General features: G+C 45.3%; 1 protein-coding gene and 1 pseudogene across 1 annotated transcript; one reads left to right on the top strand and one right to left on the bottom strand.

The window, feature by feature from the left end:
* The first annotated feature begins 53,472 nt into the window (after positions 1-53,472).
* On the top strand, positions 53,473-54,126 carry LOC138293898 (RNA-binding protein FUS pseudogene; annotated as a pseudogene).
* Positions 54,127-60,457: 6,331 nt separating this feature from the next.
* Positions 60,458-101,443, bottom strand: CDC37 (cell division cycle 37, HSP90 cochaperone). Its single transcript, XM_069231823.1, has 8 exons — positions 101,166-101,443; positions 80,419-80,700; positions 79,180-79,285; positions 71,910-72,025; positions 71,437-71,559; positions 68,366-68,548; positions 66,046-66,117; positions 60,458-61,298 (listed from the first exon to the last, which is right to left on the bottom strand). Exons 1-8 carry the CDS (start codon positions 101,265-101,267, stop codon positions 61,146-61,148), a joined length of 1,137 nt encoding a protein of 378 aa, XP_069087924.1. The 5' UTR covers positions 101,268-101,443; the 3' UTR covers positions 60,458-61,145.
* Between the last annotated feature and the right edge of the window lie 42,736 nt (positions 101,444-144,179).

The following is a 144,179-nucleotide window of genomic DNA, read 5'->3' as shown; positions in this document are numbered from 1 at the left end:
CATTGGCCCATTCATTTCTTAACAATGTGATATTTTGAGGTTTTATGGTGTTGTAAATTACAGCAGGAGTGAAACATAGAACGCCAAACCAATGGCTCCTTACAAAATATACACCAAACACCTTTTATGTACTCACTGAAAACTGCAGTTTTTGAATATATCTAAGAAGGGTCTTTACAAATGTTGTCACTTTGTGTACCCCTTTGTGTTGGGAAAAGTAAAGCAAATATAAAAAAATGGTTTAGCATTTTACTGGATAACTATATTTTTTATTTTTGTAAAGTACTTATGCATTCAGGGGACCATTTTGGAGGACTGATAAAACATAACATTATAAATATTTTTTGCAAAATGCTACATTTTAATGCATTGCGCAGGATTGTGTCATTACTTACTGTGAATCACTCCCTGTGATGTCTCTGTGCATTGCCTATAATAGTTAGTCCATTAGAAATTTTCTCTAGGACTTGTGCCCTGCATGCTATCACAAACCTGTCCACAAAAGCAGACTGATGTTCCCTTTCTGTTTTCTTTTTTCCCTCCTCTCGTTCCTGGGGCCGGTGAAGGGACAAATGCAGAGCACCTGGCTGGCGAGGAAGAACATGCTGGCAAACAGCACCACGCCTACCTAATAAGCCCCAGGTAGCGAAAGGAGCATAGTGCACGCAAAGGGAGTAGCCGGAAAATTAAAATATCTCCCACTTTGAACCAAAGCTCTTCTGCTACCATGCGAGCAAAGAAAGTTCTTGCAACCCTCCCAAGAAGAGCTCTTGTCGCTTTCATCCAAGAATCTATCCTTTCATCCTTGCATTCTTCCATTCACCCACTGATATCCACCAATTCACCTTTAAATTCTGTCATCCATTCTTTCATCTATCATTCAGTCTTTCACCATCTGTTCGTCCATCCGTCCACCCATCCATACCAAACATATCCATCCATCTCCAAACCTATCCATCCACCCATCCTTTCACTTCATCCATCAATCATCTCTTTCACTCATCCATCCACCCTTCCATCCACTTATCCATCCATCCATTTACCCTTTCACTCATCCATCCTTTCGCTCACTCATCCATCCACCCTTTAATCCACCCATCCATCCATCAATTCACCCTTTCCTTCATCAAGTCATCCACCATCCCTTTTCACTCACTTTCATGCACTCATCCTTTCACTCATTCATGGATCCATTCACACTTACGCTCACTCATCCATCCACCCTTAACTCATACATCAATCCATCCTTTCACTCACTCACCTTTTCACATCAATTATGATCCTTTGTCTGCCAAGCTGCAGACAGAAGAGGCCCATCAAGAGCATCATCTCCGCTGTAGCTGCTAAAGAGGTGGTGGTGAGGGGAGGGTGGTACACGACGTCTCTGTCCAAACCCATCCATCAAACCCATACATACATCCTTTCACTCATCCATTAATCCCTCCATCCTTTCCTCATCCACCCATCCTTTCAGTTGATCTATCCATCCTCCTTTTCATTCATATATCCACCCTTTTACTCATTCATCCATCCACCTTTTAACTCACTCTTCCATCAACCTTTTCACTCAATCATCCACCCATCTATCCATCCACACTTCCACCCATCCATCAACCCTTCCACCCATCAACCCACCTACCCATCTATCGATCCACCAAAATTCACCCACCTACCCTTTCAGTCATCCATCAACTCACCATTTCAGTCAGTCATCAATCCACCCTTTCATTCATCCATCACCTCCCCCACCTTTCACCTATCCATCCACTCATCCTTGCACTCATACAACATCTACCCTTTCACCCATCCATCCACTAGCCATCCTTACATCCACCCGTCCATCGATCCATCCATCCATCCCTTTCCCTCAGCCATCCTTACATCCATCCTTTCACTCATTCATCCATGCATCTAAACCTTCACTCATTCACACATCAACTCTTTCACGTCATTTATGAGCCTTGATTTGCCGAGCTGCAGACAAATAAGGCACATCATGATCTCCACAGGTGTAGCTGCTAAAGCGTAGTGTTCATGATGCCTGTGGTGCAGCATCAGACGGACCCATGAGAGGTCCAGTGAAAGGACACAAATGGGGTGGGCCTGAGATCTGCATGAGTGCCCCATGGGTAAAGTAAGGAGATTTACTGTAAGCTCTGGGTGAGATAATATATGAGAGGCCAAAGGGAGGGTGGTCAGGGCTGTTTGAGAGGGCAGCAACTTAGAGTTCTGCTCCATTATGATGGTCCTCTGGTTGGGGAAATGAAAGCGCTGGCCCCAGTTTTTGCACTAAATCTTTCACTGCCAAGTCTGGTCCTGACCAAAGCCACCAATAGGAACGAAAGGTGTTCCAATGAAGCCTGCTCAGCCCCCCCCCCCATCCAAATCCAGTCATGACTGCACTAAAAGCAATCTGCCCAATCACTGGTCACTACATTTCATCATGTGGTGGCATGTATTTCATACGTATTGAGTGGTGCCATATGTCTTTGCCTACTTGACTTTCGGAGAAAATAGATATTAAAACTTATTGCCCTTGTAAGAAACCTAGATGTCTTTGCCATCGGGAGATACGAATTCCCCATCCATGCCCAGGGCTGGTATTGTTCAGGGCCAGGCGACCCCTCCCAATCCTCCCAGAGTCCTAACCAATGTGAATAGGGTTCAGGCTCCGACCTGAAAGGCATGGCTCTAGTCAGTGCAGGAATCAGCATCAGATAATGTCCTTCCGGCTCTGTATTAGAGATAGAGATCAAAATAGGGGCATTGGCGCCAGGAATGTCAACATCATGACCGGCACCGAGGAAGGTCGTCATTGCAGGACCGGCATTGGTCTGGATCCAAGAATAGATCCTAGGGGCAGACTGGCACCGAGGCAGGAACCATTAGTGCGGAACCAGAAGGGGCCCCTCCGGAACCTTCAGGCCTGAAGGTACACAAATATGAGGTGCATGGCTTTGTAGAAACCCTTGAGTGTGGGGAAGGAGGGGTTGCTCCAGCTCCCAGGGAAACTCAGGGAAGTGCACAGACAGCCCAGACATTGGTTCTACCGCAGAGCTAGACCTCCATGAGTGATGCTCCCTCGTCTTTTCAGCTGATGGACAAGGTGAAGTCGAAGACCTCTTCGACTTCTTCCTATGGCAGGACAATTCCGAAGTGACCTGACAACTTTAGTGTGTGAAAATCTAGTGCTCTGTGACTGCACCCGTGACCTTCTTCTTGACCGGGATCTTGAACGTCGTGGCATCGAACATCAACCACCAGGAGCTTGAGGGAATCAGAACAGACCTTCAGGTTGGCTTTGTGCCAGGGCACCAGAGGCATACAAGGTGTGGGTTTGTCACTGACATCGATAGGCGACATGTGCTGCAGGCCTTGAAGCCGGCCTTACGAGAGGACATCTCTGCCACACCAGAAGGAAAAACCTCAAAAAGGGGTCGACAAAAAGTTTTTAAAAAGTTAGTCAATAAATGACTAGGGGTAGCACTTCTCTGTATCTGCACTGACTGGCACGGAAAGAAAAGAACTGAAGTCAGTACCCCTGGGTGGCACCTATATAGGTACCGCAAATGTCACTTCCGGAACGGACGACATCGACAGTACAACATGCAGCAGAATCTCCCCACCTACTGGGTGCAGGGGTCTTGCTCACAAAGAAAATTCCGGATCCAGACTGATGCCTGGGGATAATTCTAAGGTAAAGAATCTGAGACTAGAAATCTTTATCAGATACATTTACTAAGCAACTGAGTGCACTGGTAAGGACGACAAATTGAGAAAGAATCTGAAAGCTTGTAATGTGGAGGACTGCAGAATGCACTGGGGTCTTGTAGGATTTTTATAAATGCTGAAAACTGAATGAACACAGTACTTTTTCAGCTGACCCATATTCAAGACATAGCACAATCTATCATCATTTTACACATCTTCCGGCTATAGAAGTAAAAAATGAGGTCCGAGATGCGTAAGTCGTTGCCAAAAACAAATAGGAGCAGATGATACCTAGAAATACTCACAAACAAGCACGGGGAAGCAAATCAGACTTTGACTTTGATAAAAGATTTACAGCATTGGTCACAAAAAATGTAATAAGCAAAACAATGTAAGGGCATGCACATGTGGTCATGCAGGCCCCAGCATTGCCACACATGTGCATACAAGTTATGTGGCAGGCTTTTTTTTTTGCTGTTCCAATATAGCAGACTCTAATCTTGAAATGGTAAACTTCATGTATGCTTGAAAGCACATGAAAAGAAGGGAGTGCCCAATAGCCAGTGTCGGATTCTCTCCCCCCCCCCCCCCCCACAAAAAAAAAAAAAGGAGACTGGCGGGGTGGAAAAGGAAGTCGCCCCCATCAAGGAATTTGAGAGGGGAGAGAGACAGGTGTAGATTCATAAAAAGCTTAGATGGGCGGAGAAAGCAATGGAATAGTTGCAGTGGGGTCGGTGGTAGAAGGGGTAAGCCACATGGAAAAGGTGGAGCTGAGGGTGAAAGCAACACACGAAGTAGAGAGCAGAAAACAAATGCATTCCCCATGGAGTGCTAAAAGAAAAAGTAGTAGTTCTCTGAATGCAAGCAGTAGAATGACAAGTCACCCAATCATAACATAGCAAAGAAGAAATGCACCAGACGCGAGGTAAGAGAGCGCAAATTCACTGAATAGAAAGTAGAGAAATAAGAGACAAGAAAGCTTCCAATCAAGAGTAAGTGGCTGACCCAAAGCCCACTACATGCATAGATTTGAATGTGTTAGAGACAATAGGGCTCAATAAAATACTACTAGAGCTGTGGGTACGGTGTCAATCACACAACCAGAAATCTGGAACTCACAACTATCTAGGCCTCACCTACGATGACTTCTGATACCATCTTTGAAATGACCTACAATAAATTTCCTCCACACGCCGTGCTATCAGGCCTCCGCCGCCATACTGCATCCCCAGCACTCAAACTGAACCAGCATTGCCTTTTTTAGGATGGGAAAGTCAAAAGCACACAGTTATACAGGCCATGTGTGAATATTTCAGCTGACCATGGCTCCACAATTCTACACTGGTGCTTAGAGCCCTGGATTTTGAACGTGAAAAGCTTAACTTCAATTGCCAGAAAGCAGAGGAAATATACACTATTGAATGATATACTAATAACCAGACATGTTAATATCTCCATGTTATGTGAGCTACTCACACCATACATGGGACAGACTGCGATCTTTCAACCATGTGAGCCACTCACAAATGACATGTGACAGCTTTGTGATTTATGGGGAGCTATTCACACCTGAGAGAGGACACCGTAAGATGTATGGGTCTGGAAAACTACTCACAGCTGAGAAAAATGTAAGTGAGATCTCTCGAAGCCAGGCACGGCCAGTCCTTTAGGGCTGAAAAGCCACCCCCCCCAAATAACCCTGCCCCCCCACCTTTTGCCCCTCATGAAGAGGGTGTGTCAGGCTGAACAATGGTCAGCCTGACAGACACTCTTCATGTTAGGGTCAGGCAGCCAGGAGGAGACATGTGCGATTTGTGCACACTCCTGGCTGCCTGAGCTGAACTTTGCTGGGCTGAGGAGGTCACAGCTCCTGTGGGCGTGACCTCCTCGGCTCAGCAAAGGTGCTTTCCCTCCCAAACTCTGTTGCATCCTCTTATTTACAATGTTCCTATCCCTTCCCTTTTCTCTCTTGACTCCCCCCTAACCCTCCACCCCCCTAAATGTACCGAATCAGCCTTGGGGCTGCTAAGCGACGAAAACATGGCCGGCGACCAAACATGCACCATCACAGACAACTTCCGCTGTTTTAGCTGACATTTTCCCTGCCAGATTTTGCGAGATTTACCTGGTAAAATGTGACAGGGAGGAGGAGAGTGAGGAGAGTGCGGGCGGTTAGAGCCGGTGGAGGTCGGTGGACTATCATTATTGCTGAACCTCTAATTGCATCGCAAAGCCCTTTTTGTTAAAAAAAAATAAAAAAAAATAAATAAAAAAAAGGCTGAATCATGGCCTATGTAGAGCATACAAAATGATAGGAGTCAGGAAATGGGCAGACTACAAGTTTCAATATCTACGTTTCTGATGGACACTCCAAAGCACAATTTGCTCATCTTTTAAATAGCCAAATTCCATGACCCAATCCAGAAACTTCTTACAGCGGTAGCTTCCGTTGCCATCTGGTTGCTTTTCCCCTGCTTCTGCATCACCTCCGGATGTGCCGACACAGCTCCATACATGACACCACCTTGCATGCGGACATTAGTTCATTCTTTCTCTGGCCTTATAGATACAGATTTAGAGCCCTCTTTGTTTTTACTTGACAAAAATCCTCTTAATGTTTGTTGGAAAGGAGTGTACCTACGTCTAATCTCAAATACAAAAGTCTTATTGTTTACACTTTAATCTCATCAAATCCTGCAGGGGTTAGCTGTTGCTTTGAGGTCCAAACAACATCTGCATTAAGATTGAGTTTCGACCACAAACCCACTGACCTAGGGCAAGCTTGCCCTTATGCATCCTAAAGCAGTCGTTAAACAGGAGACCAAACAGTTCATAGTTAAGGCTCAGTGTGAAATTCAGGCCCTATCCAACTCCCTTAACAGATAGGCCCCCACCTCCTTGCCCCCCCCTCCTCCCTCACCCCCACCAAAAGTGTCCTGCCAAGAGTTCCATCAAAAGAGGCACAAGAAACTCAAAACGAAGACTATGACTTCATCTTCTTCCAGGTGAGATTGTGTTCTCCGACCAGTTTTGAAGTGAGTAGTGTTGTTTCCGGAACCCCATAGCATCCTTCTCCTCAGATCAGACCCTGATCCTATAGAAGCTCTAGCTGGAGTTCCCTTGGCATCTCTCTTTCCTTAGAAAAAGCTTTATACATCAAAGAGTACTCCACCACCTCTGATGTGCCCCTAGATTCCAAGGTAGGGTGGTGCCTCTGGTTTCATTGTCCACAGTAGTTTTGGCCTTGGTGCCTCCTGATTCCCAATGGCTGCTTTGGTGCCATCAGTTCAGCCCATGACTTACCCGCATATGACCCCTTGGCACCATCAGTGGCTGTAGTCGCGTTTGGAGGTCAGGACAGTGGCAGACTTTTACTTGAAACAGTGTTCATGCCAGCTTGAAGGACAAAAAACTTGCTGAGTATCTTTCAAAGTTAAAATAAATTGACAGTTGGAGGAGCTCTTTGGCTCAGATGCTGATGTCCATAGCTGATAGGACACATAAGTGCCCACAAAGATTTTAGATCAGAGGAAGCAGGCCTGGTGCAACAGGTTAGCTATAAGTTGACTGCTGGTGAAGAAACCTACTTCTTGCCAGGCAGCCATGATCAGCTGGTAACGTGTTGTCCCTGCACTATGCTGATTTTGATCTTCAGCTGAATCTGTAAAAGCTATTAACATGAATCGGGTGTTCCCTTTTATTTAGTCAGATATTCCTCCTTTGCTGCTGATGTGCACAAGACAGCCAAGGTATTGGAGATATCCCTACATACTTATGAGGGTAAATCCAACTTGCAGTCTGTAGTTTTCTGCGTGGGCCACCCTAACTTTTAACAATCAGAAGCAGATTTATGTACCTGAGACAGACTGCAAATTGCGTACGGCCTACTTCCTCTTAATAAAAATTCGTTTTGGCACATTAGTCTACTAACAGCCTGGTTGTTAAGGCCACAGCGGCCATGATTGGCTTCAAGAAGCCTTTGTTAAAAGTCAGCAGTGGCTCTACACAACTAGTTAGTGACTGCAAGGTCTGCCAACTCTTTTCTTACCTCCTTAATCTTTTCTAACAAGACCAGAAATCAAAAGGGCATAATGGACCTTTTGTGTGGCCAGGAAATGCAACAAGCTTGCTCGCACACTATGTTGAAGCACTGTGAGAAATGGCAAATTTGCCGTTGCCAGCATTCCAGAGCACATGAAAGGGCTCTTTTGTCAGCTGGCCAATGAAAGAAAGGATGCTTCCAAGCAGTTGTTGAGATGGAACTATGACTGATGGATGAGGCTGTCCGCTGGTGTCCATGGGTGTAATTATATTGAAATAAGTTTGAATGTATTCCATGCGATTCTCTAGCAATACCCAGGCTGACTTCATGTACATGTATGGAACACACAACATCTTTTGAAACCAACCCAGTTCCTTCTTGGAATGTTTCAAGGATGACAAGGCCATATCCTGCTCTTTAGGCCTGGCCTCACCCACCAACAAGATAAGTGCTTTCTGATTTCTTTAGACAACCCCCAACCATGCAAAGGCAACCATTACAACATACCTAATTCCTGGAGTTTTTATTTTGGCAGAAATGGGGCTAAAGTAGCCCAGTGACTCAAAACTAGCTAGGACCAACAATGCTAGCCAACTTCGTCTTCTGCTGTAGCTAATGACACAAAATGTATTTGATGTTCCCTCCTGGGAGCATAGCTCAGCATGTGTGGTTTGCAGGTAGGGGTTTTAGGAATATATTGTTCCTGCATTGCAGTAGAACCGTCACTTCAGACTAGTGAGTCTTGAAGATTTTCTTTAAGGTGTACACACTACCCTTTTCTCAAGTGTCAAAGCACAATACCTCAGCTATTTCTTCATCTCTGCCTACAATAATCTGGTCAGTGGAAGCTCAGTCTCTTCTCTATAAAGGTGCAATGGAGGTTTACTACTGGTCATGAAGAGGAGTTGAGATGCTAGTATAGCTATTTATATGTTCTTAAGGATGGTGGCTTACAGCTGATACTGGATCTAAGAGTGCTGAATTCCTTCGTGAGAAAGAAAAAAACAATGTTGCTCTTCTTTGCACAGGTGCTGCTTGAACTGAGCCTGCAGGACTGGATGGTGTCCTTGGACTTGCAGGATGCCTATTGTTGACAAGGTCACTGCAGTGATGCGTGTGGCCCTTTTGGTAACTTTTTGCAAGCAGCCTAAGACCTTCCGTGGTAGCTTCTTCCTTTGGTGGTAGAAGACATCTATGGGATAGGACAATCCACAGTGTTTTCGACTTTGGTGGGGTAAAAGAGACATATCTACGTTCTTTGCTTCCAGGCAGTCCATTTGGTCCTGAAAGCTTTCCTGCCATTGATCCAGGAAGTGATGCGATTGTTTGCAGATAACCTAGCCGCAATATATTACTGAACTAGCAAAGCACTATGAGATCCAGCCTTTGCAGAGAACCTTCACATCTGTGGCAATGTGCTCCTTGAACCAGGTCTTTTTTTAAGTGGCTCATCGTTTACCATGCTTGGTGAATATCCAGGTGGAAGCCTTCAACATGCACTGCTTGCTGGACCTCGAATAGAAGCTCCCCAAATTAGTCCTGGTGATCTTTTCTATCCCAATTTGCCTCTTTGGACAATGAAAAGTGTCCTTAGTTTTGTGTCTTGCAGAATCCTCCCCACAACATTCTCAGTGATACATCCTTCAGCTCCAGTAATCAGTTGAGTGCTTCCAGAAGTAAAGAGGAATAAGATCAAGTTAATTCTCATTGCACCGGATTGAGCGATGGGGGTTTTATATCGGTCTACGGGCACTTAATCTGGGTTTGCCAATTCCATTGCAAGACAAGATGGCCCTTCTGTCGCACCATGGGGACTGACTTTGCACCCCAACCCTCACAGCCTCAGATTGCATTGATTGGAGACAGAGTGTTAAAATGTAAGCCTATCTGGAAGTGGAGATTTCCAGTGTTAACTTGTCGGCAAGACTGCCATCGAACAAGCATATGTGTGCCCGCAGTTGGAGGTGCTTTAATCCCAGTGTTCTTCTTAAGTACTGGACTCCGGTGGGGTGCACTCTCTGATGCTGTGTTTATTAATAGCTTTCACCAAGCAAGGTTTGTCAGTTGGCACAGTTAAATGTTATTTGGCTGCTCTGTCAGCATTCCTATGCATGCCTGGTTGTTTGTCTCTTTTGGTATGATCAGCACAGGTGGAGCTGCGTGCTTTAATTTTTTTTAAATAAAAAAGAAACCTGACTCCAGTGATTTCACCTTCGCCATTCACGGTTCCAAAATCGGACTTGAAGTTCGTTTTGACATTCCTAATGACTTTGCCCTTCCAGTCCATGCCCCATGAAAATGCTCACTCTGAAAACTGCTCCTCATTGCCATCACCTCAGCGAGGAGTGTCAGTGAACTGCAGGCCTTCTGTCAGCAACCTTGCTCATCTTAGATTATTGGTGACTCTAAAGACAAAATTCATCCTAGCTCCCCTCCCACTACTCTGCCTGGCAGTAAAACAATATTACACAGTCAGACAATAGTGGCACTGGGGGGGGGGGGGGGGACACAAGGAATAAGAGTGAGAACAAAACACGGCTGCTTCTGCAATGCACACTTCCGGAACAGTTTTCACAATGCACGTCTCTTGAGTAGTGCATGCTGTTTCACTCAAATGAGGATTTAGACCCACTGCTACGTCATAAGAGAACTTTATTAGTAACTTTTATGACAAATCTATCTATCTATCTATATATATATATATATATATATATATATATATATAGATATCTCTATCTATATATATATCTATATATATATATATATATGGAAAATGTCACTTACCCAGTGTACATCTGTTCGTGGCATGAGTCGCTGCAGATTCACATGCTGTGCACAGTCCGCCGGGCTCGGAGTGTTACAAGTTGTTTTTCTTCGAAGAAGTCTTTTCGAGTCACGAGACCGAGGGACTCCTCCCCTTTCGATTCCATTGCGCATGGGCGTCGACTCCATCTTAGATTGTTTTCCCCGCAGAGGGTGAGGTAGGAGTTGTGTATGTTAGTAATAGTGCCCATGCAATGGAATGAATACGTATGTACATAATAAAGGTTAAAGTAATATATTTACAAATGTACAAATGTTCAAGATCTACTTCTAAACGGCTACAGGCTCCCGGGGAGGCGGGTGGGCGCATGTGAATCTGCAGCGACTCATGCCACGAACAGATGTACACTGGGTAAGTGACATTTTCCGTTTGATGGCATGTGTAGCTGCAGATATACATGCTGTGCATAGACTAGTAAGCAGTTATCTCCCCAAAAGCGGTGGTTCAGCCTGTAGGAGTTGAAGTAGTTTGAAATAATGTTCTTAGTACAGCCTGACCTACTGTGGCTTGTTGTGCAGTTAACACATCTACACAGTAGTGCTTGGTAAATGTATGAGGCGTAGACCATGTTGCTGCCTTACATATTTCGTTCATTGGAATATTTCCTAGAAAGGCCATGGTAGCCCCTTTCTTTCTGGTTGAGTGTGCCTTTGGTGTAATAGGCAGCTCTCTCTTTGCTTTAAGATAGCAGGTTTGAATACACTTAACTATCCACCTAGCAATGCCTTGTTTTGAAATTGGATTTCCTGTATGAGGTTTTTGAAAGGCAATAAATAGTTGTTTTGTTTTTCTAATTAGTTTTGTTCTGTCAATGTAGTACATTAGTGCTCTTTTGATGTCTAATGTATGTAGTGCTCTTTCAGCTACAGAATCTGGTTGTGGGAAGAACACTGGTAATTCTACTGTTTGATTTAAGTGGAACGGTGAGATAACCTTTGGTAAAAATTTGGGATTTGTTCTTAGAACTACTTTATTTTTATGTATCTGAATAAATGGTTCTTGTATGGTAAATGCTTGAATCTCGCTCACTCTTCTTAGAGATGTGATGGCAATCAAAAATGCAACTTTCCACGTTAAGTATTGCATTTCACAAGAATGCATGGGCTCGAAAGGTGGACCCATGAGACTTGTTAAGACAATGTTGAGGTTCCATGAAGGAACAGGTGGTGTTCTTGGTGGTATGATTCTCTTTAAGCCTTCCATAAACGCTTTAATGACTGGTATTCTAAATAGTGAAGTTGAATGAGTAATTTGTAGGTAAGCTGATATTGCGGTGAGATGTATCTTTATGGAAGAGAAAGCTAGATTTGATTTTTGCAAATGTAGTAAATATTCTACTATATCTTTTGGAGATGCGTGTAATGGCTGAATTTGATTATTCTGGCAGTAATACACAAATCTTTTCCACTTGTTTGCATAGCAGTGTCTAGTGGTAGGTTTCCTAGCTTGTTTTATGACCTCCATACATTCTTGTGTGAGGTGCAAGTGTCCGAATTCTAGGATTTCAGGAGCCAAATTGCTAGATTCAAAGATGCTGGATTTGGATGTCTGATCTGTTGTTTGTGTTGTGTCAACAGATCTGGTTTGTTGGGTAGTTTGACATGAGGTACTACTGACAGGTCTAGTAGTGTCGTGTACCAAGGTTGCCTTGCCCATGTTGGTGCTATTAGTATGAGTTTGAGTTTGTTTTGACTCAACCTGTTTACTACATATGGAAGGAGAGGGAGAGGGGGAAAAGCGTATGCAAAGATCCCTGACCAGTTCATCCATAGAGCATTGCCTTGGGATTGATCTTGTGGTTACCTGGATGCGAAGTTTTGGCATTTTGAGTTTTCCTTTGTTGCAAATAGATCTATTTGAGGTGTCCCCCAAACTTGAAAGTAATTGTTTAGTATTTGGGGGTGAATTTCCCATTCGTGGGTTTGTTGGTGACCTCGAGAGAGATTGTCTGCCAACTGGTTCTGAATCCCTGGAATAAATTGTGCTATTAGGCAAATGTGGTTGTGAATCGCTCAATGCCATATTTTCTGTGTTAGGAGGCACAACTGTGTCGAGTGTGTCCCTCCTTGTTTGTTTAGATAATACATTGTTGTCATGTTGTCTGTTTTGACAAGAATGTATTTTTGGGTTATTATGGGTTGAAATGCTTTCAGCGCTAGAAATACTGCTAACATTTAGCATGTATGTCCCATTGTCCTTGGATGCTGTGTTGATTGAGGTGTGCTCCCCACCCTGTCATGGAAGCATCTGTTGTTATGACGTATTGTGGCACTGGGTCTTGGAAAGGCCGCCCTCGGTTTAAATTTGTACTGTTCCACCATAGAAGTGAGATGTATGTTTGGCGGTCTATCAACACCAGATCTAGAAGTTGACCCTGTGCTTGTGACCATTGTGATGCTAGGCACTGTTGTAAGGGCCGCATGTGCAATCTTGCGTTTGGGACAATGGCTATGCATGAAGACATCATGCCTAGTAGTTTCATTATCATTCTGACTTGTATCTTTTGTGTTGGATACATGGCCTGTATTACCTTGTGAAATGTTTGAACCCGTTGTGGACTTGGAGTGGCAATCCCCTTTGCTGTGTTGATTGTCGCTCCTAAGTATTGCTGTGTTTGACACGGCAAAAGGTGTGACTTCGCGTAGTTGATGGAGAAACCTAGCCTGTGAAGGGTTTGTATGACATATTTTGTGTGCTGTGAACACTGTTTTAGCGTGTTGGTTTTGATTAACCAGTCGTCTAAGTACGGGAACACATGTATTTGCTGCCTTCTGATATGTGCAGCTACTACTGCCAGGCATTTTGTAAAAACTCTTTGCGCAGTTGTTATTCCGAATGGCAACACTTTGAATTGGTAATGTATTCCTTGGAATACAAACCTTAGGTATTTCCTGTGTGAAGGATGTATTGGTATATGGAAATACGCATCTTTTAGATCTAATGTTGTCATGTAGTCTTGCTGTTTGAACAGTGGGATTACGTCTTGTAACGTGCCCATGTGAAAGTGGTCTGATTTTATGTAGGTATTTAGTGTTCTGAGATCTAGTATTGGTCTCAGAGTTTTGTCCTTTTTGGGTATTAGAAAGTACAGTGAGTAAACTCCTGTGTTTTTTTGTTGAATTGGTACTAATTCTATTGCGTCCTTTTGTATCAATGCTTGAACTTCTAGTCCTAGAAGATCTATATGTTGTTTTGACATATTGTGTGTTTTCGGTGGGACATTTGGAGGGAATTGGCGAAATTCTATGCAATAACCATGCTGAATAATTGCTAAGACCCAAGTGTCTGTTGTTATTTCCTCCCAAAGTTTGTAAAATTGGATTAGTCTTCCCCCCACAGGTGTTATGTGATGGGGGTGTGTGACTTGTGAGTCACTGTTTATTTTGAGGGGTTTTGGGGCCTTGGAATTTTCCTCGATTTTTTGGGAATTGACCCCCTTCTATATTGTCCCCGAAAACCTCCCCTCTGATATTGATCCTGGTAAGTAGGCCTTGTTTGTGAGGTTGTGGTTTCTGTGGGTTGACCTCGAAACCCTTTCCGAAATGTGCCTCTGCTCTGCGGGGAGTAGAGTGCGCCCATGGCTTTGGCTGTATCGGTGTCCTTTTTGAGTTTCTCAATGGCAGTGTCTACCTCCAGCCCAAACAATTGCTGTTCATTAAACGGCATATTGAGCACAGCTTGCTGGATTTCCGGTTTGAACCCAGAAGTGCGCAGCCATGCGTGCCTTCGTATTGTGACTGCAGTGTTTATTGTCCTTGCAGCTGTATCTGCTGCATCCATGGAAGACCGTGTCTGATTATTCGAGATACTTTGTCCCTCTTTCACCACCTGTTGCGCTCTTTTTTGGAACTCCTTGGGTAAGTGTTCGATGAAATGTTGCATTTCATCCCAATGAGCCCTGTCGTATCTTGCCAAAAGTGCTTGTGAATTGGCAATACGCCACTGATTTGCTGCTTGTGCGGCAACCCTTTTTCCCGCAGCATCAAATTTGCGGCTCTCCTTGTCTGGAGGTGGTGCGTCGCCTGAGGTATGAGAGTTGGCTCTCTTACGAGCTGCCCCCACAACTACTGAGTCTGGTGTTAGTTGTGTTGTAATATATATTGGATCTGTGGGCGGTGGCTTATATTTTTTCTCCACCCTCGGAGTTATGGCTCTGCCTTTAACTGGATCCTGAAATATTTGTTTTGAATGTCTTAGCATTCCTGGGAGCATGGGAAGGCTTTGGTACTGGCTATGGGTGGAGGATAGGGTGTTAAAGAGAAAGTCATCCTCAATTGGTTCCGAATGTAAGGAGACATTGTGAAATTTGGCTGCCCTTGCGACCACCTGTGTATAGGATGTACTGTCCTCAGGTGGTGACGGTTTTGTAGGATAAGAGTCTGGGCTATTGTCAGACACTGGAGCATCGTAGAGGTCCCATGCATCGGGATCATCCTGACTCATTGTGGTATGAGCTGGTGAGTGCATTAGTGGTGGAGTTGTCGCTGGTGATGCATGTGTTGATGGTGGTGGAGAAGGTGGTGGGGTTGTTTTCTTTGCCACCTTTGCCTGTGGTTGCTTGTCCCCTTGTTGAAAGGCAAGTTTTCTTTTAATCTTGATTGGGGGAAGAGTGGTTATCTTCCCTATGTCCTCATGAATATGAAGCCTTCTTTGCGTGTAGTCAGGCTCTACAGCTTGAAGCTCCTCCCCAAATCTATGTAATTGGGTGGTTAACCCCTGTTCCTCCGTATAGGATCTAGTTTTCGGCTCCGAGGCTGGATGTTTCTGGACCGAAACCTTGTCGGAAGTCTTTTTCGGCTCCGAAGAAATTTTCTTTGGTTTCGGCGCGGTGTCTCGGTGCCGAATCTCATCGGTGCCGCTGTCTCTGTGCCGAAGTTTCTCGGAGCCGCTGTCTCGGCTCTGAGGTTGCTGTGTGGCGGTATCACGACCGGAGTCGGATGACTTCGACACCAGCATGCCCTTTTTTGGTGCCTTGGGTCGGTCACCTAGTTTTTGGGTTAAGCCATGGCCTGTTGGCGGTGGCGTCCCCTGGGCTTTTGTGGACTTTTCGTGAGTTTTTATTTTCGACGTCTTACTCACAGTTGTTGTTTCTTCGGCGTCGAGTTCTTCTGAATCCGACTCGTGGATGGAGAAAGCTTCTTCTTCCTCCTCGAACCGTTGTTGACCTGTCGGCGTGGACGCCATTTGTAATCTCCTGGCTCTTCAGTCTCTCAGCGTCTTCCTCGACCGAAACGCTCGACAGGCTTCACACGTATCCTCCTTGTGCTCGGGGAACAAGCACAAGTTACAGACCAGATGCTGATCCGTATACGGATATTTGTTATGGCATTTTGGACAGAAGCGGAACGGGGTCCGTTCCATCAGTCTTGAAGTCGCACGCGGTCGGGCCGACCAGGCCCCGACGGGGGATCGAAATTACCCCGAAGGGCCACCGGAGCTCTTCAAAATTCGGTGTCGATTTGTTCTTAGTAACCCGATAGCGAACGCAACAATACCGACGTTTTTTTCCGAGATTCTAACTAACTTTCCGACCCGAAACACGGAGCGAAAAGGAACACGTCCGAACCCGATGGCGGAAAAAAAACAATCTAAGATGGAGTCGACGCCCATGCGCAATGGAATGGAAAGGGGAGGAGTCCCTCGGTCTCGTGACTCAAAAAGACTTCTTCGAAGAAAAACAACTTGTAACACTCCAAGCCCGGCGGACTGTACACAGCATGTGTATCTGCAGCTACACATGCCATCGAACATATATATACATATATATATATAGAGCAGTCAGTTCTTACCGGGTACTGGTGACAAAGGTGTGATGCACCTAAGATGTTACCTTCCAGATACCAGGAGCCACATTCTGAGGTGATCCAAGATGCCAAATCAGCCAGAAAGAGGAACCAATACAGGCATCGACATTAAGAAGCGCTCAAACAAAACAGAGAGCCGTAAGAGTCCCAAAGACTCTACCCTGGCTTCAAAAAACAACAAACAGTAACAAGGTTGGAACGAAATACGGTGGTCAAACTGCCAACTTGGAAGCCCTATAGTGCCCAATGTTGCTAGGCACGTGGGCTACTGAAGTGTTCGCAAAACAGAGTGGATTTCTCACAATGTCCAAAAGTCCCTGTTCTGTGACTTTACTCAATCACGGCTCCACAACACCTTCAACTGACCTTCCAGAGTCAAAGACTAGTGTACAGCTAAGAGCTCTGAATCTAGTTTATCTAGCCCCCACTGAAACCCTCTCTATTTATTCACCATATACTTTGTTCTTCCCTGAAAAGTTGGTGGTGTGTACTTGCCTCTCCTTTCTATCCAAGGTGTCCGCACTTCACATGGCACAGCCTGTCACTTTGCTTTCCTTCCCCTGATCTGTCCAAGGAGAAGATGCACAAGCTGGATGGGAAAAGAGTGTTTAGCTTTTACAAAGAAAGGGCATAAATTGTGTGGCTGATCAGCCGTTTGTTCATTTGCTGGTTAGAAGTGCACGGGGTTGTGCAAGCGCACTCTGCCGCATTGGAACATCCTCTGCACCAGAATTTGCTACAATCTGGCGAAAACCGCTTCCCAAAACAATATCTGGGCTCATTCAATGATGTCACCTCCCCCTGCTTCTTTGGCGCTGGCCACAGATGTCCCAGTGAAGGACATATTTCTAGCTGCGACATGAATGAACAACAGTCCTTTTGCAGGAACTGTCCTTCACAGTTTTTGAGTCATATCATCTCTTCAGGTCCTTTTCTTGTTTTCTTTCCTGTTTTTGAAAGGTAAATAATCTGTGGGACTAAGTGTCCGGCAGAACAAGATACTTACCTTCGATAATGCTTTTTCTGGTGCACACTCTTCTCCCTCTCCACAGCTTGCTTAACGCTCACCTGCCTCCCCGCTCTGAGGAATGGAGATGGTAAGGAAGTCTGGAGATACGGCTGATGTTGAGTTGGTATACCGTTGGCATACTTCTGTTTACCTCTGCTCAGCTTTCCTTACTGCTTCAGTGTAGGGTGGAAAAGCTATGGAACTGACGTCTACACTCGAGGTGGCACCTTTACCAACATCACGCCTGGCCGGCGCTGTAGTGCAGTGGGTTGAGTCCCCCGGCGGCTCCTGTCCACGAGGAGGAGAAACTGCTTTGTAAAGATTTCCTTTTCTGGAACTCAACATATTCAAAAGCTGAGGAATCAATGGAAAGATAAGAATGAGTTACCTGCTCCAATGCTCTTTCTGGTACAGGCTAACTACAGATCTCTCACCTTTTGAAAATTCCCAAAGGCGTCAGAATGGATCCAGAAAATCTTCAGCAGTACTCCTGTGTGCCACCAGGTAGCACAAGCGGTTCACATCAGTAATGTTCCACACCAGAAGCAATGTGCACATGCCTAACTAGGCGCCACCTGTAAATGGCTACTCTTGGTGTTTGACATGTCTGCACTCAAAAACTGAGAAAACATCAGATCGGCTGTGACCAGTTTGCAGAAATCTAATGTTCGAACTTTTTAAATGGAAAAAAAGAGTGCACTTCACAGAGAGGGTAAATGGGCAGGCCAGTGAGGGATCCATGCTTAGAGCCTTTACTAGAAAGAGCATTATCAAAGGTAAGTAAGTTGTTCTTCTGATGGAGAGTCCTAACCTCAGATTTCTCACCTTTAAAATAGATACCAAAGCAGTACCTCACACAAGGTGGTCTGTGACCTGTCCCACACCCAAAAGTTTTGCAGGACTGAATAGGCAACATGCTCGTATCGAAGGACCTGACTGTCTGGATAGTAATGCTGAATGAACAAATGGCTTGGCACCTTGAAAGCCACCTATCCAGTGTCCATAAGAAGCACCCCACACGTCAACATTGTGATGGCAGTCTTCGCTTTGGTAGAATGAGCCTGCAAATCTGAAGAGGTCTGCTGTTTGCCAGTGCTTAACACATCATAATGCAGAATATGATCCAGCGAAAGATGCTCCTCCTTTGTACTGCCTTGCCTTTCTTTGCTCCAGTGAATCTGATAAACAGCTGATCGTTCACCTGGAGTCTCTGGTCTGATCATCAGAGAAGCAGAGAGCCCTTTTTTTAATCCAAACTGTGAAGTGTCTCCTCCTCAGATGGGCAAGGCAAAGCAAAGAATGTCAGAACAGTGCTACTCTGACTGACATGAAAGTGAGTCACAAACTTTGGAATGAGGATTGTACCTGCAAAACCAACTCATCCAGGTAGAAAGTGGTGTAAGACAAGTTGACAGCCAGGGCCTGTAACCCACTCACTCGATGCACTGATGTTATGGCAAGAAGAAAGACTGTTTTGAGGCTAATGAGCCTGAGAGAACAGCTGTGTACAGGTTCAGAGTGTACATGAGGGATGTGAGAACTAAATTTAAATCCCATTGGGGCATAATAAATGGAGAAGGGGGCGACATATATTGTAAACCCTTGAGGAACCATTTCACAACTGGTAATATGAACAACAAAGACTGGTCCAGTAACTGTAAAGAGGCGGAAAGAGCAGACAGGTATCCTTTAAGAGTGCGCAGAGCAAGGCCTTGCTAGGCTAGGGGCAACATCAAGACTTCCAGACAATTTGGAACGGAGTGAGTTGATCTATTTGGAAGCACACCAAGCTAAGAATTTTCTCAATGGAAAGCATTTACAGATTTGGCTGAGGGACACCTGGCTGCCAAAATAATGTCAATGACTTCAGGAGGAACATCGCAAGCACTCGTCTGTTGCTGCTCAATCTTCAAGCACGGAGATGGAGTTTTTTATTTTTTATTTTGTAATGACAATTATCAAGTACATTACATTGGTGCTCATGTGATAGTATATATCCAGAACTGTGTAATAAGCAACAATATTTGCTGATGTGGCTTCATGGGCTCCCATATGGCCACGGAAACCGTAATGTACATGTCAACAAGAAACATGTCATTAACAGTGGTGAATCAACAATTTAAACGGGGTCATCAAGAATTCCCCCCCAAGGTCTTTCAAGAACTTATAATCCTTGCGAAAGTACAGTTATCAAAGTGCACACATTAGTCCAGTGACAGAGTTAGATATCATGCATGAAGGACACAGCACATCTCTCCTGGGGGGAAGAGCAGCAATGCATAAGGTGCAATATCTACAGTTAGGCATGCTAGGGGCTAGTTTCATTCTTATCTTGACAATCCCGTTCCTTCAAGCCTCCTTTGGTATAGTCAATTAAGACCTGTGCTATTGCTCCCCCAGGCCAGCAGGGCATCAACCCCTTATTATCTGTTCTAGTCCGTCCCATATTCTCCTCCTCTGCACCAGCCCTTCAAGTAGGTCTTTTTCCCAGTCTTTGATTGCCAGAGGCCCAGCCAGTGAATCGCAATACAACGTCTGTCCACTGTGAGCCCCAGGATCATATATTGTCTTCTAAGAGTCTTTTATGGGTTCTCACGGAGTAGGCCAAGCAAGTACCTATGAGGTAGTCATGGTATTGTCCACCCGGTAACACACTGAAAACAGGCAAGCATCTCGTCCTAGAACAGGATCACCTGCAGGCAGTACCAGAGGGGGTGAATAAAGTCCACTGCCGTCACCCCACAGTGGGGACAACGGGGGTCTCTGTTAGGGTAAATGATGTGAAAGTGTCTGGGAGAAAGATAGGCCATGTGCACTATGTTGAATTGGATTTGTTTGAAGCATGCTCTATGAACTTCCTCATGGATCTTACCCCAATTGCGTCAGTGTAATGGGGTCATCACATATACCTCGCCACTTCACCACCACTGGCAGCAGGGGTGTCAGTCTGTCGGCGCACAGGGCCCTGTATAGATGGTTCATGAGGCACCACCAACCTCCCATGGTCAGCACTGTGAGGAAGGGATGAGGTGCATCTGGGAACGAGGGCCACAACTGCTTGGCCGTTGCAGCAATTTTGGTGTAATGAAGAAACTGGCCACGTCCCAGTCCGAACGTGTCAATCGCATCCTGCATAGTTATGAAACGCCCTTCCGTGTATAAATCAGACAGCAATAAGCATCCCACCTCCTGCCAGTGGTCCACCGCCATACAAGAATGGACGCATGATCTAAATATCAAAGTCTGGAGCATAAGGGGTGCGTCCCACTATACGACGAGAAACACTTTCCCACAGGCTCCCCATCTGATGTATCAGGAACAGGCAAGCCTCAGGGACGAGCCGTCCCTTGAACAGTAATTCCCCTAGTTGGTAACCATCATGGGTATCTTCGAAGAGGGACCTCTCCCAGTTTGGTTCTCCGTCCAACCAGTGAACCGCATATTGTGAAAGGGCTGAAAAATAATATAGTTCTAGGTCTGAGACCTTCCATACCGCCCCTACTCAATTCCCTTTTAAGCACTACCAGGCTGACCCTGCGTCTAGCTACCACTGAGAGGAAGTTTCAGCAATAATGAGTCAAGTTCCTTAAACACTTTTCCAGGTATCTCATACATTGTGCCCTGTAGGGCATAGAAACATCTCAGAAGGATCATCATTTTAGTTAAGGCTATCTTCGCCGTCAGGGATACTTTAAGAGTATTCCAGAATTGGATCGAGGAGCGAAGGTTCCTAATCACTCTACCCAAATTCAGCTAATAGGCCCGCTGCTCAGTTGATGCAATATATATCCCCAGGTATTTAAGAGAGTCAACTGTCCATTGGAGTTCTAACCTAGGTATTCGCTGGGCCACAAGGTGGCCCATTGGGAACAGAAGGGACTTAGTATTATTAAGTCGTAGCCCAGAGTATTCACGGAAATCAGACATAAGGTTGAGCAGCAGTGGTACAGAATCATCTGTTTGGCGGAGATAAACCAATGTGTTGTCTGCATATAACGACACAATGTGTTCAGTTTTGCCTTAGTCTACGCCCCACCCATGGAGGACCTGTCTCAACTGGCAGGCTAGCAGTTCCACTGCCAGAGCAATAGGGGCAAAGGACAGCCCTGCCGGGTGCCACGTTGTAGTTTGAAAGGATTTTATTCATATCAGCCTGCGCACACTCAGGCCCTGGAGGACTTATACAGCAAGCACCCTCTCAACCCACTCAAGGAATAGTCAACATTGTAGCAGTTTTACAGTCAATGTTATTCTCGTTCAGGAGCTAGATCTAGTGTCCGCACCAGGGTCTCAGCTATAGAGACCCTGAGGCCATTCACCAGACCCTGGATCTTGGAAGCATGAAGTTGGAGCCTAGCGTGTATGAAATTTAGTCAAATGTAAAGGATATCAAGGTTGTCCAACCAACAAGCAGGTATGTAAATCTGCGGTTTTTCACCCCCCCCCCTTGGGGTTTTGCGAAAGGGGGAGAAAAGAGGAGGCCGGGGGATTGAACCAGGTATCATCCCGGTAATGAAAACAATCCATTCACTCAGCTCCAAGGCCACTGCTCTGGGTGTCCTGCACGAGGCAAAGGGGAGAGGAGTTTTAAGGATATGGTTTGAATGAGCTGTCACCCTGGGGAGTTGCCACTGTCTGCTGTGTTAAGTCGTTGATAGGATCTTTGCAGGGCCGTACACCCTCACAAGATGCAAAATGGCATCCCTGTTTCTGTAGTTGAAGAAGTGGGCGATGAGCGCACACAGGAGCACCCCAGGTTGAGGCATAGGCGCCTGGGCCCTATGGGCCCATTCTATAGAGAAAAATTTAGATAAGCGTAGTAGCACAGAGGTTATCCACTCTTCTAGGAAGATATCTACTGCCAAGCCCTCCGCCTTCTCAGGAAAGCCAATAAAACATTAAGTTGTTGCATCTTGAGCCCCCTTCGGCATCCTCAAGGCTGCACTTTATTTGTGTGGCAGTGGACTTCAACACTACGACAGTGGCCTGCAAATCTGACCCCATCCATCACAACTGAGAGACATCCCTCTGTGCCGATGTGACACTCTCAGACACCTTGCGCAAGTCCAGCTGCAAATGGTTAATATCAATGGCCAAAGTGTATATTTTCACCTCAGTCAGGCGTGACCCTTGAATGGCTGCCATGATTTCAATTGTGTCTTACTGCATACCACCCAAGTCTCGCCCCTTCAATCACCCAGAGCTCCCCGTCCGTCCATTGAGGGAAGGGGTACAGCACGCATCATGTACAGGACATTTTTTATTGGACCCCCTTGAGTGATTTCTCCTTTTACATGGCACATCCAAAGGTAGAACAACGCATGAGTCCCACAAGCTTCAAAGTAGGCTGCAGAATTATCTATAGTGGAATAGCTGTCCAGGTAATTATATAATAAGGTGCCAGTGAAGACCAGGGGCCTTGGGGTGAAGGTGGGCTCAGACAGGACCCAGCAGCCCAGCGCCCAGTCCGGTCGGCCACACACCTCTTTTGGCCCGCCCATTTAGGCCCTGGTTCTCAGCATACCCCCCCCAAGGCACCACCCTGATCTCCTTACTTTGATGGTGGAGGTCTGTGGGCAAATCCAACGCTGCTGAGTGCCCCCCAACATCAGTCACAGCAGGCCTAGTGGCCCCCTACAAGCGGAGGGTCATGCCTGCACTAGGCTGTCCGTTGCAAGCATGTGCAGGGCCGCCAAGGCCCGCACACATCTCCCATGTCCTCCTGACAGATTACGCAGTTCTGCCCCTTTGGCATCCACAGCATGATCCAAGGACCCGCTGCGAGCCCTACAGCACAGTAGGCTCCCTCAGATGGCTTGCAGTATGTCAAGGGGCACACTTAATCTAAGACTTCACAAGTGGTGAGGCTGCAACGGTGCCCACCGTACTCTCCTGGGATCGCGATCTCCGTACGCAGGGCAGTGCGGAAAGCACCCCAGGCATTACAGGGGGTTTAAAGAAGTAGTGTCCCTGCATGTTGGGGGCATCTGTGCATGTTAGGCCCATAAGATTAGGCAGGATTCATGTGTCCGCAGGAGGAGAGGTGCTCGGGCGCGGCTAACCCACTATCTTGCTTGGCCACACTCACCAACTGTCCAAGGAGATGGAGGTTGTTCAGTTCAGATGCAGAACCCTGACCTGCTGTCGAGACAGAACATCCTCCCGAAGGGGCAGCCTGAATGAAAGACCGATTTTCATCCCAAGAAATTCAGGTTACCAGACTCTACATGCCCAATCTGGGACCACTAGGATGATTTGGGCCCAACTGGTCCTGATCTTCTTCAGAACCCAGAGTAGGAGAGGTATCTGCAGGAAGGCATACAGGAGTCCTGAGTTCTACTCGATACAGAACGAGTCTCCCAGCAAAGACCCCTTGGAAACTCCAGCGTCAAAAAGCACTGTCTTGCATGTTATTGGCTGTGGTAAAAAGATCAAGCCCAGATTCTCCCCAAATGCAGAAAAGACCCTGTGTCACCAGCAGATGTCACTGTCTTTCGTGATCCGCAAGACATCAACAGCTCGGTTCATCCACTCTGTGTTCAAGGAGCCTGCCAGGTGGTGCATCACTAGAAAAAGTCCTCATGCAGAGATCCAAAGCACCCTGGCACAGGCCACATGACCCCAACCTGGTCTGCTTGTTTTAGTACCACATGGCTGTGATGTTGTCCGTTAGCTCCTGCCTTGCTTCCCTTTGATGGATGGTAGGAAGGTTTTTTCAATGCCAAATGGAAGCCTCGCACCTCCAGAAGGTTGATTATGGAACCAGACCTCCACCAGAAACCAAATGACTCTGATTTCCACCTCTCCCATGTGGCTTAACCAACCCAGAAGCGGTGAATCGTCACCACTGTGAGCACTGGGTAGTGTAAGGAGAGGGGTCTGTTGCTGACCCATGTGTGGGCCCGCAACCAGCACTGTGGATCTTTCAGTCTCCTCAGCAATCTGGACCAGACTGGAAAGATTCCCCCAGTGCTATGTCTTCTGGGGCTTCAGATCCCACTGCATAGGTCACACATGCCATCCTGCACACCAGACAATCAGGGTGCAAGAGACCATCAGTCTCAGAGTCACCCGGGATCCAGGACAGAGGATGAAACATTGGGATCGTAGCCAGAATGTCCTGGATTTTCTGCTCCAGGGGAGAAGAGTGAAACTACAGAATGGCTTTGATGAAGGGGAGCGACTGCAAAGGAGTCAGGCGTGACTGGCACTTTGATAGTGAATCCTAATGATGTTAAGAGGTTTGTCATAGTCTGGAAGTGAGTGACAACTACCTGGGGCAAGCCCACCTTCAATAAACAAACGCAGAGGAAGGAAAAAACAGGGACCCCTGCTGCAACCACCACCACCATTATTTTCATGACTCACCATTGAGACCAAAGGGGCGCACATCAAACTGAAAATGCACTGGCCTACCATGAACTGCAGGTAGCGCCACTGGGCCCCATGACAGGGATGTGGAAATAAGAATCCTGCTGGTTCAGCACTACCATCGTGTCTCCAGGGGAGAGGCAGATAAAAACTGGGCAAAAGTGAGCATTTTAAATTTGTCCTTCAACAAGAAGGCATTGAGAAGGCAGAGATCTAAGATGGGACGGATACCTCTGTAATTATTCAGCACCAGGAACCAGGGAGTAGCGGGAAAACCATGACCAACTTCCAGCTACCTTTGGCTAAAAATGGCTTCACTTCCTGCTGCAACAGGAACAGATAGTCCTCCATCAGCCGGTCTAAGGATGGACAACAGTGTGGCTGCGTTTCAAGAAATGGTAAGATTTAATTGCACTGAACAATATACAGGAACACATGTCCGAATTTATTGCGTGCCCCCCTGGCACAAAATATCAGATACTGCCTTCAAAAAGGTGGCTGTGTGCCATCAAAAGTGAAAGACTGGGCTGCATGCTACCACTGTTGTCCATGTGCTTGGTGGATACTGGGCCACAGCCACAAAGAGATTAGGGTAGGTGGGGTTGTTGCAATGGCTGGACTTGTTGATACTGAAAATCTCTACCTAGGCCACAGAGAAAGCGTAATTGTTGATGTGGTTTGCGTGGAGATTCAGTAAGTCACTAGAAGCATGCTCTAACCCTGCTTCTTTAAAGTGTTCTAGAGTCGAATCTGTTTTGTCCTCCAAAAGACGAGATCACTCCAATGGCATGAGCGTAAGACTGGCCTGACTGGCCTCCGAAAAGCCAGTGCAACACATCCAGGCATGCCTACAAAGAGTTACACTTTTGCCTATGGCTCTACTAACCAAGTCAGTGGTGTCCGGACCTCAATGGATAGTCAAACTGGCTGCATAACTACTGCCCTGCTGACAGAGATTAGCACAAACTTCTTCTAGACGGCTCCCCGTCAACAAAAGGATAACCTTCAAGCTCCTCACCCACTCACACAAGGCACTCCACAACACCAGTCCAGCCTACCTCAACAGACGACTCACCTTCTACACCACGTCCCGCCAACTCCGCTCAGCCGACCTCACCCTCGCCACCATCCCCCACATCTGAAGAGCGACTACCGGAGGCAGATCCTTCTCCCACCTCGCCGCCAAGACCTGAAACACCCTTCCCTTGCCCCTACGACAGACCGAAGACCTGCTGACTTTCAGGAAGTGGCTCAAAACCTGGCTATTTGAGCAGTAGCAGCACCCCCCCCACCCCCAGCACCTTGAGACCCTCATGGGTGGTAGTGTGTTCTACAAATACACTGATTGATTGAGTGATTGATTCAAGAACCATGGGCAATACCTGGGATAGAGTCCAAAAGGACACAAGAGTAGCCACTTAGAAGGCAGCTGGCATTCGCCACGCAAAGGGCCAAACTGGTAAAAAAAGGACCCTATCCTCAACAACTTCCTGTCATGGACAGTAGGGAATGAATTTGGGTGATCCTTATCAACTGAAGACTAGTGTACCACAAGACACTTGGGAGTAGGATACTGGATAAGAAAGACCCGGTTGCCAGGAGCATGACAAAGGCGCCTGGCAACCAGCCAATTAATAGGGGACATGAACGGAGCTTAGCCCAGGTCCTCAAAAGCATATAAGTTAGAGCCTCATTAAAAGGAATAATGGCTTCATAACTCTTCTGGCCAGGCTGAATCACCTCTACCAAGACACTGAGCTTTAATTCCTGGATAGAAAACTGAAAGTCAAGAACCTCTGCCGCCCGCCGCACAATGATGGCAAAGGAAGCACTTTCCTTTGTGGCATGGCACAGAGGAGAAACCAATCCAGGGTATGGGGCGGTATCCAGACCAGTGACATCCTGGAGCTCCTCCCATACCACTTATCCTCATAGGGCCAGGTAAACCCATCCCCAGCATCATAGCCATCATGTTCAGAATCTGTGCCAAACAATTCATGTAGGACATGATCTCTTCAGGAGGGCAAAGTAAAAGTCTCAGAATCATAAGGGTGGCTAAACAGCAATGGTGCACTTAAAGCAAGTGAGCAGCCTCTTTTGGAGGTTGGGCAGCAGTCTTAGCACAGGACCAGAGTCCAGAAAGAACCAGTACCAAGGTTTGTGCAGAACAAGTAACCAACCCAGAGGGCCCAGCTGGTGGAGAGGGCATACCCACCAGTGGAAGCCCAGTTAGGAGGCCCCATGTGTGCCAGAGGGAGTTGGTAATAAGTCAAAAAGCCACCCAAATCTGCTGCAGCATTGATAATGGCCCTGGAAATGTGGGTTTCTACATGATAAGGTTTGAAATCAATTCCAGAGTGGAATAGCTCCCAGAGTGAGATCCGGAGGCATGACTATCCCCTCATGCCTTCTCAGGAGATCGAGAGGGGCAGGGAGACGACAGAGTCCTGCTTGGGGTTCTGTGTTTTTTTCTTTCTTTAATTTGCCCAAGGATTGGGACATCAAATAGGATTTATTGTGGGACCAACCTCTGGAACAGGACACAGACCTTGACTGGTCATCATGTGGTCTTGTGGTGTTTGGCTACAAACAACTTTACTTCTCGAGCCAGAGTGGCCTTGGGGTGCATAAAAGCGCAGTCACAACAGGCCTTTGAGTCATACTCTGACCCCAGGCAAGCTAAGTGCAGATTAGTCATAGACCTCGGTTTGCCACATTCCCCAAACTGTTTGAACCCTGTAGATTTGGGAGGTGACAATTCCCTTGTGCAGAAGAAGAAAAGTACAAGTACTCAGAGACGAGAGTTAGCTCTAAATCCACATCATTTGGATGGGAAAGAAAGGAACTGGTGTCGAGGACTCGGTAATAAAAACATTACTCTTTTTTGTAATAATCAGCTTGGAGCTGCACTACTCTACTGCAACATTTTTATAGCTCTTACTACACCCTATGTGGGGTGCTAAAGCGCTTGCCTATATGGGTAGCGTGCTACACCATATAGGGCGTGTGGTTGGAAGTTTGTTGTCTTTGTTTTGATACTATGTGGAAAATGTTTCAATTTCCTGCATGATGGCCGCCGAGTTACAGTAATGTTATTGGGCGCAGTGCCTAACAATATGATGAAGTGTTAGAGGGGTGCCTATTTTGGTTTTCAGTAAGCTGCTATTTTTGAGCAGCTCTATAAGTACTTTGGTGCTATTTTTTGATAATCGGAGTCGAGTTAGCTGGTTACCTCACTCGTTCATTTTGAGACATTATCTTTAAAGTTTTTGGTCCTTTATACTCTCCTGTCCTCTAATGCCGAGTCCTCAATACAGCAGCGGTTTCTGTTTTTTGACAGTTTCAGAAATGTGTCAAATTATCATGTTTACCGTAACCCACAATACACAGTGACACAGAATATACCTCAATTTAAGTTCTTCCCCCATCAGGGTCATAGTTGTTTATCAGTGCCCTGTGGAAAAGCTGTGTACCAAGAAGAATGACTAATGCTGCAAAGGCGCTTTTCTACAACCAGATAAGCACCAAAGTTCCCAGAGACGACCTGCTTGCAGACATATAGGGTAATACTGGAGATAGTGTTACAGAAAATCAAGCAACTAGCTTGTAAAAACTAAATTCCCTTAGCTGCCTTCTGTTTTCTAAGTACTTCCATTTTTTTAAATTTTGTTTGAGGTAACCTGTAGACGAAAGTCCTTGTCCTCTTTGAACAAACAGCACTGAGTGGACATTGATGTTATTAAGTATTATTCACAAGATAATGCTGTATCTGAATTTCTGTCCCTCTCATGCAGTATGCCTTGACTGCATGCTCACACTACCATGAGATAGTGTAACAGCTGAAAGAGGAACTTTGTTGGCCATCTAGTGTGCAGTAGCCGGGAGACAACAGTGGTAGGCCACAGTGCCCACACAGTATATTGTCTACATTCCAGTGACACCCTCTCAAACCCAAGAAAGTGCCTTGTAATACCCGATCAGTAGCAGGTCCGCAGACTCTTTTCCCAACTCCATAACCCCTTTTCAACTCCACTGATTGCCTGTTGCATTTCTCATTAATCGCCATCGTGCAAAATATTATGGGCTCAAGTCTACTCAGACTTGGCAGGAATGCCCCACTAGGGAGTATTTGAAGCATATTACTCCCACGCTGCTGGCACCTCTGCATTTGCTAGAAAACGTCAAGATTCACAGGCTTTGCCAGGGTTTAAGTCGGAATTGGAATATACAATCCCTTTTTTATTATTATATATATATATATATATATATATATACACACACATATATATATATATATCCCCACTGGGGGGAAAAAACGTGGGTAACTTGACGTTCTAGTAAGCTGTTGAAATAATAAAAAAAAAACTAACATTTAAAAACTACTGAATTTCACCAATTACAGTCAGGGCCACTGAATTGTGTGGCAGGGGAGGACCAAATTACGCAGCAGGGTAGACTAAATTAAGCAGCATGAAAAGATACATTTTACAGTGTAACGCAGCACATACTGCCTGGGCAAAGTTTGGACCTCAATAGTAACAGTGTAACTGCTAAATACTGTAAAAATCAACTGAAAAATGGCCAGTCAATCTTTACAAAGGGCGTTCTACTGCACAGAAACACGTATCACCACGATTTTAGTGAAAATAATCCATTTGATCTAAGAAAGATTACGCAGCAGATGATGGATAAATTCCTTATACTGTAGTTATAAGGAAACCACAGCAGCCGCAAAACTACATAATTCTATTGGCCCTGGTTATAGTCCACTGAGCTAATTATAAAAAGCAAAAGCGTGATCTTCGTACCGACAGCTAGGTTTCTGCCAAATGTGGTGTAATTCTGTCCAGTGGTTCGGCCTGTAGTCAAGTCTAAAACTCACACCCTAAGGTAACTATACCTCACGCCTTCACCATCACAGCTAATTACTCCACATATTGTATCATTGATGACATATTCTATGCCATCTTTTACAATCTCAAAGCAACATTTGCAATAAACTTATTTATGAGACAACTGTGCATGGTGAAGGCGCAAGTTTTAGTTACTTGAAAGAATTCTAACTACAACTCCTGAATTTCTATGGTTTTGTACAAATAATTATAACATTCCTGTAACCTTTGTTTTTTGTTTTTTTTCAGTGAATATATATATCTACTGGTGTTCACCAGTGGGTAGTTGTTGTTAGAACCTAGTTTCCATAGGAAAAGTGTTTTTGATTTCTTATCACTTTTATGTCGCTTGACATATTTTCCCAAAATTTCCAAGAAATGTGCCCTACTTTGTCTAGTTCTGTATGGAAAGTTTTGGGCTGTTCTGTCAAGCTGGGGATGAGAAAAAGGGAGATGGGTCAAAAAATGTGTGTTTCCCATGTTATTTCCCATAGACATTTTAGACCAGACTACAGCCCTTACCGCTGAACAGAATTCCACCAAATGTTGCAGAAAGCTAGATCTTAGTCCCCCCCCCCCGGTGGTGCAGTCAAACCATTTTTAAAAAACAAATGTTGCTGTGAAATTGCAGTGGATCACCGAAACCACTGCAAAAAGTTCTAAAAAATGCCCAGCTCTCCGCTGCATTGCTCTTCCTCTAGTCTTCTCCTAACTCTGCCCTCCTCCCCCATTTTTGGAGTGCTTTTTCAAATTTTTTTTGTGCGCCCTGTACCTGCATTTGCCTCCTTTTCGCTGCTTTCTTGCCTTTCACCTCTTTTTTGTGCTTTCTCCTTGCTTTTTCCACGATTTTTTGAGTGCTGCCTTCTTGCTTTTCCCTTGTGGCGTGGACCTGGATGTACACTGGCGTTGGATATATATGTATGTATATATATATATATATATATATATATATATATATATATATATATATATATATATATATATATATATATATATATATATATATATATATATATATATATATATATATGGAAAATGTCACTTACCCAGTGTACATCTGTTCGTGGCATGAGACGCTGCAGATTCACATGCTTTGCACATCCCACCATCAAGTGTTGGGCTCGGAGTATTACAAGTTGTTTTTCTTCGAAGAAGTCTTTTCGAGTCACGAGATCGAGGGACTCCTCCCCTTTCGGCTCCATTGCGCATGGGCGTCGACTCCATCTTAGATTGTTTTCCCCGCAGGGGGTGAGGTAGGAGTTGTGTATATAGTAATAGTGCCCATGCAATGGAGTAAATATGTATGTACATAATGTGGTTTAAAGCGATATATTTACGAATTTACAAATGTTCAAGATCAACTTAAAACGGCTACAGGCTCCCGGGGAGGCGGGCGGGCGCATGTGAATCTGCAGCGTCTCATGCCACGAACAGATGTACACTGGGTAAGTGACATTTTCCGTTCGATGGCATGTGTAGCTGCAGATACACATGCTTTGCATAGACTAGTAAGCAGTTATCTCCCCAAAAGCGGTGGCTCAGCCTGTAGGAGTTGAAGTTATTTGAAATAAAGTTCGTAGTACTGCTTGTCCTACTGTGGCTTGTTGTGTTGTTAACACATCCACGCAGTAATGCTTGGTAAACATATGAGGCGTAGACCATGTGGCTGCCTTACATATTTCAGTCATTGGAATGTTTCCTAGAAAGGCCATGGTAGCACCTTTCTTTCTAGTTGAGTGTGCCTTTGGTGTTATAGGCAGTTCTCTTTTTGCTTTGAGAGAACAGGTTTGAATGCATTTAACTATCCATCTGGCAATGCCTTGTTTGGATATTGGATTCCCTGTATGAGGTTTTTGGAAAGGAATGAACAATTGTTTTGTTTTTCGAATTTGTTTTTCAGCTACAGAATCTGGTTCTGGAAAGAACACTGGTAGTTCTACTGTTTGATTTAAGTGGAACAGTGATATGACTTTTGGTAATAACTTAGGATTTGTTCGTAAAACTACTTTATGCTTGTGTATCTGAATAAAGGGTTCTTGTATGGTAAATGCTTGTATTTCACTTACTCTTCTTAGAGATGTGATGGCAATTAGAAATGCTACTTTCCATGTTAAATATTGTATCTAACATGAGTGCATGGGTTCAAACGGTGGACCCATGAGCCGTGTTAAGACAATGTTGAGGTTCCACGAAGGAACTGGTGGTGTTCTTGGTGGGATAATTCTTTTCAGGCCCTCCATAAAAGCCTTTATGACTGGGATCCTAAATAGTGAAGTTGAGTGCGTAATTTGCAGATAAGCTGAAATTGCGGTGAGATGTATTTTAATGGATGAAAAAGCTAGCTTTGACTTTTGTAAGTGCAGTAGGTAGCTGACGATGTCTTTAGCAGATGCGTGTAAGGGTTGAATTTGTTTATTATGGCAGTAATAAACAAATCTTTTCCACTTATTTGCATAGCAATGTCTTGTGGTTGGTTTTCTAGCTTGTTTTATGACCTCCATACATTCCTGTGTAAGGTCTAGATGTCCGAATTCTAAGACTTCAGGAGCCAAATTGCTAGATTCAGCGATGCTGGATTTGGGTGTCTGATCTGTTGTTTGTGTTGAGTTAACAGATCTGCTCTGTTTGGTAGTTTGACATGAGGCACTACTGAGAGGTCTAGTAGTGTTGTGTACCAAGGTTGTCTTGCCCAAGTTGGTGCTATTAGTATGAGTTTGAGTTTGTTTTGACTCAATTTGTTTACTAGATACGGAAGAAGTGGGAGAGGGGGTAAAAGCGTTTGCAAATATCCCTGACCAACTCATCCATAACGCATTGCCCCGAGACTGATCCTGTGGGTACCTGGATGCGAAGTATTGGCATTTTGCGTTTTCTTTTGTTGCAAATAGGTCTATTTGTGGTGTTTCCCATCTTGGAAGTAAGTGTTTAGTATTTGGGGTTGAATCTCCCATTCGTGGATCTGTTGGTGATCCCGAGAGATTGTCTGCTAGGTGGTTCTGAATTCCTGGCATGAACTGTGCTATTAGGCGAATGTGGTTGTGAATCGCCCAATGCCATATATTTTGTGCCAGGAGACACAACTGTGTTGAGTGTGTTCCTCTATGTTTTGTCAGATAATACATTGTTGTCATGTTGTCTGTTTTGACAAGAATGTGTTTGTGGATTATTATAGGTTGAAATGCTTTCAGCGCTAGAAATACTGCCAGTAGTTCTAAGTGATTTATGTGAAACTGTCTCTGTTGAGTGTCCCATTGTCCCTGGATGCTGTGTTGGTTGAGGTGTGCTCCTCACCCTATCATGGAGGCATCCGTTGTTATTACGTATTGAGGCACTGGGTCTTGAAAAGGCCGCCCTTTGTTTAAATTTATAGTATTCCACCATTGAAGCGAGGTGTATGTTTGGCGGTCTATCAACACTAGATCTTGAAGTTGACCCTGTGCCTGTGACCATTGTGATGCTAGGCACTGTTGTAAGGGCTGCATGTGCAATCTTGCGTTTGGGACAATGGCTATGCATGAGGACATCATGCCTAGTAGTTTCATCACTATCTTGACTTGTATCTTTTGTTTTGGGTGCATGGCCTGTATTACATTGTGAAATGCCTGTACCCTTTTTGGACTTGGAGTGGCAATCCCTTTTGTTGTGTTGATTGTCGCTCCTAAGTATTGTTGTATTTGACATAGCTGAAGGTGTGACTTGTTGTAGTTGAGTGACAAACCTAGTTTGTGAAGGGTTTCTATGACATACTTTGTGTGTTGTGAGCACCGTTCCTGCGTGTTGGTTTTTATTAACCAATCGTCTAGGTACGGGAACACATGTATTTGCTATCTTCTGATATGAGCAGCCACTACTGCCAAGCATTTTGTAAAAACTCTTGGCGCAGTTGTTATCCCGAATGGCAACACTTTGAATTGGTAATGTACCCCTTGGAATACAAACCTTAAGTATTTTCTGTGTGAAGGATGTATCGGTATATGGAAGTACGCATCCTTTAGGTCTAGGGTTGTCATGTAGTCTTGTTGTTTGAGCAATGGGATTACGTCCTGCAGTGTCACCATGTGAAAGTGATCTGATTTGATGTAGATATTTAATGTTCTGAGATCTAATATAGGTCTTAGAGTTTTGTCTTTTTTGGGTATGAGAAAGTACAGTGAGTAAACTCCTCTTCCTCTCTGATGAATTGGTACGAACTCTATTGCATCTTTTTGCAACAACGCTTGGACCTCCAGTTGTAGAAGATCCATGTGTTGTTTTGACATGTTGTGTGTTTTCGGTGGGACATTTGGAGGGAATTCTAGAAATTCTATGCAATAACCATGCTGGATAATGGCTAGTACCCACGTGTCTGTTGTTATTTCTTCCCATTTTTTGTAGAACTTGGTTAGTCTCCCCCTTACTGGTGTTGTGTTGGGGATTTGTGACATCGAAGTCACTGTTTATTTTGTGGAGTTATGGGACTTTGGAACTTCCCTCTACTCTTTGGGAACTGTCCCCCTCTATATTGTCCCCGAAAACTTCCCCGCTGGCATTGGCTCTGATAAGTGGGCCTTGTTTGTGAGGTTGTGGGTTCTGTGCTTTGTCCTCGAAACCCCCCTCGAAACTGTGATTTCCGAAATGTGCCTCTGCTCTGTGGGGAGTAGAGTGCGCCCATGGCTTTTGCAGTATCAGTGTCCTTTTTAAGTTTTTCGATAGCAGTGTCCACCTCCGGCCCAAACAACTGCTGTCCGTTAAATGGCATATTCAGCACGGCTTGTTGTATTTCCGGCTTGAATCCAGATGTACGCAGCCATGCATGTCTCCGTATTGTTACTGCTGTATTAACAGTCCTAGCAGCTGTGTCTGCTGCATCCATTGCTGACCGTATCTGATTGTTCGAGATACTCGGTCCTTCCTCCACCACTTGTTGTGCTCTCTTTTGGAACTCCTTTGGCAAATGTTCTATAAAATGTTGCATTTTGTCCCAATGAGCCCTATCATATCTCGCGAACAAGGCCTGTGAGTTGGCAATGCGCCACTGGTTGGCTGCTTGTGCCGCCACTCTTCTCCGCTGCGTCGAACTTACGACTCTCTTTGTCTGGAGGTGGTACATCTCCTGAGGTGTGCGAGTTCGCCCTCTTGCGCGCTGCCCCTACCACCACTGAGTCTGGTGTTAACTGTTGTTTGATGTACACAGGGTCTGTTGGTAGTGGTTTATATTTTTTCTCCACCCTTGGAGTAATGGCCCTTCCTTTGACAGGCTCCTCAAACACTTGTTTGGAGTGTTTTAGCATTCCAGGTAGCATGGGTAGGCTCTGGTACTGGCTATGTGTGGACGAGAGTGTGTTAAATAGAAAGTCGTCTTCAATTGGCTCTGCATGCAGGCTGACATTATGAAACGCCGCTGCTCTTGACACCACCTGTGTGTAGGTGGTACTGTCCTCAGGTGGTGACGGTCTAGCTAGATAACAGTCGGGACTGTTATCTGACACTGGCACATCATAAAGATCCCACACGTCTGGATCATCCTGACTCATCCCTGTCTGAGTTGGGGACTGCATCATTGGTGGAGTGGCTACCGGTGATGGTTGTGGAGAGCGTTGAGGAGATGGTGGTGGGGTTACTTGTCTTGCCACCTTTGCCTGTGGCTGCTTGTCTTTCTCTTGGAAGGCAAGTTTCCGTTTCATTCGTATCGGAGGGAGAGTACTGATCTTCCCTGTCACCTTTTGGATGTGGAGCCTTCTTTGGGTGTAATCTGGCTCTATTGTCTCTAGCTCCTGTCCAAATCTATGTGTTTGCATTTGTGAGGACAGGCCTTGTTCCTCTGTGTAGGAACTTGTTTTCGGTTCCGTGGCCGGATGTTTCGGTACCGAAATTTTTTCAGTCGCTTTTTTCGGTTCCGACGACACTTTTTTGCTCTTCGGCGTAGTCATCTCTCAGTGCCGACTTGTTTCGGTGCCGCTCTCTCAGTGCCGAGATTGCTCTGACCCGCTGTCAAGTCTGCTCTGTGCCAGTATCTCGACCGGAGTCGGATGACTTCGACACATGCATGCCCTTTTTCGGTGCCGATGCACAGTCACCTATTTTTCGGGTTAAGCCATGGCCTGCCGGAGGTGGCGTCCCCTGGGCTTTAGTGATCTTTGCGTGAGTTTTGTGTATCGACGTCTTACTCACGGTTTTCGGCGTCTGTTCAGGATCGACCTCTTCTGAGTCCGAATCCTCGATGGAGAAGATTTACTCTTCTTCCTCCATGTGTTTTTGTCCTGTCGGCACCAACGCCATCTGTAGTCTTCTTGCTCTTCGGTCCCTTAAGGTTTTCCTGGACCGAAACGCTCGACAGGCCTCACAGGTATCCTCCTTGTGTTCTGGAGACAAACACAAATTACAGACCAGATACTGATCTGTATAAGGATACTTGTGACATTCCGGGCAGAAGCAGAATGGGGTCCGTTCCATTAGCCCTGAAGACGCACATGGTCGGGCCGACCAGGCCCCGCCGGGGAATCGAAAACCCCGAAGGGCCGCCGGAGCTCTTCAAAATTCAGTGTCGATCTGTTGTAACTAACCCGATACCGAACGCAAACAATACCGTCAAATTTTCCGAGATTTTCACTAACTTTCCGAACCGAAACGCGGAGCAAAAAGGAACACGTCCGAACCCGATGGCAGAAAGAAAACAATCTAAGATGGAGTCGACGCCCATGCGCAATGGAGCCGAAAGGGGAGGAGTCCCTCGATCTTGTGACTCGAAAAGACTTCTTCGAAGAAAAACAACTTGTAACACTCCGAGCCCAACACTAGATGGCGGGATGTGCAAAGCATGTGTATCTGCAGCTACACATGCCATCGAACATATATATATATATATATAAACATATATATATATATATATATATATATATATATATAATTTTTTTTCCCACTGAAAAACCCAAAGGTTACAGGGCCATTATAGTTCGGTACTGAATTTACTTGCACAAAACCATAGAAATTAAGCAGTATAGTTATTAGCCCCAACTATAATGTACGTCCCCGCAATACACTGCTTATGACCCCACATATTGCATCACTCATGACATGGTTAGTGACATCACTCATGACAACATCCAGTCTGTATAAGTGTGTAAAAAACATTTATGTGAGTTAAAGATATATACAAAGGGATTGCATAAGGTAAACTAGTAATCTTTCAGAGCTACTGATCATGATAGTATTTATTATGTATGCCATCTGAGTGGATATGCATGCGTCTGCATTTGTATGTGAGTAGTTGTGTGAGTGGCTGTCCAGTTGAGTGAATGGCTGTGTCAGTAGCTGTTTTACTGAGTGAGTGGTTCCCTGTGTTGCTGTATGGGTAAAGAAGTGGATGTGTGAGTAGTTCTATGTGTGAGTGAGTGGTTTGCTCAGTAGTTGTAGTGGTGAGTGAGTGTGAGTGAATGTGTTTATGGCTGAGTGGGTTGCTGTGCGAGTGGCTCTGAGTGAGTTTGAAATTGTGTCAGTATCTGTAAGGGGGAGTTAGTGGGTGTGTCAGTGAGAGTAAGTATGAGTGAGTGTGTCAGTGAAGGTATCTGTGAATGTGTACTTGTGTCAGTGACTGTATAAGAGAGTGGGTATGTGTGTTAGTATCTATATGAGAGAGTGAGTGGGTCCTTGAGTAACTGTGTGGGTGTGTGAGGGGTTGTGTTATTTGTTGTACAAGTAGCCCTATGGGTGAGTGACTCATTGTCTTGGTGGCTGTATGTCTGTATGACTGGGTAACTGTGTGGATGTATTGCTAAGTAAGTGGTTGTGTGAGTGGGTGTATGGATGTGTGAGTGGTTCAGTCAGTGGCTGTATACAAGAATACGTGAAGATTGTATTAGCTGTGTAGATGCCTGTGTAACTATCTGAATGGCTTTATGGGTGCATACGTTAGTGTGTGAGTAATTGCATGGTAAAGTGAGAAGTTTGTGTGTGACTTGCTACATGAATAACTGAATGGGTGAGTGCATTTTACAATGAGTGACTGTTTTTGTGTGTAGTTGTATGGGCGTGCAAATGGGTATGTCAGTAGTTGTGTGAGGGCGTAAGTGGGTGTATGAGAGCATTGTAGGGGTGTGAGATGGGACAGTCTCTAGGTGGATGATGTAATTTGAGATGCCATCAGTGTTGCAGGGCGCAAGTTATAGCTAGGGCTGGTAACTATAATTGTTGGATTTCTATGGTTCAGTACCTAACTATAATGTCCCTGTACCCTTTGTTTTTCGCAGTGTGTGTATATGTATGTATATATATATATATATATATATATATATATATATATATATATATTTTTTTTTTTTTTTTTCTTTCAACTTCAGGACACTGGTCCCCATGCCCCATGATAGCAGCATTTCAGTTCAAACTGCGGACAGTCAATATGATTGCTCAGTCTTCCAGGATGACATACGAGTGGGGAGGAGGAAATCGACCTTCGACAATCAGAGTGCTCTATGACCCCCCCCCCCTTTGAAATTTACAGTACCACAGGACTCCAGAGAAACCAACTGTTCATATATATCTTTTTTTTTTTAATCCCTTTCATCTCACTAAGAGCACCCCCTTAAATGCAAATTCCTCAAAAACCACTGAACGGATTTACACCACATGACAAAAAGCTCACTTTCAAAGTACTTTGATTGAAGTTCTAACCATCTGTAAAAAAAAAAATGTAATTCCATTCAGCCAATTTTACTTTACCGTTTCCCAACATTTCTTTTGGGAATTAACATGGGAAACAACATTTTATCACCTCCTCTTTGTTTCAGCTCCCGTTTAAGAGATCACCCCAAAACTTCCCTGGAAGTAGCTGAGGCAGGTGAAATTTGTTTTGGGAAAGCTTCATGAAGTTTTGTCAAATGACGACTAAGTTCTTGTCTAAACAACAAACGCTCTTCTTATGGAACTTCTTACCCAAATATTACTTCACAGTAGCAGACGCTACTGTTTAATATATGTGTATTGACTCTATGGAATTTTCAATGCCTGATTGGTCATATATAGTTGATAGGAAGATCTCATATTCAATCAACCACTGAGGGAGTTTGAAACCAGTTAAATTATCCAAGTTGCAGATACCTAAAAATGTTACTTGTGAATCAATGAAACTTCTAAATCAATCAAAACATTAATGTACAAACCATAAATTAGACCCATTCAAACTGGTTTATGTTTTGAGGTGAGAACTTGCAAAGAGGTCTTTGAGCACATCAAAACATAATTTCACACAAAGTCTTGCTATACCTTAATTTCACATTTGAAACGTGTGTCCGTAAAACTTCATAGAAAAAAAAAAACTGGGCATAAATACATATGCACAAACATCATAAGTGGATGCTACGTAATCGACGTGCACATTATTCCAAGAACAAGGGCTTCCCCAGTAATAGGCTTGAAATAGCGAATGCCCCCGGCCTGCCCCCATTATCTCTCTACGTCAGAGGAAGCTGAAGGACTCGCTAAGCTCAGCTACCATGTTGTTGGCAAATAAATAAGCGTCAATATTGCAGAATTTGATTATGGAAAACTATGCAGAATGAGGGTAAACTGTAAGGCATCGAAACAGATACAAAATCTTAAGCATTGATAATTTTAATTAAATATTATCTTACCGAAAAAAGAGATTGAAAATACTTCATTTTTAAAAAGATCTTGAAGCAGCCCACAGCAGTGTCTCACAACAAAATGAAAATACTGTTGCAGATCTTACCATAAGTGCCACTCAAAAATAATCCAATCTCCTGGCCAACCTTAAGTCTTGAATTTTAGCCTCACCCATTACAGTTATGTGAATATTTAACTTACAACTCAATCTAACTCTTTACATGGTCCCATTGGACTAGATATGTTCACAAAGAAATGAACTGCAAAGGCTGAATATTAGTACACTGTGGTAGAGACATTAATAGATCACCCGGTATGCTGACAGTAGTGTAATTTTTTTCTGTATCTTAAGTGGAAAGCAATGTGCCTGCTGCATCTCAAACTCGAAATCCCTCACTCCATTCAAAGGGCTGTTTTAAGACCTGAATCAAGAAGCTCTGATGTTGCCCAGACATTTATTCCTAGAAGTTGCAAATTTTCTTGTTTTTGCCCATCTTCCAGTCACCACTTTTGTTAGTTAGCTGTTGTCCCAAAAGAAACTTCTTCCACCTCAATATTCTATTATAACTCCTTTATTTGTGTCTTGAGTGAGCCTAATTGTTTGTCTACTGACTCCAAAGAACGTTTCACTTTAGAGTTTACATTTGAAAATACTGGGAGCAGACCAGTGTCTCCTCCTTGTGTACTGTCACCTAAGCAAAGATATTCTATTAGTTAAGCCTTGGTTTAAAGGGAACATCACAAAATTGATTCACAGAATAACCTGATTGAAGAGTCTGAACTGTTTTGATGCAGGGAAGAGCCACAGATACTCTTGAGCAACCTGGGACCCCAGATCAGAGTTCCTGGTGTGAGAAATATACACGATGAACCTCCTTGGCAATTGCATATGGTAATCACTTTCCTTTATACATACCCACACAGGCTTCAAAAGGGGAGGCAAGCTAATCTTTTGCACCTAATTAACTGATGGGTATTGAAGTACAGTGAGAGGCAGAGCTCAGCTGCTTGGGCAGATGGGTTTCTGGCAATAGGGCAATGAAGCTCATCAAACAGCTGTGTGGGACAACAGCAACCTAGGAAGGTGGTGAGGCCAAATGAAACAGGTTGTCTGTTAAAATTAGTCAATCACATGGTTACATCTTGGAACTTCAGGGACCATGGCAAAATGAAAATGCTACCAACACTGTAAGCATCTGTTCGTAGTGTGTAGTGCTATAGACTCAAATACTTAGCATACATCTGCCATCTAGTGTTGGGCTTGCATGTTTGCAAGTTGGTTTTGCTCAAATTAGTCAAACGAGATATGTTAGACTCCTCGACTTCGGGTACATAGCACATAGGCACTGACTCCATGTTAGATTGTTATTTGCACAGCAGGTGAATATGTATTGAGTGTGAAGTTAAGTAAAATGCGTCAAGGGCAATATGCACTGAAATACAGAGAGCAAGATATGCAAAAGACACAGGCTTCTCTGGAGAAGGGCAAGAGCATGTGAATCTACAGCACTACATGCTGCAAACAGCTGCGTATATGGTAAGTCGCATTTTCAGTCTGTGGCATGTGTGGCAGTAGATACACATGCTTAGCACAGACTGTAAAGCAGTGCCCTTCTAAAGTGGTGGCTAGCATGTGGATGATGCAGATGTTTAAAAAAAAAAAAAAAAAAGGCCATCAACACTGTTTGGCCCACCATGGCCTGTTAACAAGGTGGCTGCCTTACAAACATCTGCTCCTACTTACCACTCCAAAGGGGTGGCCCGGTTAGAGTACCTACGGTCTGTTATCCAGCTGCTCTGGTAAGGACGTCTGCGAGCGCTGTGGATTTATGGACCGGGTTGCGTCTAATTAGTTAAAGCAATCACTGGAGATCGGGCGCAGCTGTGGCTGACTGTGGGCGCTGCTTGATGACGTTGCACGTCCAAAGCAGTCGCAGAGGGGTCAGCGGCTGCTGCCTCAGATTGCCGTGGCAACTACACCGAGGCTGCTCGATGATGCACAGCGTCTAAGGTAGTTGCGGAGAGATCCCCAGCTGCTGACAAGGGTTGCCATGGCAACCACAGAGGGGTGGAGCGTGCTACTAGCACGAATTCCTCAAGTTGCCTGGGCCTTATTGGCTGACGCAAGGCATCTGAGGCAGATGGGAACTGGAGTCCCCATATGCCGAAAGGAGGTATTCGTAAAGGTTCGGCTGGAGTGTTTGAAAGATAACCATACTGAAATAAACAGAGAATGAGGCACACTGCTTTCAGTATGGGATGAGAGAGAACGGAACACGGAAAGAAGCGGAAGTGGAGGAATAAAAAAAAGGGGGGGGCAATTAGGAAAATAAAAGTAAAAGTAAAATTAGTAGTCCCATTCTTGTAGTAGCAGTGGAAGGGGTTCGACTGCCACCAATCACCAATCATTGTGTATTGGTTAGCTAGAGTTTTACATTGGGGAGAGGCAGTCGGAATAAGGCTCGGGTAGAGCTGCCAGCCACTAGGCGTGGCTTGAAAGGAATTAAAGAAATAGAATGAGGCAGAAAATGAAAAGCAAGAGAGAGGGAGGGAGGGGAAAAAAAAGGGGGGGACGAAAACAGAAGGAAAATGAAAAGAAGAGTCAGGGCCCAAATAGGAGAAGGGCAGAATGAAAATGTCACTTACCCAGTGTACATCTGTTCGTGGCATCAGTCGCAGTAGATTCGCATGTTTTGCAATAGCTCGCCATCTGGTGTTGGGCCGGAGTGTTACAAGTTGTTTTTCTTCGAAGAAGTCTTTCGAGTCACAGGACCGAGTGACTCCTCCTTTTGTCTCCATTGCGCATGGGCGTCGACTCCATCTTCGATTGTTTTTCCCCGCAGAGGGTGAGGTAGGAGTTGAATTGTAGTAATAGTGCCCATGCAATGGAGTGACTAAGTATGCACCTATTTAAGGTTGAGATGATATATATATAAATAGTTGAAGGTAACTTCCAAACTGCTACAGGCTCCCGGGGAGGCGGGTGGGCACATGCAAATCTACTGCGACTGATGCCACGAACAGATGTACACTGGGTAAGTGACATTTTCAGTTCTATGGCATCTGTCGCTGTAGATACGCATGTTTTGCATAGACTAGTAAGCAGTTATCTCCCCAAAAGCGGTGGATCAGCCTGTAGGAGTGGAAGTAGTCTGAAATAATGTTCTTAATACGGCTTGACCTACTGTGGCTTGTTGTGCGGATAACACGTCTACACAGTAGTGCTTGGTGAATGTGTGAGGCGTAGACCATGTGGCTGCCTTACATATTTCTTGCATTGGGATGTTTCCTAGAAAGGCCATGGTAGCACCTTTCTTTCTGGTTGAGTGTGCCCTTGGTGTAATGGGCAGCTGTCGTTTAGCTTTAAGGTAGCAGATTTGGATGCATTTAACTATCCATCTGGCTATACCTTGTTTTGATATTGGGTTTCCTGCATGAGGTTTTTGAAATGCAATAAATAGTTGTTTAGTCTTTCTGATGTTTTTTGTTCTGTCAATGTAATACATCAATGCTCTTTTGACATCTAATGTATGTAGTGCCCTTTCAGCTACGGTATCTGGCTGTGGAAAGAACACTGGAAGTTCCACAGTTTGATTTAGATGGAACAGTGAAATAACCTTTGGCAAAAATTTAGGATTGGTCCTTAGGACGACCTTATTCTTGTGTAGTTGTATAAAAGGTTCCTGTATTGTAAACGCCTGAATCTCGCTTATTGTTCTTAGGGAAGTAATGGCGATGAGAAATGCCACCTTCCAGGTTAGGAACTGTATTTTGCAGGAGTGCATGGGCTCAAAAGGTGGACCCATAAGTCTAGTTAGGACAACATTTAGGTTCCATGAAGGAACAGGTGGTGTTCTTGGTGGTATAATTCTCCTAAGGCCCTCCATGAATGCTTTAATGACTGGTATCTTATATAGGGAAGTTGAATAGGTAGTCTGCAGGTATGCAGATATTGCTGCAAGGTGTATTTTAATGGAAGAGAAAGCCAGGTTAGATTTTTGTAAGTGAAGCAAGTAACCCACTACATGTTCTGGAGTTGTGTGTAATGGTTGTATTTGATTAATATGGCAGTAGCAAACAAACCTCTTCCATTTACTTGCATAGCAGTGCCTGGTGGATGGCCTTCTGGCTTGTTTTATGACTTCCATACATTCTTGGGTAAGTTGTAAGTGCCCGAATTCTAGGATTTCAGGAGCCAGATTGCTAGATTCAGCGATGCTGGATCTGGGTGTCTGATCTTTTGGTTGTGCTGTGTCAACAGATCTGGCCTGTTGGGCAATTTGATGCAGGGTACTACTGATAGGTCTAGCAGCGTTGTGTACCAGGGTTGCCTTGCCCAAGTTGGTGCTATTAATATGAGTTTGAGTTTGTTTTGACTGAGTTTGTTTACCAGGTAAGGAAGGAGAGGGAGAGGAGGAAAAGCGTAAGCAAATATCCCTGACCAGTTCATCCATAGGGCATTGCCTTGGGACTGTTTGTGTGGGTATCTGGATGCGAAGTTTTGGCATTTTGCGTTCTCCTTTGTCGCAAACAAGTCTATCTGAGGTGTTCCCCAGAGTTTGAAATAAGTGTTCAGAATTTGGGGGTGAATTTCCCATTCGTGGACCTGTTGGTGATCTCGAGAGAGATAGTCTGCGAGTTGATTTTGGATCCCTGGTATAAATTGTGCTATTAGGCGAATTTGGTTGTGAATTGCCCAACGCCAAATCTTTTGTGCTAGCAGGCTTAACTGCGTGGAGTGCGTCCCCCCTTGCTTGTTTAGATAATACATTGTTGTCATGTTGTCTGTTTTGACGAGAATGTATTTGTGAACTATTATTGGTTGGAAAGCTTTTAGTGCTTGAAAAACTGCTAGAAGTTCTAGGTGATTTATATGCAGTTTTGTTTGATGTACGTTCCATTGTCCTTGTATGCTGTGTTGATCGAGGTGTGCTCCCCACCCTGTCATGGAAGCATCTGTTGTTATTACGTATTGTGGCACTGGGTCTTGGAAAGGCCGCCCTTTGTTTAAATTTATGTTGTTCCACCACAGAAGCGAGAGGTAAGTTTGGCGGTCTATTAACACCAGATCTAGAAGGTGACCCTGTGCTTGTGACCATTGTGATGCTAGGCACTGTTGTAAGGGCCTCATGTGCAGTCTTGCGTTTGGGACAATGGCTATGCATGAAGACATCATGCCTAGGAGTTGTAGTACCACCTTTGCTTGTATCCTTTGTGTTGGATACATGCGTTGTATGATGGTGTTGAAATTTCGAATTCTTTGTGGACTTGGAGTGGCTACTCCTTTTGATGTGTCTATTATGGCTCCCAGGTATTGTTGTACCTTGCGCGGCAGAATTTTGGATTTTGGGAAATTGACGGTGAACCCTAGTTTGAAGAGGGTTTGTATGATATGATTTGTGTGATTTGAGCACTCTATTAACGAATGGGCCTTGATTAGCCAGTCGTCTAGATATGGGAACACATGTATTTGCTGCCTTCTTATGTGTGCAGCGACTACCGCTAGACATTTGGTAAAGACTCTTGGTGCGGTTGTTAATCCGAAAGGCAGTACCTTGAATTGGTAATGTATTCCTTTGAATACAAACCTTAGGTATTTCCTGTGCGATGGGTGTATTGGTATATGGAAATAAGCATCCTTGAGGTCTAAAGTTGCCATGTAGTCGTGTAGTTTTAGCAATGGCAATACTTCTTGTAGTGTGACCATGTGAAAGTGGTCTGATTTGATGAAAGTGTTCACTACTCTGAGGTCTAGGATTGGTCTCAGCGTTTTGTCCTTCTTTGGTATCAGAAAGTACAGTGAGTAAACTCCTGTGTTTATTTGTGTGTTTGGCACTAATTCGATTGCATTCTTTTGCAATAGTGCCTGCACTTCTATCTCCAGGAGATTGGAATGGTGTGTTGTCAAATTTTGTGCTTTTGGTGGTATGTTTGGAGGGAATTGTAGAAATTCTATGCAATAACCATGTTGGATAATTGCTAGAACCCAAGTGTCTGTAGTGATTTCCTCCCATGCTTTGTAATAATGACTTATTCTTCCCCCCACTGGTGTTGTGTGGAGGGGGTGAGTGACATGTGAGTCACTGTTTAGTAGTAGGGGTTTTGGGGCTCTGAAATCTTCCTCTATTTCTAGGGAATTGCCCTCCTCTATATTGTCCCCGAAAACCTCCTCTATACTGTCCCTGGTAACCGGACGGTGTTGCTTGTGAGGTGCTGGCTTGTGTGCTCTGACCCCGAAACCCCCCTCGAAAGGGTGTTTTACGGAATGTGCTGTAATTCCCTCTGCTCTGCGGGGAGTAGAGTGCGCCCATGGCTTTGGCAGTGTCCGTATCTTTTTTGAGTTTCTCAATCGCTGTGTCCACTTCTGGACCGAACAGTTCTTTTTCGTTAAAAGGCATATTGAGAACTGCTTGTTGAATCTCTGGTTTAAATCCAGACGTTCGGAGCCATGCATGCCTTCTGATAGTTACAGATGTATTAATTGTCCGTGCAGCTGTATCTGCAGCGTCCATGGAGGAGCGGATCTGGTTGTTGGAAATGGCCTGTCCCTCCTCAACCACTTGTTTTGCCCTATTTTGTAAGTCCTTGGGCAGATGTTCAATGAGATGTTGCATCTCGTCCCAGTGGGCTCTGTCATAGCGCGCAAGTAGTGCCTGGGAGTTCGCGATGCGCCACTGGTTTGCAGCTTGTGCTGCGACTCTCTTACCAGCTGCATCGAACTTGCGGCTTTCTTTATCTGGGGGTGGTGCATCTCCAGATGTGTGAGAGTTGGCCCTTTTCCTAGCTGCTCCTACAACGACAGAGTCTGGTGGCAGCTGTGTAGTGATGAAAACCGGGTCTGTAGGAGGTGCCTTATACTTTTTTTCCACCCTTGGTGTGATTGCCCTACTTTTGACCGGCTCCTTAAAAGATTTCTTTTGCGTGCCGGAGCATACCAGGGAGCATAGGCAGGCTTTGGTATGAGCTGTGGGTGGAGGAGAGTGTGTTGAATAAAAAATCATCCTCGACCTGTTCTGAGTGGAGGCTTACGTTGTGAAATTGTGCTGCTCTAGCCACCACTTGAGAATACGCGGTGCTGTCCTCTGGTGGAGATGGCTTCGTAGGGTATGCCTCCGGACTGTTATCCGACACTGGGGCGTCGTATAGGTCCCATGCGTCTTGATCTTGGTCACCCTGGCTTATGGTGGTGTGAGCTGGGGAGTGTGATGGAGTTCGTGCTGGTGAGACGTTAATCACGGGCGGAGGAGAGGGTGGTGGGGTAACACTTTTCACCACTTTTGGTTGTGGTGTCTGTTCAGTTTGGAACTCCAACCTTCTCTTTCTTCTAATGGGGGGAAGGGTGCTTATTTTTCCTGTCCCCTGCTGTATGAAAATACGCTTTTGCGTATGGTCCACATCAGTTGATTGTAGCTCTTCCTCAAACCTATGCTTTTGCATTTGTGAGGTTAGCGAGTGTTCTTCTGTATAAGAGCCTGAAGCTGGGTCGCTTGCAGTTTGTTTCGGCACCGAAACCCTGTCTGCGTGTTTTTTCGGCTCCGAGGTGACTTTTTTCTTTTTCGGGGCCGAAACCTCTCGGCGTCGATCTTCTTCGGTGCCGCTGTCTCGGCGTCGAGCCGTGTCCACACCGGCATCTCTGTGTCGAGGCTTGTCTCCAGCACTTTCTCGGTCCCGAGAAGGCTGCGTGCCGGTGTCTCGACCGGAGTCGGACGATCTCGGCACTGTTTGGGCCTTTTTCGGTGCCGACGGTCGGTCACCGAATTTATGGGTGGAGCCATGGCCTGATGGCAGTGGCGTCCCCTGGGCCTTGTAAATCTTCCTCTGTGTGGTTTTCGACGTCTTACTCACGGTTTGTGTATCGTCGAATCCTTCGGAGTCCGATTCTTGGATCGAGAAGGTACCTTCCTCTTCCTGTTCCTCGAACTCTCGGTGGGCTGTCGGCGCGGAAGCCATCTGAAGTCTTCTGGCTCGACGGTCTCGGAGTGTCTTTCGGGACCGGAACGCACGACAGGCCTCACAGGTGTTGGTCTGTATAGGGGTATTTATTGTGGCATTTGGGGCAGAAACGGAACGGGGTCCGTTCCATCGGCGTTCTTCAGCACGCGGTCGGGCCGACCAGGCCCCGACGGGGGATCGAAAAACTACCCCCGAAGGGCACCGGAGCTCTTCGATCTTCGATGCGGTGTTGAATCTAAGTACGCCGATCCCGAACGCAACAATACCGACGAAAATCTTCCGAAATTAGCTAACTTTCCGTTCCGAAACTCGGAGCGACAGGAACACGTCCGAACCCGATGGCGGAAAAAAAAACAATCGAAGATGGAGTCGACGCCCATGCGCAATGGAGACAAAAGGAGGAGTCACTCGGTCCCGTGACTCGAAAGACTTCTTTGAAGAAAAACAACTTGTAACACTCCGGCCCAACACCAGATGGTGAGCTATTGCAAAACATGCGTATCTACAGCGACAGATGCCATCGAACATGATGTTATTCATCCTAGGGTTGACCATTGGATATTGTCGTTCATTTGAGATGCCATCAGTGTTGCAGGGCATAAGTTATAACTAGGGCTGGTAACTAATTGCTAGATTTCTATGGTTCAGTAGGTAACTATAATGCCCCTGTAACCTTTGTTTCAAATTTCAAACTGCGGACAGGCAATAGGATTGCCCAGTCTCCCAGGATGACATACCAGGAGGAGGCTTCCCTGGAGAAGGGCAAGAGCATATGAATCTACAGCACTACATGCTGCAAACAGCTGCGTATATGGTAAGTCGCATTTTCAGTCTGTAGCATGGGTGGCAGTAGATACACATGCTTAGCACAGACTGTAAAGCAGTGCCCTTCTAAAGTGGTGGCTAGCATGCGAATGATGCAGATGTTTAAAAAAAAAAAAAAAAAAGGCCATTAACACCGTTTGGCCCACCATGGCCTGTTAACAAGGTGGCTGCCTTACAAACATCTGCTCCTAAGAAGACCTTGGTTACTCCTTTCTTGCCAGTGTTGTACACTCTTTAATGGAGCAGATAAATGTAATCTGTTATCATTAAGTGGAAAGTTAACTATCCACCTAGCCATGTCTGCTTGGGAGATGGGTTTTCTGTAAGGCTTTGTAAAGAACACACAGTGCTGGTTGGATATATGCAATGGCTTTGCCCTGTCAAAGTAGTACATAAGAGCTCCTTTGACATCCAACATGTGGAGTGCTCTCTTTGCAATAGAATCTTGCCATGGGAAGAAAACAGCTGTTTGGTTTAGTTGAGGTGAAAGGGCGATACCACCCTTGGGAGGAACTTAAGACTGGTTCTAAGAAGAACCTTGTCTTTGTTGACATAGATGAAAGCTCTTCTAGAATGAACACCTGCAGTTTGCTAATGTGTCAAGTTACGAAATGGTCACCAGGAAGGTGGCCTTCCAGTAAGGAATTGAAGGGGGCACAAATGCATAGGTTTAATGGTGATCCCATAAGTCTAGTTACGACTAAATTGGGATTCCAACAGGAGCAGAAGGCAGTCTAGGGCCCATCACACTCTTATGGCCTTCCATGAAGGCCTCAATTGTCAAGAGCGGTGAGTGTACCCTGTTCTGCTTGTAAGCTGTGACTGAAGGTAAGTGTAGGAGAATAGAGTCACAAGCAAGGACTACTTTCTCCAAGTGCAAAAGGTAGGCAATAATATCCTAAACAGTAGGCTTTGGCAGGTTCAGGGTTTTGAAAATGCATTTTGAGTGTTAACAAGTCTATGTTAAGTATGGCTGAGATACTTCAATTCTAGGCCATCAGGTGCCAAATTGCAACGTTGAAATGTCCGGATCCTGTCCTGTAGCCTCGCCTAGCCAACGTGTGCAAAGATCCAGCATTTGTTGTAACCTCTTGTAAGGGTTGACAAACATTTCAGGTTAATGTGAAGTAGCAGATCTGTCTGGCCCATGCTGGTGCTACCAGAATGGGAGTTAGTGATGACTGCCAGAATTTACTCACTACGCAGGAAAGCAGTGGGAGTGAGAAAAGCGTAGGAAAATATCCTCGACCAATTCATCCATAGTGCTTTGCCCATGGACTGTGGGTAACTGGTGGCCAAGTTTGGACATTGTGCATTTTTTTAGAGTGCCGAACAGGTCAGTTGGTGGGGTGCCCCGATGTTGGAAATACCTGTGAAGGACCTTGTTCCCACTCTTTGCTTTGTTAATGTGTCCGGCTGAGCAAGTCTGCAAAGTTGACTGCCCCCGGGACATGCTCTGTCATCCGGTTAATGTAGTGGGGGACGGCCCAGGGAAAAATATCCCAGGGCAAACGGAGCCGAGAGGAGCATGTGTCACTCTACTTCTATAGGTAGTACTTGGCGACATGCTGCTTATCTTAAAGAACAACACTTTGCACCAAATGACTTGTCGGAAGGCTTTCAGAGCTAAATGAATAGCTAGCAGCTTAAGTCCTGCGGTACCATAAACGGAAAAAGCTGATTTTGAGAGCCACATACCCTTGACACTCAAATTGCTGAGATGTTGCCCCCAACAAGTGACAGAGGCATCTGTGGTGATGGTCATTCGCAGGACTGAGTCTGCAAAAGGCCGGCCTTGCAATAAGTTGATGCTGTCCCACCGCTTCAGAGTGATGTGCCTTGGTCTGAACCAACATTGGACCTTCCCATGGACCGGATGCTTGAGACAATTGAACTGCAGAGCACTCTTGCAGGTGAAATCTTGCATGAGTTACAATAGCAAAGCACCATTTCTAGAATTACAAGCCATATTGTGAACTGATGTCTGAGTTGAAAGAAGAGGAAGTAGCTGTTGAAACGCTGTGACTGTTGGCTGGGATAAGCCTTCCCTGTGTCTGGGCGTAATAAGGGCCCTAGAAAAGACTGGACTTGAAGAGACTGCAAGTCAAACTTGGTAGGGTTTATGGTAAAGCCCAGGATGTGGCGCAGAGATTTAGCTGTTTGTGCGTGTACTTGATACTGCTGTTTGCTGGTGCTCTTGGTAAGCCAATCCTCAAAGTAGGGCGAAGTCGTGAATGGCCTTGTCTCGCTAACGCACGGCCACCCCCCCCCACCTGCTGGGTACTTCCTAAACAGCTCTGGAGCTGTAGTGATCCTGAAAGGACGTGCTTTGAACTGGTAATGTTGTGCAATTGCTAAAAAGCAAAGGATGCAGTCAATAAGCAGGGTGGATGGTGACGTGGAATAGGAGTCTTTGTTGAAGGGTGTTATACTGGTGCATGGGCTTCAGGTCGCTAACAGCTGTCCTTTTGGGGGGGTGAGAAAGAAGAGTAGAAACCACTTCCTTAGTGTTACAGAGGCACTCTGAACATAGCATCCTTTTGCAGGAGGGCCTCCACTTCTTCCTGAAGGAGAGAGTTGTTTTGCAGAGTGTGAGTACGGGGTAGAATTTTGAGAGATGGCTGGGTGTAGTTTGAGGCAGTAGCATTGTTGCATATATAGATCAACCACGTTAAGTGTGTGCAGTAAATTGTACTAATTGACTACGGAGTGATTACGTAATTCTCCTGTAAACCGTTCAGGAATAATCAAGTTCTGATAAAGACTACATGATTTATGTGGGTAATCTGACATAGCCGTAACATGTAGACCTGGAAATAGATAATGGAGGCCAGTATTACCCTCAGGACTTTTGCTTTTTTGTATTAAAGCAGTACTTTATTTTTTGTATGTGATCAGGATGACCATTAATAAGCAGATTCCTATATGGTTACATCCTAGATAATTTTAACCTTATTTTTCCACTCATCCCTACAATATCAAAGAGCTCACAGAGCTCTGTTAAGCCCACCCTACAGAGCCACTCATAAGGGCAATGGTCAGATGATGAAGCATGCCATTACGTTTCGTGGATGAGTACCCTTGTTACAAGCCAAAAAGGTTTCCCTTAAATAAGCAGGGCACTAGAGCGAAGTAGAATCCACAGGTTCGTTTGAATAGGACCTTACCTTGGTGGATCTATAAATGCATTTGACTGGAAGTTGGTAAGGCTCCATCACACTTTCGCTGTGTTCAGGTGATAGATGTGTTGTACCAGGGTTAAGATCCACTTGCTGGACAGGATACCCTAGCGCAAGAGGAAGTAACATATCTTCCAGCTAACAGGCAAAGTGGGATCAGGTGAGGTGGGCAAGACACTCCCTGGAGGTGACAGCTGCATTGCCAGAGCAATCATAGCTCCTCCCCAAATACCCCTATTGGAGCCTCTATCGAACCCCTTGCTGGTGCTAAGCCTGCTAATGCTTCTGGTAGGAGTAGGATTGCGCAAGCAAGGTGGCCTTTACTGCCCCGGTGGGCTGCTGCTTCCAAAAGGAACTCTTGTATGGAATGGAGTGCTCCCATGGGCAGTGCTGTCTCCGTAGCTTTTGGATTTTCTCCAGCATCTGGTCAGCCTGAGGCCCTAAAAGGTGCTGCCCGTCGAACAGGAGTTTTCGGAGGTGCTTCTGGACCACAGGCTTCGACCTGGAGATACACAGCCAAACATGGTATCTTAAAAACTACATGGCACTGATGCTCCTAGCAGCTGTCTGCAGCACCCAACACACAGGGAAGGATGGTGTTAGAGATGACTTAGCCTTGGAAATCTTGTGGAGGCAGTGGTGAAGGTGTACATGTGCATGGTGGTGGCAGGGGAGGGAGTGGTGATATAAGTTGGCCGTGTGGCAGAGAAAGAGGATCTGTGGCTTAGTCCTTGTGTTTCTTCAGTGCCTGCTCAGGGAAGGGAGGCATGAATGAAGGCCAGTCAGCTTTTTCGAGGAAGAGGTCCTGGGGTAGCAGTTTGGCCATGATCTTGTCTGTGACTGGGTGAATGCGCATGCATTTCTGTCTGCCACCCAGAACCTGTTGGAGCCTCTCCAGGATTGGGGCTTTAACATCCTCGTTTCCAGTCATGGTTAGAGGTCTTGAGATTGGCTTCGTCCACCAGGTCAAGGAAGGTTTAGGCATCGAGGGAGGTTTTGGCATAGACTAAGTCTTGCACACTTTGGTGTAGACTGTTTGGTGTTCTTGGAGAAACTTGAACTCAGTGGCTGATCGGTTGGACACCCTTAGCTGGAAGTTTTCTCAACTCCGAAGAGTTCAGCCAGTGCTGAATGGAGCACATCGGTGGAGGGGGCCACAGGACTGCCTTTTCTCAACATACGTAATCAAGCCGAATAGGTCAATCCTTCAGGAGCTGTCATCTACCTTGGCATGGGACTTCATCAGAGAACCTGGAATAGTCAAATGTGCCTAGGGGCAGGGGTTATACTCATGGCTCTGGGAGTGGCCTTCATACGAGGTCCATCTTTGATGCTGGTTTGAAACCCTACAACTTCTGGTCGTCAAGACTTGCTTGACAACATACCTTGGACTTGGTGCTGGTTGCACAGCCAGGATACCAGGCAGGCAAGTCTCTTCCTCCCAAAGGAAGCCTGAGGGGTCCTGCTGAGGCATCCACTTGTGTGCCCAGTGTCGCATCCTGTGACAATCGAGAGTCTTCTTGGATCGGAAGGAGAGGCACGACAGACAGAAGGAGTCATCATGGGTGGGGATAGGCACCTCATGATAGTCTGCACAGGGATATTTCGAGCGGCAGAGAGAGCAGGTCTGAAAGGGTGTCTGTTCCATTACACATGCAGCATCCTCCAGTGAGAAAAGACTGGAGAAGGTTTGTTAACCCATAAGGTCTTCGACGCCCTGGGGCATCGAAAACGGTCTTAAGTTATGCTTTAGGTATTTGCACATCAGGGGGGGGAAAAAGAAAGAAGTACTGGAGCTCGGCCAAATCAGTGTCTGAGATCAAAGGGTAACCAAACAGGGCTGATGAAAAAAGTGTTCAGGACAAGATGAGCTCGGAGTCCCCTTGGTGTACTTCTGAACCAGATGGCAAAAAACGCAATCTAACATGGAGTCAGTGCCCATATACACCTGGAGGAATCACAGCTCATGTCTCATGAGATTTCTTCGAACCGAAACAACTTGCAAACTTCGAAGCTCAACACTAGATGGCAGGAGTATACAGCCACACATTTTACTAACGTATTTTAGGCCAAACTGTCGAGACACTGATTATGCTTTCATAAAGCACATCCACTTGTTACGTGTGCAAGGAATAACTAGCTGTATATCTAGAAATAATTTTCATTCTCTGATCTTTGGAGTAGATACACATTAAAGCTTGTTAAATGACGATTTGATGAGGCATTGCTTAACAAATTACTTTTTGATTCACATATCTTATACAAATGCAAACATACTGTAGTTATGCAGTACATCTACTAAAGAAAGGTTGCAAAACAGGTGAACGTGGTGGCTGCCATACATTCAATGGACCTAGAAGAGGTCCCCGAGAGCGTGGCTCCAAACACGATCATGGTGATGGTGCTGAAAAGGGCAACTCTGATAACGCAATCTTTGTTGAGGATTTTGGGGAAAAAGCATTACTATAATGGCCGCTGCTGACTACTTCAAATAAAATGACATCATTAAATTAACAAGAAGATTGGCCTAACAATGATCAATCTCAATGCAAAAATGAAGACTGCAAATGTAAAAGGGAAAGCTATGGTGCAATCTGACGACCCCCTTTAGCCAAGGCTGCTATTGACTAGGAGTTCTCAGGTAATCCCACAAAGTCTTCATTTGCAACACGCAGGTCTGACTTTAACAGAGGTTGTGGCAATGGGAGAGGGTGCGGCAATGGGAGGGTTGCACATGATGTGGGGTAAACAATAGAACGCAGGGGATTTGGCGGTCGTTCAGGTTGTGATGGCAGCAGTATTTACAGTGGTGGTGTTGCATACAGCGGATAAGTGTAAGTGCCCCAACAAGAACATATTAACTTTTCTTAGCCAAATGAATGCAACCAGTTTAAGATGCACAAACCTGACGAACAGTGAGGTCTGGAGGACTGTGCATGGGTGGCATGTGAGTACTATAGAGGTGGTGGCGGTGGTAGAGATGGGTTTAACAAGGGTGGCTTTGGATGCAGAGGTGGCGACTGTTCTGGATCTGAAACAAAACTGAGTCTGCCAAATCACAGGGAAAACTGCAGAGAGCTACCTTGTTAAATATGAATGACTAATTCATGATTTGTCTGATACAGTGCAGCTCTGTCCCTAAAGTACAAGTTACTTACCTTCGGTAACGATATATCTGGTAGAGACATATTCTAGTTGCAGATTCTTTACCTTTGAATTCCCCCAGGCGTCAGTCTGGATCCGGAGATTTTTCTTCGAGCCGTACCTCTGTGCGCCGTCAGGTGGCGTCTAAAGAGACTGCGGGCGTTGTTGGGGTTGTGTTCGCCGTGATGACATTGCAGTAGTATATAGGCGCCACCCCGGCACTCTGACGTCAGTTTCTTTTCAAGACTTTCCACGCCAGCAGCGCGGAGCCATAAAGAACACAGAGTGGTGCGCCCAAACTAGGCCCCTTAAAGGGAAGTTCCTGTCCCTAGAAATCAGTTGGAAGTGCGGGTCGGTAAGGAATCTGCAACAAGAATATGTCTCTACCAGAAAAAAATTGTTACCGAAGGTAATTAACTTGTACATCTGACAGAGACTTCTAGTTACAGATTCCTTACCTCTGAATAGATACCCGAGCAATACTATCCCCGGTGGTGGGCTGCGAACCAAGATCACACCAAGAAGTCCTGCAGGACTGAATGGCCAAAGTAGCCGTCCCTGAGGACCCGGACTTCAGGCAGTACTGTTTGGTAAAAGCGTGCAAAGGTGCCCATGTTGCTGCCTGACAGATGTCTAGGACTGGAACGCCCCGTGCTAGCGCTGTGGTAGCAGCAGTAGCTGTGGTGGAGTGGGCATGCAAACCTTCAGGAGGTTGCTTCTTAGCCAGAGCATAGCACATTTTGACACATAAGAGCAACCATCTTGAAATGGTCCTCTTCTGCACCGCCTTCCCCTTCTTTTCACCCGCATATCCCACAAAGAGTTGATTGTCCACCCGGAAGTCTTTGGTAGGATCAAGGTAGAACGCCAACGCTCTTTTTGGGTCCAGGCGGTGGAGTCTCTCCTCTTCATGTGAGGGATGTGGAGGGTGCATATAAAGTAGACAAAGTGATGGAGTGCACGACATGGAAGGGTGTCACTACTTTAGGTAGAAAAGAAGCCCTTGTGCAAAATATCACTTTGTCAGGATGTATTGCCAGGAAAGGTGGTTTAGATGAGAGAGCCTGAAGCTCACTTACTCTGTGGGCAGAGGTAATGGTACCCAAGAAGACAGTTTTGATGGTTAAGAGCCGTAAAGGGCAGTTGTGAAGCAGCTCGAACAGGACACACATAAGGTAAGTTAATACTAGGTTCAGATCTCATTGGGGCATGATGAATGGGATAGGGGGAAAAAGATGAGTGAGGGCTTTAAGAAACCTCCCAACAATGGGAGATTTGAATAAAGAAGGTTCATCTGGTAAACTCAAGAAAGCAGAGAGATATCCCCTAAGGGTGCCAAGGGTGGAGCCCTATTGGGCAAGGGAAAGAATAAAGAGAATAACCTAAGAGAGAGGAGCAGATAGAGGATCAACAGATCTGTTGATGCACCATGCCACAAATTTTTTCCCCAACAATAAGAGTATATGGTTTTGTTTGAGGGACGCCTGGCTGGCAAGATAACGTTACAGACTTCGGGTGGCAGGTCAAAAGATGTCAACTGTTGCCGCTCAATCTCCACGCAAGGAGGCAGAGGGTTGACAGGTTTGGGTTGATGACCCTCCCCTTTTGCTGCGACAGAAGATCCTCCCGAAGAGGCAGACTGATTGGCGGAGCTATGGCCATGCTCAAGAGCTCGGGATACCAGACTCTTCGTGCCCAGTCCGGAGCCACCAGGATTACTTGGGTCTGGTCTTTGCCTGATCTTCAGAACTCTGGGCAGAAGTGGTATGGGCGCAAAGGTGTAAAGGAGGCCTGAACTCCAATTGTGACGAAAAGGGACGCTGAGCGAGTGCCGCCTTGGAAACTCCAACACGCAAAACAGCTGACTGCGCATTTTCTACAAAGACGAACAAGTCTAACCAAGGTTCTCCCCACGGAAGGGACAGAACTCGCGCCACCTCTGGATGGAGACGCCATTCGTGATCGACCACGCATGGTCGGCTGAGTTTGTCTGCCCTGGTGTTCAGGGAGCCCGCCAGGTGATGAACCACCAGGGAAATGCCCTGATGTTCCAGCCAAGTCCAGAGGGGAAGAGCTTCTTGACAAAGGGTCCACAACCTAACTCCGCCTTGTTTGTTGCAGTACCACATGGCGGTGATGTGGTCTGTGAACACCTGCACTGCTTTCCCTTTGAGAGAGGGAAGAAATGCTTTTAATGCAAGTCGAATCGCTCGGAGCTCCAGAAGATTGATATGGAGCCCGGTTTTGTCCGGATACCAGAGGCCTCTGATCTCCACCTCTCCCATGTGGCCACCCAACCCCAAGAGTGACGCCTCTGTCACTACTGTAAGATCTGGTTGGGGAAAGGAGAGGGATCTGCCTTTGACCCAATCCTGATTCGTTAACCACCACTGAAGGTCTCTCACAGTTCTTTCCGAGATCTGGACCTTGTCGGAGAGATTCACCTGATGCTGCGCCCACTGGAACTTCTGGGCCCACTGCAGAGCCCGTATATGCCATCTGCCTTTTGAACTAGCAGGATGAAGGAAGCCATGAGGCTCAGCGGCCTCAGAGTCATTCACTCCAAAATCCAGGATAGAGGCTGAAACATCAGTATCATAGCCCAAATATCTTGGACTCACTTTTCGGGGGGATACGCCCAAAACTGCACTGTTTTCAGAACATCTCCAATGAAAGGGGGCGTCTGAGAAGGAGTCAGTTGTGACTTCGCCACGTTGAAAGTGAACCCCAGCGAATGCAAAAGATTTGTGGTAGTCTGGAGGTGGGAGACGACTGTCTGGGGCGAGTTCGCCTTTAACAGCCAATCGTTGAGGTAGGGGAAGACTGGAACCCCTAACCTGCGCAGATGAGCTGCCACCACTACCATCACTTTTGTGAACACCAGAGGGGCACTGGTAAGGCCAAAAGGGAGCACGGTGAACTGAAAGTGCTCGTAACCTACCACAAATCGTAGGTAACGTCTGTGGGCTGGCAAGACGGGGATGTGGAAGTATGCGTCTTGCAAGTCCAACGCTTCCATCCAGTCTCCTGGGTCTAGGGCAGATAGGACTTGAGCCAATGTAAACATTTTGAACTTCTCCTTCTTGAGGGACTGAAGATCTAATATAGGGCGAAGACCCTTGCCCTTTTTCGGCATCAGAAAGTAAGTGGAATAATAACCACGACCGACTTCTGGCATGGGGATCCTCTCTATAGCTCCTTTGGCCAAAAGGGCTTGGACTTCCTCGCGGAGAAGTGCCATATCATCCTCCGATATGCGATTTTATGAAGGTGGCATGGCTGGAAGAGATGTCTCAAAAGGGAGGGAGACCCCCTTTGGACAATCTGGAGAACCCACCTGTCCGAGGTAATGGATTGCCATTGGGGCAGGTGATGGCGAATCCTGCCACCAACTGGTTCCTGGTGTACCCACGGACTAGGAAGGTTTCGAGGCTGAGCATGGGACAGGGCGGACTAGGAGACCTGCTGGCTCCCTGTTCCCGGGGGCGTGGAATACCACATCCACAGCCGCACAGGGGCTGTACAGCATATGTGCGAGTCGATGGCCAGGGGGGGAAAGAACGCGGTTGGGTGCCCCTTCTTTAGCCACGAAAGGGGCGAAAGGCAGACTGCTGGGGTCTATGAGCAGGCAAGAGGCCAAGATGCCGGGCCGTAGCTCGGAACCCTTGAAGCCCTTGAGTGCTGAGTCTGCCTTGTCTTCAAAGAGACGTGTGCCATCAAAGGGCATGTTTATCAGAGATAGCTGGACATCCTCTGAGAAACCAGATTTCACAGCCAAGCGTGGCGTCTCAATGCCGATCTGCCCTGAGTCGGTCGTATCCACTCCACAACGAATCATGAACTTAGTTGCGTCCCTCCCATCTGTCACGGCTTGGGAAAGGACGGTCCGGGCCTCCTGCAGAACTCTAGGTAGCACCTGCACGACCGTTTGCCAGAGAGTATGGGAATAGCTGCCCAAAAGGCATGTGATGTTCATGGACCCCAGCGCTAGACTGTTGGAAGAAAACATCTTCTTCCTCAAGTTGTTCAGACTTTTTAAATTCCCTTTCCGGGGGTGTAGCAGGGAATGCGCCCGATGAAGATGAAGCCTGAATGACAAGGCTCTCAGGCATGGGGTGTTTGGTGAGGAATTTTGAGTCTGTTGGCGCAGTCCGATGGCGGCGGGCAATCGTCCTATTCACAGGATCCCCTGTTCTGGGTCTGGACCAAGTACCCAAAAGGACATCCGTCAGTGCCTCATTAAAGGGAAGAAGGGGTTCTGATGTGGAAGACCCCGGCTGAAGCACATCGGTTAGGATATTAGGCCTAGCCTCCACAGAAGGTAGCTCAAGGTCCAAGACCTCAGCCGCCCTTCTCACCACCAGGGAGTATGTGACGCCCTCCTCCGTAGCCATGGTAGGGGGAGAGAGCATACCAGTGTCATGGGAGGTGTCTAGACCACTGGCATCACCCAAATCCTGCACCCAGTCCATTTGGGAGTTAAGCTGGTATTCTAAAGGGTCCAGCGCCCCCTCTAACTCTCCCCGTATCCATACCCGTAAGCATAAGGGCCTGAATCAACCGTGGGCCCAGGAGAGCCCAAAGAGAACGGAATCAGCGTTGAGCGACATTGTTCCGGCTCGTCGCGTATGAGAATAGGATCGACATCGACTGTGGGCCCAACCAACGTCGGGAGTGTCGACGTCTGACCAGACACCAGGGAAGGTTGCTGTGGTACTACTGGCATCGGGACGGATCTGAGATTGGATCCGGAGAAGCCCTCCGGAGCCGTGGCTGAAGCAGACGACTTTGAACCCGAGGGGCATCCCACCAACTCATCTGTGCCCGAGGGCACCGGAGGTGGGTCGGACTGCCCAAAAATGAGGTGCATTGCCACATTAAACTCTTTGAGCTGGGATGGGATGGCTCCGGCTCCCGGGAAGCACGGGCGGACCCAGATGAAGGCTCAGAGGATGGAGGCCTAGATCATCGATGCTCTTCCCCCGCTGCATCATCCGAGCGACAGGGTGAAGTCGAAGAACGATTGTTCTTCAACTTCTTTTTCTTATGACCCAAATGTCCAGATGGTTTCGAGGACGAAGAGTGGTGGTGAATCTGCCGGTCCAGAAACCGTCCTCTCGAACGAGACCGTGAGCGCCGCGGAGTCGAGCCACCATTAGCTTTAGGGACAGCTCCCTCAAAGCTTTCAGGTTCATGGACTGACACTCGGAGCACGACTTTGGGTCGTGATCGTGCTCCAGGCACCAAAGACACACGAGATGCGGATCAATCACCGACATCATTCGGTGACACGAGTCGCAGGGCTTGAAACCGGTCTTGCAGGACAACCCTTGATGCATCCATGACCTCGTCAAAAATAGTAGTCAAAAGGTGACTGAGGTAGCTCTCTCCGGATCTGTGCGTAGGCTGGCATGAAATAAAAAAAATAAAAAATAAAGAACTGACATCAGCGCGCTGGGGTGGCGCCTATATACAACTGCAACGTCATCACGGCGACCACAACACCCGCTGATATGACCAGCGCCACCTGACGGCGCGCAGAGGTACTGTTCAAAGAAAAACCTCCGGATCCGGACTGACGCCTGGGGGAATTCAAAGGTAAGGAATCTGCAACTAGAAGTCTCTATCAGATTATTCCATGCGATTCCAGAATTTTATTTGACTTTATTGGTACAGAGAACATCAGGGAAGAGACAGGTTGGTACATTATGATGAGGGAGAGTTTGAAAGCGACTGTAATTCAATCAGCTAGTTTGATCTTGCTCAGCTTCCAAATGTTAGGACAGGAGACCAGCAGGGCCACATACACCTTCCAATCTGGACAGGAGTCTTTGTAAACAGATCCTTGTTGTGTGGCCAGGCAGTGGAACTCTGGAGGCAGGGTTAAGTGCATGGTAGCAAAGCTAATTAATGACTAGGCTAGGAATGGAATTTGGGTTAAAGGCTGGAAGAAGCTGATATTACAAATACAGTTGATGCTCTGGTTGCTAACAAGTATCTGTAAGCATTCCATTTTATAATACAAGCAGCTCTCCCAGACATTTATGCAAATTGCAATCCCTGGGTACCTTTCCAACAATTCTGCCATATAAAAAGCAGCCACGCATTGCGAGTAATCCAATTTTTATTTCCATCAGAGGACTAGTTTCCGTTCAGATACAGCGACTGATTTGGCATGCAGAGGTCAGCGTGCTCAAGAACAGCCAGGACACCTCAACTCTCCAAGAATGTGACAGGAGGACTAAAAAAACGTAGGTAAAAACAGCATTCAAAGAAAGCTGGACTAACCCAAAGCAGGTGTAAACGTATTTGTGACTCAAAATAAACCGGCGTAAGCAGGCATAATAAGAGAAATCTGAAAAGTCCACTGGGGAAAAAAGCTTACCATGTAGCCTCCGTCAACAAATGGAGCAGAGAGCATTGCCTAAATGTTTTTGTGAGGCACGTTTTGTATTTTAAACCAATATCTGTCAGACTCACTCGCAGACTGCTTCAGCTGAGTAAAATCTAGCTATCAAGCTCTTAAGTCTCTATTGTAGCAGGGGTGAAAAAGCTCGAAACCCCCTCTCAAACTTAAGCTTATAACTTTTCCTGCCGAGATGCTGCTTACAACAGCTCACCAGCCACTTGTTTAAGTCTTCGGCCAATCAGTACGTGCCCCACATTTACATATATAGACACACACAGACGAGGGGCAGAGAGATTAGTTGTGGAACGTGTCCCTTGTCAAACACTCCGGTGTGGAAAGCAAAGAGGGGTACTGAGAGAAAAGCACCAGAATTGTTTCTCATCAGCTATGCTTTTGTGGGCTCTTCTGCGCTTTCTTTTTTGGCTTCTTCGTAAATAGGCTCTCCACCATCCTCTGCCTTGTCATCGTCTTCTGGGGCTTTGGAGTTTGGCACCCAGAGGCCGGAATCAATGCATTGCTTCATGTAGTATTTTGCTTCCTATGAAAGGCAAAAGTAAGCTCGTTAAAGTGGCAAGCAAAACAACATTAACCAAATACTGTACAAGAATAGCATTAACTTGGGGGGGGGGGGGTGACGACAAGATCATCCTAGATCAGGTATATCACGCCAAACATACAGCGCTTGATATTGTGGCCTTTTGAAGGGCATGGTCTAGGAGGTGAAGGTGACCAAAACAGAAGTTACTTCAAATCGAAGCGAGGTCATGACAGAGACACGTGAGGCCCAAAAACAACATGCCAGGCGGTAGATCCAAGGACAGACAGAGAAAGGAAGCAGGAAGGAAATTAAACCAACTTCAACATCACTTAGTGAGGAGCGTATATGTTTAGCTGCACAATTTATGCTTCTCTAGGAATATGTTAGAGGTATATGAAGTTGGTGGACTTAATGTACATCCATCTCATTAGGAGTAATTAAACTGCGACGACTATGAGCATTAAGGTTTTTTTTTAAATGGGTATAATGTGTATATAAAATATAGAAAAAAACTTAGCAAAATCTACTTTAGCCAGGAAAAATTCCAGACTATTTTCACTAGCCAACTAATGCAGATCTCACAAATTTAATCGTTTTTAATGTTATGCATCGTTGAGAATTCCACCAGCATTTGGAAAGGGTGGATCATGGGGAGGAGTCTTTGGGCAACTGGTAAAGTGGAAGAATAAGCACAACCATGATAAATTACCACTGACTCATGTAATCACATTTCCTGTCAAACTGGATGCCCTTCCAAGGGGTCCGCAGAAAGCTATAAGCAGATATGCACACAGTATTGACTTGTATGACTTAACTGCCCTACAGCAACACGCAGACTGACCAACTTTGCTGCTTGCGCCAAACTGGCCAGCCACAAGTGGAAAATGCAGCAGAGGATCAGTAGCAGCCCTCTCAGTGATGAAAATAGCCTTGCCATCCATGATCCATCTCTATCGCCATTTAGGATGAGAACTCCTCCTTGGTTTCTAGTAGTCCTGGGTGGAACTTCTGGACTTCCACTCCGTGGAATTCAGACATGCTGTGCTGTACGTGCCGTTTTTTAGCACCTGAAGCTTGCTCCACACTGTAAAAACCAGCGTGAATGGCACCATGCGTCGCACCAGTGGGTGCTGCTTTTTCTGCTGCTCGAGTAGCTTTTGTACTCGAGCGGCAGCTTCCTCAACAAGAACGGTCGCAACCGCCCGTGTTGAAAAATCTCACCAGGAGGCGTTCTAGCACCCGAATACTGCGCTAAGGGACACAAATTCTTGCTGGTCAACTTAACGTCTGTGAGTGAGAAATAACTCTGCCACGCAGAGGTTGGTGGAGTTTTGCCAGAACTGCGCCAGCCAAGCAGAATTTTTCACCTACCCCTCATTCCTACTATGACGACACTCTGAATCCCCATCTTAATATTCCATTCCTTTTAACAAGATACTTCATTCTAAGAATTCATTCAAATCATACTTTACAGTGAGTCAAGTAGACGATTCAGAAAGTAGTTTAGTAGAAGGCAATATATCCATCCACGCCTGTTTTTTTTTTGGGTAGGACAAGAGGGGTGTTGTGAAACTTCTAGGCTAGGCACGGGCAATATTACCGAGAAAAAGAAGCATCATAAAATTAACCAGCAGCAAACATTTACAGTTCGATTCCAACTGTGCCAGAAACCGGTGTGCCGAACATCTCTTCCCTTCTAAGAATTATCAGATTTCCTCACATTTGCAGAACGAAAAAAACACAATACACAAAAAAAACTAATTCCCACACGTAAATTAAGCAGACACATATATAGAATACATAAAGGGCAACTGTGTACTATGGTCCAATATTGCAGAGCCCCACTAAGGCTATATAGGACCAAATTGCATGTTCTCTGTTATGTATTTTTATAGTACATGTTTATTTCTCAGAACTTGGCTTGAAAAAACAGTTTTCTTCAAGGTGCCAAGGAAGGTTTGGTTAGGTTTTGTTTACCCTTCGTAAACAGTTAACTGAACTGTTAATAAAACGGGCAATGGTGAGAGTAAGGGATTTAAATACTTTAGTGGAACGTTTTCCACATAATTAAGCATTTACCACAACAATCCATATGCAACAGGAAACTATAAAATATTTTCCTTATTGCATGGATTGCCACGGTAGGCCTAATCCTCACACCCACCAGGGTACTGTCCCAGTAAGATGCGTATTCTTTATTTTTAAAATTTCCAATTTAGTAATGTCAGGAGATAATCCCACTTCTGTTCCCCTCTAAAACGGCTGCGCCAGTGCACGCATTCCTAGCCGCCAGCCCCAGGTCGCAGGATTACATGCTGGAAATAAAGATCCCAAAACTATAGAATGTCAGTACTTTCATACAGGACTAGGAGTATATTTAGACTCTGACAGCTACCTTATTAAACGACCTCCTTTTTTATTTCTCAAAAGACAAGCAAATACACAAGTGCATTGCTTTATATTCAATGTACAACCTAGGGATGGCAATCATAGCTTCATGGCAACGGACAGCATGCCACAGACTTTGCATCTAAAAGCGCTACTATATCATGCCTGGATACAAAATGCTTCAAGTCAAGAGTACCACAAATAAAATCACCAAAATGCACTTGGTGCTTAAACAAAATGCCTGTACTGGAAACACAGTGTCTCTGGTGAAATTAAAACAGCTATTTAAAGGAATGTGCAGCAATAGATGAATTAAATGAACTCACGTGGCCTGGCAGGGCCTACGAGTAAATAAAGGCGAGTATTGGGTAGACTGGATGGGACTGATGTTTTTACCCCTTTTGTTGACATCACATTTGACAGGTGATAGGCTTTTTTTTTATATATAAACTGAGGCAGGTTAGTTTACCTTCCCTTTCCAAAGCTAAAATGGCTGTATGGGACATGGGTGGAGGCGGGGACAAGCCAACAGATGTGGAATGGAAAGAAAACAGAGCACACATATTACTCTTTATAACACGGGCAGACAAGAGATGAGAAGCGACACTTAACAAATCAGAGCCACCAAATGATCTGCTCTTACTATGCACATTGAGAACAGCGACATTACATAGTGAAGGATTTCTCATCCCCAGCAGCTAGTCCCACTAGAATAAGCCAGTCAAAGGACCTCTGCACCCAGCTCTCCCTCTTTGTCAGCAGAAAGAATAGTAACATCTACAATAATTTCGAGCCCCAGCTGGAACCATCATCCTTTGCAGGCCTCTGGCCTGTCCGGACCAATCACCATAAAACCACCTTGACCACTTGTCCCACCATCACCACTCAAGAAACTGCAACGACCGCATGGTCCATTCATTCTGGGGCACCCTCGGACACTTGCCTTCACCACATCTGCGCCAACAGACTGGACGCCATCAGCGTGGCCCTAACCCAGATACTAAGCGACACAATCAACACAGCCACCTTCTCGGACGCCTGGTAGCATGCAACAGTACTCCCCCGCCCCCTCCTTATGAAAGCCTCAGCTGACCCAAGGTGCTAGCCAACTACTGACCTATACCCCTGCTACCCTACCCTGCGTAAGTCTTAGAGATAATCATCAAACTAGCTGCCCCACCCCAGTGACAATCACCTCCGTGACACCACTCAGTCCCGATGAATTACTGACTGCAGCACCAAGACAGTCGTCATCCCCAGCACAGATGGCAGACTGATCAGACAGAGGAGACACAGCTCTCCGCATCCTACTAGATCTACTGGTCACTTTGACGCCGTTTCCCACCACATCATCATCATCATTCAATGCCATCACAAAGCCGCATACAAGGTCCTGCACTCCGCTGGATCTGCTCCTGCCTAACAGTCTGCACCAAGTCAGACAGCTTCACTCCCTTCACCTCCGCCACAGTCCAACTCATACGCAGGGTTCCTCAGGGGTTATTGTTCAGTCCTACACTCTGACACCTACATGACATGATCCTTCTCGCCAGGATCAAGAGTACCCACAAAATAAACATCTCCCACTCAGAAAACACCCACTCGTTCTCTGCCTCTCAGAGGGACAGCAAGAACCTAGACCAGCTTCACCTCCTGCATGTCCAAAATTACCAGATGGATGAAAACAAACTGCCCAAAACAACACAGACAAAACATGAGTAGTACTCTTTGGCCAACATACTTTTCTATAGAACTCCGCCAGGTGCCCTACCACACTTGGTAACCCAAGCTAAGAACCTCGATGTAGTAGTCAACAATCAGCTCCCGATGAAAGGCTAAGTGAATGCAATCATCAACTCCTGCTTCCACACTTTCAAAATGCTCAAAAAAGTCTCAAATGTCTTGGACTACCTCCCCGCACTCAGATCACCCCTGCACCTCAAAGACCTACTGACTCATCATCCACAAATGCACACTCTTCAAACTTCTCTACACACAAACAGATAAACCTACACACCCTCCGCTCCACCTACCCCAACAATCAAATCAGCTTTCACACACCTACCGGACACTTCCACTCAGCTGGTCACCTACTCATACAAGTCCATCACATACGTAGAACCTCAGCCAGCAGTTGTTCCTTCTCGTCCTTTGCCCCCAGAGCCTGGAACAACCTACCCCTACACATCAAAATTTCATCCTCAGTACTTGATCTACCAAGAAACTGAGGACTTGGCTTTTCATCCAAGGGTGGTACAGACACAGCCAATGTAGCACATGGTAATTAATGCCAGGATAATTTCCCAGGTGAATAGTGTGCTTTACAAATATTCATAACATAAAATTATTTAACACTCACGGTAGGGTCCATCTTGCTGATCGTGTCTTGAAGCAACTGAATGTCCTTAGTGTCAAAACATTTCTGAAGTTCCTGAAAGAGACGAGAGATAAAAGACTAAAGCATGCGTAGGCCAGTATTAGATAACCACTTCAAAACTACTTAAAGTGAAAAAGTTGAAGTCCATTCTCATTTCTACCCTTCCATTTTTCTAGCCACAATACCTCACTGGAGAGAGTAAACTTCAAAGTATTTTATTTCAATGCATCAGTCCATAAGTGTCAAAATGAATGAACTACACCTGATACAAAACTACAGCTTTATACCAGACACAGAAGATTAGCAGTACATTAAGAAGAGACGCTTGCCCACCACAAAGGAGGGGAGGAGTTGTGATCAAAATATCCTGTGGTACCCTATATTATACCTAAAGCATAACCGTTCAGATAAATCCGGGGTCACCTCAAGTTTTCTTTCAAGTATTTTATATAGAGCTGACCTTGCCCCTGGAAGCAGAAGATTGCCCTACAGAGATCCTTCCTGTGATAAGCACCTCGGACGTAGCCTGTACACCGAACATGATGGTGTTTTTTTTTTTTACAGCTGGGATGGCATTACAGAAACCGGGATAGAGTGGGGAGGATTGGAAGTGTTGGGGTGGGGAGACGATGCAACTAGGAGAGCACATTCTAAGTTATTTAATTTCTACATGACCCATCTACATACCGATATCAAATAGTTTATCAAGACTTGCACTTTGGTAAGCCATTTATCAACAAGTCCACCTCCAAAGAGCGTACATAAATATGAATTGGGGGGCGATCTCACTAGTGGGTCCTAGGGTGTAACAAAAAACCGCATAACAAATAGATATAGTTACAGAAGAGCTCATCTAATCGGTGTGCTCTGGATGAGAGCAAACCCATGGAGTGTCGGTGAGACCTAACATGGAGCCTCTGCTCATTGTGCCTTGGGACTGAGGGTACAACTGTGATGAGGCAAACCTTTAATTGTATTCCCATGCAGAAGGGAGGTGGGCTCGCATGCTATCCAAACTGCTCCTTGGGGGGCAGCAATGGACAGAACAGCATGATGTATGGAATTGCCGTGGCACAGAAAAAACAAGCCGTAAAGGATAGAAAACGCATCACATGCTTTCCCCAGTTAGGTTTTTTCACAGCAACTTTTATCCATTACAACACTCGGTAATTCAATATCCAAGCCCAATAGCACAAAAAGTGATACACAAATATTCACAAGGTAATATGTTCCCAACATATATAGCTTGATTTGAACAGTAGCAACTAAAATGATGTGAAATGGGAAGCAGGGACTAGTGGTGGGCAAAATTTGCAGGCAAAAAAATAAAAAACGGGAAAAAAAAAAAAAAAAAAAAAAACCTGTTGAAATAAACTCTTTGAAGGTTGCATGCCGAACAATAACTGGGTACAAAGTTCGTTGCAAAGACACAGAATTTCAATAAAAGGCAAAATGTCTATTGCATTTCCTGCATCATGAAACATTTTTAAATCACTCCCCACCCACTTCCCTTGAAGCATCTAAAAGGTGGTTTTGCCCGTATGTAGTTACAAACAACCACTTTATAAGCAGCAGAATCGACAAGCTACGGGATCTAGCCTCGGAGACAAATGTGAATTAACATGCTTCGTGGCGGCACGTAATAGGGTGGAGACGGGCGGTTGTGTAGAACAGAGGAGTTCTCATTAAGTTGTGTGCATTTGATACAAGGACCAAGCCCACTCCGCCCCTTTACAGTGCTTTAGTAACAGGAGTGGGAGACTTTAGCTTATGCTTCTCCTGTAGCTGCATCGGAAAAGGCTGCCAAAAGCCCTTAGCTGCTGGTACTGGCGGCGTGCACTGTAAGAGCTTCTACCAGGCCCCATACACAGTGCCCCGGATATGGTATTTATGGAGAACAGCAAACTCCGCAATGACAGGAAGTGCGGACACATTTTACCCCTACTACTTTTTCTCTCTGTTTGCAGGGAGGAAGCCTCCTGCAAACCTGCAAAAACATACTTGGACCCATTTGTATATAGTGGTAATCACAGACTAAACTATTTTAATAAAAACTAGATAGGTTGACAGTGGGATGCTAATGGACCCACCTCTGAGTCAATCTAGGCTGGAGTGCTGTTTATTCGCAAGGAAATAGCAACTGCAAACAGTTTTACCGTTTTTGCTTTGCTTTAGCAGGTTGGTCTTCTGATCACATATTAAAGACAGGTTGGAATACAGGAGTTATCTATGGATTCCCGGCCTCGTAGAACCTCCCCTTGATCCCAGTGGGCCTGTTACGCTTCGAGTTCTCATTTCTTACCGGAGGAAGTGTCTCGTAGACTTCTACTGGATCCAGACCTCCAGGTCCAAGTCTCTTTTTCCGTTCCTCCTCTTCATACTCCTTCAGAGCCTTCTCTATCCGGATCTTGGCGCGGCCCCGCACCCGCTCTTTGAAGGATTCCAGTTCATCATTAAAGGCTTCCATATACTGCTGATCTGCAGTCTGTAGGGCACAGCAGAGGGAGAAAGGTGCAAAACCATGAAGAAGCAAAACACACAAGCATAACACTGTGGAGTGCACCTACAATAGGGATGTAGTGCTTCTCAGGTTTCACTCTTGCAGGAAAGCATGTAAAGGGAAGACATTTATCATTAAGTAAGTGAACAGCCTTTGAAAATAACTAAAATAAACTCATGGACACCGTTCCACCTCATGTTACTCAGGGCATTAAGCTGCACTTGAATCGAAGCAAATTAAGAACATAATGTTCCGCAGGAGTTTTTTTCACTTTTTGCTTTTCTATTTACTTGGAGTCATACACTCATCCCCACGTAAGGTGCGAGACCCAACCCGCTCCCTTCGTGCAGATGGCTTCCTCCACAGTCTTCTCCCCTGACGCACTTTTAACGGAAGTGACATATTTGCAGCCAGCTCCCCCTTCTGTATGTCCTGCTTGCGTTTGCCGTGCAATCTTTCATCAGTTTTTACTACCATCACATTAGGCAGGGCAGATTTAATGTTCTGGTCTAGTTTTAATACTACCTTAGTTGGAGAGAAGGGCAGAAGCAATCCAAATTCTAGTAGGTGTTTCCCAGCCCACATTTATAGTAGGCTTCATTTTACCTATTTCTACAGCTCCGTGTCCCGATGTTGCTCCTCACCCACCGTTGTCTGCTCCTTTTCGGTTCCCTGTTGCTAACGCCTGGCTGGTTTCTACTGACTTTGCACCATTTAGTGCTGCACCTTCTCCACCCGATGACCATGTTTCGGTCTCCTCCCAACTCTACGTCCAAGCTCCCTTTCAGCAACCAGGATGTGACCCAGTGGTTAGAATGAGGAGTTAATGAAGTAAACTACTGTACTTTATGGACAATACTTGTGACTAGAAACAGATAAATACTGGACGGTACTGCAAGTCCTGGTAAGTGCATGCAAGGACTCCCTTCAAAATAATGGGGCTTCATAGTTAAGATTCCAGGTCAAAGGACCTCCTTCTAGAGTACACCATAAAAGCGCTACAATAAAACAAGCAGGTGCAAACTAGGAGCTCTATTTGGAGAGGTACATAATCAGTAAGCTTAAGTTCACAGATAAACCATGGCTATCCATTCATCATAAATGGTAGGAAATAGTTGATCAATGTCTAATCATGGCCATGATCGGGTGGAGGTGGGGGACGTTGACACAGGACTACTGTGTACAGAACCGCCCAACCCCACTTAGCATCCAACACACTGACCAGGTTGTAGGCCACACTTCCGCCTTCCTGGAAGCTTTCAGCAAATCCACATGGAAAGATTTACTATTCTAACTCCAGAGACCTCTCAGGTGCAAAGCACTTCTCCACAAAGCTGTGGTCACGCCGTCATTATGCACTGCAGCCATTGGCACGACGGCGACAAACTAAGTGAAATTCCAAACTCCAGGAACCTGAACGTAATTGACCACCACCGCTTCATATTTTCTCTTTCAGGGGCATGCATGCAGCTGAAAAAAGCAGCACCTCACGAGTGCAAACACACACAGCACTATAAAATTAATGTCACAACAAAACCGAAGTGAGGTTTTGTAATGTGAAAACTGCAGTGCTACTGTGAGCAGGGCAGGCAATTAAAATATTAATCAGATGGCACCAAGAATGAAACATTTGAACATTCGATAAACAAAAAAACATAACATTTGTGTCATACACAACATAAGTGCATTCCAGCAACAGGAGTAGCTTTTAATTTCCAAAAAACAAGTGCTTTGTATGAACAACTCTCCTTTTCAGATTCTGGCTATTCTTCAGACCAGTTATAATTAATTGGCTACAAATCAGCTTTTAGCTCTGTGCTCCGGTGTCAGTATTGATAGCCCCACTGGGTATACCCCAACTCCATACCCAAATGGAAGCATAAAAACGGGATGTTCATGGGTGTGAGTACAGACAAGAAGGCCCAGGCTATCACTCAACTTCAGTGTGGGCTCATAAGCAAACTTATGTCTTCGTTTAATTACAGAGTAAAGCAGGACAGCCTGTAAACTATTTTGCAGAAATCTGGATATTTACGTTCATTTCAGTAAAATGGGAAAAGGGAATACACTGTTTCAGAATCGCAGTGCCACTGGCACAGGAGATTTCCTAACTAGTACATACAAATTATTTAAAGTTGTCGTTGCCAGTCAAACCATACTCTGCCAGATCCAGGATACTCAGGAGCCACGATCTTAAGATTCATCGAGTAATTAAGGAGCTTTAAAAAAGGATAACACCTGGTCATTTTTGGATTTTACTAGGTCAGAAGTTATTAGAGGCAACTGTCACTGGTCTGCCATGTTCCTAAACCTAGTGCGGCTAGGCCCAAGTTAGTAGAAGTACAAATAATACTACTGTCCTTGCTTCCAAGCAGCAGAGCCAGTCCTCACCAGCAGAGATGGCACCAGAGTACACACTGGTTTGGTGTTCCTAAAGCAATCAGATGTATCTAGCCCAAAAAAGCTGCGTTGAATCTAGGAGAAAATCCATCATATGTTGGCAAAGCATCACTCAAATAAGCAGCACTAATTATGCTATGCAAAGAAGGCCAGTGAGATGAGGAAAAACTGAATCGAAAGTGGAGAATGAGAGGATGCTAGGAGCCACTATAACAACCAGGGTAACATGAAATGGAGCAGGACGGAGCATGGAGGACCGAGGGAACCAGTAGGGGGTCTCTCTTTTAGGTGAGAGAAAGGGAGAAGAAAAAAAAAAATCAATCAATGAAGGGAAAAGGAACTACATTTTTGTGTACATATTATATGAATAAGAGGCAATTCAAAAACAATGCATAAATATCAACAGGGATGTAACAAAATAGATGACAGTCAAGGTGACGAGGAAGCTGCTGAAGTCCCCTTTTGATGCCTACCTTTATCTTTGTGAAGAACTGGCGGAAGCAGGCCCTGGGGTCCACTTTCAGGCTCTTAGCCAGTTCCAAGATGAACTGCATAACGATGGTCTGGTGGGCCACCTGTTCCATCAGTGCGTGTTTCTGGAAACCGCAAAAGAGAACGCATATTACTAACAAAAAAAAAAAAAAGGTGCTGAGAAGCGGCCAAATTCAAGCCTTTGAAAAATAAAACATAAGTAGTGGCAGAAGAAGATGCTCTTTCCTTTAGCCTGCCAGTGTTACTGGAAAGTCCTGAACACACCCCACGTTATGAGGCAGATTTTTACCTACTCAAAATACGCAACTGTAAAACATACGTTTGTCAAAGAAATATATACCACCACAGTGTTTGAAGAGGTTAAGAAATCATCAAGTCCAAGACCGCAGTAGCTTAGTTACCGTTTACCAGCATTTGCCAGCAAAGACTTTCACACCATATTGGCAGACCTTACCTCCTCCACCTCCAGATCAATGCACCAGATCACCAGGTAATTGGCGGTCTCTTCACACACCAGGTGAGGGTTATCCGAGAGATACTTCTGGCTATCTTCCCAGCGTCGTAGCATTCCTGCACAACAGATAAGCGCGAGTTGATAGGATTGTGAAAGGAGACATATAGAGCAAATGTACAAGTCTTTACTTTGCTTATAAATCTATTGCCTTGAAGACATATTTACATCTCTGATTACCACCACCGCCCGCCACATTACTCAGTCGCATCTCTCTAAATGTAAATAAACTCAATTTATCAAGCGATGGAAAACTAAACCCGCATTAACTGCCTGCATTTAACTGAAAATGTGCAATAAGAACTTTTACTTTTGAGGAAAAAAAGGTTGCATGATAATACAAATAATAAGAAAATAAAAAATAAGAAAATATAAAAACAGGTAGGTTGACCACATGCTGCATAAGCATGTGTACACTGCAAATCACTGGTGTAAACCATAGCATATCTGACTCAAGTCAGCAACTTTCAGAGTTTGAAAAAAATTGTATTGCTTTATTAAAGCTGCACAGACAAACAACCGCCACTCAAGTAACACCCACTATGACATTTCTTGGTCTGACAACCTTTTCCATAAACTGAAAGAGTTAAATATGCTGTCTATTATAAGACACTTTGTTAGTTTACCACCTACCTTTTAAAGTATTTATTTCTGAGTGAAAAACGAATTTCAGAATGCCGGTGAAATTCTGACTGGCTCCGACTTGCAATTCCGATCAGGGCATGGCACAGACTGCTCAAAATCACAGACCTATCAGATCATGGATTGGGTGAAGCAAGCCTATTGATGGTATTGGAAATTTCATTGGCTGTTGGAAGATGATCCTGACCTTCTCAATACCCTATCCACAAAGTTTGGTAGGTTGAACAGTACAGCAGCGGCTGAAGTTAAAATGGATGCTGCCGAATATAAAGGTAAATTAACAATCCCCCTTAAGTGTCCCAAAAGGGTCTGTATCCTATGAAATCTATATGTGGAACAACTAGATTTTCTTTAAAAACTCTAGGCCTCTCCTAACACCAGTACCCTGTATCACTTTCAACACCTAGATTCACTTACTGTTCCGTTTCACTTCATTTCTTTTTCTTCTATTACCTTTTAGTCGAACTGCTTACCTTCTTAAGATCATACTTCCTACCATACCCTACACCATCTTCACCCATTTTTCTGACACAAAGAGAGAGAGAGAGAGAGACAGAGAGAGAGAGAGAGCGAGAGAGAGAGCGAGAGAGCGAGAGAGCGAGAGAGCGAGAGAGCGAGAGAATCTAAATCCCAGCACCTTTCTGTCTTATCTTTCAGTAAGACGCTTTGCTTCAGGAAACAGTTGCCCTTCAAAGATTCCTTTCACACACTCATTCACTCTTCTCTTCAAACCTAGACCCTGCTAACTCTTGCTTCAGCTCTCTACCCTCATTCCACTTCCACTATTCCTCACCCTGTAATGACAACTAGGGTTGCTTAATTCAGATACTCCACTTCATCTTTCAATTTTCTGACTACAAATCGCATGTACGTTCACCTGTTCTCATGTCCTCAATAAAATAACAAGCATTTGCAATGCAATGGGTCTCTAGTTTGCAAGCCCATGAATGGGCGATGGGCGTGGTTAAAAGCCCACAGATAGATTACAACAGGCCAGAGCGCTTGCATGCTTGACCTAAAAATCTTTGAATGACTGCATGAATGTCCACATTTCAATATCAGACCCCCAATCCAATTTGCCTTTTATCCCAGAAACCTATCTAAGCAGTGATACAGCACAATCGTACATGAATATGTAGTAGCAGGCTACAAAAAACTCCTGAGGAATTTCACTGTGAAAAAGACTGCGGGAGACATGGCTGTGGCCCTCAACACATCTCTATTTACAAAATTTGCAGGAGGTTATGATGTCCCAGAACGCAGACCTTTGCTTGTCAAGTTCTCTCCTACCCCTTCCCTCATATTGTCATTTCTAATCCTCTTTAGACCACCAGCTTACAATTCTGCCACATTCCTTCATTTTGCCTCTGAAATCAATGACCTAAAAAAAAAAAAAAAAAAAAAAAAAAAAGCAAAACATCTGTCGATTTTGAAGCCTTCAAAATTTGGCTAGCCGGAATCAAATGTCGATTATCTGTTAATGGACCTGGAATCACCAATCCACACATCCCTGACACAATATCTTCCGTTTGTAACCTCATCACTGTTCCTCGGACCAATCAAGTTATAATGTAGTTCAGCCGCTTCTTTGTTTACCTCCTCTAACAAAGTCTCCTTCCACAATCCCTAAAACAACTATTAGAGCTCAGTAAGACTGCACTTTCCTCATATCCCACACTCAAGTCACCTATTCCTTACCAAACAATGCAGTAATTACTTTGATGTTTCCAGGATCATCCCAACAAAGAGCGACAAAATTTCCCACTAACATTGAAAAGCGTATTTGATGACATCAGAACGAATGTCTAAAATCAAACAAATGATCTCAGGAAAGGCAACTGAATATGGCAAGCCACCCCAATAACACTTAAACATCTCCTGGGAATTTACAAAGCCTATTTCGGGTGGGAGTAAAAGACTATAATACTCATGGTGTATCTCAGAGGCTACATGAACACCCAACGAACATTGTCGCCGAAATCCTGAATCCAGAATGGCCAAGCTGCAAATTTACTCACAACTTTGTGACTCTTCAGGTGTCACTATTTATCCAGAGTAATAAAATCTGGAGAAATATCGATGATCAAAACTATGAGGACTTCCATTTTTCTTGACCTCTCAAACAAAATGAAAGGTGAGGCTTCTGTCCTTTGATCATCTACCTGCAGATTAATTTGCCAAATTTTCAAAGGCATGTGGAACATCAGGCCCACCAGTAGACAGTCAAGGCTCCCTCATTAATAGCTCAGCATCCAATTGAACCACACTCAAACACTCACTGGAGCATGATACAAAAGGAACAGAATCTGCCATGAACTTCTCTTAGGCAAACAGACAGTAAAAACTACTCAGGGGTGTGGAATTTATTAAAATATCTACTTGTCCAGTGGACAGGCTGCTTCTCAAATCTACTTGTCCTGTAAAAAGATCTACTTGTCCCTCTGGTGCCATGTAGTGTGGCGACAAATTATGGCAGCAATCTCATTATGTAAGAGCTCGGATAATAGCCTCTCTGATTATGCCAGGACTACTACCATGGTAGGGCTTGAATACTTGCAGTTTCAATCTCTACAGTAGCAATTTCCTTATTTTGCCACCTTTCTGCAGATCTGCATACTGGGGCTGGAGGAAGCAGTAAGCAATAGTTCCAGGGCTGGAATGCCTTTGAGTCTGCAAACCTACTAACCTGCATGTTTTAAAGAATTTCACCAGCTTCTCTCTAATATTTTCCCATTATGAGAAAGGTTGGACATTTACTCCTGACAATGGCAGAATTAGAACTTCTTCCAGGGTTGGGAAGAAAGTGGCTGGAGGGAAAATGAACTTGCAAATGCTCAATAGATTTTCACATGAGCAAATCTACACATGCGTATTTACCCATGCTAAAATACAGTTCACAAATATTTTATTGGGGTACGATTTCCTGGTATACTTCTCTTGAAAGCCACTAATTCAAAGGCATATACCATGGGTGCACTTTTGTGACTTTCTTTAAGAATTTGGGGCCACATGTAGGTAGGTTCAGATTTGCGACTCGCAATTTGCGAGTCGCAAATCCGAATGTAGGATGGTGTCCCTGACACCATCTGCGATTCGCAAGGGGGTCGCAAATGCCCACCTCATGAATAATCATGAGGTGGGCTGCAATTTGCAACCCCCTTGCGAATGGCGGCCCTCACAGGGATGGTGGCCTGCTGGAGACAGCAGGCCACCATGTCTGTGACTGCTTTTCAATAAAGCAGTTTTTTTTTTTTGTAATGCAGCCCGTTTTCCTTAAAGGAAAACAAGATACATTACAAAAACGAAAAATGAAATGTTTTCGTTTCATTTTTTCAGAGCAGGCAGGTCCACAGAACCACTGCCTGCTCTGAAAAAATGTTTACAGTGACATTCACAACGGGGAAGGGGTCCCATGGGGGGACCCCTTTCCTTTTGCGAATGGGTTAGCACCCATTTGAAATGGGTGCAAACTGCGATTGGCTTGCGCCCACGGTCACAATACAATCCTACATTGCACTGCAAGTCGCAATTAGGAAGAAAACACCCCTTCCTAATTGCGAGTCGCAAACCCGTTTTGCGATTCGGTAACCAGGTTACTGAATCGCAAAACTGGGTTGGTGCATCGCGATGTGCTTTATGCACATCGCAAACAGCGAAATTCGCTGTTTGCGACATGCAAAAAGCTACCTACATGTGGGTCTTGGTCCCTAATTGGGTCTGGTATTAACAAAGACATTTTGTTTTTGTTAAACTTCTATTTCTCTCTCTATCGGCTGGCTTTACTGTGAGTGATCGCATTCTGCTCTTCCACAAAGAGCATTTTGGCACACAAAGTAGTTTTGTTCAGTGTGAGGAACTACAGCGGCAGTCAGTGACTTAACGAAACTGGAGGGTGCCACTTTGCAAAGAACATAGAGGAGCCCCCTCTCCAGACTCACTCAGGGCAGGTGCTGTGCTGAAGGGGTCCCCTGGAGGGCGGCTGCGGGGACTTTGTTATGCCACTGGTGGCAATATGTGCTTTTAGAGTTCAAAAACTTTTTTGGGGGGGGGGGGGTTGCAAGTGTTTGTTACAATGTTGAGGGCCTGGTAGCTCCCACAACAATAAAGTGTTACAAAAGCCATATCAAAACAAGACACGCATTGATGAAACTGAAAGACTTATAAAAATATGTCGGATCAGTTGAATTTTTTCAGTGTTTGTTTATTTTCATGCTTCCCATAATCGTGTTTAAAATGGTTACACAGATTTTCCATTACAAATATTTTTTGGAAATACTAGAATGCATCAACACATTTTACTAAATGACACTTCAAAGAAATAGCACCTAAAATTTCATGGTAGCGAAACTTTTTCCCTACTTGTATTTTTTCTGAACATTTTATTTTTAAAAGCAAAGACTCCTCTCTCTTGCTTAACAAGCTTCTGCAAACATTTGCATCTAATCAGAGAGCATTCTGGGAGCATTATACTTAGTCTCATAGCCAGAACTTTTCAAACGTGTGTACACAGGTTTTTTTTTTTTTGTACTGGAACCAACGTCAGTAGTGAAGTGTGACCTTAAAACATTTATTTACAGCACTCACCCTAATAATGAAGGCTTTCAAATAATGAACCATAAATACAAGTTCGAACAGCATTATCTGTTGGAAACATATTACCTCAACTGCAGAGAGTTCCACTCTCTGTAAACTGGCAGCCAAAGGGTTTGTGCTGCAGAGGGTTGGGCCTACTTGTCCGGGCGTCGGGCGATAGGAATTCCACATCCCTGCTACTGTTACACATCTATGGAGTACCCCATCCAGGAATCAATTATAAGTCTTATTATTATAGAACCATGTCAGGAATGCGGAGCTCTATAGAAATGTTAAAATACAACTTTCAAATGAGGCACATATACATAAATATCAATAGGAACTCAGTATTGTTTATGTCAAAAACTATCCATTGAAAAAGAAAAACTAGATCTGAACCTAAAGAAAACAAAGTTCATCATTAGTAACCAGGAATCTAAGAACAGCAGCACAAAAGGATGGCAGACTAACATATACAACCTCTGGTCTATACTTTACGAAATAGTAGCCTAAATCTCTATGCTTTTCAGTGGACATCAAGATCAAACTCAACTCATTTTAATGCTACGAGGAAAGGGACATACCATTAGTTTAAGCTATTAAAATCATTAAGTAAATTCAACACTAGTGATGATCTTAATCAAAATGCTCAACCACTTGTTAAGCCTGCATAGCTGCGGGATCTCCTTGCTCACTGTCTCCCTTGCTATTTGGGCACCACCCGTGAAAGCGTTTCACACAACTGACAGGACGACCAGGCCACAAAGAAATGTAAACATATTAAATGTTTACAAGTCAAACTCAAATGGCACCCCCTATACGTGCGATGCACTTCAGTCAGCCCTGCATCATCTTTAAAGCTCAACAAATCCCCTTGCACATAAATATGGCATGCAGTCTCATGGGAACATATGCATCTGTAAAGGACAAGCAAGCACCTCCTGGAAACAGAGTGCTATAAAAACTTTCACATCGACTTCACTGTCAAAAATGAACTATAGCTATAGAGACAAGACAGGGCCCAACTTTCACATCTTTCAAAATCCACCTAAAAAGAAATCTATAGTTGCATCAATGTATAAACCATGAGACTGAACAACTGACCCACATGATACACAGATCAGTAATGAAGACAGTTCCAAATACTTCATTCTTGTTATGTCAGTCCTCTTCTTGGGACCACCCTCTGTTAGACTACACTCTCCTTACACACCTTGCTCTCTTCCACTTGAACTCAATCTAATATGTTCTCCTTCAGTGATAATGACCTCAGCTTCTTGTAATCCATCTTTCAAAACAAGGCTTTTACACAGATCATTTCTTATGAAACCTTCAATCTACAACCATTCCAAAACATTCCAGCATTCCCTGAGATAAGGCCCAGGCTATAGAAAATGGAAAATACAAAAAAACAAATATAAATATTTTTCTTGAAAATGTGCTTAGGGAATGCAAAATATATAGTGAGCTAAAAATCGAAGGTACAGCTTATGAGAAAGAACAAGATAGGCTGGAATGGGTCAGCCTACTCCATGAGCTCTAAATTGAAGCCAACTTAAACAGGAATAATTTGGGAACCCCATGAGAAAAGGTTGTAACAGACAAAGGGTTAATCAGATTACTTCATGTAACTGTGAATGCAACGACTTTTCGTTTTACAGCCTAGTGTAATCTGATATGCTAGTCCACCCTGAAATGATCAAGTCTACAACTTCCATTAACAGCAGACTGCTTTATAAAAAGCCCACTGTGATACTGGAACTTCAGTGAAGTATTGTATGATTTTAAGGCTGCTATGCAGGAGAAAGGAATACACATTTTCTGATTCTGTTGATCTTTCGGCAGCTGTCAGAAAACATTGTTCATCAAAGAACAGGAACAGACATGTCTGTTCAAGTCTTGTTGTACCACAGACAAAATGTGAAGTGCAAGAGAATCATGATTACAGAAGGACAAGTCTTCAAAAACAACACTTGAAAACACCAACAGTCCAACTTACCAAAATGTTTTAGCTGCTTCTGATACTTCTCCACAAAGGTCTTATGTTTTTGTTCTTTTTCTTCTTCCGTCTCTTCATGGACTTCTGGCTTCTTGTTAATTACACTCTAATTTGGAGAAAAGGCCATCTATATTAAAAAGTGGACTAAACGTTTATCAAACTAATGTAATTGAGAACTGAGAGACCACTACCCTCAAGGTACCTTTATTTCTCCAGCAAGAGGTACCAGAAAATTATCAACCTGGGGAACCTTCTAACTGGAGAAGATGTGCAGCAAAGGTAACAATCAAACCAAGCCCTTCAGTACGTTGATGCTACGTGAAGAAGTTCACAAGTGATTACAAGATAAAAAGTGGATTTCAATACCTTTAAATGTATCAGAGTTTTTGTAAGGTGCAATATTCTCAGTTTCTAATGCTCCTTTGTTCTGACTGGATTAAAACTGGTGGTGGGATGATTTAAATCCTCTTTTAGGGGGATATATTGTGGAACCCTGGACACAACCTCTACATTTTGCCATCATACTCCCAATTAACTGCTGACTGATACTGAGACATATGTGGTGATGCTTTTTATGGTTAAGTTTGACAACACAGCTGTCACCAGACAATTACGTGAGAATAATCAGGAGAGGGGCTTTGGCTCCATCCATATGTTGGGAGCCAGGAGTACATGTTTTGATTGGGCAGAAGTTCTGTGCTTCCACAAAAAAGGGATTGCCTGTAACACAGCTGCAATCAATTTGTTTATTTATTCAGTTGCCCAAGCTTGAACTGAGATTTCAGGGGGCACACACATGACATTGTAATGCTATTTAAGTGTCTTAGATAACTAGATAATGTAGGTATTTTTCTCTGGCTGCAACATATATGGGAGCAGGGAGGTTGTTAACCTTCAAGTAATTTTGGGTCTGGCTTGACAGTGCAACTGTCTCCGGACCTTTAAACCTACACCAATAATATTCTATAGTCATTTGCTTCCACCAAAATGCATATCCATTTCCATGCCATCTATTTGTAATGTTTCACATCACCATACAACATTCTTGCAAAGCCAGGCCTACCGGGAATTCCAACAAAAACTATATAGAGGGGGAAGAATGTTTTTGCAGAATGCTTGATGAAGTTAATAACAGTTAAAACAGACATTGAAGAAAGTCAAACAAGTGTTCATCTGAAAAGTAAGGCGCTTTGAGCTGCCCCTGAAGGATTTACAAAGATCATCATGTGGCACACTTACTTTGCTGAAGCCATCCTTGCTCAGTGTGTCCACGTTCCAGGGCATGGTCTTCTCCTTTTTCCGTAGCTCATTGGTTTTTTTCTCCCAGTTTCGTTCGTCCTTCTTCAGCTGCTGTAGTTCAGGCTGCAGTTTCTGGAGCTCACTCTTTGCGCTGTCTGTGCCTTGCAGTTCCAGCTCATTGATCTTCTTTTGACAATCTGCAAGCTTCTTCCGACATTCTGCCCAGACCTTTTCATGTTCCTCCTTCTCCTTCTGGAACTGTTCCATACGCTCTACGCGGGCCTAGAAAGATGGGGTGGGAAGGTTCAAATAATCCAGCTATTTAATTTCGAACAGGTGCTTGAAGATCCATAAAAAAAAATTAAAAAACCGCAAACCTCGCAGGTCTCGTCTGTACACACTGGACCTCAAAAACACTGCCCACTTTGTCAAAACGCCTCTAATTTTCTGAAAGTTCAAAAAGTTTGAGTGAAAATACTTGTTGAGCCCGAAGGTCCCAAAACCTAGTCACAGGTATTTTTTAGTCCCATCCTATGCAGCCCAACCAACTGCATTACAAGGGCGAAGAAGGATGACGTAACATCCTTGATGGAATCTAAATCTGCAAGCAGTCAATTAACTGTGGAGAGGAAGCTGTGACCTGCTCCTATAAAGACCACCTTGAGTATACCCACATTAAAGTGAGGCAAGATAAAGGTGTTTTTGATTTTTCAGGTAGCCCCAAAAATCGTATTATTGCTTGTATGCAGCTTTGGCAGTACACACTGCAAACAATCTATCACCCCTTCCCTAGACATCACGTCAGAGCTACAGTCCTGTCCTTCCTTGCTTCTCATCACACAAGAGACCCAACTCACAATTTGTAAATGACTGTTTTTTCTTCTTCCCTTTCTACTTCGATAGAAGGAACAGGCCACAAGGGACTGTCCAAAAGCATTCAGTTAAAATAAGGAATCTTAAAGTACAAAAAAAAAACCTTCAGCTACTTCCCTGCATAAGGCAAGGAAGAAGAAATAATAAAATTGCTGGACAGAATATGTATGTATGTGTATATATATATATATATATATATATATATAAAAAACAAAGGTTACTGGGACGTTATAGTTAGGTTCTGAATCTACTCTTTCAAAACCACAGAAATTCAGCATTTAGAGTCCTTTCAAGTAACTAGAACTCGCGCTCTAAGGTATCTAGGACTCGCACCCTTTGCCATGCTAAGGTTTCTTATCAATAATGTTATTGCAAATGTTGCAGTAATATCAATGATATTGTGCAAGATCTTATCACTAAAAATAATAAGTCGAGTAATTAGCTGTGCATGGCGAAAGCGTGAGTTATAGTTACCTTGGGGCATGAGTTATAGTTACTTGAAATAACTAACTATAACTGCTGAATTTGTAAAGTTTTGTACAACTAAATTCAGAACCTAACTAGAACGTCCCTGTAACCTTTTTTTTCAGTGAATGTCTATTTTAATTTTTTTAACCAAGTAGTTTTAGTAACTATAAGTTATTCCATCCCCTGCCGCCTACGGCCAAAGGCCCTGCGTGGTGGAGTTTGGTCGCAAGTCCTGGCTGTGCAGCCAGGCCGTGCAGCCAAGCCCTTATAACCACCAAACTCTGCTCCAAGCATGACCTTTGGCCGTGCACAGCGGAGGTTGGTCACAGGGCCTGTCTCTGTCAGTGGATGTGTGAGTGGGTGCGTGAGTGTCTCAGTGGGTGTGTAAGTTTGCAACTGAGTCTCCAAGTGCATTTATGAGTGTATGAATGTGTTTTTTCTTTAAAATGTTTCCATAATCGCAAATATTTTGCGAATGATTCATGGACATTTGCAAACATTTTGCGTACTGTGACGCAAAATTATATTAAACTTATAACTTGCCCCTTAAACACACTTATTTCACACCCCTGGGGTCTGGGTACCCTGACCCCTTATGGCACTTTTAATCTGAATTTTCACCACACCCCCGGGGACCGTGTCCCATGAAATAAAATGGCAGTCGCAACTTTCTGGCCAGGTTGCGGTCAGCCACTTGCAACGCTTCTTTTCTCACACATATTTGCAAAATTAACGAATTTCACAAATAATTCGCAGCCAGAGATACGCAAAGTTATTTGCCTTTAAATATCTCCTAAACTACTAAAGGATTTACACCAAGTACCAAAAAGCACAATCTGAGTAGTGGAAGCTAGCTTTCTGCCAATTCTGTCTAATGGTTCAGGCTGTAGATGTGTTGACAGTCTTAAGGAAATTAATATGGGAAGCGCAACTTTTTTTTAGTCCCCTTTTTCTCAGCCCCCACTGGAACGATCACCCCAAAACTTCCAAAGTGCAACAAGAACCACCAGGATGCTTGTTTTTAGAAAATATCGTGAATATTTGTTAAATGGTGCCAAAGATATAGGCAAGTCAAAAAAATGACTAATGAAAACATGGTCCTAACTATAACTACCTATTGGCAACCGCCAATAGGTAATATATATATATATATATATATATATATATATATATATATATATATATATATATATATAGGCGAAGTCGAAGGATGGATAGATTTACACACACACATATATATAAATATATATATATTCACACACACACACACACTCACTCACCAAAAAAAAAAAAAAAGTTATAGTTAGGTTCACATTTTAAACATAGAAAACCATAGAAATTCACCTGTTCTAGTTACCTCAAGTAACTGTAACTCGTGCCCTAAGGTAACTAACTCGCTCCCCCGCCATGCACAGTATTTTCGTCAAAACTTTTACTGAAATGATTACATTGATTTTATCAATCATGTTATCAAAGATGTCATGAGTGCTGTAATTTGAGGAATAATTAACAGCGCATGGCGAGGGGAAGTTACCTTAGTTATAGTTAAATGGGCCAGATGAACAAAAATGCAATTTTGCATTTCATAAATAGTGACTTCATAGAAACCGCTATTTAAGAAATGCAAAATGCTATTTACAGAGATAGTGATTCCTACAAAGTAGAAAGAAGAATTGCCATTGCATTTTAGTCAATGGGCCGGTTTTGCACTTCTTAAATAGTGATTTCTCAAAAAAAAAAAAAAAACACTCTTTAGGAAATGCAAAACAAAGGATGTCAAAAGGCAGAAGACCCCTCCTCCCCCCCCCCCCTTGGTGCAACCCAAAAATAGGGGTGCACCTGTACAGCACACACATGCAGAAGTGTGCTCTACTGCATTTGAAAAAAACAAAACCACCTTGGGTTGCTTTTTTTCCCCCTTTTCTAAAGTGCACCCGGTTTCCACCGACTTCAAGTCGTTGGCAACTGCATCTCCTATCTGGGGGTGGGGGTGCAGGGGGGAGATGAATGTGGGCCTCTCCAACGATTAATTTTAACCAGAGTTAATATATGTGTATTTTTGGGCAGGGGGTCGCTTGGCAACCCTCCCAGGGCCAATCTTGGCCAAGGGGACCCCATCCCCCGGTGTTAATTTATTGTTTTTCTGGGGATGAGGGCCATGTGGCCTGAAGGCCCCTGCAGTCCCAGCCAGCTCCCGTCACAGACAGGGAGTTGCTAAACATGCAGCTCCCTGTCTGTGCAAGTGATTCTGAAAGCAGCTGTTTCCTCCATTTCCCTGTCTGCATCTCTGGGGGCAGGGAAACAGCTGTTTGACAGCTCTCACTTGCTGAAACTGCAGTGTTTGCTCTGACTTGGCCAGAGCTGTTAGGCCTTGCATGTCTTTGAACATATTCTGCCCCAGGGCCCCCTGCATTTCACTCGACAATCTGCCCCGGTGTGTTTGGGGTGGGAGGAGGTGAGTTTGGGTGCCATTTCATAAAAAATTAGACCCCAGGAGGTGGCAGTACCTGGGGCTGTAGCAGACTGTCCCCATTCCTCCCCCCCCCAGCATATCACTTGCTAATCTGCCCTATCTGAGGGGGTAGGGGATTCGGGGGGGGGGGGGCTGAAGCCAAGTCCCAAGAGGGCTGCCAACACTTCCTTGTTGAAGTGTTGCCAGCTAATCAGATCTCAGCACAAAATCGAGAGGGTTTGCAGAGACGTCACGTTATATACAAATTTGTTTTTTCTTTAATATTTCAGAAAGTACTCAACTGATTTACACCAAAAAGGGGGCTTTCTGGACCAACAGACACCTTTCTGCCAAATTTGGTGTCATTTAGGCTAGTGGTTCAGCCACTATTCCTGTTCAAAATCTCTATGGAAATCAACAATGAAAATGCAGCTTTGTTGCAGCAGGTGACTATTAAGAATACTGCTTCATAAGTGAAATCAAGGCACTCTGCTGTTGGGTTTGCACGTCAGTCTGTCTGCCTGCCAGAATTTGTGCTGCATCCCAGAACAGGGTCATAAAGAAAGCAGTCCCCTGTTCTCCAGTGGGGAGGCGTTTTGTTTTGCTGAATAATCTGAATATCACTCACAGTCTCTGCATTCAAGAAAATGAGAGCAACACTGGCAGCCAGTTGTTTGAGTTTTCCTGATAAGCAACCCTTGCAGGCCCTGAAATGAAAGGAAGCTTGGTGCAGAATAAGAACAATATGAGCAGTAATTTAGCATCTTCATTTTGAAACAGCATAGTCACTGATCATATTACTCTGGCTCTGTGCTCGTCTTAACACTGCTTATGCTGCAGTGAATAGAAGTCGGAGGGCGTGGAGCAGACGGGGCTTTCTGTGTGAGAGAGTAAGAGCAGGTGGGTGCAGGACTCACTTTGCCTTCAGTGCTTCATTGCATTAATGTCTGACAAGTAAGGCACATACCAACCCACTACAGCAGCAACAACTACATTGCAATTCTGCAAAATATGGATTTGTAAGCACTATCAGTAGTAGATTGCTGGTGTAAGATGCTCCGGAGCAAAAGTCACATTCAAAATCAGCACCTATTTAGAACACGCTGAAAATGCCCAACTTTTTTTTTTTTTTTTTTTTTTTTTTTTTTTGAGTCTTGCTTTTTAATGGCTCCTTAAAATAGCACAACTTGGGAGAGGGATATTGTAGATATAACGTTTGTGCTTGGCCACAATCTGCTGTTAGAGCAAATCGCTAACTGTGCAGTTTCAAGCTTGTCATATACCACCAGCTGTCAGGACTGGCATTCTAAAGCTTGGACAGAGGCTTCCAGTGTTATTTGACGTGCTTCGTATTCTCTCCTTCATGGATTTGACCAGGCATGCACAAAATCACACAGCTATGCCCAAATCATAATCAGGCTAACTTAACAGTTAAACTTTGGTCTCTGTAAAGATCACTTCAAGACTGATTTTATACTCATTTTATGGTGATGTATTTGTAAGAAAGAAAGCTGAAATAATACCACCCAAGGATATTTTACTCATCTAAATGCTTTTAATTGTGTTGTAGAACTGTCCTTTATTTCTTTTTGAGACCATCAATCAATCAATCATTTTTGTAAAGCATGCTACTCACCTGCTAGGGCCTCAAGGCGCTGGTGTGGAGGGTGGGGAGGGGGTTTGGGGAGGATTGCTACTGCTCGAATAACAAGGTCTTGGGGTGTTTCCTGAAGGTCAGGAGGTCCTGGGTCTGTCGTAGGTGGACGGGGAGGGAGTTCCAGGTCTTGGCGGCGAGGCGAGAGAAGGATCTGCCGCCGGCTGTAGTACGATGGATGCGAACGACGGTGGCAAGGCTACCGGAGCAGAGTTGGCGGATGGGAGTGTGGAAGGTGAGTCGCTCGTTGAGGTAGGCAGGGCCAGCGTTGTGGAGAGCTTTGTGGGCGTGGACGAGGAGTTTGAAGGTGATCCTCTTGTTGACAGGAAGCAAGGGTAGGTCTCTGAGGTGGGCTGAGATGTGGTCACAGCGTGGGATGTTGAGGATGAGGCGCACGGAGGCGTTCTGCATACCCTGCAGTTTCTTCTGGAGCTTGGCCGCGGTTTCTGCGTAGAGCGCGTTGCCGTAGTCCAGTCTGCTGCTGAGGAGGGCGTGGGACCTTCTGGTTTTGGTGGGGATCGATCTGAAGATCTTGTGAAGCAGGAAAATGAGACAGCGTTGACTTGCTGGGTCATGGTGAGCGATAAGTCTAGGATGAAACCTAGTTTGCGCACGTGGTTAGTGGGTGTTGGTGCGGTTCCTAGTGTGTCTGGCCACCAGGAGTCATCCCATGCGGAGCGGTTGGAGCCGAGGACGAGGATCTCTGTGTTGTCCGAGTTCAGTTTGAGGCAGCTCTTCTCCATCCAGTTGGCGATGGCATGCAGTCCCTCGTGGAGGTTGGTTTTGGTGGTGGCGGGTCCTTGGTGAGTGAGAGGATCAGCTGGGGGTCGTCAGGGTAGGAGACAATGTTGAGGCTGTGGGAATCGGACGATGTTGGCGAGAAGTGCCATGTAGATGTTAAAAAGGGTTGGGCTAAGAGAGGATCCTTGGGGAACACCGCAGATGGTCATTGTGGCTTCAGAAAGGAACAGAGGGAGGTGGACTCCCTGAGTTCTGTGGGAGGAAGGATTTGATCCAGTCCAGGGCCTTGTGGCGGATCCCTGCGTTTTAGAGGCGAATACGGAGGGTGTGGCGACAGACGGTGTTGAAGGCAGGTGAGAGGTCCAGGAGGATGAGGGCAGCGGTTTCGTCTTTGTCTACCATAGTCCTGATGTCGTCGGTTGCAGCGATGAGGGCGGTCTTGGTGCTGAGGTTCCTACGGAATTCGGATTGGGAGATGTCCAGTGTGTTGTTACCCTCCAGGAAGCGGGTCAGTTGGCCGTTGACGATCTTCCCGACGACCTTCGCCGGGAAGGGAGGGGGGTGAGATGGGCCGTTAGTTCTTGAGGTCTTCGGGGTCTGCTTTGGGTTTCTTTAGCAGGGCGTTGACTTTGGCGTGCTTCCAACTCTCCGGGAAGGTGGTGGTCTCGAAGGAGCTGTTGACGATCATACGGAGTTGGGGGGCGATGATGGGGCTTGTTTTGTTGAAGACATGGTGGGGGCAGGGGTCAGAGGGTGATCCAGAGTGGATGGTGCTCATGGTTTTGATGGTGTCCTCGTCGTTGATGTGGGTCCAGGCAAGCAAGAGGTTGTTGTGGCTGGGTGCGTTGGGGTTAGTGGTGGCTGAGGAGTTGAAGCTGCCGTGGATGTCTGTGATCTTGTGATGGAAAAAGGTGGCGAGGGAGTCGTAGAGGTCTTGCGAGGGGTGGGGCAGATAGAGCAGGACCTGGGGTTGGAGAGTTCTTTGATGATGCTGAAGAGCTCTTTGCTGACGTGCGCGTTGTTGTTGATGCCATCCTTGTAGAAGGATCTTTTGGGGGTCCGAATGAGCTGGTGGTGCTTGCGGATGGCCTTAAATATCAGCTGACATTTTGAGAAGGCATTCATCCATATGCCTCACTGAAACGAAAAAAGTCAGGCAACGTTGTCCTTATTTGCAGATTATCAAACCCAATTCCATGAGGTGAGATGTACCAAACATGCTAACAAACAGCTCACACTCGTCACTTTTATGAAGAACATATTGTAAGTCCAAAGCATATTGCCTTCGTGGGATATAATGCTCCACACAACAGGCACTATACCAAGAATTCATGACACCAGCAACACAATGTGAAATAACAGTATATATGCATCGTTAAGTGACTCAAAATTACATTTCGGTCTAGGACCAAGGTGTCCCAATTGGATTTACCAGAAACCATGCCAAGTTTCCCACCATAGTAACTCTTTTCTTAGGCTTGTTGCAGTACCTAATTGTTGGCAGGACAATTCTGTGAATTACCAATGTGCTACTGGTGCCACACCTGTTGTCAACACCAGGACAGTGCGTGCTCTACGGGCGTCTAGAATGCAAAAACCAAACACTCTCAAGATAATGTAATCTATGCATTGTAATGATATGTTATTGTTTAACCTTTTGCATTGCAGAATTCAATCCAAAAGATACATTTTTAAGGTGCTTATAAATACTGTACATTTGCAATGTATTGCTGCAGGATTTCAGAGTGAGTCAGGGTGTGGTCCCTTTCCAGGGCCTTCTAGAAGCTTTCCCTGCAGCATGCTTGGGTGTGGCTGTGGGCTGGGCCAAAACTCTATAAAAGGGAGTCAGCCCAGCTCCACGTGCTCACTATTCAGAGGTCCCGGTGCAGAGCAGCAGCAACTTCCTGAGCTCCTGTTCCGGTGGCCTACCTTGACCTCCCAGGCCTCTGTGCTTCATTCTTCAGTGGTGATTCCTAGTCAGGGCGGTAAGGCGGAGGTTGGGCTGGGCCCCCGACTCCGTATTCGTTGACGCTCTAATTCTTGGGCCTAATTTTGGATGCTAATAACATTTTGCTCCTGCAAGTATAACTGTGCATTTAAAACTTTTCATGGCATTTGTATGCACGCATTCGAATCGGCAAGACGTGCAATTCTTTTTCTTGAGAGCTTTTCGTGTTATTCATTGTGCGCTACCATTTCCGAGGCATTAAACGGTGGCATTCGAATCGGCAAGAAGCGCGATTCTTTTCTTGTGTGCCTTTCATGTTATTCATTGTGCGCTACCATTTCTTGGCAGTTTCATGGTGGCATTCGAATCGGCAACACACGCGATTCCTTCCTTGAGTGTGAATTTTTATATTCATTGTACGCCATCATTTCCGAGGCATTTTAATGGTGGCATTCGAATCGGCAAGACGCGCGATTATTTCCTTGTTTATAAAATATGTCAATTACTGTGCGCTACCATTCTAAGACATTTCCTTGGTAGCATTTTGAGTTGACAAGTTGTGTGATTTATTTCCTTGAATATACATTGTGTAATTTTATGGTGCACAATCCTTTATGGTGTTTAGTACACATATAAAAACCTGCAATGTGCGCAATTTATTTTTCCCATGCTAAAGAAAGTACTTGAATCTGAAAGTTTTATTTAACCTTTCCTTGTCTCCTTCCCAGGTATTTGGTCATCAAAAATCCTAGTCAGTTCTAGAATTATTCTAGGGTTGTTTCATGTTTTCAGAAAATGACAAAGCTTAGAGTTATAGCATTGTACTAATTTCATGAGATGTAATTTTGACTTCCTACAGGTCTCCTTCCCAGCTGTTCCCTTCCTAATCCCCTATTCCCTGCTTGGACTCTGTGATAAATCTAATCAGAGTATTGGACTTGTCTAGTGGTGGAAGTGTTGGGAACGTGCACAGACCCCGAGGAACTGGTGACTGACACCTGTATCACAACATTCAGCCCTTCCTACTCCATCCGTGCCATCTCCCAGACTTGCGGCTTTAGCTTCAACTCCTATCACACATAGACCTCTAATCTGTTTCACAAATCTCTCAGAATGTTGTATCCTTTTTGCCAAATCCACTATATCATTAAAGGGTATATTATTAGAATCTTTTTTTTTTTTTTAAACTGTCGGTTCTCTAAAAACTCACAAATTCGAAACTCGCAGGTAGAGTCAGGAGTGGTGCTACATTTTCCTCATTATGTTTGCCTAATCTCTGCTTTCAACATGAAAACTCACCACTGCAATTTTGTTAACTTTATGACCATGCATGGTGTCAAACAGACGGAACAGTCAAAGGTATTTAAGTTGGCTTCAATGGTTAAAGTGGGTAGTAATTTAAATTGGTTTAAATTCTGGACTAAATAACAACCTTTTTTTAGTATGTCTCAAAGTCCATTCCCTCCACATTTGCTAAGACCACTCATAACTCACACTGTATTCTACAGCTAATAATATTATAACAATGTGAGACATAATGAAAACCAGAAACCCTCTGTGGGGCCGAGCTCTGAGAAATTTACAAATTATACGTAATAAACTATCACTTTTCTATATGCGCTACACTGCTGAGGAAGTTTTGGTTGGAATAGATCGTACCAAATGCAGAATTCAACAAAACATGTAGCAGCAAAATCTTTAAAGTCTAAGACCAGGATACAATGTTAAAAATCTGAGAGCAGCAAACAGTCAGTGGCCGAGGAAGAAACTATGCAATACACTACCATCTTTTCACCACTTGTTCTTTCTATAGTGGCCAAATGTGTGAAAACATCGCTACAAAAAGAGAGACATTACGGTTTGCTCATGTCAGACTGACCGTATAGAAAAAGATACCCGCTACCATGAAGCGCATGGGCAAGCAGGCTCAGTTCTGATGAGAGATCTGCAAAGAAACACAGATGTCTTCCAGCAATGCACAGACTTCCTCAAGGTTCCCCGTGGTCTGAGGCATATGGCACCACTTTTAGGGTGTTCCAAGAATGTGTTGTTGAATCTTCATGATCCAGCCAAAATGGCAGGACTCCTGGTGGAACGCAAATGTGTTTCACCACTACCTGGAATATGCATGCCTGAGATGATCAGGTGCTGGAGAAATCCACCCTGCAGACTGGAACTTGCTCAATTAGCAGTAACTGTGTCTCAGTTAATTCAAAGGCACTGGTAGTTGCTGCCTGCGATTCGAACTTCAACTCATTGCCAGTGTTGGACAGGTGGCTGTATAGACATTGTCCATTCGAAGATGGAATGCTTCATCCACAAGACTTCCACACAAAAGAGCAACAAGAGAAGGCGGAGCAGGGCAGAAGCTTCTAACCCAATCAGATGTTCCTCTCCACTGTCCCCCACATGCATTACACAACCTCAGTAATGTTCCAACAAACTGCATTACCAAAGTTCCACAAACCAATATCACATTTTACACTCTACATTATACAGCTTCGTATACCATCACAGGAGAGACAGAGTTGATCACAGTTGTTAGCTTGGAATGATGAAAGCGTTTATGTCTTGCAAAACTCCACAACATTTTGTAGGAGATGGGAAGTACTAACCTAGGTACAATTAACGACAGCTGTGGCTCTAGAATGGTTTGAATGAATTAATGAATGAATATAAATATACATGGTGCACAAATACCCAGAAAAGGGTATCCTGGCTCTCAGTAGAGTAAACTACCTAAAAACAAAGCGAAAGCTTGTTGAAGACTGAATAGGTGGTGTATGAGGTCTTTTGTCACAAAAGTATTGAAGAGAAGTGTTGATGGCGAAGCGGCGGTAGAGTGTTCCACACTCTAGCTGCAGTTAGGGAGTCTGATTGCACACTCATGCATACCCTACAATAGACAACACCTAAGAAAACCTAACACAAAGTAATCTGGAGGGTGATACGTGGAGAACTTAGTCTTGGGGTACGGTGGAGAATATTAAACAAAAAAACAAAAAAAGGGCAATGCGCAGAGATTGTGGAATGGGAACAAACGAGAGTTTAGGTGACCAGAGATACTGGAAAATCAATTTAATACTGGGACAAGCCTGGCTGCTGCGTTTTGAGTAGTTTGAAACCTGGTCAGTTGTTGGGGGTGGAGGGAAGGCCAAAGTATAAGGGCTTACAGTAAACTATGGAGGAGAGTTTAAATGCCAGGATGACAGCATTGCAGGAATGTGCATGGAAAATAAGATGTATTTATTTATTACATACATGAAGCATGCAGAGGTATGCAGAGGAAAGCTGAGCAATTTGAGTAGTAAAAGAAAACTAATTCCTGAAAAAATATCAATGCTGCAAGCACTAGAAGCAGGATAAGGAGGACCAAGTGTTCAGGCCACAATGACACATTCCAGGGCATTGTTTAGACAAAAACTTAGACTTCGTTCTCATCAGAGTTGAGATGTATGATGTTTTGGTTCACCTAGGCAGCTACCAGTCTTTAAACTGAGAATGAAGCCAACAGATCTATGTCTTGTCGTAAAATGAGCTGCATATCATCAGGACAAGCAAAGAAGTAAATATAATAGGAGTGAATCAGAGCTTTAAATGCAGTGGTCTTCAAACATTTTAATGCTGCACCCCTCACCTCCCCCAAGTGAAGGGAAAAGGGGGGTGAGGGGGCAGGAAGCCCCTTCTAAATTTTTCAGAAATATTTTTGAATTGGGAATGTTTAAATGTGTCTAGACATACTTAAACATTGCAGTCAAGTTCTGTTACTGGTTTTAAATCGAAATCAAATACATGAATGCGAACATACTAATCTGGCCAGGCAGGTCTTACTAACATTTAACCGTATCCACAATGCGATTATTAGAAATGGGTGTAGGGTGCTGGTTCTGAAAAGTATTTGGAGTCACTTCCCTTTTGAAACATACCCCTAGCATGAATATAAATGACAAAATATGTTAGTGATGGCCCATTACAGAGCAGTTCAATGCCGCTCACTTTTTTTGCGTAAAACAAAGCCCTTTTATCAGCATAATGCTTCTTTTGGCCAAAGCCATTTGAGACCCCCCCAAGTTAGAACATCCCTGTTTTAGGGGATGATAAATGTTAGAAATTGGGTCTTTAGTTGGCAGTGGTTTGCACCCTGTCCAAGTAGCCGCCGCCGCCACCACCACTCACACTCCCCCAATATTTATTGAAATAAAAAGAACAAAAACAACAAAAATCCAATTTACACAAACTAAGATACGAATTTTCAAAGAATAAATCTTAGTATAGGGAGACGTGGGCTGGTCACGGAGTTGCACAGACCCCATGTACAATACTTTGGAAAATGAGGAAGCAAAGATGTGTCACGGAGTCGAGGAAGTTAGGTGTCACTGGAGTAGGTGGGGTGTTGGATAGGCAGTGGAGATGAGGCATCAGTTCCTTACAGTTGCAGGAGAGGTGAAGCAGAGTCGGTGCAAGGCGTTTGCTTCTTACGACAAGGCAAGGATGGCGAAACCAGCAGGTCAAGACACACTGCGGCAACTTTGCAGTGTTGCGATCACACCACATGGCCACAGGGGCTGCAGCGGAGCTGGAGTCAAGACATGCTCCAGGCTCTGGCCAAAAGCGATATTAGCAGTATTAAGCTAATAAAATGGCTTTGTTTTAAGATGAAAAACTGAGCAGTAGTAATCCACATTGTAATGTTTGGCATTATGTACTTGATCGCACATTAAAAAAATATGAAGACTACTGTTCTAGAGTGAATTCACAAACAGCCCAACTGTCATCCTGGCCCAGACGTGTATTTCACAGACAGGGAGAGGCACAGAATAGGCAATCCTCATGTTACCCTATGGGAGAGATGGACCTTGCAATAGTGGAATACAAATGTAGCCGTATTTCACTATCAGGTCATGTTAAACACACCAGTACATGTCCTAACTTTTAAATACACTGCACCTGCCCATGTGAATGTCTTGGGCCTATCTTAGGGTAAAAGGGAAGGTTTGGGCCTGGCAAGTGGATGCACTTGCCAGGTTTAAATGACAGTTTGAAGTTGCACACATGGACACTTTTACAGGGCAGTCAAGTTCTGTTACTGGTTTTAAATCGAAATCAAATACATGAATGCGAACATACTAATCTGGCCAGGCAGGTCTTACTAACATTTAACCGTATCCACAATGCGATTATTAGAAATGGGTGTAGGGTGCTGGTTCTGAAAAGTATTTGGAGTCACTTCCCTTTTGAAACATACCCCTAGCATGAATATAAATGACAAAATATGTTAGTGATGGCCCATTACAGAGCAGTTCAATGCCGCTCACTTTTTTTGCGTAAAACAAAGCCCTTGCAATAGTGGAATACAAATGTAGCCGTATTTCACTATCAGGTCATGTTAAACACACCAGTACATGTCCTAACTTTTAAATACACTGCACCTGCCCATGTGAATGTCTTGGGCCTATCTTAGGGTAAAAGGGAAGGTTTGGGCCTGGCAAGTGGATGCACTTGCCAGGTTTAAATGACAGTTTGAAGTTGCACACATGGACACTTTTACAGGGCTAATCAGGTGGGTGGCACAATCAGTGCTGCAGACCCACTAGTAGCATTTGATTTACAGGCCCTGGGCACACATGGTGCACTATTCTAAGGACTTACTGGTAAATCAAATATCCTAATCATGGAAAACCAAACACCATTGCCATGTGGACATGGTAAAGTGCCCAGAGTCCTAAAGCCAGCAAAATGATATGCAGCTCACAGTCAAAAGCAGGAGGACAGAGTCAAAACATATGAGGATAACCCTGAACAAAGGGTCATTTCCAAAAATAAATAAAGATTTAAATGAGTGCTGCTAAGAGCAGAGCTCCTGGGAACTCAACTATTAATCTCTTTCAAGGAAGATCTGAAAGGAGTAAGCAGAATCACCTGAGACAATTGAATGCCCACTCAGGAATTCCACTGGTTACAAGCCATCTGATTAGGGTACTGTGGAAGGCTGTATATGGCAGATAGGTGAAGTGGGACCAGGGCAGCTTCCCCACCACTAAGCATTACAATGCCTTTGTGACTGGTGGCACTAATGACAGCCATGGTACTGAAAGACGTTCTGAAACCAAATTGTTCTTGGTTGAGGAGATAATTCAATGACAGCATTGGGTCATAAAAAACAATATATAAATATATCTCAGAGCTAAGATCTTGGGAAGCATCCACTGAAGATTCACTGGGCTCTTGAATATAGAGAGAACGCTTATTTTGTTGAGTTAGACAAGTGGATGATGAAAGAGTGATCTGAAGTAGCACGAGAAAGACAAAATAATTTATTACATTTCCAGAGTTTAATCCTATGAAACTATGTTAAGCTAATTGCTACTAACATTTACAACAGCATTTGGGGACAGCCATGTCAGTGTTAAAGCAAGGGACAGATGATGTTCTTCAAAATTATTTGCTGGAGTTTTGAGTCAACACCAGATCAAATGTATTTGTTCAACATGGTGGAACTGTAGTCCATGTCCGAGGTGAAGGTGGATTTTGAGGCTGAAAAGATGAGGCAGTGACTTGAGCATTAACATTGGCCCATACTCAGTCTATACCCGAAAGTGGCCTGAAAATTAGGTTTGGAGTGTTGCTGTCCTTTCTGTAAAACAAACACAGCAGACAGCTATTCTTAATCTTTGGTCTAGTCCCAGGGTGCACAAGCCTATCTTTTGAACACCTTATGAGACGCGAACAAATCTAAAAAATCGGTCTGCTGTTATTGAAATATTGTCAAGGTTTGAGTTTTGAAAAATATATCAATTACGCCATATTGTACATTAGCAGAGAAGAAGCAAGTTAACTACTGAAAAAACACTACAAGAAATGAAATAATAAACCAAACGAAAGTATTTTGTGTGCAACATAACACATTTTTTGGATTTGTAAGCAACGCATAAATAGTTTTTTTTAAAAAGGCCGGTGCACCATGGGACTATACTATGTCAGAGTCTGGGCGGGGGAGGGGGAGACGGCACCGAGAGACTCTTTTTCTAATGTAAAGACTCCACGAAGCCAGCATAGAAGGGACATCTCTCAACTGGATTGCATCCTACCTTCAAAACAGAACCAATATCTATTCTCCCCCCCTTCTCGACCAAACACTAACTCACAAAAGCAGGAGTACCCCAAAGATCAATCATCTCATCTTTGCTTTTCAACATCTACATGTCGTCATTACCAGAACTGATCAATGATTTTCAACTCACATTCTACAACTATGCAGATGACACACAAATATTACTTATATTGGAATGCCCCAAATACATTGAAAACTCACAAGTCTTCAGTTGATTCAGAGCCATTGATCAGTGGATGACTTGGAGCCATCTCAAACTAAATGCTTCAAAAAATGGAAATACTGTGTGGCGACTGGAAACAGTATGACTAGGGTTCCCTGTTTTCCATTGTTACTGATTTTTACAGACAAATACAGACAGAAAATGTGTTTATAGACTGTCATTATTTTAAAAGCAGAAACATACAGATAATTTGGCTTCTTTTGAGTGATTCTCCGTGCTGAGATTAATGACTTTTAGGCCAGTAGCTATACATATTGGCAGCATGGGGAGTTAAAACAAGAATGAGATTTGCTTAAATTACTGCATATCTCAACATGCATTTGTGATATTATGCTATTGTTTTCTCTTGGTTTTTATTATTTTATTTTTTGGCAGTGTAATGTGCTAAAACCTGACAGGCATGAAAGTATGCAAGCACGTTTATCTGTTAAAGAAATGCAGAAATATACAAATTATAACCTCATCTGGTCACAAAACATAAAATAAATATGGATAAATACCAATAAGATGGCCAAAAAATAAATATGGATGAATATAGACAGAAATGTTCAAAAAAATACATACCATAAAACTGGGTTCCCTAATTATGACACACTGTGCGCCTGGCCTGACGATCTCAGACCACCTCCTCAATTATTCAAGAAAGAGGAAAACGCTGGAATTACCATGGACTCCAAGTTAACAATGAATGCCCAAGTGGACAAAATAGCACGATCAAGCTTCATCACCTTGAAGACTCTGCGACGCATCTTCCCCCACCTTGGATTTCCATACAAGGTACAGGCTACTATCTCTCTTGTACTATCCAAACTGGAATATGCCAATGGCATAATAGATCATCTCTATTATGAAAAAACTACAACATACTCAGAACGTCGCTGCCAGGCTACTATAACATGTAAAGCCACAAGCCCACATCTCCCCTGCCTTGAGAGCACTACACTGGTTACCCGTTGCCAGAGGATTCACCTTTAAGCTGCTTTGTATCAGCCACAAAGCTATGCATGGAACAGGAACGCTTTTTATCAGAAACAGAATAATCAAATACAGTCAAAGAAAACCTCCGCTCAAGATTGGCACCCCGCCTTAGAACACCACCATACAAGAAAAAGACACTAGGCGGTACATCCTTCTCCATCCAAGCCGCCAAACTATGGAATTCATTACCCCCAAATATAAGATACATGGATGTATATCTTGCCTTCAGAAGACTACTCAAGAGTTGGCTCTTCCCTTCATAACCACTATACCCAAACAGCAATGGACTGCATCTGCCTATGTTGATAAATATTTATAATCTGATTACGTGTATAATCTAGATATGTTTATTTCTTTAGGAAATATTTATCATTACTATGTCATTATAATAAATTATACACAGACTTGTTAAGTTAAGTATTTACTCATGGTTATATATATATTATATATAAATAAAAGTGTGTATATATATATATATATATATATATATATATATATTATTCTATGCTTAACATGTTCATAGGTCATTGCATAGCTCCTAGATATTAATTTCGCTATTAAAAAACACTGCCCTAGAGGCTTAGACACTCCCATGTGGTCCTCTACCTGCACAGATTCTGGAAATCAAGCCAATGTGCACCCAGTACCCTAAGGCACTATTGCCCCCCCTAACTCCGGAACTGATGCAACCATAATATGGATTTTGGCACAACAATACAAATGCAGATCAATACTCATCACTAACAACATTAACAAGAAAGACTTCATAAAGAAACATGTCAAGCACACTGTGCACTTAACACAAAAGTATAACTTGACTCACATATCACAGAACAGTAACGTCCATAAAAGGTCTCGCATTGTGGCACTTAGACTCCACACCCCATAAGATAGGTTGTGGGGTTGTTGTACCTGCTGCAAAGACCTGTGTTTAACATGCAGATCATGGGCTCAGCTCCCCATGAGGCAGCTTAGAGGGTTACTGTACCAACTGCAGAGATCTGAGTGTATGTGTAACGTGATCACACACTCTACATCAGACAGCTTACAGGGTTACTATAACCACTAAAGACATATGTGTGCAATATGCAGGTCATGGGCTGCTCTCCCCACAAGACATCTTACGGGGTTACTGTACCAGCTGGAGAGACCAATGTGCAAAATGTGGACCAGAGGCTTCACTCATCATGAGACTTGGTACAGAGATCTTACAGACGGAAGGCCCCAGGCTCTCCTCCAAGCACAGCAGCTTAGGTTGTTACCGTAGCTGTTCCACAAATCTATGTGCAAGTGGAACATTAGAGGCTGTATTTCCTGTGAGGCAGCTTAGAGGGTTAATGAAAATGCTGCAGATAGGAGTTTATAACCTGGGGGCAGCAGGCAGAAGCCCCAATAAGGCCGCTCCAACAATTACTGTACCAGCTGCACGCACCTGTATGCAAAATGCAGGTCACATGTTCGAATTCGACTAAAATAAGCTCTTGGGTTGAGATGTACGTGCAACCTACAGGTGGGATTTGGTAGTAGCTGATGAGCATATATTGAAGAAAAAAAAAAACACAGGAGACTGCATGCAGCTACCCACTTGCTAGAGTAACCATCTGCCACTGCAGCCAATTACTGCCAACGCAACCAGCTCCCAGAAGGTGAAACAAACAATGAGAAACTAAAGGTTTCCAGTGCTAAACTTTTATATAACAATAGAAATAGAGGAAGGAGAAAACTCACTAGCCATGGCTTCAAAATTAACGCAGTGGCCATTTTGAAGTAATCAGAAATGATATGTTAAGAAACTGATCAATTCCAGAAAGAAGAAAAAAAGTGGACAAAGGCATTTTTTTTTGCATTAATTTAATCTATTTACTTCAATTAAGACACACGTGGAAAACAATACATTTAGCAAAGATTTGAAAATTTTATTTTAATGGCACTCTGCAGTGCACAAATTTTCTAGCAATAAACTACACAACATTACCACAGAAACGATGAACATGTATTGCCATTTATAGGAGTTGTGCTGTCACCTCACCATAGGCAAAAGGTCTTTCTAAGGAAAAAAGTTACTCCAATTTGAAAACATTTGCTAAAAATTACAAAAGTGACAGTCAGGAATCATTGTAACCTAGTACTGTTCGTAATCTTACCTAAGCAGACCCTTGGGTGTGCTCAGGGAAACAAAAGGAGAACAAAAATACCAAAATATGCTGATTGTTTTAGTGAGAGGAAGTGGCATAACATCTTGAGCTGCAGACTTTGGAACTGGGGAACAGGTTTGAGTCTCGGCACAGACTTTCCAAGTGCCTACAAAAAAAAAAAACAAGACAAGAGCATCTCTGTTGCCATTCTAAACCTAAAAACAAGCCAAGCCAAACCAAAAAAAGAAATAAAATGTGTGCTGCAAGCACATACATTAAGAACAGAGTAAGCATAAATGTAACAGGAGCAGTCTCAATGGGAGGAAACTGAGCAACAAGAGGGACAAATACAACTAAGTGACCAGTAAAAAACAGTCACACATTTATGAGAGGCACTACGAACAACCAATTAAAAGCAACCGGCAGCAACAGGCGTGCACTTAGTTCACAGAGTAGATAACAGCAGGTCTCAAAGAGACAGCGCATGCGCTGCCTAGGCAAGACCTAACAAAGAGGAAAAAAGGGAGGGGGGCTGAGAGTAGGGTCTCCCAAATCTATAACAATACCAACAAGCATGTTCAATGCAACAAGTCTCGCATTTCTGAAGTTAGGAGATTACAACGCTAATAGCTCTAACCGGACTTTACTTGCCATACAAATTAAAAGAAAAAACCACGCACGATTGCGCTATGTAAAATGCAGCTCAATCGCGCAGCGTGGAAAATAAAGAGATAAAGTAGTCCGGAAACCACGCTGAAAACATCGAACCTTGTATGTTGTGAGTAGTTTACCGGTGCTGTCTAGGTGGGCTAAACACCGGAAAAGGCATGACGTATGCATGCCTTTCACAAATGAAAGCAAGTGGATTTTAAAAGGCAAGCCCACGAACCAATGAAAGTTACTGACGTGACATGGGCGTGGTTGAAAGCCCAAAGAGAGATTACAGCATAGGACGGAGAGCTTCACGTTCGCCCATAAAAAGCACTCTGGGTTGAAACTGAAAAGATGGCAATACTCCTCTGTTTAAATAGATAGGAAAACTTATTTTTTGAGGACAAAGGTTAAACCCAACCAGAGTTACATATTTCATCATAGAACTACCCTCGCATTGGGCTGGTGTGTCAATGTGGGCTACAAATACCTAAACAGAGTAGTTCTTTGCTCTCTGTACGCAAGTGATTTTTTTTAGTGCGGTAAACATATAGTAGGAAATGGAAAAGGTAAAAACAAACTACCAACGGATATACTACAAACTGTATGCCTATCTCCAGTTTGTAGATTAATAAACACCAACCATAGTAGGGAAACATTTTCCGTCTACCTGATGTTGAAAAAATAAACAGTCTGAAATAGCAAACTGTGGTAGTGGCCTTGATATAAAAAGAACCTAGTCATTAAATGCTGTTCCGTAACGTGAATATTTACAGGCAACTTGGCATTTCCGTGTTTTTGCGAAATCTAACCAAATATTACAAAGTAATACCTTTTCTGGTACCCAAGCCCTTTGAGCCTCCACTCCTTGCTCTTTCAGTAACCTTATACTGTATGATCAAGGTCGACCCTCCTGGTCCACAGTTGCTAGTTTCATTAATTTACACCTGTAATCTGCTCTATCAGGTTCCTCCATATAACCCGGTTATCCGGAGGCAGCATACTGTGCACTTTCAGCCTGGGCACCTCGTATCCTATCAGCCATTATTCTCGGTATGGCCATGAAAAATTCGATAAGCGTGCACATTAAAACTTTTGTAAATAAGGAATCTAAATTCTGCATCCTTCATTTACTCTGCATCAAATACCCCATGACCTCAACAGAGTCCTAAATCATCGATTGCTGTCATTGATGCACTATCGTCAAACTGCATGACAACATACAGTCCTACTTATATGTCGAAAGACTGTTTCAGTTTTTAAGAAAGTTGGTCAACCTACTGGTGCCCATGCTGCTCCGACCGATGGTCCGACACCCGGTCTGCCAGCTCCCTTACCTAGTGCCAAGGTGCACTATAATACACCACCAAATTACCTCTATTTTGTCTATGCTTGACTCCTGGGTTGTATTGCAACCAAAATCTGGATCTCAACCAACATATCCTGACTACTACCACTTACACAGTGTACCACCCCTACCCACAACTGTCTCTCCATTCCACGATCCACACACCTGGTGCCTCCAGCGAAAGAGGCTGGGCGTGTCAATGTTGGGGTGCGTGTCGTCCTCATCATCAGACACCTCAATCTTGTCCCAAACGCTGTAATCCACCATCCTGTAATCTCTTTCTCCAGTACTCTGCTGTACTTCCTCTAATGTGCCTCGATGCTCTAGCTCAATGCCGTGTGTGAAGCCCGGATGCAGCTGTACCAGCCTACAACCCCACAAGCCTCCACCACTCTAGAAAACTCTTCTGGAAACCTCCTTCCAATTCACACACAGCAAAACCCGCCTCTTCCACTTCCGGCTCAAAGCAACGGAAGCCAAAAAAACCTCCACGGGCCGCACGTTGTTGGTCCTATGCGGCAGCCCTGTTAGGGTCAGTCAAACTGGTACTTCTAGTCAACGACTCAAGGAGAAAGAGAGGTGTGGCCAATTAGGTACTGTGACGCTATTGCCTGAGTTTCTTATGGCGCCCTGTGATGTTTTTAACGTTCAGCGAACTTCAATTATGGAAGCGGCGGCCATCTTGTAATGGTTAACTATGTTTTTACCACTCCTGGCAAGAAACCCTTTGGTAAACCCACAATAACTCTTAACTCTAAAGTAGAGCCTTGCAGATTCCTGGGGTCTCAGAGCTCTCCTAATTGTGTTCAGACTAATCCCCGAGAAATCCAGTGACGTAAGTGGAAGTAAAACAATTAGAACCATACTGTTTATTTTAAAATATTATTTTTATGTCTACAATATATATTTCTGTTGTAGGTTTATATTTATTAAAAAAGCGCTAAACCCAGTGTCTAGGTCAACTAGAACGAAAAAGATTTAGCGTCGGACTTGTTTTCATAGCATGAGAGGCTGACACTCTATGTAAATTGTGAATTAAAGCTATGGAATGCTACATAGTATTTATATAGCTAGTGTCACCTGGCTGTGTGTTAATTACTAACCTGACCAGTATTTTAACCCCTTCGCTGCCAGGCCTTTTCCCCCTCAGATGCCATGCCTTTTTTTTTGGCTATTTGGGGCAGTTCGCGCTTAGGCCCTCATAACTTTTTGTCCACATAAGCTACCCACGCGAAATTTGCTTCCTTTTTTCCCAACATCCTAGGGATTCTAGAGGTACCCAGACTTTGTGGGTTCCCCTGAAGGAGACCAAGAAATTAGCCAAAATACCGTGAAAATTTCATTTTTTTTAAATGGGAAAAAAGGGCTGCAGAAGAAGGCTTGTGTTTTTTCCCCTGAAAATGGCATCAACAAAGGGTTTGTGGTGCTAAAATCACCAGCTTCCCAGCTTTCAAAAACAGGCCGACTTGAATAAAAAAACACATTTTCCAACACAATTTTGGCATTTTACTGGGACATGCCCCATTTTAAAAAAATTTTGTACTTTCAGACTTCTTCCAGTTAGTGACAGAAATGGGTGTGAAACCAATGCTGGATCCTAGAAAGCTAAACATTTCTGAAAAGTAGACAAAATTCTGAATTCAGCAAGGGGTAATTTGTGTAGATCCTACACGGTTTTCCTACAGACAATAACAGCTGAAATAAAAAAATATTGACATTGAGGTGAACAAAAACAGCCATTTTTCTCAACGTTTCACTTTGCAACTTTTTCCTGCAATGTCAGATTTTTGAAAGCAATATACTGTTACGTCTGCTGGACTCTTCTGGTTGCAGGGATATATAGGGCTTGTAGGTTCATTGTAAGGAAATGCCTCCTTGGCATGGTTACCCCCTGACTTTTTGCCTTTGCTGATGCCAAGTTATGATTTGAAAGTGTGCTGAGGCCTGCTAGCCAGGCCCCAGCACCAGTTTTCTTTCCCTAACCCGTACCTTTGTTTCCACAATTGGCACACCCTGGCATCCAGGTAACTCCCTTGTAACTGGTGCCCCTGGTACCAAGGGCCCTGATGCCAGGGAAGGTCTGTAAGGGCTGCAGCATGTCTTATGCCACCCTGGTGACCCCTCACTCAGCACAGACACACTGCTTGCCAGCTTGTGTGTGCTGGTGGGGAGAAAATGACTAAGTCGACATGGCACTCCCCTCAGTGTGCCATACCAAACTCACACTGCCTATGGCATAGATAAGTCACCCCTCTAGCAGGCCTTACAGCCCTAAGGCAGGGTGCACTATACCATAGGTGAGGGCATAGATGCATGAGCACTCTGCCCCTACAGTGTCTAAGCAAAACCTTAGACATTGTAAGTGCAGGGTAGCCATAAAGTATATGGTCTGGGAGTCTGTCATACACGAACTCCATAGCACTATAATGGCTACACTGAAAACTGGGAAGTTTGGTATCAAACTTCTCAGCACAATAAATGCACACTGATGCCAGTGTACATTTTATTGTAAAATACACCCCAGAGGGCATCTTAGAGATGCCCCCTGAAACCATACCCGACTTCCAGTGTGGGCTGACTAGTTTTGCCAGCCTGCCACACACCAGACATGTTGCTGGCCACATGGGGAGAGTGCCTTTGTCACTCTGTGGCTAGTAACAAAGCCTGTACTGGGTGGAGGTGCTTCTCACCTCCCCCCTGCAGGAACTGTAACACCTGGCGGTGAGCCTCAAAGGCTCACCCCCTTTGTTACAGCACCCCAGGGCACTCCAGTTAGTGGAGTTGCCCGCCCCCTCCGGCCACGGCCCCACTTTTGGCAGCAAGGCCGGAGGAAATAATGAGAAAAACAAGGAGGAGTCACTGGGCAGTCAGGACAGCCCATAAGGTGTCCTGAGCTGAGGTGACTCTGACTTTTAGAAATCCTCCATCTTGCAGATGGAGGATTCCCCCAATAGGATTAGGGATGTGCCCCCCTCCCCTCAGGGAGGAGGCACAAAGAAGGTGTAGCCACCCTCAGGGCTAGTAGCCATTGGCTACTAACCCCCCAGACCTAAACACACCACTAAATCGAGTATTTAGGGGCTCCCAGAACCTAGCAAGATAGATTCCTGCAACCTAAGACGAAGAAGGACTGCTGAGCTGAAAACCCTGCAGAGAAGACGGAGACACCAACTGCTTTGGCCCCAGCTTTACCGGGATGTCTCCCCACTTCAAGAAAAACTGCAACAGCGACGCGTTCCACAGGGTCTAGCGACCTCTGAAACCTCAGAGGACTACCCTGCATCTAAAAGGACCAAGAACTCCTGAGGACAGCGGCTCTGCTCCAAAGAAGAAACATCTTTGCAACAAAGAAGCAACTTTTAAAGAACACACGTTTCCCGCCGGAAGCGTGAGACTTTGCACTCTGCAGCCGACGCCCCCGGCTCGACTTGTGGAGAACCAACACTATAGGGAGGACTCCCCGGTGACTGCGAGCCCGTGAGTAGCCAGAATTGACCCCCCTGAGCCCCCACAGCGACGCCTGCAGAGGGAATCCAGAGGCTCCCCCTGACCGCGACTGCCTGCTTCTAAGAACCCGATGCCTGGTAAGGACACTGCACCCGCAGCCCCCAGGACCTGAAGGATCCGACCTCCAGTGCAGAAGCGACCCCCAGGTGACCCCCTCCCTTGGCCAGGTGGTGGCTACCCTGAGGAGCCCCCTCTTGCCTGCCTGCGTCGCTGAAGAGACCCCTGGGTCTCCCATTGAACTACATTGCAAACCCGACACCTGTTTGCACTCTGCACCCGGCCGCCCCCGTGCCGCTGAGGGTGTACTTTTTGTGCTGACTTGTGTCCTCCCCGGTGCCCTAAAAAAAAACCCTGGTCTGCCCTCCAAAGACGCGGGTACTTACCTGCTGGCAGACTGGAACCGGGGCACCCCCTTCTCCATTGAAGCATATGTGTTTTGGGCACCACTTTGACCTCTGCACCTGACCGGCCCTTAGCTGCTGGTGTGGTAACTTTGGGGTTGCCCTGAACCCCCAACGGTGGGCTACCTTGGACCCAACTTTGAACCCTGTAGGTGGTTTACTTACCTGCAAAACTAAAAAACACTTACCTCCCCCAGGAACTGTTGAAAATTGCAGTATGTCCAGTTTTAAAATAGCTTATTGCCATTTGTGTGAAAACTGTATATGCTATTTTGCTAATTCAAAGTTCCTAAAGTTCCTAAGTGAAATACCTTTCATTTAAAGTATTGTTTGTAAATCTTGAACCTGTGGAATTGTCTTTGAGTGTGTGTTCCTCATTTATTGCCTGTGTGTGTACAACAAATGCTTAACACTACCCTCTGATAAGCCTACTGCTCGACCACACTACCACAAAATAGAGCATTAGAATTATCTCTTTTTGCCACTATCTTACCTCTAAGGGGAACCCTTGGACTCTCTGCATGCTATTTTTTACTTTGAAATAGTACATACAGAACCAACTTCCTACATTCATCAAGAACCCTAGGTACCCAGAGCCAATAAATGAGCTGCACCTTGCAAAGGGTTTTCATTCTATACCGGGTATACAGCAATTCATTTGCTGAAATATAAAGAGTGAAAAATAGGGATAAAAAAAACCTTTGTATTTCCAAAATGGGCAAAAGATAAGGTGTTGAGAAACAGTGGTTATTTGCATATCTCTGAATTTCGTGGTGCCCATACTAGCATGTGAATTACAGGGCATTTCTCAAATAGACGTCTTTTTTACACACTGTCGTACATTTGGAAGGAAAAAATGTAGAGAAAGACAAGGGGCAATAACACTTGTTTTGCTATTCTGTGTTTCCCCAAGTCTCCCGATAAAAATGGTACCTCTCTTGCGTGGGTAGGCCTAATGCTCTCGACAGGAAATGCAACATGCACACATCAGATTTTTACTTTGAAATCTGACCTGTTTTTTGCAAAGTGCCTACCTGTGCATTTTTGAAAACTAGACACCTAGGGGAATCCAGGGTGGGGTGACTTGTGGGGCTCTCACCAGGTTCTGTTACCCAGAATCCTTTGCAAACCTCAAAATCTGGCTAAAAAACAATTTTTCCTCATACTTTGGTGACAGAAAGTACTGGAATCTGAGAGGAGCCACATATTTCCTTCCACCCAGCGTTCCCATAAGTCTCCCGATAAAAATGGCACCTCACTTGTGTGGGTAGGTCTAGCGCCCGTGACAGGAAATGGCCCAAAACACAACGTGGACACATTACATTTTCTCAAAGAAAACAGAGCTGTGTTTTGCAAAGTGCTAAGCTGTGGAATTTGGCCTCTAGCTCAGCCGGCACCTAGGGAAACTTACCAAACCTGCACATTTTTAAAAACTAGACACCTATGGGAATCCAAGATGGGGTGAGTTGTGGGACTCTCACCAGGGTCTGTTATCCAGAATCCTTTGCAAATCTCAAAATATGGCCCAAAAAACACTTTTTCCTCACAATTCAGTGACAGAAAGTTCTGGAATCTAAGAGGTGCCACAAATTTCCTTCCACCCAGCGTCCCCCCAAGTCCCCCGATAAAAATGGTACCTCACTTGTGTGGGTAGGCTTAGTGCCCGCAAAAGAAAATGCCCCAAAACACTATGTGGACACTTCAAAATTATCAAATACTAAACTACCTGTTTTTGCGGGGGGACCTTTGTTTTTGGTCCTGGGCTCAGCAGCCATATAGGGAAATCGACCAAACCCAAACATTTCTGAAAACTAGACACTTGAGGAAATCCAGGGAGGTGTGACTTGCGAGGATCCCCCAATGTTTTCTTACCCGGAATCCTCAGCAAACCTCACATTTAGCTAAAAAATCACATTTTCCCACATTTGTGTGTGGGATCACCGCACCGGGACAAATTTCCTACCACCCAATGTTCCCTTCAGTCTCCCAGTAAAGATGATACCGGACTTGTGTAGGTGGGCCAAGTGCCTGTGACAGGGAAGAGCCAAAAACATGTCGAAATTGAGGGGGGACCAAAGCGGGTCCAAAAGGGCAGTTGGAAAAAAAACATTTTTAGGCTGACAAGTGGGGCATAATGTTTATTGGTATAGATGAGACAATGCTGGGTGGTAGGAGTTTTGTGGATTCCTGCAGATTCCGGAAGGTTCCATCACAAAAAACGTGGAAAAATGTGTGATTTCCAGCAAAGTTGGAGGTTTGCATGGCATTGTGGGTAAGAAAATGGTGCATGTAAAGCACACCACCCTAGACTCACCCAAATGCTTAGTTTTCAGATGTATCTAGGTCTTGTGGATTTTTCTACATGGCAGCGTCCCAAAGTCCAAAAAGTGCAGCCGTCACCATTCCAAGTGGGACAATTTTGAGAGTTAGCCAAGCTCTCATGGCCTAAATATAAAACCAAAAGATATGGCCAACAGTAATGTGCCCCCATAGGGAGTGACCCTTACCCCTCAAACAAAACACACACATACACACACACCAATCCCTGGTGCCTAAGTGGTTTCTGCCCCCGTGGGGGAAGATCGGCCTAATAGAAATGGCCTAAAAACACCCCCCCCCGAGCTACCCTTGCCTAAGGGGTCGCTCCCCTTATCAATATAAATAAAATGTTTAAAAAACCCTGGTGTTTAGTGGCTTCTGCTCACCCTGGGGGCAGATCGGCCTAATTAATATAGGCCAATCTGCCCCCAGGGGGGCAGAAAAGGCCTAGTAAAAAAATTGCCCCCGAGAGCGACCCTTGCCTAAGGGGTTGCTCCCCTTATCAATATAAATAAAAAAAAAACATCCCTGGTGCCTAATGGCTTTATTAATATAGGCCGATATGCCCCCGGGGGGGCAGAAAAAGCCTAATAAAATAAATTTCCCTCCGGGGAGCGACCCTTTCCTAAGGGGTCACCCCCAATTGATATAAATAAATAATAAAAAAATATCCCTGGTGTCTAGTGCCTTCCGCCCTCTCTGGGGGCAGATCGGCCTAATTAGTATAGGCCGATCTGCCCTGGGGGGGCAGAAAAGGCCTAATAAAAAAATTACTGCCCTGGGAGCGACACTTGCCTAAGGGGTCGCTCACCTTATCAATATAGAAAGAAAAAAAAAATCCCTGGTGCTTAACGGCTTCTGCCCCCCGGGGGCAGATCTGTCTAATTAATATAGGCCGATCTGCCCCCAGGGGGCAGAAATGTCCTTATAATAAATTGCCCCCCTTGAGGAGCGAACCTTGCCCGAGGGGCCGCTCCCCTTCTTTGTAAACCTAAAGTAAACACATCGCTATACGATCGTGCTGCAGGAATGCACAGAGAGACATGAAATGGGAAGGAAAAGCGTTTCCTTCCCTTTTCATGCCTCTCTGCTTCCTCTGCCCCCCCCCGTACCGAGGAGAAACTGACAGGAGTTGACCTCTGATGAGTTCAGCACGCTGACATCATCAAACTACACTGGGGGGATGGGGGGTGGAAGGGGAAGCAATTCCCCTTCCAGCCCTGCACTGGGGGGGTGGTGGGAGGCCCTCAGGAGGAGCACCAGCAGTTTCCCCCAAGGGCCTAAACCAGGACATAATGGTTACGTCCATGGCACCTCAGTGCCGCGCCACCGGACGTAACCATTACGCCCATGTCGAGGAAGGGGTTAATGCCCCAGCTAGTAAAAAAAAGTAGTAAAATCACCTATAGACTGTATTTTTAGCCCTTATTAGTATGCACATTAGACATTAAATATAAGAAGTAAAGAATGTTAAAATATGTTCAGAGTTGCCTTAATGAGATCCCTGACGAATAATTTAAGTGAGCAAAGACAGAAAAGCCGTGTTAAAAATGATTACAGACCATTTTATTTAAAGTTGTTTTTAAGCACTACATACACGCCAACATTTTCAAAATGGGAAGTACACCCATGACAACATTTTAGAAGAAGAAAGTGGGAAATAAAAAAAATACATTATCGTTAGAATGAATTTCCCCCATTGATTTTTATTGAAGCAGAGGAAATATCAGACGGCAGACAGCCACAATAAAGCTAAGAAACTTGTGAGTCTCCCGTCTGAATCAGGACTAGTGGCAAGCATGGAAGTGTGAGATTTTGGAAAAACAAGCATTGGCAAAGCCAATTGGTTTTGCCTATACAAGATCTATTGGCTTGGTCAATGTTTTTAGGACGAGCATGCTTTCCCGACATGTTGTAATCTGTATGTGGGCTTGAACCACGCCCATCACTTTCATTTGCTCCTTGGCCTGCCTTTCAAAATGCACAGGCTTTCATTGGTAAATACTTCATGTTTGTCCCGCCTTCAGGCTGCTTTGTTACCACCCTGGAGACTGACCCTGTTACATGGATGATTGCACGTTCATCCACATAGCTTTGTCTGGCTCACTATTTATTTTCTTTTGAATGGCTACATGATGTTTCTTCACTATTTGGGGCATGTCGCTATTGCCTGCTTTGTACTGAGTGGCCGTAAGTTGTTTCTTCATTGTTGAAGGCATGCCGCTATTGCGCCTGTTCGCACTGGTCTTTAGTTGAGGCCACCCTTGGCTCTGCCACCCTTTTCATTGCAGTCTCGGTTTAGCTGTGTTACTTTCCTGCTCGATGTACACTCATCCTTAATTGAGCTGCCATCTGTACACTTCTTGTCAAAATCTCCCCGATACACCAATTCTCGACCCTGCTTCATAATGTGAATTGACAGCAGAGCATGTGAATCCTTCCACCTTAGGTGTCCATTCAGATGACATTGCATTACCATACCCTGGCTTGGTAATTACTGTGATATTTATTGCACCGAATAACATCCCACTCGGAATTCATTGGGAGTGATAAATACCACTCAAGTTACTTGTTTGGCGGTGATAGTATGCACATATTGATGCTTTACTGTAACAAATAAACATGTTTCAGTAAATACTGGGTATTATTTCTCTTATAATTATAGGTCACAATTGCACTATTTGCATAATAGTAGCGACCACACGCACAATTCACCAGGCTGCTATAAGGAGGGCCATGGAGATCATCAAGAGCGGCTGTGTGCCCACTGCTCGCCTCTCCTCATGCCATGATGCTCTTAAGATGGCGCTGCTGTTGTGGAATGTGTCTCCCGCAGCTCGCGGCTGCTCAGCAACAATTGCCTCCTTAATCCTAGGACCTGACTTTCCTTTAGCTTTCCAAGCAGCCCGTTCTCGTGGTTAGGTAACTAGATCATTAAATACTGATGCTCAGGTGGCTACCACATTGTCATAACAGGCACAACTGTGCATTGCATCTTCATTTTATATTCATTAGCTAGTCTGTTGGATTCAGGTGCGCTTTTCTTCAATGCTTCGTTGCTCTCTCTGATCCTTTCAGTAAAAACTATAGCAGTAAATAAATGTGGTCACCGCCTTCCGTTCTTCAAGCTAAAAGGGCTTAAAGTAAACAAGACAACCCTTCCATTAGAGATGATTCAAATTGGACTCACTGTTGCGTTTTAAAGTACTTTGCTAAAACACGTTGCATTTAAACAGTGAAGCTCTATCAGCGAGGTTTTCAACAAACCAACATGTCTTTAAATGTGGCCAAAAGAAACAGGCATCTGTGATATATTATATATATATATATATATACATATATATATGTATATATATATATATATATATATATATGTATATATATATATATATATATATATATATATATATATATATATATATATATATATATATATATATATATTCAAACAAACTGGTCATGAAAAACAGCGCGCTCTTCTGCTGGTGCAGTGGTGGGGATATGACCAATCTCCCCAAATAGATTGCAACACCAAAGTTAATACACTGCACTACCGGGGGCTTTACATTTTCAAATTCTTTTAATTGACAGCAGCATTATACCAATGCGTTTCAGCCATTACGGCTTTGTTCACGGTAGCTGAGTCTATTAGACATGTGATCTCCAGTGTCATACCTTTATGTCCTGTCAGGTATTATGGTACTTGTAGTCATTATTTCATCCTAACAGTTCCGATGCTCGGCCATTTAAAATTCATGCCATACGTGCGTCTCATGAATGTTATTAGTAAGTTATGTGGAAAGGCAAAGATTAATTTATTTGCTCAAATGCTAAAGTAATTCATTTTTCTTCTTATCCACTCCATTATTCACTTCCAAAACGCATTCCGTACACTTTGCATATTGAATTCAAAAGCACCAATTCTGTTTTTTACACAACTATTTGCCATATCCCATTCTTTCTCCTTCGGAAATCACTGTTGTTATATGCCATGTAGAACTGAAAGAGCCCCCGGACCCCAAACATTTCTGGGATCGCATCGGAATGAAGTATATTATTTTCAAGGACATTTTCACTGTTGCGTTTTAAAGTGCTTTGCTAAAACACGTTGCATTTAAACAGTTGAGCTCTGTCAGCGAGGTTTTCAACAAACCAACATGTCTTTAACTGTAGCCAAAAGAAATAGTCATCTGTAAAAAAAAAAAAATATATATATATAAATATATATATATATATATACATATATATATATATGATTATGCCAAGCGTTCCCTCGTATGCGGAATGCCTAATTATACAAAGATTGTTGCAGACCTCTGGTATACTATGAGTGCTGCTTGGTTTATCCATACAAGGGAACTCTTGGAATAATTAACAGCGTGCTGGTGGTCACGCTTTGCGGAGCACCTACAGAAGTCAGATCGCGCCAACACTGCTGACTCAAAATAAGATACATATATATATATATATATATAGATATATATATATACATATATATATATATATATATATATATATATATATATATATTGTTAACAGATGAAAGTCCCACAGTTAACCGGCTACATTCACCAAACGAGGCTGGTGCAGACAAACGGTCGTGGCGCCCGTTTTAAATAAATGTATTATTTCTGCCACCTCATTCAAGAGCAGAAAAAAGAAGTCGCACCCAACGTGTCAGCTTATCAAGCACAAGGCTTTATTTGATGTAACAATTCAAAAAAGCAATTCAATTAAAAAAAATACTTCTAAGATGGCAACGCGTTTCAACACAAAAGTGTCTTCATCATGGCCGAATTGAAAAAACCTGTGCACTTTCCCTTCTGACATTATATACCCCCTGTTCATAAACATAAACAAAATACTACCATAAACAGGGAAATCTCAAATGGTTTCACTATCTATTCCATAATTTCAAACTACAAATAGAAGATGAATTAAATAAATAAAGTAAAATAAAACAAACAAAACAATTTACAACATTTGGTATATAACTAAAATAACATTTCCAGCATCATTACCAATTTTGGTTAATCATGTTGCCCATTCCAGATAAGGTTGACAAATGACCAATTAGTCACACTTTTCATCATTATAGAAAAGAAAAAAGAAGACATTTCCTTTATCTTCATGTTGATTATAAATAAGTAAGTTAACCAAACCCCATTACACTGCTTATATTGCATTGCTACAACTTCATTGTAGCATCTCAGTCTTGGACAAGTGGCCACAATTAAAATGTCTCCATGCGGAACAAAAACAACCTCATACCTGACACCATTGGCTAATGAAACTAACATGGGAATGTCACAAGTTGCATCCACTACCTATATATTAGATCTAACAAGAGCGCCTTGTGGGGAAATCAAAGAGAGAGAACACATGTGTTCATTATTGCACTATCACATTAACCCTACATGTACATGAAGTTCTTCATCCTCGTTTAAACCCCCTGGTGTCTTAGTCCCAAAGAGAATAATATATTCAGATTCCCTTATTCTAAGGAGTCTCTCTCTGTCCCCTCCACGTATATTTCTCCTCGATTTTATCAGTTCTAAAGTATACTAAATAATTAGCATCTCCATTATGCATCTTTGACCAATGTCTAGCAACCGGCTATGCACTTAAAATTGTTAATAGCTCTGTAGTGTTCCAGAATCCTCTTTTTTACAGGACCAATTGTACTGCCAACATATTGTAACCCACAGGGGCATTGTAATACATAAATACAATAATCTGAAACACAAGAAATAGCTTTATTGATCCTTCTAATCTCACCCAGAGCTGTCATGTATGTCTTAACATTCCTGCTATTCCTACATGCCTTACACCTACCACACTTGTAAAAACCCTTCTGCTGACTGAACCATCCAATGTTCTTATTACTCTGTCCACCCAAATAACTATGAACCAAAATGTCATGTAATAATTTTGCCTTGCGATACGTAAATTGAGGACAAGAGGCCAGAGTCTTCCCTATTATTGGATCATGTTTAACCAGATGACAATGTTTCATCACTATTCTTCTGATTACTGGACTTGCATGACTATAAGTTGTAACTATCTTCATCTCTGGAACTACATTCTTCTTCTTAATTTTTGTCAACAAAGTTTCCTTATTGGTCTTGGTTACTTTCTCACTAGCTATACGTAGTACTTTATTTGGATAACCTCTTGCTCGCAATCTTTTCATCACCATATTCTCCTCCTCTTTATAAGATTCTAGAGTGCTACAATTCCCTCTAACCCCGAGTAATTCACAATATGGAATATTCCATTTCAAATTAGCAGGATGATGACTGCTAGCATGCAGGATACTATTACCCGCTGTATCTTTATGATATAGCCTTGTCTGTAACCTGTTATCCTGAATTTCCAATAACACATCCAAAAATGACATTCTTGTTGGATGTATTTTTCTAGTAAATCCCAAATTCAAAGTATTATGGGAAATGTGTTCCAGAAATTCTTCCATATCCTGATGTGTTCCCTCCCAGATCATATAAAGGTCATCAATATACAGTGTCCAAATCGTCCAAGTGTTTTTGAGAGATAAGCAGGACTATGCCCAGGGGAGAATTTTAACTTTTGGGCATAGGTTTGATGAGGCTATTAAACAGTATGAACAGGTCGGTTCCTTGAGGAAACAAGAATTGGCAACATCAAAATCTAGTTCTGACAACCATTCATCAGATTATGATGATGCTCAGGCAATGTCTGGTAAAGACTCTATTCCTTTCACTTCATTGGATGAGTATCGATTTTTACAAAGAAATCAGACAGCACGGGCCGGCCACCAAGAGGAAGAGGAGGAAACAGCGAAGGAGAACAAGGATACGTAGGGGCAACTGGAGGAGTCAAAGATACAACAATTCGAGGGAGGCCTATGACTCAAGCCAAAAAGAAATGATAGGAGAAGGTTCCCATACGGTTATAAATTTATCTGAACATCAACTAACTTTGGCAGAACGATCACTTTTGGAGCTTGGCTTATCCCTTTGCCCCATGGCTGATTTTGACTTTTGTAGAACTAGGATTGACTTAATTCTTTTTGTACGCAAATTGAAATTGAGGAAGTTATTTTTACAGCAAGAAAACAAGAAGGGTCTTGATGAGTTGGACGTCATTTCAGCTATTACTAATTCTGCTGTTACTGAATTATCTTTGAGTGATATAGATGGTTTACTGGCTTTGGCTGATTTGGGAGAAATGGATACCTCTGGCATGAGTGAACGTGATTTTCTTGAGTTTATGGATTTGGAATTGAATAGACCGGAAGTTACTCCTTTTAAATTGAAATCTAGGTTTATTATTGATACTTTCCATTAAGTGGGTATTCGTGATTTGTTTGAAATGTGGCGTAGCACCAAGCAGAGTGTTTATTTGTTGAACCTGAATCATGAACAAAAAACAGCTTTAAAGAGTTCAATTGATGACCACAGTATTGTGATAAAACCCTCAGATAAAGGAGGGAATGTAGTTCTTTGGGATGACAACCAGTATTGTAAGGAAGCAGAAAGATAACTTAGTAACACGGGGAACTATGAAATAACTAATATGCTAAATTGCAATAGATCGATTGACCAATATCATAGTAAATTATTTGATTGGAGAGACGGGGCTACTTAATACGGATGAATATCAATTTTTTTGGGTTAAAAAGCCAACTGCACCTTGTTTTTATATGTTGCCAAAAGTTCATAAGAATTATAACAACCCACCTGGTAGACCTATTATCGCTGCAAATAACAGTCTTTTGGAATGTTCATCCATGTATTTAGATTTTCTTCTTCTACCATATGTGTTGGCCTTGCCCTCTTATTGTAGGGATACCATGGATTTCATCTCTAAGATTGAGGGTATCCCTTGGGAACCACATTTTTTGTTGGTTACTTTAGATGTGGAATCCTTATATACTTGCTTCCAGCATGATTTGGGAATTCAGGCGTGCAGCTATTTCTTCCATGATAGACCACTTAGTAAGTATGATCATTCGATGATGCTGTTAGATATGTTGGAATTTTGTTTGATTAACAATTCTTTCTTGTTTGAGGATACTTGGTATTGTCAATTGGTCAGGACAGCGATGGGAAGCTGCTTTGCTCCAAGTTATGCTGTAATTTTCATTGGTTGGTGGGAGGCCTCTAAGGTGTGGGTAGAGAATGAAAAATGGACTAGACATATTTCAATTTGGACACAGTATATTGATGACCTTTTTATGATCTGGGAGGGAACACATCAGGATATGGAAGAATTTCTGGATCACATTTCCCATAATACTTTGAATTTGAGATTTACTAGAAAAATACATCCAACAAGAATGGAAGTTTTGGATGTGTTATTGGAAATTCAGGATAACAGGTTACAGACAAGGCTATATCGTAAAGATACAGCGGGTAATAGTATCCGGCATGCTAGCAGTCATCATCCTACTAATTTAAAATTAAATATTCCATATTGTGAATTACTCAGGGTTAGAGGGAATTGTAGCACTCTAGAATCTTATAAAGAGGAGGAGAATATGGTGAAGAAAAGATTGCGAGCAAGAGGTTATCCAAATATGGTACTACGAATAGCTAGTAAGAAAGTAACCAAGACCAATAGTGAAACTTTGTTGACAAAAATTAAGAAGAATGAGAATGTAATTCCAGAGATGAGGATAGTTACAACTTATAATTATGCAAGTCCAGTAATCAGAAGAATAGTGATGAAACATCGTCATCTGGTTAAACAAGATCCTATAATAGGGAAGACCCTGGCCTCTTGTCCTCAATTTACGTATCGCAAGGCAAAATCATTACATGACATTTTGGTTCATAGTTGTTTGGGTGGACAGAGTAATAAGAACATTGGATGGTTCAGTCAGCAGAAGGTTTTTTACAAGTGTGGTAGGTGTAAGGCATGTAGGAATAGCAGGAATGTTAAGACATACAAGACAGCTCTGGGTGAGATTAGAAGGATCAATAAAGCTATTTCTTGTTTTTCAGATTATTGTATTTATGTATTACAATGCCCCTGTGGTTTACAATATGTTGGCAGTACAATTGGTCAGTAAAAAAGAGGATTCTGGAACTATAAAGAGCTATTAAGAATTATGATACCTCATACCCGGTTGCTAGACTTTGGTTAAAGATGCATAATCAAGATGCTAATTGTTTGGTATATTTTGAAATTGATAAAATTGAGGAGAAATATACGTGGAGGGGACTGAGAGAGACTCCTTAGAATAAGGGAATCTGAATATATTATTCTCCTTGGGACTAAAACACCGGGGGTTTAAAAGAGGATGAAAAACTTCATGTATATGTAGGGTTCATGTGATAGTTGTATAATGAACAGGCATGTTCTCTCTCTTTGATTTCCCCATTAGGCGCTCTTGTTAGATCTAATACATAGGTAGTGGATGCAACTTGTGACATTCCCATGTTAGTTTCATTAGCAAATGGTTTCAGGTATGAGGGTTTTTTAGTTCCGGCAGGGAGACATTTTAATTGTGGCCACTTGGCCAAGACTGAGATTCTACAATGAAGTTGTAGCAATGCAATATAAGCATTGTAATGGGGTTTGGTTAACTTACTTATTTATAATTAACATGAAGATATAGGAAATGTCTTCTTTTTTCTTTTCTATAATGATGAAAAGTGTGACTAATTGGCCATTTGTCAACCTTGTCTGGAATGGGCAATATGATTAACCAAAATTGGCAATGATGCTGGAAATGTTATTTTAGTCATATACTAAATGTTGTAAATTGTTTTGTTTGTTTTATTTTACTTTAATTATTTAATTCATCTTCTTTTTGTAGTTTGCAATTATGGAATATATAGTGAAACCATTTGAGATTTCCCTGTTTATAAGGGAACGTGCACAGGTTTTTTCAATTTGGCCATGATGAAGACACTTTTGTGTTGAAATGCGTTGCCATCTTAGAAGTATTTTTTTTATTGAATTGCTTTTTTGAATTGTTACATAAATTAAAGCCTTGTGCTTGAGAAGCTGACACGTTGGGTGTGACTTCTTTTTTCTGCTATTGAATGAGGTGGCAGAAATAATACATATATATATATATATGTATATATCTATACTCACACACACACACATTTTTATTGTGAATGTATTCATTATTATCACAACAATTGTTCTTGTCAGATGTAAATCAGTTATACAATATTCCACAACACTTTTGGGGTCCCCCCTCCACATTGCCATTTGCCCAGTGATACAGATTGCTAAAAGGCATTTTTAATTTTTGCTGCAGGTAGAGGAAGAAGGTAAATGGAAGTGCTTTAGTTATATGAAGGGCCACTGGAATTATATGGAAGGAAAAGTCTAAATTATGAGGCAGGTTGACCAATTTATGTGACAATAAAAGTCCAGTTAGGAATTTACAATGCCAATAGCTCTAACTCAAGCAAATGCGAGACCTATTGCATAGCAAATGCTTGTTTACACATGCTGCAATGCAGCCTGGGTTGCTGTGCAACATGGCTTAAACTAAAACACTGGTGCACGATGTATAACAACTAAGCAAAACATTTAGTGATAAAAGAAAGAAATAGAAGTGTAAAGGAAAATGCTGCAACTCTGAAGAGTTCCAAAGATGCCATAATCATCAAAATAAGGGGGGCGTGGCCAAGATGGTGGCGTGAGTGGACGTGTTCGTCCGAGCTCCGCCGCCCTGGCCCCAGAACACTGACGCGCGGCCCAGCAGGGGGATGGCCCCAGACCCCCAGGGACGGTGAGCTGTGCCGCAGACCTTGGGGCGCCCAGTGGAGACCGGGGAGCGCTCGGCGCGGGCAAGAAGCGGCTGGCCTTGGCCTGCGCCCGGGGCTGCTGAGTGCTCCGTGCAGCGGGCCGAGCCACATGGTGCCCTAATCCAGCTGCTCCCTTGGAGGTGGAGCCGCGGACGCGAGGGCCCAGGAGGGCGGCGCTGGGCCCAGGATGCGGTGAGGGCAGCGCTGCGGCCTGAGGAGCTAAGAGTCGTGGGCGCCCTCGTGAGTTGGAGGCGCCCTGCATGCTGGGCTTTTCTGGGGGGTCGGGTGGAGGCGCCCCCCCAGCTGGACTTTCCTTGGTCGACGCAATGCCTGGAGGTGGAGGCAGAGACACGAGGGTGCATCAGGTTGCCCCGACCTTGAAGTAAGAAGATGCAGGGCTGAGGGGCAGGCCTGGGCCCCTAAGTGATGGTTCTGGCGACATAGTAGCATGGCGATTGGCAAGAGGAAGCAGAAGAGCGCAAGGCCAGTTGCGGTCCCGGGCACGGGGGGCTTCTGGTGGTCTGGTCCCAGAGGGAGCCTGAGAGGGGGCCCAGGAGGCAGCCTGTATGATCGAGATAACATGCACGTGCCATGGCGGCATCCAAATCCAAGCGGGAGCAATCAGTTAGAGAAGTGTTGACCGGGGCCCACCTGGCACCGGGTGGTGCGGTTGAGGAACCACCAGTGACGTAGTCCCCAGAGATGCGGGCAGAGACGGAGCTGGACAAGAGCTCCCCGGTTACGAAGGGCTTCCTAACTTCCTTGTTTGAATCGCTCCGGAGTGATATCCAGGACCTATGTAGGGACATCTCTCAAGAGGTGAGAGAGCTGCGAGGTGAGGTTACGTCCCTGGGGGAGCGAGTAGCACAGATGTAAGACGGCGAGATCTCTTGCGGCGAGGAAGTGGTGGGCCTGCAACAGGAGGTCGTCCGCCTCCAGGAGCAGCAGGACCTCCTCCAGATAGCGGTGGAGGATTTGGAGAATCCCTCGAGGAAGCTTAATATCCGCATCAGAGGGGTCCCGACGGGGGCTGAGAAGGAGGACATTGAAGACTTTGTGGTGGACCTGTTTCGCTCATTACTTGGCCTGGATGAGACCCAGGAGATTACCTTGGACAGAGTTCATCGCGTGGGCCGTGCTGGTGGGGCTGGAGACCGACCACCAGACATTTTAGCCTGTGTCCACAATTATGGGCTTAAAGAGAGTATCTTGCAGCGGGCCCGCAATCTTCAGCAGGTACATTTTAGAGGTCATGAGCTCCAACTATTCCAGGACCTTTCTCTGCGGACCTTGCAGAGGCAGAGAGAATTTAAGCCCATTACGGAGCACCTGCGAGCGCATGAAGTGTCTTACTCCTGGGGCCATCCGTTCCGCCTTGTCTTCCGGTGGTAGGATCAGCTTCGCCAGGTGAGGTCCATATCGGAGGACAGTCGGATCTTGGGCCTGGAGGATCCCAGCCAGGATTCGGAAGAAAAGGTGGGCTTGGTTGGCGGGGATCGCCCACGTTGGCGGCGGAAGGAGAAAAGGAGGAAACTACAACATCCTACGGCTTCGGAGCTGAGGTCGGAGCGGGAACCTGTCTTGAGCAGCGTGGCCGCTGGAACTAATGCCTAGGGGAGTGGTGGCTGAGGAGAGATGGACTGCTGATGGTTGCACTGTTGTCGGCCCGGTGGCCGCTGAAGAGGGGCCGGGGCGGCGGAGGCGATGGACCTGGTTCGATGAACTTGAGTGGTTCTACAGCCCTGTGGAGACTTTGCCTCGTGGAGATGGATGTGCGAGGACTTTTTGGTTGTGAGCACCTGTTGTGCGTACTGGTTGTATGTGGGTGTGTTTCCCTGCGATACTGGCTTTTGTGTGGAGGTGTGTGGCCCCGGTGTTTGCAGTGGTTGATGGTCTGGTCTGGGGTGCGGTTCTCCTGTGAAGTTTCTCCCTTCTTAACCGCCTTATTCATCTTGAGGTATGACTATTAAATGCATAAGCTTGAATGTCCGGGGGCTTAATAGTCCAACTAAGAGGTTAGCCATTCTGTTGGCCCTAGAGAGGTCGGGGAGTTATATCTGCCTCTTGCAGGAGACACACCTCGTGCAGAAGGACATATACCGCATGCATTCTGAGTGGTTCCCAAGGCAATTCTGGTCCTCAGCTTCCTCGAAGCATGCAGGGGTTGCGATATTATTAGCGCGCTCATTCCCCGGGGAAGTGGTGGCAAAATTGCATGAGGTGCAAGGCAGGCTTTTGGCCATAAGGATGAGGTTGGGGGCCTTTTCTTTTACTATTGCTTCCCTATATGCTCCTAATACCCAGCAGGAAGTCTTCCTGAAGCAGGCTCTGACCCCGCTGCTGCACTTGCCAGATGGCGCCATTTTGGTGGGGGGCGATTTTAACCTGGTGCTGGATGGAGATCTGGACCGTTCCGGTCAACGCCATGGGCAGACCGGGTCCTTGACAGCGGCTGGACGCCAATGGCTGGTTGAGTGTGGCTTGGAGGATGTGTGGAGAAGGGCACACCCCACGCTTGGGGATTATTCCTTTTACTCAGCAGCGACCAAGACATATGCTTGGCTCGACCTCTTCTTGGCTTCGCAAGAGTTCCTTTCCCGAGTTAGGGAGTCGGCGATTGAGCCCCGGGCCCTGTCGGACCACGCTCCGGTCACTGTAGAGGTTGCTATGACCATGGAGCTGGTGGGGCCGTCGGGTTGGCGATTCAGGGACTCGATGCTTCAGAATATCGCAACAGTGGAGGCGATCCGACGTGCAATAGCGGACTACCTTAGTTTTAATGACGATGGGAGCACCTGCTTGGCGACGCTGTGGGAGGCACTGAAGGCGGTGGTGAGAGGTGAGGTGATGTTGTTGTCCGCTAGGGATAATAAAGCAAGGAGATTGATGAGGGAGGAGCTAGAACAGAGGGTGGCGGTACTGGAACGCTCCCATAAACATACGGGTGCCCCTAGAGTCTGGCGGGAGCTGGAGAAGGTAAGGAAGCAGCTGAAACTGCTAGACTGGGACAGGACAGAGTGTGCGGTGGCACGCCTTAAGCACAAGAATTATATTGGGAGCAATAGATGTGGGAAGCTTTTGGCACACCGGTTACGAGCACAACGCGCAGTGTCGATGATAAAGCTGGTCCGTTCCCCTCGGGAGCGGAAGCACGAACGAGCGACCAAATTGCGGAGCCGTTTGCAGAGTTTTATCGGGGATTGTATGAGGCTGATGATCAGGGTAATGTGGCTCCTGATGCATTTCTAGAGGGTATAGCAATTACTCCCCTAGGCGAGAGGGAGGCTACTTCATTAGATCAACCTGTAAGGGCGGAAGAGGTCATATCAGCAATCTCACGTTTGCAGGTGGGGAAGTCCCCTGGTCCGGATGGTTTCACTGCTCATTTTTATAAGACCTTTTGTGTGGAACTTGTACCGGTATTAGTGCGGCTTTTCAACTCCTTCCGAGTGACGGGAGTGCTAACAGCCAGTATGTTGGATGCCACTATTGTGGTTATTCCTAAGCCGGGGAAAGACCCCGAGGATTGCGCCTCCTATAGGCCGATCTCGCACTTGAATATTGATGCCAAATTATTTACAGGAATACTTGCTCATCGCCTTATTTACTACATGCCGGGCCTTGTGGATCCTGACCAAGCGGGTTTTATACCGCACAGGCAGTGCAGCGATAATACGAAGCAATTGCTTCATCTGCTGGACAAAACGGATCGTTCACGCAGGGAGGCGATTTTCCTTTCTATTGACGCCAAAAAGGCGTTCGATAGAGTCCATTGGCCATATCTGTTCAGGGTGCTTGAACGCTTTGGGTTGGGCCAGGGCTTTATGGTATGGATCCGTTGTATCTCCCAGGTGCCTCGGGCTGTGGTCCGGGTCAATGGGACGCTATCATTGCCGTTCTCAATCCATCGAGGGACTCGGCAGGGGTGTCCGCTCTCACCTCTACTGTTTGCGCTCTATATGGAGCTCCTGGCGCAGCGGCTGCGTGATAGTCCTCAGATCACTGGTGTGAAATTCGGGGGCGATGAACATCTCATTTCCCTGTATGCGGATGACGTGATTCTTACCTTGGCGGAGCCCGTGACCTCGCGGCCTGCGCTAATGAGGATACTTGATTAATTTGGCCGGGTCTCGGGATTCCGGATGAATATGCAGAAGTCACAGGCTCTGGGTCGATTTATTAGCGCTGAGCATGAAAGTGACCCGAGGGCCCGATTCCATTTTATATGTTCGTCCTCGCCACTTCCTTATTTGGGGATCGATTTGGCGCCTTCCGTTGTTAGAACGGTGACTCTGAACTACACAAAATTGGTTCGGGAGGTGCAGCGAGATCTAGAGACCTGGGGGAGACTTAAGCTATCTTGGTTGGGAAGGGTGGCGGCGGTGAAGATGACTATCCTGCCACGTGTCCTATATGTGTTCCAGGCGCTTCCCTTGACGCCTCCGCCCCGGACGATTGCAACCCTTCAAACTGCGGTTTTGAGATTCATTTGGGAGGGTAGAGCGATGCGTCTTCCACGTTGGGTTCTGTACCTCCCCAAGGGGATGGGAGGACTGGCGGTTCCCTGCCTCTTACGATATTTTCAGGCAGCGCAGTTGCGTTTTTTACTAGAGTGGAGTCGCCCGTCTACTGAGAAACATTGGTGCTTCATGGACCAAGCGGTGGCGGGCTCCCATATATGGAAGGAGCCCTGGCTCCGACGCGGCATAGGGCGAGTGGTCTTTATTCATCCCCGATTACTGAAGTAACGTTGCTTGTATGGGACATGGTGGCTGGTCGATTGGGACTGACGACGTTCCCATCCCTAATGACCCCTCTGGGTGCGAATCCTGACTTTGGACTGGGATTACAAGTGGAAGCATTGCGCCGATGGTATGAAGGGGGCTGTAAAAGGGTGGGGTGTCTCTTTGATGAGCAGGGGGTGATCTCCTTTGACCAGATGAGGGAAACATATGGCTTAACAGAGGCAGACAGGATGATGTACTATCAAATTCGGCATTGGGCCCTGTTGCCAGCTAATAGAGCATTAATTGATAGGCCACTAACGCTGTTTGAAAATAGGCTCCTAGTGAAGAAGGATGATAAACGGGTGATCTCGGAGCTTTATGGAATATTGCAGGGGGAGGGTCGTCTGCCTAAATCCAAAGGTCAGTTGCGATGGGAGAGGGAACTGGAAAGGGAACTGTCTGACGAAGATTGGGATAGCACCTTTTATAGGGCACACCACACGACTTACAATGCGGCAGGCACAGAGACAGCATATAAGGTGGCCTCCTATTGGTACTTCACCCCAGCAAGGATTCACGCTTGGGATCCCACTAAGACGAGCCTTTGTTGGAGGGGGTATGGCGGTGGGGGTACGCTTGTGCACTTACTCTGGCATTGCCCCAAACTTCATAGATACTGGGAGAGTGTTATAGACACTGTTGATGCAGCGTTTGATACTCAGATCCCCAGATTCCCATCGTATATCTTGTTGGGCCTGCCCAACCCGCTCATCTTTCTCCTTAGATCATTGAAAGGGCGGCAGATGGCCCTGGCCCTCAAAGCGGCGTTGCAGCTGATACTAGCGATGTGGGGTACTGATAGGATTCCGACATTTGCATTATGGCTTCATAAGTTGTGGTTCATGCCCGGCTTACTTGAGAGTGCTGGGTTTGACCTGAGCTTTTCGGAGTGTGTTTGCGGGAGGGAGTCCTGGGAGAACCGAGACCTTGCAGGGGTAGGGTGGGGGATTCGAGTGATTGCTGTATGGCGGGCCAGTTCAGGGAAATAATGTTGGTGTTTTACTAATCATTTCTATGTTGTATATTACCATGCATGGAGATAGCTTTGCAGTGCAGCACATGATGATGGTGACCACTAGGGGGTGGGAGTACATAGAGGAGGCGAGGAGGTGGCCTATTTGGACATGGTTGATCAGGAGTGGATTGTTATGGTATACCCCCACACTTCCAGACTAGTATTGCTGCATTGTGATTGTCTTATTGTGAAGAGTTGTACTTGACATGTTAATAACTTGAAAATAATAAACAGAGTTGATCCATTAACTCAAAGCAAAAAATGTCCAGTCCTTGCCAATATTCACATTAAACATTAGATATTCCCCCTTTATAAAGTGAGACTAGCACAGACTACCAAGAAAAATAACAGTCACCATTACCAGGTAATAAACAATTTTGACTTTCAATAGAACCTACGTAGGTGGCATTGAGGTATGTAATGCACAGCTGGCACAGCTACTGAGTAAGTATTTATTCAGTATCAGTGCCCCCGCCATGCACAGTTTTTTTTAATGAATAATTTTACAACATGATGTTACAAAAGATGTCATGAGTGCTGTAATATCTGAGGTAATTTGCAATGCATGGCGAGGGCGAGAGTTATTGTTACCTTAGGGTGAAAAACTACAGATGCACCTGTGTGCCTGTGAGTGGTACGTGACCTGAGAGGATTTTGGCAGCATTTCCAGCAACCCCAGATGAATATTCTTTGTTCTCTACTCTCTACTGATGAAGGGCTAAACCCAGAAACATGTATCTAGAGAAATGCAGCAATGGCTGCACCAACTTTGGTAAAAAACTACAGATAACTTTCAAGTAAGCGCTAACTGTGAACTGTATTTACCAGGATGCAAAGGGGCAAACTGTGCTGCGATGTGAGGCAGTGTGCTCCCAACCCCCCTTCCTGTTTAACCGGTTCTGTGCCTTGGACGAGATGATCTCGTCCAAGGCTACAGTTCCCCTGTGCCTTGGACGAGATCATCTCGTCCTAGGCACAGGGGAACCTGGGGGCGCGCTAACGCGCCCCCCGTGCCCCCCCCCTTCCCCCCCAGGCGGGGATGGAAGGGGAAGACCTTCCCCTTCCACCCCCGCCCCCCCCACGGCAATCCGATGTTGCCGGCGCGCAGGAAGCCATTTGCTTCCAGCGCGTCTTCGGAGCAGGAGCTCTAAGGTGAGTCCTCTCCGTTTTTGGGGGGCGGGGGGGTTGAGAAAACAGACACGGTGGGAAAGGAAAGGGTTTTTCCTTTCCCCCTGTGTCTGTTTTCTCAAGATTCCTGCTCTACGATTGCGGGCAGGGCCCGCGATCGTGGAGCAGAAATCTCCACTAGCCACCAGGGATTTTCTTTTTGGCTAAATTTGGGGGCGACCTCTTGGGCAATTTTTATTTGTATTTCGCCCCCCCTGGGGGCAGATCCGCAGTTTTTTCGGCGGATCTGCCCCCAGGGGGGGGGGGGCGAAAACCACTAGACACCAGGGATATCTTTGTTTATGTGTGTTTTTGGGGGCGACCCCTTGGGCAAGAGTCGCCCCCCCCGGGGGCAATTTTTATTTGTATTTCGCCCCCCCCCTGGGGGCAGATCCGCCGTTTTTTCGGCGGATCTGCCCCCAGGGGGGGGGGGGGCGAAAACCACTAGACACCAGGGATATCTTTGTTTATGTGTTTTTTTGGGGGCAACCCCTTGGGCAAGGGTCGCCCCCCCCGGGGGCAATTTTTATTTGTATTTCGCCCCCCCTGGGGGCAGATCCGCCGATTTTTCGGCGGATCTGCCCCCAGGGGGGGGGCGAAAACCACTAGACACCAGGGATATCTTTGTTTATGTGTGTTTTTGGGGGCGACCCCTTGGGCAAGGGTCGCCCCCCCCCCAGGGGCAACATTTATTTGTATTTCGCCCCCCCCGGGGGCAGATCCGCCGATTTTTCGGCGGATCTGCCCCCAGGGGGGGGCGAAAACCACTAGACACCAGGGATATGTTTGTTTATGTGTGTTTTTGGGGGCGACCCCTTGGGCAAGGGTCGCCCCCCGGGGGCAATTTTTATTTGTATTTTGCCCCCCCCGGGGGCAGATCAGCCGATTTTTGGGCTGATCTGCCCCCGGGGAGGGGGCGAAAACCACTAGACACCAGGGATTTTGTTTTTATTGTTTATTTTGGGGGCAACTCCTTGGGCAAGGGTCGCCCTGGGGAGCTTTTTTTTTTCTGTTTCGGCCCCCCCGATGGCAGACCAGCCATTTTTTGGACGATCTGGCCCGGGGGGGGGGGGGGGGGGGTGGAAGCACAATAGGTTCCAGGGATTGTGTTTGGTGTGTGTTTGGGGGCACCCCTTGGGCAACGGTCGCCCCCCTAAGGTGGGGAAAATTTGTATTGCCCATCTCTGACCGTAATTTTGTAGGGCCATCTGCCCCCAAGGAGGGCAGAGACCACCAATACGGCAGGGATTTTTTTGTTTTGTGTTGTGCTGGGGGTGCCCCCTTTGGGAAGGGTCGCCCCCTGAAAGGGGGCACAGAGGTGTTGCCCATTTCTGCCCCCCTTGGGGTCAGATTGGCCAATTCTTTTACGCCCATCTACCCCCGAGGGGGCAGGATCCACTTAGGTACCAGGGACAACTTCTAAGTTCTTGGTGGTGGGGTGTTTGTCAACTGGCAAAGTATTTGTATTTGTGATTATAACAATTTATTTCTTCTTTTTCTTCTAGTTCAATGCTTTTGCTTCCTTTGCTGTGGATCTTTGCGGTTTTGGCAGTAGTTGTCCTGTGGTTTGCATAGTTGCATGTTTTAGGTAAGTGAACACAATTTACTCCAAAGGAGTATTGTTGACATGTTTGTAGGTGGTGTACTAAATGCAGTATTGTGTGTTTGACATTGTCCTTAGATTTGAGCACAGTGGTGTTTGTGTTGTCATATGTCTAAAATGCTTTTTTCTTTTTAGTGGGATATCATTGGTGATTGCTGTCTGTGCAGAGTAGTTGCTTGGTGAGTAGCTATTTCAGGCAACTGTGTGGTATAGTTTTTTGTAGTACATAACTCTTTGTGATAAAGCTACACTTTGTTTATTACTTATTTTAGTGCTAGTTGTTGTTGGCAATCCATTTGTTGTTAGGATCATGGCTAGCCGCAAAGTGACCGCTCAGCAGGTTGTTCGCATGCTCTTTGAGTCGTCTTCAGACCATGATTACGACACTGACTCTGCATCTGAGGCAGAGGAGGAAGCAGGAGATTCTGGAAGTGAGTTTACTGTCGGAGAGTATTCTTCTGATGAGGAAGCTACTCTCAGTGCAGATGAAGGGCCTGTGTTAGAGGAGGACATTGATGTGCCAAGAGTGCAGCAGCCTGGGGCTGCAGGGTTTCCCATTGGAAGACCTGACACCTGGATTGCCCCAAACATGGAGCAGCCACAGTTACCTGCATTTACTGGTCTCCCAGGGTGTAGAGTTAATACGGAAAACTTTCTGCCTGTCCATTTCTTTCACTTGTTTATGGACGATGTATTTTTGGAAGTGATTGTGGAGCAGACAAATGTGTATGCAGAGCAATATTTGCGGGACAACGCTGCCAGACTTAAGCCTCAGTCTAGAGCTACTCATTGGGTTCCCACATATCTGGAAGAGATGAAAAGGTTTTTAGGTTTGTCTTTTTTGATGGGGTTGATCAGGAAGCCGTCACTGGCTTCTTATTGGTCTACTAGTCCCTTGATGGCAACTGCTATATTTCCTGCAACTATGACACGTAATCGGTATTTGCTTCTTCTTCGTATGCTGCATTTTGTAGACAATGCTTTAGCCTTGCCACGAGATCACCCTGATTGTGACCGCCTATTTAAGATTAGGCCTGTCCTTGATCATTTTGTGGATCGGTTTTCAGAGGTCTATGTCCCAGGCAAAGAGATAAGTGTGGACGAGTCTTTGGTCCTTTTCAAGGGGCGTTTAGTTTTTAAGCAGTACATTCCTAGTAAGAGGGCACGGTATGGGATTAAATTGTATCTGCTGTCAGAAAGCAGTACAGGATATGTGTATAATTTCCGGGTCTACACTGGTAGGGATTCCAGTATTGACCCTCCTGGTTGTCCGGCCACTTTTGGAGTTAGCGAAAAAATTGTGTGGGAACTTGCTAGACGGCTGTTTAACAAAGGTCACCATTTGTACGTAGATAATTTCTACACTGGAGTGCAGTTGTTCAAGGAGTTGTTTAGGGTGGACACTGTTGCTTGTGGCACAATCTGTTCTAACAGGAAAGGCTATCCAAGGGAGCTTGTCTGTAAAAAACGTGAGAGGGGACAGTGCAGTCCCTTGCGGAATAATGAGCTGCTAGCTCTGAAATTTTCAGACAGGAGGGATGTGTACATGCTATCGACCATCCATGATGAGAGTACTTCCCCTGTGGCTGTTTGGGGTCAGGTTGCGGAAGTGCGGAAACCTGCGTGCATTTTGGACTACAATAGGCACATGGGTGGTGTTGATAGAGTAGATCAGAGGTTAGAACCTTACACTGCTCTTCGTAAGTCATATGTGTGGTATAAAAAGTTGGCCCTACATTTATTTCATTTGGCAACTTTTAATGCCTTTATTGTATACAAGGATTGTTCACCCGAGTCAAGGATGACATTTGTTAAATTTCAGGAGTCGGTGATAGAAAGCCTTATTGTGGTGGAACCGGAAAGAGTTCCTAGAGTAGAAGTGGTGGAGGATGTGGCTAGATTGAAAGATCAGCACTTTCCAGATCACATTCCTCCCACTCCCAAAAAAGACATGCCCACAAAGAAATGTAGAGTATGTGCCCGGAGATCAATCCGGAGGGAGAGCCGGATGTACTGCCCCGAATGCCCTTCAAAGCCTGGGCTGTGTGTGCCCAGCTGTTTTAGAAGTTACCATACAAGGAAAAACTTTTGGGAAATACCGTGAGCGTAAGCTGTCTGTTTTATATTTTCATATGTTTCACGGTTGGCATCTGTTGTGTATTTAGTTAGAGCTTTTGTGTTTGTAGTTTTGTGCTTATTTTATAATTAGTAGTTTCTTTGTTGTTTATAAATAAAAAAAAAGTGATTGCGGTGTCCGTGGGGTGGCGCTTGGCTGGCGGTGTGCGTGTGGTGGCGCTTGGCTGGCGGTGTGCGCGGGGTGGCGCTTGGCTGGCGGTGAGCGTGGGGTGGCGCTTGGCTGGCGGTGTGCGTGGAGTGGCGCTTGGCTGGCGGTGTGCGTGGGGTGGCGCTTGGCTGGCGGTGTGCGTGGGGTGGCGCTTGGCTGGCAGTGCCAGCCAAACGGCAGTCCACACTCCCATCAGCTGGTGTGATTCTTGTATCAGGCATGTGGGCGTATGTAAGTGATGGGCCCTTGAGTGGCGCGGTCTGTCGATGTGAGTGTTGTAATGTGCTGGGCCCGTGGCTGGCGGTGTGAATTGTCTTGTGCGTGTCATGTATGAAAGGTGTGTGAATGGACTGTAAAGCGGTTGGTGCCTTGTCGCGGCTTTACAGCTCACGAGCTGTGAGTCATTGGTTCACTTTTTTGCCTTTCACTTATTAGCAGTGCATTTCATTTTTGTGAAATCTCTTGTTAATAAAATTTGATCCACTGAACCATCACTCACCCTCGTGCCAAATCCAACCAGTATGTGTTGTAAAAAATGACAAAACCTGCTCCGCTGTAATCAGGCGTCGCAGCACACCTGTGACACGCTAGGTGCCTCGGGTGGGACCCCGATGATGAAGCATGCCACCAACTTGGTTGGTGGGTGAGGGGTCTTCTTCACATAACCTAAGTGTGTTTCTTTTCACAATTTTAGTGTTTGGCACATCACGGATGTATGTGCACACATCAAAGTGATATATATTCCAAAAATACCTGTTCGGGGGGGAGGGCCCACCTATGTTTTTGGTCCTGGGTGCGGCCTTCATGTAGGGAAACCTACAAAACCCAGAAACGTTTTAAAACTAGGCACCCCAAGGAGTCCAGGGAGGTGTGGCTTGCGTGGCTCCCCTAACATTTTCTTACCCAGACTCCTCTGTAAACCTCAAAATTTGCATAAAAAAGCATATTTTCCTGATTTTTCTTAGTAGGATCACCGCTCCAGCACAAAATTCCTACTCACCCAGTTTTCCCCTCAGTCTCCCAAGTAAAATGACACCTCACTTATGTGGGTCCCCAAAGCAGAGTCCGTCTCAAGATGTATAAAAGAATATGCCCTTATAAACTTGCTGTGCTATCCCTTCTATCCCTTCAGGTTTTGGGCCTTATTCTGTTGCAGGCACCTGGCCCACCCACACAAGTGAGGTATCTTTTTTATCGGGAGACTTGGGGGAACGCTGGGTATAAGGAAATTTGTGGCTCCTCTCAGATTCCAGAACTTTCTCCCACAGAAATGTGAGGAACATGAGTTTTTTTAGCCACATTTTGAGGTTTGCAAAGGATTCTGGGTACCAGAACCTGGTCCGAGCCCCGCAAGTCACCCCATCTTGGATTCCCCTAGGTCTCTAGTTTTCAGAAATGCACAGGTTTGGTAGGTTTCCCTAGGTGCCGGCTGAGCTACAGGCCAAAATCCACAGGTAGGCAATGTTTTCTTTAAAAAAATGGGATGTGTCCACGTTGCGTTTTGGGGCGTTCCCTGTCGCAGGCGCTAGGCCTACCCACGCAAGTGAGGTATCATTTTTATCGGGAGACTTGGGGGAACGCTGGGTGGAAGGAAATTTGCGGCTCCTCTCAGATTCCAGAACTTTCTCCCACAGAAATGTGAGGAACATGATTTTTTTTAGCCAAATTTTGAGGTATGCAAAGGATTCTGGGTAACAGAACCTGGTCCGAGCCCCGCAAGTCACCCCATCTTGGATTCCCCTAGGTCTCTAGTTTTCAGAAATGAACAGGTTTGGTAGGTTTCCCTAGGTGCCGGCTGAGCTACAGGCCAAAATCCACAGGTAGGCAATGTTTTCTTTAAAAAAATGGGATGTGTCCACGTTGCGTTTTGGGGCGTTTCCTGTCGCAGGCGCTAGGCCTACCCACGCAAGTGAGGTATCATTTTTATCGGGAGACTTGGGGGAACGCTGGGTGGAAGGAAATTTGCGGCTCCTCTCAGATTCCAGAACTTTCTCCCACAGAAATGTGAGGAACATGATTTTTTTTAGCCAAATTTTGAGGTATGCAAAGGATTCTGGGTAACAGAACCTGGTCTGAGCCCCGCAAGTCACCCCATCTTGGATTCCCCTAGGTCTCTAGTTTTCAGAAATGAACAGGTTTGGTAGGTTTCCCTAGGTGCCGGCTGAGCTACAGGCCAAAATCCACAGGTAGGCAATGTTTTCTTTAAAAAAATGGGATGTGTCCACGTTGCGTTTTGGGGCGTTTCCTGTCGCGGGCGCTAGGCCTACCCACGCAAGTGAGGTATCATTTTTATCGGGAGACTTGGGGGAACGCTGGGTGGAAGGAAATTTGCGGCTCCTCTCAGATTCCAGAACTTTCTCCCACAGAAATGTGAGGAACATGAGTTTTTTTAGCCAAATTTTGAGGTATGCAAAGGATTCTGGGTAACAGAACCTGGTCCGAGCCCCGCAAGTCACCCCATCTTGGATTCCCCTAGGTCTCTAGTTTTCAGAAATGCACAGGTTTGGTAGGTTTCCCTAGGTGCCGGCTGTGCTAGAGGCCAAAATCTACAGGTCTGCACTTCGCAAAAAACACCTCTGTTTTCTTCCAAAATTTTGGATGTGTCCACGTTGCGCTTTGGGGTGTTTCCTGTCGCGGGCGCTAGGCCTACCCACGCAAGTGAGGTATCATTTTTATCGGGAGACTTGGGGGAACGCTGGGTGGAAGGAAATTTGTGGCTCCTCTCAGATTCCAGAACTTTCTGCCACAAAAATGTGAGGAACATGTGTTTTTTTAGCCAAATTTTGAGGTTTGCAAAGGATTCTGGGTAACAGAACCTGGTCCGAGCCCCGCAAGTCACCCCATCTTGGATTCCCCTAGGTCTCTAGTTTTCAGAAATGCACAGGTTTGGTAGGTTTCCCTAGGTGCCGGCTGAGCTAGAGGCCAAAATCTACAGGTAGGCACTTCGCAAAAAACACCTCTGTTTTCTTCCAAAATTTTGGATGTATCCACGTTGCGCTTTGGGGTGTTTCCTGTCGCGGGCGCTAGACCTAACCACGCAAGTGAGGTATCATTTTTATCAGGAGACTTGGGGGAACGCTGGGTGGAAGGAAATTTGTGGCTCCTCTCAGATGCCAGAACTTTCTGCCACAGAAATGTGAGGAACATGTGTTTTTTTAGCCAAATTTTGAGGTTTGCAAAGGATTCTGGGTAACAGAACCTGGTCCGAGCCCCGCAAGTCACCCCTCCTTGGATTCCCCTAGGTCTCTAGTTTTCAGAAATGCACAGGTTTGGTAGGTTTCCCTAGGTGCCGGCTGAGCTAGAGGCCAAAATCTACAGGTAGGCACTTCGCAAAAAACACCTCTGTTTTCTTCCAAAATTTTGGATGTGTCCACGTTGCGCTTTGGGGTGTTTCCTGTCGCGGGCGCTAGGCCTACCCACGCATGTGAGGTATCATTTTTATCGGGAGACTTGGGGGAACGCTGGGTGGAAGGAAATTTGTGGCTCCTCTCAGATTCCAGAACTTTCTGCCACAGAAATGTGAGGAACATGTGTTTTATTAGCCATATTTTGAGGTTTGCAAAGGATTCTGGGTAACAGAACCTGGACCGAGCCCCGCAAGTCACCCCATCTTGGATTCCCCTAGGTCTCTCGTTTTCAGAAATGCACAGGTTTGGTAGGTTTCCCTAGGTACTGGCTGAGCTAGAGGCCAAAATCTACAGGTAGGCACTTAGCAAAAAACACCTCTGTTTTCTTCCAAAATTTTGGATGTGTCCACGTTGCGCTTTGGGGTGTTTCCTGTCGCGGGCGCTAGGCCTAACCACGCAAGTGAGGTATCATTTTTATCGGGAGACTTGGGGGAACGCTGGGTGGAAGGAAATTTGTGGCTCCTCTCAGATGCCAGAACTTTCTGCCACAGAAATGTGAGGAACATGTGTTTTTTTAGCCAAATTTTGAGGTTTGCAAAGGATTCTGGGTAACAGAACCTGGTCCGAGCCCCGCAAGTCACCCTTCCTTGGATTCCCCTAGGTCTCTAGTTTTCAGAAATGCACAGGTTTGGTAGGTTTCCCTAGGTGCCGGCTGAGCTAGAGGCCAAAATCTACAGGTAGGCACTTCGCAAAAAACACCTCTGTTTTCTTCCAAAATTTTGGATGTGTCCACGTTGCGCTTTGGGGTGTTTCCTGTCGCGGGCGCTAGGCCTACCCACGCAAGTGAGGTATCATTTTTATCGGGAGACTTGGGGGAACGCTGGGTGGAAGGAAATTTGTGGCTCCTCTCAGATTCCAGAACTTTCTGCCACAGAAATGTGAGGAACATGTGTTTTTTTAGCCAAATTTTGAGGTTTGCAAAGGATTCTGGGTAACAGAACCTGGTCCGAGCCCCGCAAGTCACCCCATCTTGGATTCCCCTAGGTCTCTCGTTTTCAGAAATGCACAGGTTTGGTAGGTTTCCCTAGGTGCCGGCTGAGCTAGAGGCCAAAATCTACAGGTAGGCACTTCGCAAAAAACACCTCTGTTTTCTTCCAAAATTTTGGATGTGTCCACGTTGCGCTTTGGGGTGTTTTCTGTCGCGGGCGCTAGGCCTAACCACGCAAGTGAGGTATCATTTTTATCGGGAGATCCGATGTTGCCGGCGCGCAGGAAGCCATTTGCTTCCAGCGCGTCTTCGGAGCAGGAGCTCTAAGGTGAGTCCTCTCCGTTTTTGGGGGGCGGGGAGGTTGAGAAAACAGACACGGTGGGAAAGGAAAGGGTTTTTCCTTTCCCCCTGTGTCTGTTTTCTCAAGATTCCTGCTCTACGATTGCGGGCAGGGCCCGCGATCGTGGAGCAGGAATCTCCACTAGCCACCAGGGATTTTCTTTTTGGCTAAATTTGGGGGCGACCTCTTGGGCAATTTTTATTTGTATTTCGCCCCCCCTGGGGGCAGATCCGCCGTTTTTTCGGCGGATCTGCCCCCAGGGGGGGGCAAAAACCACTAGACACCAGGGATATCTTTGTTTATGTGTGTTTTTGGGGGCGACCCCTTGGGCAAGGGTCGCCCCCCCCGGGGGCAATTTTTATTTGTATTTCGCCCCCCCCTGGGGGCAGATCCGCCGTTTTTTCGGCGGATCTGCCCCCAGGGGGGGGGGCGAAAACCACTAGACACCAGGGATATCTTTGTTTATGTGTTTTTTTGGGGGCAACCCCTTGGGCAAGGGTCGCCCCCCCCGGGGGCAATTTTTATTTGTATTTCGCCCCCCCTGGGGGCAGATCTGCCGATTTTTCGGCGGATCTGCCCCCAGGGGGGGGCGAAAACCACTAGACACCAGGGATATGTTTGTTTATGTGTGTTTTTTGGGGGCGACCCCTTGGGCAAGGGTCGCCCCCCCGGGGGCAATTTTTATTTGTATTTTGCCCCCCCCCGGGGGCAGATCAGCCGATTTTTGGGCTGATCTGCCCCCGGGGAGGGGGCGAAAACCACTAGACACCAGGGATTTTGTTTTTATTGTTTATTTTGGGGGGCAACTCCTTGGGCAAGGGTCGCCCTGGGGAGCTTTTTTTTTTCTGTTTCGGCCCCCCCGATGGCAGACCAGCCATTTTTTGGACGATCTGGCCCGGGGGGGGGGGGGGGGTGGAAGCACAATAGGTTCCAGGGATTGTGTTTGGTGTGTGTTTGGGGGCACCCCTTGGGCAACGGTCGCCCCCCTAAGGTGGGGAAAATTTGTATTGCCCATCTCTGACCGTAATTTTGTAGGGCCATCTGCCCCCAAGGAGGGCAGAGACCACCAATACGGCAGGGATTTTTTTGTTTTGTGTTGTGCTGGGGGTGCCCCCTTTGGGAAGGGTCGCCCCCTGAAAGGGGGCACAGAGGTGTTGCCCATTTCTGCCCCCCTTGGGGTCAGATTGGCCAATTCTTTTACGCCCATCTACCCCCGAGGGGGCAGGATCCACTTAGGTACCAGGGACAACTTCTAAGTTCTTGGTGGTGGGGTGTTTGTCAACTGGCAAAGTATTTGTATTTGTGATTATAACAATTTATTTCTTCTTTTTTTTCTAGTTCAATGCTTTTGCTTCCTTTGCTGTGGATCTTTGCGGTTTTGGCAGTAGTTGTCCTGTGGTTTGCATAGTTGCATGTTTTAGGTAAGTGAACACAATTTACTCCAAAGGAGTATTGTTGACATGTTTGTAGGTGGTGTACTAAATGCAGTATTGTGTGTTTGACATTGTCCTTAGATTTGAGCACAGTGGTGTTTGTGTTGTCATATGTCTAAAATGCTTTTTTCTTTTTAGTGGGATATCATTGGTGATTGCTGTCTGTGCAGAGTAGTTGCTTGGTGAGTAGCTATTTCAGGCAACTGTGTGGTATAGTTTTTTGTAGTACATAACTCTTTGTGATAAAGCTACACTTTGTTTATTACTTATTTTAGTGCTAGTTGTTGTTGGCAATCCATTTGTTGTTAGGATCATGGCTAGCCGCAAAGTGACCGCTCAGCAGGTTGTTCGCATGCTCTTTGAGTCGTCTTCAGACCATGATTACGACACTGACTCTGCATCTGAGGCAGAGGAGGAAGCAGGAGATTCTGGAAGTGAGTTTACTGTCGGAGAGTATTCTTCTGATGAGGAAGCTACTCTCAGTGCAGATGAAGGGCCTGTGTTAGAGGAGGACATTGATGTGCCAAGAGTGCAGCAGCCTGGGGCTGCAGGGTTTCCCATTGGAAGACCTGACACCTGGATTGCCCCAAACATGGAGCAGCCACAGTTACCTGCATTTACTGGTCTCCCAGGGTGTAGAGTTAATACGGAAAACTTTCTGCCTGTCCATTTCTTTCACTTGTTTATGGACGATGTATTTTTGGAAGTGATTGTGGAGCAGACAAATGTGTATGCAGAGCAATATTTGCGGGACAACGCTGCCAGACTTAAGCCTCAGTCTAGAGCTACTCATTGGGTTCCCACATATCTGGAAGAGATGAAAAGGTTTTTAGGTTTGTCTTTTTTGATGGGGTTGATCAGGAAGCCGTCACTGGCTTCTTATTGGTCTACTAGTCCCTTGATGGCAACTGCTATATTTCCTGCAACTATGACACGTAATCGGTATTTGCTTCTTCTTCGTATGCTGCATTTTGTAGACAATGCTTTAGCCTTGCCACGAGATCACCCTGATTGTGACCGCCTATTTAAGATTAGGCCTGTCCTTGATCATTTTGTGGATCGGTTTTCAGAGGTCTATGTCCCAGGCAAAGAGAGAAGTGTGGACGAGTCTTTGGTCCTTTTCAAGGGGCGTTTAGTTTTTAAGCAGTACATTCCTAGTAAGAGGGCACGGTATGGGATTAAATTGTATCTGCTGTCAGAAAGCAGTACAGGATATGTGTATAATTTCCGGGTCTACACTGGTAGGGATTCCAGTATTGACCCTCCTGGTTGTCCGGCCACTTTTGGAGTTAGCGAAAAAATTGTGTGGGAACTTGCTAGACGGCTGTTTAACAAAGGTCACCATTTGTACGTAGATAATTTCTACACTGGAGTGCAGTTGTTCAAGGAGTTGTTTAGGGTGGACACTGTTGCTTGTGGCACAATCCGTTCTAACAGGAAAGGCTATCCAAGGGAGCTTGTCTGTAAAAAACTTGAGAGGGGACAGTGCAGTCCCTTGCGGAATAATGAGCTGCTAGCTCTGAAATTTTCAGACAGGAGGGATGTGTACATGCTATCGACCATCCATGATGAGAGTACTTCCCCTGTGGCTGTTTGGGGTCAGGTTGCGGAAGTGCGGAAACCTGCGTGCATTTTGGACTACAATAGGCACATGGGTGGTGTTGATAGAGTAGATCAGAGGTTAGAACCTTACACTGCTCTTCGTAAGTCATATGTGTGGTATAAAAAGTTGGCCCTACATTTATTTCATTTGGCAACTTTTAATGCCTTTATTGTATACAAGGATTGTTCACCCGAGTCAAGGATGACATTTGCTAAATTTCAGGAGTCGGTGATAGAAAGCCTTATTGTGGTGGAACCGGAAAGAGTTCCTAGAGTAGAAGTGGTGGAGGATGTGGCTAGATTGAAAGATCAGCACTTTCCAGATCACATTCCTCCCACTCCCAAAAAAGACATGCCCACAAAGAAATGTAGAGTATGTGCCCGGAGATCAATCCGGAGGGAGAGCCGGATGTACTGCCCCGAATGCCCTTCAAAGCCTGGGCTGTGTGTGCCCAGCTGTTTTAGAAGTTACCATACAAGGAAAAACTTTTGGGAAATACCGTGAGCGTAAGCTGTCTGTTTTATATTTTCATATGTTTCACGGTTGGCATCTGTTGTGTATTTAGTTAGAGCTTTTGTGTTTGTAGTTTTGTGCTTATTTTATAATTAGTAGTTTCTTTGTTGTTTATAAATAAAAAAAAAGTGATTGCGGTGTCCGTGGGGTGGCGCTTGGCTGGCGGTGTGCGTGTGGTGGCGCTTGGCTGGCGGTGTGCGCGGGGTGGCGCTTGGCTGGCGGTGAGCGTGGGGTGGCGCTTGGCTGGCGGTGTGCGTGGAGTGGCGCTTGGCTGGAGGTGTGCGTGGGGTGGCGCTTGGCTGGCGGTGTGCGTGGGGTGGCGCTTGGCTGGCAGTGCCAGCCAAACGGCAGTCCACACTCCCATCAGCTGGTGTGATTCTTGTATCAGGCATGTGGGCGTATGTAAGTGATGGGCCCTTGAGTGGCGCGGTCTGTCGATGTGAGTGTTGTAATGTGCTGGGCCCGTGGCTGGCGGTGTGAATTGTCTTGTGCGTGTCATGTATGAAAGGTGTGTGAATGGACTGTAAAGCGGTTGGTGCCTTGTCGCGGCTTTACAGCTCACGAGCTGTGAGTCATTGGTTCACTTTTTTGCCTTTCACTTATTAGCAGTGCATTTCATTTTTGTGAAATCTCTTGTTAATAAAATTTGATCCACTGAACCATCACTCACCCTCGTGCCAAATCCAACCAGTATGTGTTGTAAAAAATGACAAAACCTGCTCCGCTGTAATCAGGCGTCGCAGCACACCTGTGACACGCTAGGTGCCTCGGGTGGGACCCCGATGATGAAGCATGCCACCAACTTGGTTGGTGGGTGAGGGGTCTTCTTCACATAACCTAAGTGTGTTTCTTTTCACAATTTTAGTGTTTGGCACATCACGGATGTATGTGCACACATCAAAGTGATATATATTCCAAAAATACCTGTTCGGGGGGGAGGGCCCACCTATGTTTTTGGTCCTGGGTGCGGCCTTCATGTAGGGAAACCTACAAAACCCAGAAACGTTTTAAAACTAGGCACCCCAAGGAGTCCAGGGAGGTGTGGCTTGCGTGGCTCCCCTAACATTTTCTTACCCAGACTCCTCTGTAAACCTCAAAATTTGCATAAAAAAGCATATTTTCCTGATTTTTCTTAGTAGGATCACCGCTCCAGCACAAAATTCCTACTCACCCAGTTTTCCCCTCAGTCTCCCAAGTAAAATGACACCTCACTTATGTGGGTCCCCAAAGCAGAGTCCGTCTCAAGATGTATAAAAGAATATGCCCTTATAAACTTGCTGTGCTATCCCTTCTATCCCTTCAGGTTTTGGGCCTTATTCCGTTGCAGGCACCTGGCCCACCCACACAAGTGAGGTATCTTTTTTATCGGGAGACTTGGGGGAACGCTGGGTATAAGGAAATTTGTGGCTCCTCTCAGATTCCAGAACTTTCTCCCACAGAAATGTGAGGAACATGAGTTTTTTTAGCCACATTTTGAGGTTTGCAAAGGATTCTGGGTACCAGAACCTGGTCCGAGCCCCGCAAGTCACCCCATCTTGGATTCCCCTAGGTCTCTAGTTTTCAGAAATGCACAGGTTTGGTAGGTTTCCCTAGGTGCCGGCTGAGCTACAGGCCAAAATCCACAGGTAGGCAATGTTTTCTTTAAAAAAATGGGATGTGTCCACGTTGCGTTTTGGGGCGTTCCCTGTCGCAGGCGCTAGGCCTACCCACGCAAGTGAGGTATCATTTTTATCGGGAGACTTGGGGGAACGCTGGGTGGAAGGAAATTTGCGGCTCCTCTCAGATTCCAGAACTTTCTCCCACAGAAATGTGAGGAACATGATTTTTTTTAGCCAAATTTTGAGGTATGCAAAGGATTCTGGGTAACAGAACCTGGTCCGAGCCCCACAAGTCACCCCATCTTGGATTCCCCTAGGTCTCTAGTTTTCAGAAATGAACAGGTTTGGTAGGTTTCCCTAGGTGCCGGCTGAGCTACAGGCCAAAATCCACAGGTAGGCAATGTTTTCTTTAAAAAAATGGGATGTGTCCACGTTGCGTTTTGGGGCGTTTCCTGTCGCAGGCGCTAGGCCTACCCACGCAAGTGAGGTATCATTTTTATCGGGAGACTTGGGGGAACGCTGGGTGGAAGGACATTTGCGGCTCCTCTCAGATTCCAGAACTTTCTCCCACAGAAATGTGAGGAACATGATTTTTTTTAGCCAAATTTTGAGGTATGCAAAGGATTCTGGGTAACAGAACCTGGTCCGAGCCCCGCAAGTCACCCCATCTTGGATTCCCCTAGGTCTCTAGTTTTCAGAAATGAACAGGTTTGGTAGGTTTCCCTAGGTGCCGGCTGAGCTACAGGCCAAAATCCACAGGTAGGCAATGTTTTCTTTAAAAAAATGGGATGTGTCCACGTTGCGTTTTGGGGCGTTTCCTGTCGCGGGCGCTAGGCCTACCCACGCAAGTGAGGTATCATTTTTATCGGGAGACTTGGGGGAACGCAGGGTGGAAGGAAATTTGCGGCTCCTCTCAGATTCCAGAACTTTCTCCCACAGAAATGTGAGGAACATGAGTTTTTTTAGCCAAATTTTGAGGTATGCAAAGGATTCTGGGTAACAGAACCTGGTCCGAGCCCCGCAAGTCACCCCATCTTGGATTCCCCTAGGTCTCTAGTTTTCAGAAATGCACAGGTTTGGTAGGTTTCCCTAGGTGCCGGCTGTGCTAGAGGCCAAAATCTAGAGGTCTGCACTTCGCAAAAAACACCTCTGTTTTCTTCCAAAATTTTGGATGTGTCCACGTTGCGCTTTGGGGTGTTTCCTGTCGCGGGCGCTAGGCCTACCCACGCAAGTGAGGTATCATTTTTATCGGGAGACTTGGGGGAACGCTGGGTGGAAGGAAATTTGTGGCTCCTCTCAGATTCCAGAACTTTCTGCCACAAAAATGTGAGGAACATGTGTTTTTTTAGCCAAATTTTGAGGTTTGCAAAGGATTCTGGGTAACAGAACCTGGTCCGAGCCCCGCAAGTCACCCCATCTTGGATTCCCCTAGGTCTCTAGTTTTCAGAAATGCACAGGTTTGGTAGGTTTCCCTAGGTGCCGGCTGAGCTAGAGGCCAAAATCTCCAGGTAGGCACTTCGCAAAAAACACCTCTGTTTTCTTCCAAAATTTTGGATGTATCCACGTTGCGCTTTGGGGTGTTTCCTGTCGCGGGCGCTAGGCCTAACCACGCAAGTGAGGTATCATTTTTATCAGGAGACTTGGGGGAACGCTGGGTGGAAGGAAATTTGTGGCTCCTCTCAGATGCCAGAACTTTCTGCCACAGAAATGTGAGGAACATGTGTTTTTTTAGCCAAATTTTGAGGTTTGCAAAGGATTCTGGGTAACAGAACCTGGTCCGAGCCCCGCAAGTCACCCCTCCTTGGATTCCCCTAGGTCTCTAGTTTTCAGAAATGCACAGGTTTGGTAGGTTTCCCTAGGTGCCGGCTGAGCTAGAGGCCAAAATCTACAGGTAGGCACTGCGCAAAAAACACCTCTGTTTTCTTCCAAAATTTTGGATGTGTCCACGTTGCGCTTTGGGGTGTTTCCTGTCGCGGGCGCTAGGCCTACCCACGCAAGTGAGGTATCATTTTTATCGGGAGACTTGGGGGAACGCTGGGTGGAAGGAAATTTGTGGCTCCTCTCAGATTCCAGAACTTTCTGCCACAGAAATGTGAGGAACATGTGTTTTATTAGCCATATTTTGAGGTTTGCAAAGGATTCTGGGTAACAGAACCTGGACCGAGCCCCGCAAGTCACCCCATCTTGGATTCCCCTAGGTCTCTCGTTTTCAGAAATGCACAGGTTTGGTAGGTTTCCCTAGGTACTGGCTGAGCTAGAGGCCAAAATCTACAGGTAGGCACTTAGCAAAAAACACCTCTGTTTTCTTCCAAAATTTTGGATGTGTCCACGTTGCGCTTTGGGGTGTTTCCTTTCGCGGGCGCTAGGCCTAACCACGCAAGTGAGGTATCATTTTTATCGGGAGACTTGGGGGAACGCTGGGTGGAAGGAAATTTGTGGCTCCTCTCAGATGCCAGAACTTTCTGCCACAGAAATGTGAGGAACATGTGTTTTTTTAGCCAAATTTTGAGGTTTGCAAAGGATTCTGGGTAACAGAACCTGGTCCGAGCCCCGCAAGTCACCCTTCCTTGGATTCCCCTAGGTCTCTAGTTTTCAGAAATGCACAGGTTTGGTAGGTTTCCCTAGGTGCCGGCTGAGCTAGAGGCCAAAATCTACAGGTAGGCACTTCGCAAAAAACACCTCTGTTTTCTTCCAAAATTTTGGATGTGTCCACGTTGCGCTTTGGGGTGTTTCCTGTCGCGGGCGCTAGGCCTACCCACGCAAGTGAGGTATCATTTTTATCGGGAGACTTGGGGGAACGCTGGGTGGAAGGAAATTTGTGGCTCCTCTCAGATTCCAGAACTTTCTGCCACAGAAATGTGAGGAACATGTGTTTTTTTAGCCAAATTTTGAGGTTTGCAAAGGATTCTGGGTAACAGAACCTGGTCCGAGCCCCGCAAGTCACCCCATCTTGGATTCCCCTAGGTCTCTCGTTTTCAGAAATGCACAGGTTTGGTAGGTTTCCCTAGGTGCCGGCTGAGCTAGAGGCCAAAATCTACAGGTAGGCACTTCGCAAAAAACACCTCTGTTTTCTTCCAAAATTTTGGATGTGTCCACGTTGCGCTTTGGGGTGTTTTCTGTCGCGGGCGCTAGGCCTAACCACGCAAGTGAGGTATCATTTTTATCGGGAGATCCGATGTTGCCGGCGCGCAGGAAGCCATTTGCTTCCAGCGCGTCTTCGGAGCAGGAGCTCTAAGGTGAGTCCTCTCCGTTTTTGGGGGGCGGGGGGGTTGAGAAAACAGACACGGTGGGAAAGGAAAGGGTTTTTCCTTTCCCCCTGTGTCTGTTTTCTCAAGATTCCTGCTCTACGATTGCGGGCAGGGCCCGCGATCGTGGAGCAGGAATCTCCACTAGCCACCAGGGATTTTCTTTTTGGCTAAATTTGGGGGCGACCTCTTGGGCAATTTTTATTTGTATTTCGCCCCCCCTGGGGGCAGATCCGCCGTTTTTTCGGCGGATCTGCCCCCAGGGGGGGGCGAAAACCACTAGACACCAGGGATATCTTTGTTTATGTGTGTTTTTGGGGGCGACCCCTTGGGCAAGGGTCGCCCCCCCCGGGGGCAATTTTTATTTGTATTTCGCCCCCCCCTGGGGGCAGATCCGCCGTTTTTTCGGCGGATCTGCCCCCAGGGGGGGGCGAAAACCACTAGACACCAGGGATATCTTTGTTTATGTGTGTTTTTGGGGGCAACCCCTTGGGCAAGGGTCGCCCCCCCCGGGGGCAATTTTTATTTGTATTTCGCCCCCCCTGGGGGCAGATCCGCCGATTTTTCGGCGGATCTGCCCCCAGGGGGGGGGGGCGAAAACCACTAGACACCAGGGATATCTTTGGTTATGTGTGTTTTTGGGGGCGACCCCTTGGGCAAGGGTCGCCCCCCCCCCAGGGGCAACATTTATTTGTATTTCGCCCCCCCCGGGGGCAGATCCGCCGATCTTTCGGCGGATCTGCCCCCAGGGGGGGGCGAAAACCACTAGACACCAGGGATATGTTTGTTTATGTGTGTTTTTTGGGGGCGACCCCTTGGGCAATTTTTATTTGTATTTCGCCCCCCTCGGGGGAAGATCCGCCGATTTTTCGGCGGATCTGCCCCCGGGGGGGGGGGGGGGCGAAAACCACTAGACACCAGGGATATGTTTGTTTATGTGTGTTTTTGGGGGCGACCCCTTGGGCAAGGGTCGCCCCCCGGGGGCAATTTTTATTTGTATTTTGCCCCCCCCGGGGGCAGATCAGCCGATTTTTGGGCTGATCTGCCCCCGGGGAGGGGGCGAAAACCACTAGACACCAGGGATTTTGTTTTTATTGTTTATTTTGGGGGCAACTCCTTGGGCAAGGGTCGCCCTGGGGAGCTTTTTTTTTTCTGTTTCGGCCCCCCCGATGGCAGACCAGCCATTTTTTGGACGATCTGGCCCGGGGGGGGAGGGGGGTGGAAGCACAATAGGTTCCAGGGATTGTGTTTGGTGTGTGTTTGGGGGCACCCCTTGGGCAACGGTCGCCCCCCTAAGGTGGGGAAAATTTGTATTGCCCATCTCTGACCGTAATTTTGTAGGGCCATCTGCCCCCAAGGAGGGCAGAGACCACCAATACGGCAGGGATTTTTTTGTTTTGTGTTGTGCTGGGGGTGCCCCCTTTGGGAAGGGTCGCCCCCTGAAAGGGGGCACAGAGGTGTTGCCCATTTCTGCCCCCCTTGGGGTCAGATTGGCCAATTCTTTTACGCCCATCTACCCCCGAGGGGGCAGGATCCACTTAGGTACCAGGGACAACTTCTAAGTTCTTGGTGGTGGGGTGTTTGTCAACTGGCAAAGTATTTGTATTTGTGATTATAACAATTTATTTCTTCTTTTTCTTCTAGTTCAATGCTTTTGCTTCCTTTGCTGTGGATCTTTGCGGTTTTGGCAGTAGTTGTCCTGTGGTTTGCATAGTTGCATGTTTTAGGTAAGTGAACACAATTTACTCCAAAGGAGTATTGTTGACATGTTTGTAGGTGGTGTACTAAATGCAGTATTGTGTGTTTGACATTGTCCTTAGATTTGAGCACAGTGGTGTTTGTGTTGTCATATGTCTAAAATGCTTTTTTCTTTTTAGTGGGATATCATTGGTGATTGCTGTCTGTGCAGAGTAGTTGCTTGGTGAGTAGCTATTTCAGGCAACTGTGTGGTATAGTTTTTTGTAGTACATAACTCTTTGTGATAAAGCTACACTTTGTTTATTACTTATTTTAGTGCTAGTTGTTGTTGGCAATCCATTTGTTGTTAGGATCATGGCTAGCCGCAAAGTGACCGCTCAGCAGGTTGTTCGCATGCTCTTTGAGTCGTCTTCAGACCATGATTACGACACTGACTCTGCATCTGAGGCAGAGGAGGAAGCAGGAGATTCTGGAAGTGAGTTTACTGTCGGAGAGTATTCTTCTGATGAGGAAGCTACTCTCAGTGCAGATGAAGGGCCTATGTTAGAGGAGGACATTGATGTGCCAAGAGTGCAGC

Source organism: Pleurodeles waltl, chromosome 4_2 (assembly GCF_031143425.1).
Source record: "Pleurodeles waltl isolate 20211129_DDA chromosome 4_2, aPleWal1.hap1.20221129, whole genome shotgun sequence".
Taxonomy (NCBI): Eukaryota; Metazoa; Chordata; class Amphibia; order Caudata; family Salamandridae; genus Pleurodeles; species Pleurodeles waltl.
Note: the sequence above shows the minus strand (reverse complement) of the source record. Positions and strands in the feature narration are given on the sequence as shown.

What these genes read in the sequence shown, in the direction of transcription:
- CDC37 (XM_069231823.1), bottom strand. Translation starts at nt 101,267, where the DNA reads ATGGTGGATTACAGCGTTTGGGACAAGATTGAGGTGTCTGATGATGAG. An exon ending in TCTTTCGCTGGAGGCACCAG is followed by an intron (nt 80,701 to 101,165) that starts GTGTGTGGATCG and finishes CCATCTTTCTAG; the next exon opens with GCCCGCGTAGAGCGTATGGA. An exon ending in GAAGCAGCTAAAACATTTTG is followed by an intron (nt 72,026 to 79,179) that starts GTAAGTTGGACT and finishes TCTGTTGTGCAG; the next exon opens with GAATGCTACGACGCTGGGAA.